The sequence below is a fragment of the Populus trichocarpa genome, chromosome 9 (genome assembly GCF_000002775.5).
Source record: "Populus trichocarpa isolate Nisqually-1 chromosome 9, P.trichocarpa_v4.1, whole genome shotgun sequence".
NCBI classification, from domain to species: domain Eukaryota; kingdom Viridiplantae; phylum Streptophyta; class Magnoliopsida; order Malpighiales; family Salicaceae; genus Populus; species Populus trichocarpa.
In genome coordinates, this window is record NC_037293.2 from 9936226 (window position 1) to 10063459 (window position 127234).

Below are 127234 nucleotides of genomic sequence, written 5' to 3' on the forward strand. Positions count from 1 at the left end.
TTGTGCTTCGTTTATAACTCGATCGTGCCTCAAAATCATCTCCATCCATTCTTTATCATGTTGACAAACCCAAAAGCCCACCAATGAAAAAATCCCACCTGCACAGGATCTTGTCCTCCAGGCAGAAACATAATCATGGCCACATCACTTTCCTTTCTTTGGGACACAAAAAAACAACGTTGTTCCCTTTATACAGATGGTTTAAGCTAAGCTATGGCCGCGAAAAGCAAGACTCTGTTTGATAAAGCACCAGATTTTGAGTATCTAGATTTTATTATATATGATATGATTTTCAGCCATGAGGTAAAAAATGGTGGTGCTACTCTTGAGTCCTCCGTATACGAAGCTCAGACACCACCAGGTGTTTGAGGATGATTAAGTCAGTATTTTATTTATTAAACACACACACACACACCATGTAGAGAATAAAGGAGTGAAATAATGGGAGAGAGAGTTGGCTACCTAGAGATGTGCAAGTGTTATTGAATTTCTTGAAGAAAAGTGATCGAGTAGGAAAGAGTTCCTTCATATAATAGGAAATGTAAAAGTATAATCCATGCTTTTAATGTGCTGAGCCAAGTAACTTCAAAATAGTAAAAAAGAAAGCCTATAATTATAAGAAGGTCCAACCTGAACCTGATAGGTTTTGTAAAAGAGCTCAGATTTCGTACCTCGTCACTGTTCATTGAAGGCACAGGATACATGGAAAAATTCATGGTAGAAGCAAGAGAGTCCGCTCTCTCTATCCCTGCCAAATCCAATATCATTAACAGCTTCAAGAATCTTGGTGTCCATTTCCTCATTGTAAGTCAACCAGTATAAAAAATGTGAAAACTGAAGGAAAATGTGCTGTTGTGTTAGTTGTTATTTACTTTAGGTTTTACTACACGGAGATTTGTTTGATCATGAGAGTTTGGTGGTGAAGGCAAAAAGCAAGTAGATGTGGTAATCTCTGATATTAATCACAGTCTCTTAGGTGATCAAGTCAAGATCATTGATGCCATTAAGGAAGCTGGAAATGTTAAGGTTGGTAGTCTTATTTGGGTCAATGAACTCTTAACTTGATTGATATTCTGTCATTCTGGTTTCATTCTGACTGGGATTTGATTGTCTTCTTGTAAACTAAAAAAAAAGAAGAAGAAAAAAAACTTGATTGAGCAGAATTATTAACAATTCTTTTTAGCTTGTCAGTTTGTTGATGAAAATTGTTGGTTTTATTGCAGAGATTCTTCCCATCAGAATTTTGAAATGATGTGGATTGGGTGCATGCTGTGGAGCCATCAAAAACAGTATGGTCTACGAAGGTTAAAATCCGCCGAGCAATTGAAGCTGAAGCAATTCCAGACACCTAGGTGGCATCAAATTGTTTTGCAGGCTACTATCTATCAAATTTGTACCAGCCTGGAGCTACAGCTGCCCCGAGAGACAAGGTTGTCATTTTAGGTGATGGAAGTCCTAAAGGTAATTTGTGTGACAGCAGATAAGAAATCTTGATACCCTTCGTATATTGTATTCTTAATTGGGCATGGAAAATATATTGGATATTGCATTGCTAGATCATTGATTCCTATTGCTGTAAACTCTTGTTTAGCTTTGAACTACTGCTATAGCCTGCAAGAGACCCAGAATTCTGTCCATTATCAGTCTTGAAATGCAAAAAGTAGGCCATAAGTAGGTAAGTATGAAATGTATGTCATTGTGGCAATGGACTGCATTATATAAGCAAGTCAAATAGGAGGAGGGTGCAGCTCCGTGCTGTGTGTGTTGAACGAATCTTACAGTTTTGTCTTTTGATCTGCAGCGGTTTTTAATGCCGAAGATGACATTGCTACATATACTATCAGAGCAGTAGATGATCCAAGAACCTCGAACAAGATCCTGTACACCATGTCCTCATTCAACATCATTTCATTCCACGATCTTGTGTCTTTTTGGTTGAAGAAGATTGGGAAAACCCTCGAAAGGATCCATGTTCAGGAGGAGCAACTTTTGAAGGATATCCAACGTATGAATATCATTTCATTAGCTTTATATGTAAACTAGAACTCTATCACTGGAAATGAAAGATATCTTCAATTCACTATCATCTGTTAGACCTCTGTCGACTTGAGTTCGAAAAATGTTTACCGGTGTTCTTAGGAACAGTTTTGTAAAGTTTGTATGGTATGAAGTCATGGAGTTTGACATTGGTTCTCTTTTCTTGCATAAGCTTCGGCTCCACTCAAAAGTAGATTTATCAATAGGTCACTCTGCATTTGTGAAGGGAGATCAAACCAACTTTGAGATTGAACCATCATTTGGCGTGAAGGCTTCTGAGCTTTACCGTGATGTCAAATACACCACTGTGGATGAGTACCTTAACCAGTTCGTCTGATTCTTCTGCATTAAGCGGCATCACCATGATAAATAATATTTCAGATGCCACGTTGGGCCTTAAGAGTATGGAAGAAAGTTGGCTATAATTCTAGCACTTGTATCAGTACACATCATGTTGGTTCGATCCCAGACCTCTTAGGCACCTGTTGAGATCTCTGTGATGTATGAAGTTACAACACAGAAGCATTTTCTTGACTGCGAGCATTACATTTATGTTACATTCCTGAAAATTGGAGTGAGGATCCAACTATTAGGCATTAAGCAATGTGGTAATTGCTGCTCTTTTTCTTTGAGATTTTTCAGCGGATGTCTTTGTGAAGGAGCAAAAAGTTGCAGCCTTCACAATAACCGCCACTGATCCAGGTGCATTGAACAAATTCTTGCATTTTAAGTCTCGCAGGAAATGTTTACCCAAATAATGAGTTGGTTGAGATCTGGGAGAGTGATGCTGGGAAGAATCTTGATAAGATCAAAGTACCGAAGATAGCTTAAAAAACTACAACAAAAATAATGTCCAACGGGATACTACAAAATCCTCCCTAAAAAATCACAATTATTAGAAAATAATATAAATTAAATTTTAAAATCTCATCTAATAGCTTAAATTGATTCTTTAACATGGTATCAGAGCCTTGATGATCAAGCGGTCACGAATTCAAATCTCATCATTCCTACAAATCTTAAAAGCTTTTACTTGAAGGAATGTGTTAAATAATAATATGAATCATATTTTAGAATCTTATATAATAACTTAAATTATTAATTTAAATTAATACTAAATAACAAACTCCACAAATGCCTTAACAAAGGCCTCTGTACCAAATACTTTGGCATTTTGCATGTTCTTACTTTGGCATTTTGCTCCCTCCTCTCAATCATGGGGAGTTACTTACCCAACCCCTCTCTCTACATCTCTCAATTTTCTCTACGCTGTGAGACTAACATACCTGATTCTTAAGCACCACATTTTATACACAATATGGTGCACGCATGGCCAACAAATTCCTCAGCCAATTTAAAATTGGTGCTGGATAAATCTCCTAGGTGGGAAAGAAAGTTGGGATGAGAGCAACATGTAACTCTGGGGTCATTTATACCAAAGTGATCAATCATTTTCGCTTGGAACAATCTAACAATTGGCCAATTGAAGGGCTTCGTGAACTTCAAAAGCTTAAAGTCTTCGCCTACCAAAACCTTCTTCTTCTTGCGTTTTTTCTTCTTTTAAATCAACGACCAAACTCTTCATTCAACATTGAAAGGCCACCAACCAATTCAAAGTTTCACCTACCAATTCTTATTCTAGAAACTCAAACACTTCACGACAATTTTCAAAACAAAGAACTTCACTGGAGCTGCTGAGAACTGAAACTGTCAACTAAAACTAATTACAAAGATTTCCTAAGCAGTTTTGATCCTCCTATTCCTGCGCATTCTAAATAGCATTTTCAGGATATTATCTCCATTTTACCTCCTGCATCATTGTGAATCCTGGATTTCCTTGCTTTCCAAACAGAATGCAACTAGGATTACCAAGCAATACTTTTCTTTTCTACCGAAACATCATAGCCCACCAGAATTCAGCATCCCAATCGCTAACTTGTCTGACTCGTTATTCGATTTTCTTTCATCTAAAATGATGCCAAAATCTGTAGTTCATCTCAGCAGACACTCCATATCCGGAAAACATGCAGATGATTTTCATATACTCAGCATTTGTAAGAGGAGATAGCACGTATGCTTTGGAATCAATTCTTCAAAAGGGGTCAACGTAACAAGATTGTATATAGGGATATAATAATCTGTTCGATTGATCATGAAAGGAACCCACCATGATGGACGAACCACATCAGTTCATGTGCTGGTGGGCAACTTATCCAAAGTCTCTAATTTATCTAATAGATTCTTCTGATGTTAACAGATAACAATTGTACTTATTCTATCTAATTTATTTTGGAATTGTTTACTCTACCAATCTCTCTAGTGGCTTTAAAAAAATATAGGCATGGTTCATAAAAAAGAAAAAAGAAAAAAAGAATAGCAATCGAGACTTTAGGCCTTTTCTTTTGGATCCTTCCGATGGTCAAACAAGAGCAACCACCAAGTTAATGCTTTTCACCAAACAAATAGGGGAAATTACGAATTATTTAAAGCCAACAACTCTAAGAAAACCCCATAAAAGACCACAAATGCAAAACTAACACCCCCTTGATCATAGAAAAAGAGACTATCATGGCAACATGTGACAATCTCTTCATGGTCAAAAGTGTACACCTGTAATTTTTCAAACATATATTTCGGTACTATAAATAGTGACCTTTAACTTGGCTCAATCTCAAACAGTCTTCGGATTATTCTAAAACCATTTTTTTCCCTACCCAGAAAGTTTAAGCAATGGCCGCGAAAAGTAAGATTCTGTTCATCGGGGGAACAGGATACATAGGAAAATTCATAGTGGAAGCAAGTGCCAAGGCAGGCCACCCTACTTTTGCTCTAGTTAGAAAGTCCAGTCTTTCTAGCCCTGCCAAATCTAATGTGATTAACAACTTCAAGAATCTTGGTGTCAATTTTCTCACTGTAAGTCATTTTCTTCTTTGAAATGTGAAAAGTAGTGTTATAAACGATGGTTGTTTCTTTATAATTGTTTGATTTTTTTTTTTTTTTGTAGGGAGATTTGTTTGATCATGAGAGTTTGGTGAAGGCGATAAAGCAAGTGGATGTGGTGATCTCTGCGGTTGGTCACTCTCAATTAGGTAACCAAGACAGGATCATTACTGCCATTAAAGAAGCTGGAAATGTTAAGGTTGGTGTAGAACTTCCTTGATCAACATGCTGTCATTCTTGTCTCGTGCTGGACTAGGTTTTGAGTCTTCTAGAAAACCCAGAAAAAAGAAGTTAATGATGTTATGAACACAATGGATTGGTAATGAGAACTCTTTGTTTTATCACAGAGATTTTTCCCGTCCGAATTTGGAAATGATGTTGATAGGGTGCATGCTGTTGAACCAGTAAAATCAGCATATGCTCACAAGGTTAAACTACGCAGAGTTCTTGAGGCCGGAGGAATTCCTTACACCATTGTGTCAAATAATTTTTTTGCTGGTTATTTCCTTCCAACTTTGAACCAGATTGGAGTTACAGCTGCTCCAAGAGATAAAGTTGTCATCTGGGGTGATGGAAATCCTAAAGGTAATATAGCAAATTCTACTGAGAATCGTTTTGTGATAGACTGAAATTCTCTGCTTACAGTGCTCTGCTTAATTGTTGAAAGAATTTAACAATTTTTTCCATTTCATGTACAGCGGTGTTTAACGTGGAAAATGATATTGGCACCTATACTATCAGAGCAGTGGATGATCCAAGAGCCTTGAACAAAATCCTCTACATTAGACCCCCAGCCAACACCATCTCATTCAACGATCTTGTGTCTTTGTGGGAGAGGAAGATTGGGAAAACCCTTGAAAAGATTTACATTCCCGAGGAGCAACTTTTGAAGAATATTCAAGGTAGGAATATCATTCCATTAGCTTAATATCCTCATTTGCAAGCATCAATTTGACCTCAGCTAGGATGTCAAGTTTCTGGAAAAATTATAAGAAAAATTGCTTTGTGATGACTTGCTAGTAGTTGATCTAAACAATGTTTTAACAGTATTTTTCTTAGTTTGAGAAGTTTAAAATTGTAACCAAGATAAGTTTATCAAGTTTGACATTGATTCTGTTCGTTCTTTCTGGTTTTGCAGAAGCTCCATTTCCAGACAGTGTGGAATTAGCACTTTTTCACTGTGTCTTTGTGAAGGGAGATCACACCAACTTCAAGATCGAACCATCATTTGGTGTAGAGGCTTCTGAGCTTTACCCTGATGTCAAATACACTACCGTGGATGAATACCTTGATCAGTTTGTCTGAGTCTCCTACATTAATGGCGTGGAAGAAAATAAATGGCTGCAATCCTTGCACTAATTATATTATTGGTCTATATATTGGTCTATATATGTATCATGTTACATGCCATACAGAATGGCATTAATTTTGAGCAAAAGTATTAAATTTCTGTGAACACTTCAACCAATGGAAGCAGATCCAAACCTAGCTGCATTAAACTACCTCGTCCTGACAAAGAAAATACTGTGGTTGCCTGCCCAAATTTCAGTGTCCTAGAGTAGCGATGGTTGTCTTGTTTTTGCTGTTTTAGCAGATGTTACAAGAATGAAATATGCAGCCTTAGCCATCTTCGTTAGAAAGGCAAAATTGTGTTCTTGATAACCAGCAAACGTCTATTAGGAATGCATATTTTTCGAGATTACCAAGGTAGGAGTGCATTTTCATTTTACTGTGACCTTTCTTAGAAGACAAATGATAATCTTCCCCGACCTTGAAACGGGGTATATAAAAAATAAATAAATAAACAAAGCAACATGCTCATTAACTTTGGCAATGCTGCACAAAAGATTCTGATAACTCTCATAAACATACAGCAAAATTTATAAGCCTCGACAGGCTTCAAGTCTTCGACTGTTCCATTGTTTAAATATCATAAGAAACCAGGAGGAAAAAAAAAAGCTCACAGAATAATTGTGTGCAAGAAGGCTGGATTTCGAAGCAACAACTTCATCTTTTCAGATGTTCAGATGCAAACCTTTATTCATGCATGCCCATCTTTTTTCCTTTCTTTCCCTTATTTCCCTTAGCTGAAGTCTTTGCAGGCCCTTTACCTCTCTGGCCCTTTGCATTCTTACCCTTCTTCAAACCACCTTTTCCTGGCTTTCCCATACCACGCGCATCCTTTTTCATCCGCCGATCAACAAGGACTTTCCCCTTGCCAACCTTGACTGTAACTCCTTTCTTTGCAACCACATATTCCTTCTTAGGCCTTTTTGGTGCAGCCTTTTTGTATAGTTGCTCAATTAACCTGCCCTTTGAGTGATCAGAGATCTCCGTCTGCTTTGATATATCATTTGCCTTCTTGCGCACCTTCTCAAGCTTCCTCGCAGCTACCCTCTTCTTTCGAGCCTTGGCTTCAGCCACTTTCTTAGCAGGCCGAGCATTTATTTCTTTGAATTGTGCTCGCATAGCAGCAATCTCCTCTTTGGTAACCGGCTTAATTGGCTGGCAGTGTCTCTTCTCTTCCTCCACAAACCAGCCAGGCAGGCCCTCATCATCAAACATATACTTGTTGTAGGAATCATCAAGCATCTGCTCCCTTCGCTTTTTTCTAAGCATCTTCTTAGCACAAGCCAATATCTCAGCCTTTGAGTCAACATCATCATCCTCAGATTCATCTGATGATGAATCATCACTAGAATCTGTAGCTGGAGCAGGGACTATCTCAAAATCATTTTCTGCCGTAGAAGATGGGGGTTGAGTACGATCAGACCCTGCAGCATTCTTTGCAGACTTTTTTGGAGTCGCAATTTCTTTCTCCTGTCCATCTACCAGCATTTCATCTTCACTTTCATACTTCTCCAAGTTTCTGGCCTCTGCAGTTTCCAAGTCTCCATCCTCTGCAGCTTTGGCAAAGATATCCTGATCAAACCACTTCCTTGTAATCTCTTCTTCAGTTGGCACTTCCCCATCATTGAATGGTACCATCAGAGGATTTGCTTCATGATCACCCGTTTCTTTATCTGAATCATAATCTGAATGAACAATATCATTGTCACCATCACCCTGCACAGCCAAAAGAATGAGTATGCTTTGCAACAGCAAGGAATGTGGCATTAAAATTCACAGCCAAAATAACCCACCCAAACAATATAGGAGAACATCAATGCACAAAATGCAGGACATGTTTTACTAAGGAACAATGGATGGCAAGGAATGCGGGGTTAAACACCGAATGCACAACCAAAATAACCCACCCAAAGAATACAAGAAAACATCAATGCACAAAATGTAGGACACATTCTACTGAGGAACAGTTAACCCTTCAGAGTCGTTATCTGAAGACGTGGGGAAATTAAATTAATTAATGTCTCATTGCAACTTAGAAGTAGAACAAAATACAAGAGCTTTATACCTCCAAAAGTTGTTCAGCATAGGCTTGCTTTGCACGTTTCCGCTGCTTGGTACTTCCTTCCCTTTTGGTCACAAACCTTTCATAAGCCTGATCAAGGATCTCTTCCATTTGTTCATCAAATCTAACATCAAAACACAACATTGAATTTCAGAATGATTTTAGAGGTTGCATTCTTCAAAATTATATCAGCAATAATGCAAATATTTAGGAACTACCTTCTGCGTTCCTCATCAGAATCTACATCACTGGGTGAATGCTCCTGGTTTTCCTCATCAGTTTCTTCATTTTCACCATCCCTTAAGCCACCATTCTCATGATCATAGTCAGCAGCATCAACAGCTACTAAATCTTTCTTTCCCTGAAGGAAAATAGCGAAAGAGATTTCAGACTATGACTGTGTGACTGTGTTTGAGATTGTGATGTAGTTAACAAGAAGTTGGTTTCAGCTAAAATGTAGGTTAGTAGTCCCAAGCAAGTATTCAGCATTTCAAAATGATGTAGTTTGTTTTTTTTAAAAAAAAAAAAAAAACACCGTGGTTTTGCAATTGTCTGGAGAAATCTTTACTGGGATTGTCCATATCCAGTTCAATGAACCACTTTTTATGACCGAATGCTGCCACTTCAGTTGGCGCAGATTCATATTTAAAGAATCCAAAGCATATAACCAAACTCTGCATCCAAGATAAAAGGCACCAACTTTTTACTTATATGCACATATTGCCATAATATCAGGGATTCTGAAGAAAGCTTCCTCACCCGGAAGGAGATTTAGGAGCATGGTGAAAAGAACCATCAATAATTGCTTTGGCTTAATGCAATATTTTGATGCAAATCAGACATCTGATTTAACTTACAATACTAACAAAGACAAAGAAAAAAATATAAAGAAAGTTAAAAAGAAAGCATGAAAGTGAACCTTGATGGAAGAAAGAGAGAACAATTCAAGATCAGTGTAACCATCTGCCGTTGCATCGATTTGCATTCCACCGGTTGCCTTCCGTACTTTATCCTGATATTTTCAAATATAGAAGCAGCAACACATGAGCTACAGTAATAGATATCAATAACTGGAAGAGCATGCACAATCAAAAATCAACCTTGGCTCGTCTTTTTGCAAGAAGTTTCTTTTCTCGTTTCTTCTTCCGCTCCATAGCATTTGTCAGGTCCTCCATTTCATTGAGCAACCTATCATCTTCATCCTCCTCTTTTTCATCTTCACCACCTTTTCCAATAGAAGGACTAGCTTTCTGAGACGAAGACAGGGCCTTTCTTATTTGCATCCGCCACCTACATGATAGAAAAGATGTAACAACATTTTATCTAATGTATATTAATAATAAGGCACAATGAAGAAAGTACAATACCAGAACATGCAAAAGAGTTGTTTATTATACATCAATTACATTACTTTGCATGCATCCGCACAAGCTTAACATATTTTCATTTCTGATAAATGGCATCAGAACACTAATAAGATTTGTTTCAGACCCAAACCCACTCCTAACATATTTAGGTAAAACATTTTCTCCCATTCTAAAGACAACTACTGATAATGAATACACAGGTGTATTCCGGAAGATTTTTCAAGGAAAAGAATAGGGTGTGCGGAAAATTCATCTCTATTACTTCCAGATGCTGGAACTTCACAGATCACCTGAAATAATTGTAAAGAGTTGAAACATAAAAAAAATAGAGGGCGAGGAGGGAGACAGCACACAAATCTTACTTCAATAGATGCTTGAAGTCTTGTTTTCCCAAAACACGCAGATCATCACAAAGATGTTTAACCTGATCAGATGGATAGTTTGTTTAGTAGTTAAAAAACAGAAGAGAATACAAGGTATGATGGCGAAAAAAATAACAGAAAAGATTACCTCTTCTGTGGTTAAATCATGATCACGCAAGGGTAAAGAAACCTCATCATCAAAGGCTATTGAAGTAACGGAACCAAGGATCTCAAGAGGGCTGTCAGACCAAATGAAATCAGCTGCTGAGGAAACTTTTCTGACAATGGACTCTCCATCTTCATACCTGTAGTTTGATTTTAACCATATCATTACATAGAGCTATAACAATACATATTGTTTGTTTTGAACAACCACCAACAGATATTTATGTGCACTAAATATTTCATCTTCATTTGCACCAACCAGAGCATTTCATCTTCATTAAAATTCCTAAACTTATGAGTTTAATAAAAATGAAGAATTTATGCCTTATCCTGAGTGGATTACATGAAGTAACAAAAACTGGCATATTATCATTCATCTGGCTGTATGAAGAAATTCACAAACTAATGAGAAAACATACCCATCACGATGCCGCTTCTGCTTTGTTCCTCTAAGGACATCCACCACCTACATCACAATATAAACAAAACACCAATCAAAGTACAGCAGAAAAGTGGGATTGTTGCAAAGAGGAGAAAAAACAGAAAAGTCACTCTTCATGTATAGCAGATGATTACCTTCCGTTGGGGTTCGTCAGATCCCTGAAATAAATGCTTTATGTCAAGAAGACGAGGATCAATCTTAGCAGGGGCCTTGTACCTTAAACCCAAAACAAATATTTCAGCAGATGCTGAACGACTTGCTGCTGGTTTATCCACCTCGACCTTCTCAAATAACTAGAGAAAAACAAAACAGATACCACGATCACTTACACCAACTAATCACTGCGACATAACAAGGATTTTCAAAAGAGATTCAAAACTCACCTGATTAAGACAATAGATGACAGAACTATAATCTTGGGACCTGAAAACCTAAAACAACACAACAAATAAGCACTTAGCATCCGGACACAGTAAATTGAGATAAATATGAATAGACATTAAACTCGATAAGCTTTATTTTATGTTACATTAAACTCGATAAGCTTTATTTTATGTTATGTATGGTTATTCATTTATAACAAGACCAACCAAACACAACAGCAGAAAATTCCTCCTTTTCTCCTCCAATTTTTCTCAACAACCAAATTCACCCCAAAGAAAAAAAAAACTAAAAAAAAATCTTAGTCAATTTCCCATGTGTCATTTTAGCTAATTACTCATTTCCAACAAAAGCAATCAAATGAACCTCACAAATAGCAAAAAGTTCTCTACTTTTCCCTCCAATTTGAATAACAATAAACATAATTGCTAAATTCAATAAAACACAACATCAAAAACTAAATAAATTGCACTAAAAAAAACCCCCTTTACCCTCTAATTTTATCAGCAACCAAACATAATTTCTAGTTCAACAAAACCCAAGAAAATAAATCTTACTTTAGTAACAAAAGTTCCTTTAGGAGCCAAGAACTGAGTAGCCAATCTAACAGAATCGATAACCAGAGAATTTTGAGCCATAGCTTCTTGAGACCAAGCACCACCAATATTAGGTGACCCATCATGTAAAACCAAATCAAAAGCTCTAACTCCATGTTCTCCCATGATTTTCTTAATCTTAGCTCTACACTCAGGCTTGGTTATATCCTGCTCTATCGAGACAGCCCCTCGTAAAGGCGCTATTTTAACTAAATCAATGCCTAAAACAAGACTTCTTACAGGCACGCGCTGCACTGCCACCTGCATCCACCCGCCGGGTGCAGCACAAAGGTCAAGCACGGCGCGTGAGGATTGGAGGAACTTGAACTTGGTGTCTAGTTGAATTAGTTTCCATGACGCACGCGATCGATAGCCGTGTTCTTTGGCTAGTTTGTAAAATTTATCCAAACGATGCTTTCCCTTTACTTTTCCCATTGTGATTTACGGGTCTTGGAGATTTTGAGAAAAATAGAGAGAACTTTTTCTTTTTCCTTCTGATGGTTGCTGGTAGGGTTAGGTGTTCCAGGAGAGGGGGGGGGGGTTTAGCTAGGGTTTCGAAGGGGCGCAGTTAATAGAATTATAGAACTATTATATAATGTAATAGACCCACTGGACCCAAAGCCCATAGTTTAGATTGTTAAGGAATGAGATTTCATTAGGTTGGGCTTGGCCCAGTGAATTACCCAACACAAATATAGAACAAGCTTGCCAGTTTTCCATGACACCACCAGAAGATAAGATGAACTAGTGTCACTTTTTTTTGGTATTATACACCAGCAATCCTACTACTGGATAAGCTGTTCCAGGTGAAGTACTTGAAGCTTACCTGCTTGCTTTCCAACGTTGAATAGGATACGCCATGTATCTGATCAGGTATCTGATTTGGCACCCCATGGTGACGATAAAAAGAAGAATCCAGGAACAGAGCAATATGGACCAAACGACAGGAACACCGAACATGGAAAAGATAGTCATCATGAATGCTATGAAGAACCCGGACACCCACGTTATCAAAAAAAAAAAATTTACTTTGTGAAGGAGTACTTGGATATGTGACAGCAGATACAACAAGGTTATTTTCATGCACAGGTATATCTGAGATGGATCCGCCCTATGGTGTTGGGGAAGTGTTCAGATGGTAATTTACACAATCAAACAAACTACCAAAGATCATGAGCTCCCTGACTACTTGGTTCTTATAAATGGGGTCAACTAAGCTGGCTGTGGGGCTGGCTCACCTAATAAAATCCTTTAAACCTGGAGGTTTAAGGAGGATTTCTGTTTTTTTTGTATTATTATTATTTCATAAGAAAGCAGGTTTCATTTTAAAAAAAAAAAACTGGCTGTGGGCCTGGCCTGATAGTTATGACTTATGGTCCGGAGTTTAGTTTCAATGGCAGAGACCAAAATGTTGGCAAGTCGAACCAATGAACATAGAGCTGGCACCCTGGCCTCAACCCTCACCATGATAAAGAGCTCGAGGGTGGAGGGGTTCACAGGTAGGCAACAGACTCCTAAGTGCATGAGCATGGACCGAGTTAGAAAGAGGCAGCAGGAGAGGGGGCAACATATCCCAATCCTTGCATGAAAAACTGAATTCAATCTTTTTACAAAAATTGAAGGATCTTGCCTTGCAGACCAGTTTTCCACATCTACAACTTGGATAATTCCTCTACTTAGTTACTAGGTGATTTAACTGCGGATAACTTGGCTAAACGAAAATTGATATAAGTTGTGGTAATCAACAATTCAACATAAGCGAATTTACCAAACCATTTACATACCAAAACAAGTACAGAAGAAACATATCAGTTTCACCATTATTTGAGTACCAAAGAACAAGCACTGGTGCCAGAACAAATTGAAGAACAAGCACTAAGTTTAAACTGAAAGTTAACTTGCAAGAGAACCATCCACTACTGTCTTTCTGTGATAACTTCCAGTATTAAAGACGCATACACTTGTGGCTATAATTGCCACTTTCCATGACTACCAGCGAGGGAACTAATACCACTGCATCAAGCAGTATATACATAAGACAATATTCATTCTCAGAAACGTAAATGAATCTTCTTAATTGGTATATAAACAATAAAGTTTAACTTCTGCAACATCAGCACTCTGCCATCATAAAATGTCAAGGCACAATTGAACTTTCTGTTTGCAAGTGCATATTAGTCCATCACAACATAAAGGCATGTCCCTCAAAAAAAAAAAAATCAATTGTCATGAATCTTCATGTCTAAATTTTAACTTCCATCTGGTCCTTTTCTAGGCGCCTACCAACCATCCAGGCTTTAGTCCCCACGGGAGCCACTGCTACCTGCAGAAGACTTCTTGCCACCATACTTCTGTTAAAGATCAAAGAAACCAGAATGTTATCTCACATAATGGCAGTCCTACTACAAGAAAAAATGTTACAGTGGCCACGGTTACTAGTGGTGTAAAGCACTTGAAACTCACCTGCTTTCCAACGTTGAATGGAATATATTTGAATTTGATCATATGCGCAATTTGGCGCCTCATTGTAAGGACAAAAAGAACAATCCAGTAACAGAGTAATATAGGCCAAAAGACAGGAACATCAAACATGGAAAAGAAGGTCATAACAAATGCGATGACGAATGCTTTCGTGAAGGAGTACCTGGATATAATGACAGAAACAACAGGATTACTGGTGTGCATAAATGTATCAAAGATGATTTCCTTAATCCCCTCTTCCTTATCCCGCCCCTTCTCAATGGCAGGAGAACCCATTTCTTTTTCTTGTATTGTTTATTATAGATATGTGTTTGGTTTGTTTACTTATCCTATACCCAAAAGCAGCCCTATATAGTTAAGAGAAAGCATGGAATAGTAGAAACATCTAATCTTAATCAAACACACTACTAAAACTATTTAGCTTTCCAACCACCTATTCTTTTAAAGCAATCCTGAATCTGCAAGAACTATGAGAACCACCAATTGAAGGGCTATATATAGCCAAAAGGTACTCAAGGGTGGATCATTCATGATTGAAGTCTCGGAAGATTACCAGGAATCATTTATCAGGTTATAAAGAACAATGAAAGCAATTACACAACAGGATAACTGAGTTGATACACATACAAACAGCATGGGGGTAATTACAAGACTAATTGTCACAAGTGGAAAAATTACTTTCATTACCAGAATTTGAACTCAGGAAGTCGGCGAATGAATGGCTTGAATTCATCAGAACCCTTTGTTGGCAGCAAAGGACCATCTGAAGGATCAATTTCAGGATCAACCAGAGGTGATAAAAACCCAATTAGCAAGTTCAGTATGTATATTCCAAGCCCATAGGCAATTATGTAAAATCCTTGAACATAATAAACTCGCAAACAGTAGATAGCCATTACAACAAAAGTCCCAATCCACCTATGGACCGTATGTGGCGTGCTCTTATCAAGATAATACTGATACATCCTCCAAACATCATTTCCCCATTGCGCAACAGGTGATGCCGCAGAGGCACCCTCAGCCCCAACTCCCTCCATCCAATTTAATCTTCACAATCCTGCCAATTTGATAATATAAAACAAATTAAACCAGCCAAAAAAACCTCATAAGAAAACAGAAAACACAACAAATAACACTGCCCATATCTATGTATGTATGCATGCATATTAAAAATCCAACTGCTACTCGAAAAACATGACCATGCTTCATTTTAACTATAAAAGCATGACCATGCTTCAATTTGACCAATACTCATTCAATTTAACGAATTAAAATCCGGTGAGGTGGTACAATATCCAATTTCCAATCAAATCAAAGCATAACACCGACAAAAAAAGAAAGGAGAAAAAAACGCATGAATCTTCTTAATTACTACAGCAAAAACAAAATTGCTATTCACCAAATTTATGTTCAGAAAAATATTTAAACCGGATTTGAAAGAACCCAGATGACAAAATGTACGCAAGAAACATAAAAACCATCCAATGCAAACAAAACCGTTCACTTTCTCAATTTTTTGGAGCCCGAACTATATAAAAATAAAAACCTTAACAAATTTGAAAGGAACCCAGATGATAAAGGCACGCAAAAAGAATCCAAGACCCACAAAGCCCTTTAACTTCCCAAATCTCAGGAACCCAAAATGAAGAAAATAAGCTTCGTTTAAGCAACCAAATCAAACCCAAAACAGCACAAGATCTAACAATCAAGAAACCAGGAAATACTTTCAAGAAACAGATCTATAATAAAGAGAGCATAGGAATCAAGAACCATAAACGTACAAGGTGATTGGATGGTAAAAAGTAAGGGATTAAAGGGTGCAAAGAATCAGGAAGCAAACCAAGCAGATAAAAAAATGAAAGGGGAAAGAAATAAATAGATAGATTATAATAGTAAAGAAAAATAGAGGGAAAAGAAGAGAAGAGAAGAGAAGCTGACCTTAAATGGACTTGTGATTTTGGTGGCTAGGGAGTAAAGACTGTCCGAGAGAGAACCAAGGAGAAACAAAAGATAATTTTTAGAGGCTAAGGATGTGCAGATCTGTATGAATCAGCCAGTGCCTGCTTACAGGGATATAGATTTTAGTATTTTACTGCTTTTTATTTTTATTTCTTTTTTAATTTTCATAAAAATATAAACAAATAAAGAGATGAGGAGAGTTGAGTTAATGACAGGGAAGGAAGGGTGTTTGAAGAGCGATGGAAAATTATTTTGTCTGTAAGTGATGACGTCCAGGTGGCGTTTTTGGTGGCCTATCCCAAGGAAAAAAAAACTTGGAATATTTTTTTATCAGTTTTTATATATTAAAATAAATACTTATAAAAACAAATTATTTCTATTAGAATTAAATGATACCTATTAATTATTTTAATATCTTATTTCAAAAAATAAAGCATATACTTTGACTATAGTTTTGAAACTCGTCCGACCCGGCAGGTCGATCTAGGATTGAAACCGAGCTAGATTGAAAACAGATAGGAAAAAAAAAACCCGGCGTGACCTGGCTGACCTGACAAAACTCAGTCAAAAACTCAGTTGTGACCCGTTGATTTTTTATTTTTTACTAAAACGACATCGTTTTGATTAAAAAAAAATTGACCCGGGTGACTCGGTCAAAACCAGAGATCCGAGTCGAGTCTCAAAACTATGACTTTAACCATTAAATCAACTTCATCTTTTCCTAAAAAAAAAAATATAACAATATTCTTTTTCTTTATTATTATTTTTTTTATCTAAGGAGTAGGTTTTTTTATTGGCATATTAATGCTGTTGTGTAATTATGATGTTACAATGTCAATATATAGTAAATTAATAATTTTATTAGTATTATAATCTATAAATTAATATATTATTTATTATATGCACATATATATTGATATATTGATTATATGTTTGTCGATATAATAGTGAATGATAATTGTTATTATTTTAACACTTAATATATACATTGACTCTCATTTCAATATATCAAAGATAAAAGACTTATATCTCTGAAAAATATGGATCGATAAAAATTTATTTTTTTAATTGATGAAATATTAGAGAATTCATTGACAAATAAACACTCCAAAGTCAAACCATAAAAATTCTTTGCACCAGAGACAGCATTAAAAAAAAAGATAAATTTAATGGTTAAAAAAATAAAAATTGCGACATTTTTTTTATATGAAAGAGAACAACAGAGAGAGTTTTATTTATTTATTTAGTAAAACATGAAAAGAAAAGGGACAAAAGCTGTATTCCAAGGCAGAAAGTACACAAGGAAGTGTGCATACCAAACAAAAAAGGGGTAGCTGAGGTCCATGACGATGAGCATTTACTCCGCACCAATCTGTGAACAAACGAATAAAATGTATTGGGCTGGGCCCATCTTTCTCTGCAATATCAAATAGTAATTTACGAGGTCTCATTAATGTAGCCCATTAGGCAACCTTGCTCGTGCTTATGGATCCAGGAATTGCCTCTCCTAAGTCTTGAGCCCTAGAGGTTGCTAGGAACGTTCCGAGGCTCGGTCCATAATCTGACCCGAAAATGAATTTGGGTCGTTATTAAATCAATTTGTAATATATCATCTGGAATCAATTTTTTTTTTTATCAAAACAAATCCCAGCATGTTTACTTGCATTTATAGACCGTCAATTATTGGAGTGCGATCGACGAACAGAGGATTTGAAAGGCAGTCTTTTCGCACTTGAACCAGGTAAGCTTTGCCACTTAAATTAAGTGGACATGCTTTTTTCATTGTAAAAAACTATGGTTCTGCAAAGAATATTTGTCAAGATCAACAAGCAGGGAAACGTTATAATTTATATGCTGCTACATCTGTCATTTAACAGTTGTGTATTGCAAATCGGATACACACCATGGATGATTGGATGGTTTACAGAGGAAGGCCATGGGAAACGGTGAAGCACAAAACACATCAACTTTTCTATTCCGGTCGTTCAGGGGAGAATCAATCTTCACTGCGCAGATGGTATCAGAACGAAGACAATTTTTCTGCCATACTTGGCTTTCTCTCTAGCTAATTGAAATTTACAGACACATCCCATGAATCAAAGCACGAGGAAGAGCTTATCAATTCAAAGTCCTACCAGTGATTATATACTTGCGTGTGAATTAAGGTGCGTAGTGATTTCCTATAAAAGCACTCATTAACCTAAACATGTCTAATTTTGGAGTTTATGGATTTTTATGGATTCTGGTGCATTAAGCTAAAAAAAAAAAATTAAAAAAGTTATTATTTTAATATATTTTCCAGTAAAAATTATTTTGAAAAACAATAATAACTATTTTTTTAAACATGCTGGTAATCGTACAGGAAAACTTTTATTCTGGATTTATAAAACTCACAAATTTAATGAATTGATTTTCATTATTAAATTTACATATATATATTAATATAACCTCTATTAGTTATATCAATACGTGATAAAAACGATAATAACCTAATTTTTTATTGTCTTATCTCTTTCTTATTTAATTCAAATTATTAAATTTAAAACCAATAACATTTGAAATCTAACTCACGAGACCCGGAATCATAATTTGAGATCTAACAACTGATTGAATTTGATCTGTGTTAGCTATATATGTTAGCTTCAAACAAAGAAAATTAAAGAAAAAAGGAAGATCTCGAGACAAGGAACAAACAATATTTATACGACCAGATAGCTTGAAATCATATCCAAAGAACAGTGTCAATTCTAGATCGACGAGCCTGAGCCTGAGCCTCGGCCTTCACCTTGCACGATTTCTTTTTCTTTGTTTTATAAAAGAAAGATTTGAACCCAAGTACGAGGAAAATGAATAGCATGGGAATAAATTTAACTACGGATAAATTGTGTTTTCAAAAAATTTTAATTTTTTTTTTATTAAAATTTAATATAATTTGTATGTTTTGGATCGTTTTCATTGATGTTAAAAATAATTTTTAAAAATAAAAAAAATTATTAACATATATTTCAATATAAAAAATTATTTAAAAAACAAACGATAATTTCATCACTAAGTTTCCATAGCTATACACGAGACAAGATTACCTAGTTTGCTTGTACATGGCACAAGTCATGTGTTCGATGCTAGGCACACAACATGCGGCTTAAAGCAAGAAAACTGACATGGATCATCGAATGGTCTCTTGCCCAACTCTGTGACAAGACGTCAAATTCCTCTGAGACACGTATTTCAAATGGCAAGAATTTCTTTCCAATAATGGTGTCGCAGATAGGCAAATAATGCTTGTCAAGCCGACAACATTGTACAACACAGAAGTCCTCAACATCGTTAGGTCATACGTGGACAAATCACAGCCACATTAAAACTGTATTTTTCTGGTGGATGAACCATGCACATAGCAATGGAACCCACCAATAAATGTTAACTAGTCAAAGTGAAATTCTAGCCATCCGAGCAACCTATATATTGGGGGTTTTTTTTTAAAAAAAAAATATAGCACGATAATTGTGAAAATTTGGTGGAATATCACTGTTAAAAAAAATATGATGAAATAATATATTTTGATATTATCCGAGCGACAAAGTAGATATTATTTTTAAGAACCGTAATGTTTAATAAATAGGAAGCATAATATTAATATGACAAAATTATAATTAATATTATAGTTAATAATTAATGTTACGGTTAATAACTATGATATTTAAGTAAATATCAATGTTTTGAAACCCAATATTATTAAAATGTTATTTTTATTAACCGCAATATTTTTAAAATTTGCTATTTTTTTAATTACTTCGCAATGTATTTTGTTTTTCCTGTGTTAATTACATAATCTATCCATATATATGTGTGTGTATGTATGCATGTATGTATATAGTGTTAGAGAATAATATAAATCATATCATGAGGTCTTATTTAATAGCTTAAACTATTGAGTTGAGATGATTCTTTAACATGGTATCGGAGTCTGGATTACTAAGCGGTCACGAGTTCGAATCTCACTATCTCTATTTATTTGATAAAAATTAAACATAAGGTAGTGTAGACATATGTAAGTTTCAAATCCAAAAGATTTTTACTTGAAAATGTGTGTTAAATAATAATATAAATTATATTTTAAAATTTTAGATAATAATTTAAGTTTTTAAATTAAATTGATATTAAAGTTACGTATTCACACACACTAAGGCTCCCTTTCTTTTTATAATTTCCCTGGCTCGATCTCCCAAGCCACCCAACTTGGAATCGGGTGTAAACTAAAAACTGTCCATGTTAATTACTTCATACACTCGTTCCAAAATCGAGGGCCAAGTACAGTATCTTAAACCAGTTTTTGGGTGTTAATATGAAGTATTTTTCTTCAATCTCTCTGTTGTTGTTGTTGTTATTACCTTGAACTAAGATTTGATAGATCTTGTCTGTTGTACTGAATTCAAGCGTTTCAAGAATAAAGTTCCTTTACACGGGGCTCCACAACTAGCTAGCAGAATCCAATGAAGAAGACCCATTCGAAGCGATAAGGATCAGGTTTTTTGTGCATGATCACTGCCAAACTGAGTTAGCGTCACTGCCAAACTGAGTTAGCGTTACTGCAACTTGAATCTCCGCATCAAGTGAAGATATTTCTTGCTCAAGTGATCATATCTTCTAGCAAGCGAGGAATTGCCACGGTTCTTCTTGCAAATTCCCAGTGCTCGCAAGACAAGCTATCCTTCTACAATTCTACTACAAAGCATTGTATCTTGTCTATTCCAACTGTATCCTTAATCTATTAGGTTATTCATGAGAGTTTTCGGACCCAGAAATATATATTACAATTGTTTATAGATATATTTAAAAAAATTACAGAACTCCAGGAATCAATATAAACTTTGAGCGGTAGCTTTGTCTTTATAATTAATTTTAATTTTCAATAGTTTGTAACTAGTAATATGTTTTTTATTCCATAACTTTTTTTTTTTTTGTAACCGTGGGTGTCCGGCCCAGGTTATGCACACCTCGACTAATCCTCCGAAACCCTGAAGTTAACAACTAGGTCTTGAAGTTTGTGGCACTCAAACTAGTAACCTTTAGAGAGCAAATCTAAAACATGATTAGTTAAATTATACCGTCTTAATTATTTTTTCATAACATTTAAATGTCGTACATTTAAACCTCTGTATATAAAAAAAAAATTTAGTTATATAATTTATATCTAGGATATTAGTTCATGAATATAAATATAAAAAAATTATATATCCTCGTGTTGTGTGTAAGATTTAACTCTGTACATTATCATCTATATCTTTTTAAATAAAAAAATATTCAAAATAGATAGCAATATATAAAAAACATATATATTTCGCTATTCAAATCATTTACATCCATGTTTTTAAAAATATATATAAATCATATTACAACACACTAGAAACGTGTTTAAAATAAGTATATTACATGTTAACAGGTGATTTATTGTTGTTGCTGAATTAAAAAAAAAAATGTGAAAAGAGGACGTGGGGTCACTTCTATATTATATACTTTTTTAAATGTTTTTTATTTATAAATATATTAAAATAATATTTTTATTTTATTTTTTAAAATTTATTTTTAATAATAAAAAATTGGTTAAAACTCAACATTAATAAGTTCGTGGCTAAGCAAGAAAACAAAAAAGCCCAAACTCAAAATAGATCAAATACCGAACACAAATAAATCCCTTCTACAAACCCTCAAAAAAGTGCTTCAACCGAACAAGAATTTGAGCTTCATTTCAGTGATGTTGTTATCTATGAATCTATGATTACAGAGAGAAGCAGAGAAGAAGGTGAATAAAACTGCAACCTTGCTTACACGTACTACCATGCCTATGTTTTTATTTGTTCATAAACGAGTTTGCAAGTAACTTAGATAAATTAATTATATTTTTCTGGACTTCTGTAACTAAGTTTTCCGTGTTGGGTTGTTGTTTAAGCTCGTTATAAGTGGAAATCCTTTTCTTTTTATTATTTCTTTTAGTGGGATTGATTTATTTTGTAAAGTAAGATCCTTGCAGTGATCTTGTTTTTTTATTTGCTTTTTTGAAAAAAGAAATAACAGAGAATCAACGACCTCACATATTGTGACTTTGGCTTGGCAGTACCAGTCTATGAAGCAGTGCTAGTCTGCTTGGATGTCTCATTGGACGCAAACTAGTTGCAGGAAAGAAAATGAAGCTCCAAAGCGATTAGGTGATGATTCTGGGGAAGTCAGTCATGGTAGAAAACATCATCAGTCACTTAGTGGGCCGGAGATGGAGACATGTAGTTCTAAACTTGTCGGGGGGCTTGGAGAATTAATTGAGGGGAAAGGGATCGACTTCATGAAAGAAAACCGTACTATGAGTTCAAAAAAACTGAGGAATGAAGTGTTTGAGGGCCAGTCTTCTTTTCCGGTGTTCAAACCTTCTCAAGATAGGGATAGTGTTTTATCTCTGAAGAATGGTGTTTCTCTTGGTAGAACTGCGGATTATTTATCCTTAATGCCCGGACAGGCTCCTCCTGAGGTAGAAATTCAGAGAAGAAAACCCCAGTTTCAGACAGAAGATATCAACTTGGCTCCAGAGAAGCAGGTGAAGTCTAATAGTTTGCTAGAAAGGAGTAGCAGAGTCGTTTCGACACCTATTCAGGATGATTTTGTAAGGTCGACTGCAGTTACTGTGCCGTGTGAGTTTGAAGGCAGAAGGGCTCCAATTCAGTCCTTTTTCTATGGGCTTGATCACATTAATGAACCAGGCTGTGCGTCTTTGGTTCATAAGAAGAAAATGAATAAAAATGATGGTCTTCTCTTTTGTGATCCCTCAACAAGCAATAATCAGCTAAGAGATTTTTTCGGTAAGTCATTTCAGACGGTGCCAAATCATTCTGATTTTGAATTGTTTTCTAGCCAGATCAGTCCCAGAGATAATATCAAATTAGAAAAATTGTATCATGGATCTTATGCACTACCAAGTCTTCCCTCTGTTCATGATGTGGGGACTATGAGAATGCGTGCTACAATAGACTCCACAGAAGAATTTTCTAGAGGTCCTCCGAAGTTTACCCAGACTACTCACCGCTTTTTCATCACAAAAAAGACTGACGTAAACTTACCTGATGGTGCCCAGATGTTTAGAGAGTCAGCAACATCCACTGAATTTAAGGGGAAAATGGTGACTGAACTCCTTGCTTTATCTCCGGATTTTGGCTTCCATGTCAAGCAAGGAGAGCAGATGCAACCTCTGGGAAGCTCCACAGAGAGTGAAGGAAAAGAAAACACTGGGAATGTCAAGGCTTCTGCAGTTGTTAAAGAGAATGATTCATCAGCTGATGGAATAGAAAACACTGAGAATGTCAAGACTTCTGCAGTCGATGAAGAGAATGATTCATCAGCTGATGGAATAGAAAACACTGAGAATGTCAAGACTTCTGCAGTCGATGAAGAGAATGATTTATCAGCTGAAACTGATGCCATGGATATTCACGCTTTCTGTGAGAATCATATATCTGGTATGTACGGTCTGTATCTCATATGAGGACTCGGTTAAATCTTAGAATGCAGTGTTGATGATAGCTTTCTATGCTATGGAGCACATCCCTCCGATGAAGTTGATAGATATAATCACCTAAATTTGATTAGTGTTAATGAGTTTTGTATTTTTTTAGCGTAGTCCTACTATGCAAATTAGTGAGTTTATTTCTTTATGTTGCAGGTGTGGCATCGTTGCAATCACATAAGGTAACTTTTACTGTGTTTCTATCTCTAAGTTTGTGCCCCTCAAGTGCTTTTCTAGTGTTGACTACGTTCTCAAAAACTTGTGAAGGTAAAAACATTATCTTGTGCACATTGTTTAAAGACAATAAATCTGATCTACTAATTTATATTGGTTTAGGTCAGCAATTTTATACAGCTGTATTGGTTGCCACTTGCTACTCAAGGAATTTGGTGGATTTTTACCTTGGTCTTTGAAATCATTCTACCGCTAATAAGTTACATTCTACAAGTGTTTGCATTGTCTAGTTAGATTTTTGCTTTGGTTTAGGCCAAGGAATTTATCGAAGGGATCGTAACTTTACAAAAAGTTCCAGAGTCGAAGGCTTACAAGGCCATCGTCTCATCTGTTCACGAGTATTTATTAACTTTGTAGGACATCAGCGAGGGCCAAAAGTCACCAGCTTCTCAAGCTGGAGTGCCTCCAGTCAGACAAGAAACCAAGGGCAGACAGATGAACACCGAATTACCTGATATTAAGCAAGAACTTCCTGTACTTCCAGGCGTGGCAAGGTCACCAGATGACATGGAGACAAGCACCTCAAGAACCCAGAGTTTGGATGTGGAATGCTTCCTTCCCCATCCTGAGCATTCTACAAATTCAAAATCCAGTGATTGCCATAACGCTCCATCGAGATTGGACCCATACAGCAGATGGGTTAAACGTCTCAAACCAAGTGCTTCAGATTCTTTTGGTTATGGTACTAAAAGTTCAAAAGTTGAAGAAGCATCATCCCGTCGGAAATTTAATAAGTTGATCAGCAAAATGCCAAGACATAGGAAAAGTATTTCAGAACCAAAGAAAAGCAAGTCTTGTGGTAAAGAGCAGGCGGTGACAGATCAGACTGCAGAGTCACCTAGGAACGCTAAATCCTATTCCACTTACTCGGCAAGGAAAAGTCAAGAAATAACACTCTCTCATGCTTGGGTTCAGAGGTGGTGTCATAAGCCATCTGCATCTCCAAAAAAGAAGCCCAAGGCTGTGGTAGTTTCTGAGCCAGAATGTTCAGTGGCAACACTAGACTTGCAGAAGAAGCAGTTTGCTAGCATTGCTGCTATGGCTCTGATGGGGAAGGCCATGAATGGTTTTCGTCCATGTGAATTCAGAAAACGGGGGTCTTCTGTCATCTGGAATACCAGGGGATTCAGAGATGAGCTTTCCTGAGAAAATGCTACGATTGAAGAGCAAGATAGGCAGCCACAGGATGTGCCGGTTATCCTAGCAGTTGACATTAGTGCAACAAGTTGAAATCTTTATCCATCAATCCTCCATCAGATCAGTAGACTGGAGATGGAATCTGTAGAGCCTGAATGTTGCTTTGTTATGTATCCTGCCTGAATTTGTTTATATTTCCTGCTTTCCACCTATGATCAGATAAGGCATTGTGGATGGATCTTACGTGAGATTTGGAAGAGGCCTTGTTTCATCAATGTAGCCATTTAGGTTGAGAAAGGGGCAACCAGCCTCTGCTGCTTCACATTGCAAATCTTAAAGAACTTGGCCACATTCAAGCATGTCACCTATTGATCCTCCATATGCACTGTAAGCAAACTGGAGTAATGCTGTAATACCTGGAATCAGAAACTAAAAATAAAAGATTTAAAGAATGGAAGGGATTGTGCTTCGTCAAATGTAGATGCCTAATAATCGTCTATCCATGTACAGTTTGAATGCAGAAATATATCAGCAGACCTCACATCAGCTTTGGTTTTCATGTGTACACAAGTTTGGTCTTTGACTTTTGATATTTTAATATAGTTTTTGTGGTTAGACATTTATGGTATAATTAGGTTGAAAATGGAAGAATAATGCATTACTAGGTATGAAAGAACAACGAACTGGGTGAGCATTCTTCCTTCCATATTCTCTCGAACAGTAATTCCCATTCCTCTCTGAGCTCTGGTATACAACTGCATTTTTTAGAGTTCATCTTCTAAGAGGCAGGCAAGTTTTGGTGCACACATCATTTTAGGTTTGTTCTTTATTATGCTGCTTGTATGTCTTGTTACCTGAGAGAATACTGTAAACAGGTTGTGGCTAACATCTGCCATGATTTCTCAAACCCTCTTCGTCAAGAGAATGAAAATGTATTTGGTGTAATGAAGCTAGTGAAACAATTTAGATGCCCTGGGATCACTGCACAATCCCTAAGTCTTACCATTTTGTTCCAGGTGTTTAAATGTAAGCTTGTTTCATTTTTTGTGGCAGCAGAGCACGTTGTTCAGGAAGGTGGATTGTACTGAATTAGGGGTGCAGCAAAAAGCCTGTGCCATAATGGATTTGTTGTCCTCTTCATCATATTTATGTCTTGATTATGCCATGAGCCGGGGGTTAAACATAAAATGCAAGCCTTCCTTTTAGTTCAGTGAACCTTTCCCTTGAGATGTAGCTCTCTTCCAAGTTTTGTTAGAGCAGTTCTGATCCAAAAAACTTGTGCACAAATAATACTACTTTGAATGGAGTTTCTCCCTTTGGTTCCCTTTCACATGGAATGAGAATTCAGGAGGGAAAAAACAGTTATACTCTGAATAAAAAAAAATTCGAAATTCATTGCTTTATACTAGTCTATAATACTTGGCATGAACATGGGAGAGGTTTTTGTTCATGTTTTACGTGCAAACAAAAATTAAAGCTAGGGAATTATGTAGATGTTTTCCTCACTGCCAGTTATGATGTAGCTTTTATAGTAAGCACCATATCTTGCCTGGACCTGAAGCTTGGAATCGATATAATATCCAATGGCCAAAAGCCGGCAGTGTCAGCATCAGGGAATTCAATGATCACAAATGACAGTTCCATTCTTAACTTGGCACCCTGTCTGTTCTAGAGCAGATTCAAAGAAACCACCTCCATGAATATTCGAATCTATACATGGTGGGGCAAATTGAATGATGACGTCTCTCAATGTCAGCAAACCTGCTGGCTGCTGTGCATCATTTACTAGAAAGCAAAAACAGCCTTTGGTCTCCGCCAAGTCTTTCATGGCTTGCTTGAGAGTGTTGCTCTTTTTGGTAGTAACTGGTGAGTCCATTTTCGTAAGGAAGTTGTTTCTTAATTGAAGAGCTCCGGCTGCGAATAGTGCCCCCAGGTCCCTTTCAAAGGTGCCATCAGAGTTTTCTTTTGCAGTTTCTGTGTGAATGAACTCCCCAGCAGTTAGCCTCCTGCGAGTATTTAAAACACGTCACTTTTTGGGGGAAATGAATAGTAAAGGTTGAAGAAATGGTCCTCCAAACCTACTTTCTGTCACCAAGTATTTCGTTATTCTCTAACAAAAGATAAACATCACTGTTCCTTATGCAACCGATAACCTTCTTATTTTCACGATTCACAACAGCAACTACGCCAATTCGGCTTTCTCGCAAAATATGAAGAGCTTCTGCCAAGCTTCGATCTCCGTATACAAGATCAACACGCTCTTCGTTTCCAAAACTGTGCAAGGAAAAAGAAGGGTGAACAAGTAGCTTAATGGCTTACAGCTCCAAACAAAAAATGAGCTGAACATTAATTATCGAGTATTGTTTTTGGTCAGGTGTACCGAAACTCAGATAAAGCCTTGTCTGCAATGCTATCAAACCATTCTAGCCCACTTGATTGAAGCAACAACTGTATCACTGCATTCTAACAAAAGCATCACAAATTATTTACCAGCATAACAAAAGATCTGAAATGTCATCACAATTACTTATCCTCCTTATTTTCAATCGATCAAAACCAGGTTAGCTTTCAACAACTATAGAACAGCAATGGTTAAATCTCCAAAGATTTGAATCAGATTATGGCACACACAACATTAAGAAAGAACAAGTTGCAGCCAGGTAAGTACCTGTGTTACAAAACCAATACCCTGAAAGTTGGACCTCTCTATGACAGGTACAACTTGCAGCCGGTGGTGGTTGGAGAGAAGCAGCAGAACGTGAAATAGTGTGTCATCCAAGTGTACAGGGAAAAATGGATCCCAAAGGTATGACTTGGCTAACTCCCCAACCTGATAAGACAGCACAAAACATAACCATTTTCTATCCTTTTAAACTTAACATAAGCCAAGAACATTAACCATTTGAATGCATAAGAAACTACTGTAAACACCTTGTTAAAGCCTTCATTGTATCATAAGAAAAGGATACCTTAGTTTGTCCAATTTGAGGATTATCTTCAAGCATGGTGAACATGCTACTTTTTCCATTCTCATCACCGTCAGTCCCTCTGGTTTGCATATAAGCCTTTTCACATTCCTTTAAATTTCAAAGACCAATTATTATGGACATTAAGTGAAAAAACTGCAAAATTTGCATTTGTTCAGATGGTGAAGGTCTCAAGTTATACCTCAAGAGCCCAAAGAACCATGCCAGCTAAATCTATGTACCCCACATACTGATCCGAAAACCTTCCAATAATGGTATCAGGATCTACAACATCAGCTATAGGAGCACCAGACACATTCTTCTCATACAACAAATGTATCGCATCTTTTACTCTATCCTCAATTTTCAATTCCACAACTAAAAAAGAGCACACACAACACAGATCATCATACATTCAATTTAAAACTATTATCAAAACTAACCATATTGAGAGGGAGCAGAAGATTTCGAGTACCAGGAGAACTTTTTATGCCAGGGATAGAACTAATGGGGATGTGATCAAGAAACATTTGAAGGGCACTGCCAGAATCAATTTGGTGGTGTTTTTGATCAGCCATGAAGTTGGAAACTAGATTCTCCTTTTTATCCACCAAGCTAAAACCTTCTGGCTGCTTCATTACATCCTCCAATTTCTTGAAGTCCATCATCTTTGATTGTTGCATTGTTAGATTGATTTCACCGTTCTCTTTTCCCTGTCTGTCAATGCTTCTGTTTCTATATCTTTATGTTCCATGCATATTTAACACGTTGCATTGAAAAGAAGCTCCCAGGTGTCACTGAAGGAAATTCTTGCAACCCCTGAATTGCCACATAGCAACTCAAGGACACGGTATTTAAGGGGTTCTTGACCACACTGTTCGAGGGCAAAACACGACAACATTGTTTGGTGTGGCATAATGTTTGATTGATTTACCCTAAGGGTTGTAAATCTCTTTCTACAGTGAATATAAACATGAAGAAGGCGCATCAATTATCATTTTTATTAATATACCAACGTAGTCTGAGTGTAAAATGATCAATTTAAGATGAGTTAGAGAGACTTAATTTCGTTATGTAAAAGTTTAAGCTTTAATTTAGATGTAGATGATGTAAAAAAAACAAGAAGAAGATGGCAGCAGCCTCTTTTAATTTGTTGTGGAAGCACAGAAAAGATCCAACATTGCACTTCATTGCTACACTATCTTCCATGAGATCTAATGTCTAAGCTATTCAAATATAGATGGCAAATATAAGTTTTATTGCAAGCATTTCAAAGGCTCATTTCATTATATCTGACAAAATACAATTTTTTTATAGTCCCTTATAAATACTAGCACCAAGTTGACCCAAAGCAGCTAACTAGTTAGCTCTTTGATTTCTTTAGGAACTTATATCAGATCGTAACTTGGGCTCTATTTTTACAAGCAAGGAGGGATCTTGCAATTTACGTAGGATAAGTAGGTGCAGCTTGCTTGCTTCTTCTTTCGTGTCCAGAATGCTGCATCGGATTCTTTAACAGGCACTCAAAAGTGCTTCAAAATGTTCTTGTCTCAACACCTTCTTGAAATCAAGTCCTTGATAAATAGTTGAGATCCATCATCTATTTAGATAACTGTGCCATCCTCTATTGTTGCCTTCTCCGATATGATGGTGATTCCAGACCGAATGTAGAATCCTTCTTCTTCCCTATCTGCTTCTTGCACACCCTGCAAAACCAAAGCATTGAGATATATGCTTGCAGAAATTTTCATGAGAGTCCTATTGAGGACTACATATAGGGGCATGGTTCGCAGAGAGGTTACTTACGTCTTTATTCATGATGATAACATCTTTCCCTATCTTCGCATTTTTGTCAATTATACAATTCCTTCAGAGAAAAACCACAAACTTTTTGTCAGAAATCACCATTTCTATACCCTTGTAGTCTTGTTAAAGAAGTAGAAAAAAAAAGGAGGGGGAAGAGGATGGCATCCATATATTTCGTTTTAAGTTCATTTTACTTTCCAATACTGGGTCCAGTACCTGATTTTTGTGTTCCTTCCTACACCAATTGGGACTTCACCCTCTGCCAGAAGAGAGGCAATTTCAACTTCAGTTTGGTAGCAGTCTGCCCCAAGCATCACGGTATCCTGAAGACGAACAAAAGAGAGTAATTATTACTCGCTCACGTATCCAGAAAAGAAAATATAAAGAATGGAGAAAACGCCGATGGGTCACCTTTAACTCAACACCATAATCTAAACGTGAGCGTTCGCCGACCACAGAATGTTGGACAGTGCATTCTCTCAAGAAACATCCATGGGAGATTATTGCATTGACAATCTGAAAAATCGGACCGAAACATCATACGGGATGTAATTCATTAAATCCACAAAATGGATCCCACAGTATACCAGCATACCCGGCATTTGTCAAATTTGGTCGGTGGTGAGAATCGAGGAGATGTGTAGAAGGGTGTCTTTGGGTCATAAAACTCAAACTTCGGAGGCTGCAGAAAATATATAGTCCATGAAAAACATGATTCTTGTCTCAGTGAAAAGAAATTCAAACATACATACTTGAAATGATATGGAATGCTAATTACAAATTGCTAAAGCATGGAAATCCTGATGGCTATATTGCATCAGAAGTCAGAACTCTCTGTAAGGCAGTCATGCTTCACATACCTTCTCATCTTATATGATTACAACAGCATGTTTCACAAAAGATCAAGAGAGAAGGTGCCCAAATTCATTGAAAGATAGAAAAAGTAGCAGGAAAAAAAATATTCTTCAGGTGACATTAGCTGCTACATTTCTATACCCTTTCGATTTACATGATCAGCATGAGATGCCATAATCGGAAAACTAACCTCTTCAGCGAGGGCAAGGTTAGCTTCATAGAATGACTTTATGGTTCCTATATCCTCCCAGTAGTCTTTGAAAATATATGCCTGCAAAGCAAGGTTATATCAGCACTATAATATATTCTAGAGGACACATACTTGGTCTAGACAGTAAAACGAGCCGAATATGAAGAAGCAAATAGCTCAAATTTTTAGTTCTTCCTCGTAAGCTCGGTTATTCTTCCGATACACTATGGTAAAAAAAATAAGCAAGGTGGATGGAAGGCTTTGCACCAGGCTGAAAAATTATCCTTCTACCAAAACAGAGAGAACATTTTAATATTTCTCTTACTTGGACATTGTGCTCCATTACCGCTGCAGGAATGATCTCGGATCCAAAGTCATTTGCTGTGGGATACCTCCACCTCAAAAGTTTCAATAAAATATCTGTTTTAAACACATAGACCCCCATTGATGCAATATAGGGAGACTTCATGGCGTCTTGCGGAGACAACCCTAGACGAGTAGTATCTACTCGCTGCATCAAACAACCAAAATATATTAACAAAAAAAACTAATTCCTCTAGACTTTACTGTGCACACAGAATCAGATTATTATTTGTTGTAATTGTAAACTTACAAAATTGCCCTTAAAAAAACATTCAACTAGGTATTGAGGGTAAGATTATCTTTTTACCATGACATGACTGTTAAATTTGTTATTTCCCAATTTTTTAACAGAAAAATCATTACTCACCTTGAAATAAAATAATGTAAAGATTTTAGCTTAGAAGTGTAGCTTAGAAGTGTTTTTATCCTTTCATTTCTATTGAAATAGTGTAATTATTGGAGACAAAAACAATTAATTCTCTCAAAAGAGGTTTTTTTTTGTCATACATTGGTTTTGTTATAGATTTGAAAATTGTTTAAAGACATTATTGTAATTATTGTATAGTAAATATTATTAAAAAAAAACCTTTAGTGTTCATGCGATGTCTACGGGGATGTTCGGTCACCAAAAACCGCCATAAGTGGTGTATAGAAGATCTCGACAAATCTAGTTTGTAACTAAAATTCAAGTCATTCAAAAAGATCTGGATCTGATAGTTCTTTTATCACTAGAGCATTAAGTAATTACGTAAGGAAACCAGATGATCAGAATTTCAGATCCTAGATAGAAATTAGGATGTTGTAGCAGTCTTAAGGCAAATGCTAGAGATTTAGCTTTTCTGATCCTACATTTGAAAGAAGATGAAGCCGGGTGTCATTTTGCTTTGTTCTTCATAATCTTGTGTTACTTATTTTTGAAAAGTATAAGAAGGGCATGCATGTGGATGTAGATTCAAAGGATGCTATTACAAAAGTAGGTCTAAAAATATGAATTTTGAAATTCTCACCATTTCTCTCAATTCAGAGCCCTTAGGCTTTTCAGCGAATTGGAAAACTTGGCCCCTGCCGTCTATCTTCACCAGTCCATAATCTGATGCCCGGCTACGAAGTAATGAAGACGAAATGTTATAGGAAAAAAGTTTTCCTTAGAACAAAGAAACCACGAAAAAATATCACTTGAAGCACAGCTAAAGACTCAACAGACCTCTCGCCCACAGCAGCACATGAAATTGTAAAATCAGCATTGCTATCAATATGATGCTGTTGATTCATAGCAAACAGGTAAGCCAGAGTTTTAAAAAAAGTTAAATATATTCAAAGTCCATGTCATTAGAGGAATAATGGCGTACTTGCACGAAGTCCATGTAATCCATTCGGTAAAGGTGATCTCCAGATAAGACAAGTATATTCTCAATGTTCCTGTTCTTGGCGTCCTACAAGAGCCAACATAATTCATAAGACTCCAATTCAAGTGGCCGAAGAGTAATGTGGAGTACAGTTAGTTATACAAAGATGAAAATGGCCTAATAATTTTTCATATTCACCTCAAAAACCCATGTAAATTGCCTCACAGCATCTGCTGTTCCTTGGAACCACTTCATTCCTGCTTCCCCAGGTGTTTGAGTTGCTGCTAAAACCTGTTTATCAAATGTGTTTATTATCCATCACTACGTTACGAAGGAAGCATGTTAAAATTAAGATTTGATGCAATTTCCTCAATTAGATTCCATGGTATTATAAGAACTCCAGATTGGACAATGTCTGATCAATGTTGTCATTGAGGTTTTCTTATCACACATCTGCCAAGATAGGATGATTAGCAATTTCTTGATCAGGTCATTGACATGAAGATTTACCAAAAGTAACTTCTAGTTTTGTACCATGGTAAATTAGGAAATGTGAAATATGATTATATATCACTGGAAAAAAACTAATTTCAAGGTTTGATTGCTTTCTCTCAACACATAAATCCTGCGTAATAGAAAAAGGATAGCAAATGGCATCCTGGATTCTGTTTGCAGGAAATTTCCGATTCCAAAAACTGAAGTCAGAGAAATAAATACACCAAGAATGGAATCATACCTCCACAAATCCATCCCCAAAGATAATACCATTTCCGAAATACGTGCGCGCAAGGTGCCGGTTCAGGGAAGTCGAATTGAATTGGGTCAACACAAAAATCTTGTTTATCCCACTATTGATGCAGTTGCTCATTGGGATGTCTATAAGCCTGTAGCACCCTCCAAGAGGTACCTGCAGAATACCATGAACTGCATGTTTAAATCTCAAAACTTTATAATAGTAACTCACAATCTTCTATAAATCAAGCATATTTTCTTACAGCTGGTGTTGCTGCCCTTCTGGTAAGGGGAAACAGCTGAGTCCCAGCACCTCCTCCTAATATGATTGATGCTACATTTTTTGGGTCTGCTTTTCTTCTCTCAAATCGTGGTGGTTGTAAGGTCTGCCATAAATTAGAAACCGTTCAAGGATGAGTACACATCAAACTATGATCAAAGTCACGCGTGTTTAAAAATCAAAATCATTCTTATTCAGAAATTGAGATGGCCATATTGATATTATAGGAAATTTTAGATATGGAGGATATCAAAGAATGATCAAGAAATACAAAAACTGATTATATTGTCGAATCAACTTACCACAGTTTCTCTGCCATTACTTGATGTCAAAACAGAAAAGGCAACACCAGGCTTGAACTTATTGACACTCTTGTCAACTTTAAGGCTTTTTGCCAACTGATTGACCCAAACACTGTTATTGAAACTCCCTCTGATCCTTTCACCCCAAAACTCTTTATCTCCATTGTTGAAGCCACCTTTGCTAGCTTTCGCCACATGAGTGTTGGCTTTCAAGGTCGCACAACAAGAATCCATTGCAGCACTCTCACAGGTAGCCCACTTGATGATAATCTTGATGGATCACAATAAAATTGTTGCACCCGCAAAAATACTGAATACAAATCCCAATTAAAGCTAAGTTTTAAACTAAGTAACCAAGTAAAGTTCAGATCACATAAAGATATAGTACTAACTAACTATATAATCGTAAAAATGGAGTGACAGTTGTGCCACATGCTCTTACAAACTTAGGGAATCAAGAAGGTACCAAATCTAAGCAACCAAAGAGTCAAGTTTAACAAAATAAAACTAACTTTTAGTACAACCTCGATAACAGAAGCTACTAAGAATCAAGAATCTAAAGTTCCAAAAAGCAAAAGAATCAAACTTGTCTGGAAATATATAAAAGATCACTGTAGAAAACACACCGAAATGTGCTTCAAGATTTGAACTTCAGGGAAATGATCAAGTGGGTTTTTAGAAGGTTGGAAATGGGAGTGAAATACGTGAAATGATCAACCAAAAAAAATACGTGAAATGATGCTGACAGTGGCGGTTAATATGGCTTTATTGGCTTGTGATTGCTCACGAGAAATCAGGCACTTTTGCTGTTTTATTATTTTATACCTTAAATTGTTGAATGTAATCTCTCTAACTCTCTTGGTCTATGGCCACCACCCTCTCTGCCTCTGCCTCCTTGTTTTCAAGAATTCAAGTACACTTCTTTCTTTAGTCCAGGTATCCAGGCTCCCCCTCTAGTTATATATAGAAGCCCTATATACCGAACACCTGTCCATATCAAAAAAATGATATTTATCACCGCATTCATGACTAGTACTGGACTACAATGTCGGTAGACTACATTGTCGGTTTCTTGGCAAGTTGTAAGTGCATCATACTTCTATGAATTTCGTGTCAGGTTTTAAATAACAACTTAGGAGAACATCTTGATTTATCACTATATTTTTTTAATTTGTTTTTTATTCTAAGCTTATATTTAAAAGAAGTAGAGGCAATGTCATTACCGATGATAAAAGGATGGGCCTAGGTTCATAATCAATATCTAAAGAGAGGAAGAATATCATGTTCAAATGAAATGGACCTGGCTTGCTTCCGGGTGTAATTTATTATTTTTAAGTTTAGCTATACTGAGCGTGAATATGTATTTTACAAGTTGGGTAGATCTAATATCTTTAATAGCAATCACGTCCAAGTATACCTGAGTCTGATAAGTTATTAAACTTAATATCTTTAGATTTAATTATTCATCAAACTTAAGTATATATAGATTTTGTGAATTATTATACTCAATGTCTTTGAATTTAGTAATGCGTTAAGTTTAAGTAAACATGAATCTAGTGAGCTGTCAAACTCATCACCCTTGAACCTGATATCGTGTCAGGTCCAAGTGGGTATGTGCCTGACAATTATTATAGGCTTCATGTTGGTTCACGAGGTTTCGTTTTTTTATTCTTATAACTTTTAACACAAAATGTTAATGTTAAGAATACTCATACCTGTACACCCTTAAGTGTATTAAAGTTTTTTTAAGAACATTAATATTATAAAAGAGATACTTATTGATATTAACGTGAGATAAATATCTCTTTTATATATATATATATATATATATATATATATATATATAAGAGATATTTATCATTAATGCTATAGGAGGAAATGACTCTTTATCAATTCCACACTAGCAATAATGACAAGGTGAACCATCCAGGTAAAAGGTTAACAATTTTTATTATCAAAGTATTTGTATTTTAATTTTTGAAGTATTTATCATACAATAAAAAAAAAGAACAAAAGCTCTTATTTTTAAAATTTAAAATTTATTTTTTTATTTATTATAATCAGTTATTATAAAGTTGTTGATTTTATAATACGAGAGTTTCTAAACCGCATAAAAAAAGAAGTTTTAATGTTGTTGAGAGAATATTATTGTGAACATATTGTTATTCACTTTACAAACACTAAAAAACCTCGGAGCATATTAGATTGAGAACATCATCGTATCTACTGGATTCTCGAGGTGACCCATGAGCCAGCTCCTAAATTTACTAGCGTTGGTATTAGTGAAGTTAATTAGACATGCATAGTTAATTATTTCTGTCTAAAAACTGTGAAGGAGCCGACTAGTAGCTTAGCGGTTGAGAGAAGGTTTACTCATTGCACCCTTGGCAATTCAAGCTGTTGTAATCTGTCATTTTTCAACTAAGATTAGATATGTCCCGCAACTTGGACATGCTGTCAATTTGTAATTGATGATGAACTGACTAATTTCTCCATAGTTATGAACTTAAGGTGACGTTACCAATAAATCATCAAATGACAGTGCCACTCCTTGAAATGGCACTGCTCAGGAATCAGTTGGCGTGTTTCTCTTAAGATCCTGGAAAAAAGAAGGGAAAGGAAAGACAAAAGATCCCTACTGTTCTTCAGGTTGTTGTTTTCTATAATAAATTACAAGATATTTAAAATCTCATTGTTCTACGTATAGAATGGGATGCCATTGGCCAGAGAGTTTTATGAATAAAAGAGGCCTTATGATTGGTTTGGTGGTGTAGAAAAGCCTGCCCACAGGAAATAGAGATATCAACTTTCACCTAGTTTGTTTCCGATTCACTGAGAAAAAGGGAGTGAACAATATACAAATATTGAACCCTGCCAATTATCAAACACTCTATGCTGTGTTCATATCAAGATTTCCTGCCATTACCATATCTGTTTTTGGAAATGTTGCGGATTCTGCTTTAAATACGTTTTAAAAATATATTTTATTTGGACAAATTATCAAATTAATATTTTTTTTATGATTTTTTATTGTTTTAACATACTGATATAAAGAAATATTTTTAGAAAACCCAGCATCACGCTACTAAACACATACAGAGATGCCTTCTTAATCTTTCACAGTACCAATCACGCAGATCCTTTCTTGATCTTTTGAGTATAATAAATTTTGTTTTGGATGCAAGTGCAAATGTGCAATTCCACTTTCATAAACAGCTGCGGGGGGCCATTGACAGTTTGTTAAATTCTTCGATGATGTGCTTGGTGCTTACCTCCAGTTTTGGACACATGTCATGCCTAACCCCGTGGACGGTTCTTATTACATTGAGCAGAGGCCCATGATGCCCTCACCAGGCCCACGTGATCTCTCAGAAAAATGATTGCAGCTTTTGGTGGGACATCTTTCCATTCCACCCCTTAGATTTTTGTTTTTGTCTCTTTTCCTTTTTCTCATTTCCTTTTTAGTAATAATTCAACTGCTCTACGCCATCCACCCGAAAACCCACCATCATATTTTAATATTTTCATGTCTTTTTAATATATTATTTTATAAAAATATTTTAAAAAATAACCACACTTATAAAATTAAATCAAATAATAATATAATGAATTATAAATATAAAAAATAAGGATAAAAAACTCACAATCATATTTTAATATTTTGATGTGGTTTTAATATATTGATATTAAAAATAAATTTTAAAAAATAAAAAATATTATTTTATAAAAATATTTTAAAAAATAACCGCCGCTATAAAATCAAATCAAACAGTAATATAATGGATTATAAATATAAAGAATAAGGATAAATTATCTTCTCCTAATAATTCGGAGGGGTGTAGCTCAACTGATTAGACTATGAATTTGCTGCTCAAAAATCACCGGTTCGAGTGCCACAGATCTCAGGGTCACTGAAGACTTACATGGTCGTTAACTTCAGGGTCTCGGGAATTAGTTAAGGTACGCATAAACTGGTCCGGACATCCATAATTATTAAAAAAAAATGTATCTTCTCCTAATCTCAGAAATCAAAGGGTCTCGACTATTCAGAATTTAAATAGAGGCTTCCCTGTAAAATTGTTGTTTTGAAATCAAACTTACACATGAGATAAAGAGAAAATAATCATACATGCAAGGCAATGAAATCCAAAAACTCGACATGGAAGTGAAATGGGATTTGCTGGTTAGCAAATCGGAGCTAATATCTGACGAGAGAAGGCACGAAAAATCAACAGGAAAGATCAACAGGGGGGTGCATTATATGGATGCAGCTAAAGTAGAAAGTGAAAGGTGGCGAAAGGGATTGATTGGCAAATTGTGGTTCAGTGACTGCATCGACCATGGCTAAGATTAAAATAATGAAATAATAATAATAATGAAGGATGCATCCAGACAGACACAAGATGCTGATGGGTCATTTGACTTCAGCAGTGGACAGGGGACACGAGTCTAATAGGGCCTGCTGTTTTCTTGGCCGCACACTTGTCTCAGTTTTATTTACATTACTATTGTAAGAAATACTAAAACGTGTGGGGGAATTTACCGTGCAAAACGCCTTGCTTACAGTGTTTTTTTTTTTTCCTTTTCTTTTTCTTTTTATTACGACCAAATTATAGGCTAAAATTTTTAGGAGTGTATATTGAAAAATAAAGACCAAAATGGAAAAAAAAAATTATAACTTTGGGGTGATATTTATTTCTTTTTTAAAAAAACAAATCCAATAAAATATGTTATCGGAGATAATTTAATAATTTTATAATGATTGATTTCACATTCCAGAGTTTAAAAGGGAGCAATTGCATCCTTTTATTTTTATTGTGCATACTAAAATGACACTTTTGGTCTTAGGATTAAAGAAAATTTAAAGCTTACATTTAGGGGCATTTGTCTTTTTCATTTTTGATGGAAAATAAAATGACTTCCTTTCCCTTGAAAATGGATTTTTTATAGCTTACGTGAAATGATATTTTTGAAAGGTTGGTTTAAGTGTAATTTAATATATACAAATATTATTAAAAAAAGTTTGCATTACACATGAAAGCACATGAAAAACTTGTGCTCTTCAAGTTTTTTTTTTTTTAAGTTTCATTATTCAATACTAGGTTGTTTTATAGTTGAACTTTATAGTTTTATTCTATTTGCTTTTGTTAACCATTTTATTTTACCTTTTATTGACATGAATAATCATTTAATTAAATAAAAATATTTATTCTATGAAACATGTTTATTGAACGTGATTGAGCACTTGACTTGTGTTACGATATTAAATATCTTAATTATAATTGTTTCTTGATAAAACATCAATTTAATTAATTACATGTGTACATGAGCATGATTATGAATTTTTTGTATCCAAAAACACATTAAAAAAACCTATATATTTATTCTTTTATTAAAAAAAATTTCTTATTCGCATCAAAACACAGATTAAATAACTAATTTAAAATAATGTTGTTTTAGTACAGTTTTTTAGAAGAAAAAAAACAGTGGTCTTGACAAGTTGAATTTTATTTTATCTTGTCAACTTGTCCGGTGATCAAAATTTAACCTCTTTGAAATGCATTCCGAATGTAATAATTGTCTGATATAATGACGTGCACTACAGTTATAATAATGGTCAAACAGTCGGGGAGTTGGATTTTTTTAAACGATTAGTGAATAGCATAATAATGCAAAATCTGACTTAATTAGCGTAAAAGACACTGAGAAAGCTTGTTAAATGTATTTAATTATCCAGGAAGTTACCTCCTCCACTAAGAGAAATAAAATAAAAATAAAGATATAGACCTGTTGGTTGATAATAATAATAATAATAATTGCCAATATATTTTCCTTAATCACAATGGTAATACACGACAAAATGTACACGCAGAGATAATAAAAGGATGAATCCATCTTCATTTTATTCTCTATACAGGTATATGACATGTTAACTACACGAGATATATGCTTAACGATTCCCTTTTCTCATAGTATTTGTACTAAGACCAGGCAAGAGGAAAAGAAAAACCAGCCAGATGAGGTTAAAGTTTATCACCTTAAATTTCCACAGTTGGAATCGTCAATCAAATGACAGGAACGCCATGGATGTGGTGTGGATTGATGACAGGAAGGAACCCAGTCATGTTTTATTCGAGTCGCAGTCTGCGACTGTTAAAGAAAAGAGGCAGCACTAAAAAAAAACAAGAATACACAAGCAAAAGCTAAATGCATAATGCTAAGTGACAAAATTTCACGTGGCCTGCTAGTAAATTACGAGAACAAGTCACCCACTTGGGTTCTCTGGGTGATATCAAATCTTGATCCACCATCTCAACCACACTGAATTGAAAATTCACCGGGGCCCTGAAGAGAAGAGCCAGAAAATAAAGCATTGCCAATCCTGAAAATTTCAATGTTTAATTGTCATTTTCATGCATGTCCATTTAAAACCATCCTCGAACTGTCCCGGGCCATTAAGGTCAAGTTGGGATGTTCTTTAAACAATTGAGGAAATGAATGCGTGGAAGGAGATCGTAGGTCTCTCAGATTTTCAGTAATATCATTTGATTCAAGGATGGAAAATGGTCGGAATCAATCCGAAGCAGCACGAATCATTTCCTTTCTCCTGAACAGCCTTTGTGAAGAGGGTTGACTTTGGGAAATTAACCTACGCTAGGTGAGAAAAAACCCTTTGGCAAGCCCTTATTTTACTCGACATTTTACTTATCGATAGGTAAATGGAATTAGGCCTGATACATTACTAGTTAATCCAATGAACCAGGAGGGTGGGGCAACCAACACCATTCTACAAGTCAACTCACGAAACACTTTATACTCCATAATTGCATGTCCAAAATCAAGAAACTCTACGCTATAGGCTGGCACAAAAACATGCTTCCCAAATGGGCAGTCTAACAAGCACCAAGAAATTTGTGTCTGATCGAAACCCAACTAATTTCTGAAACCAACGATGGGCGACTTCATCCACAAACAACCAAAAAAACTCAAAACAAAAGGCAACAAATGCAATGTCATGCACAAAAGACCCAAACCAATGGAACAAGGAAATGCATGTCACATGGGAGAACATGGTTTCAAGATACATATCCAACATCTCAAGAACTCTGCAAAAGATTCATTCAACACAAAAGATAAGGAAACGTCTTAAGATTGTACTCACAATCACTTGAACAAAAAGGTAATAGTAGCTGAGAAACTCGGCAACATACTACTGAGAACTAAATAACCAAATACATCAAGACACCTAGGTGTTGGTTGCCCTGGTGTAAATCTGCTGGCTTGCATGGGAAGAGACCATCCTAATTGAACCTCTAGCCATCAGTTCCCTGATTGCCTTCCTTGCAAGTGATCCACTAATCTGCAAGATACATTAAAACACAAAATCAAATGAAACATGTACACAAATTTAAATAAAACATGAAATCAGAGTCGTATCAGTACTGGTCAAGCTAATGAAAATGCATTAACAAAACAATGCCAGGGTATAACACACGAAGGCATGTATAATAGTTTACAGATTCTCAACCCCAGTAGGAAAGAAAAAAAAAAAACAGTACAATGACCATAGAACAGAAACTTTTTAGGTACAGAAATGCAAACTCACTAGATCTCGAAAACATCCAAGACATAAAAAAGCATACGAGAAATAGACAAAAGGTAAGCTGACTAATTGTCAAAACTAAATACAACACACCAGAAGTGACATTGCGATGTCAACAAAATAAGGGACCTAAATACCTAAAAAACAACAATCTAATTCATGATAGTATCAAGTAACTTCAATCTTTTATTACCTAAGCATATTTAAAACATTCTCTCAAACTCTTCCACCACGTTACCACAACTTACAAGAACTATTAAAAATATTGCTACAGACAGCTAAAACTTTATCTTCCATAGAATGGCAACAGCTTGTACCAAGTTAGAAACTTTACTTGAAGAGCTAAAATATTCCTTAAAGTTATGCTACATCCCCTGAAACCTGGCAGCAAAAAATGCGCGCCATCTGACGGCAGATAGGTTCCACAATTGTTTTGGTGAGTATATATTTGAAATAATGCTAATATTACAGAGATTCTTCCAATAAAAGACACCTCTTCAATTGACAAGTGGATCCAACAAATTCAACGGTTGAGATCCTTTCGGACGTTTATAAGTGAAACTAGTATTACTCGTACATTGTTACTGCACTTGGTCCTAAACCCAGTAATCGAAACATTCTAACATGATCAAAAACAAAAAATAAAATTAAAACCCCACGATTTGACATAACTAAAAGCATGAAAAAGCCGTAAGCTTGAATGAAAAAAGTAGTAAAATGTATTATTACCCTCATACGATCGGAGAGGACAGAAGGAGTGATAAGCTTGTACTTAGGAGCTTCGGAGAGAAGCTTATCATAAGTAGCTTGATCAAAGAGAACCATGTTGTTGACTTTCTCCTTTTGCTTTCCCTTGCTCCACTTCTTCTTCTTCTGCTTCCCTCCTCCTGATTTCGCTGGCTTTGATGACGGTGGCGGCGCCTTCTCCTTCTTCGGTGCCTACAGACAAACAAAAAGAGAAACCGTTAATCCAATTGGGATTGTTGAGATTTGGATAGTTTTGTTGAGAAAGAGAGGATTACCATTGGATTTGTTGATGTTGTGTGAGAGGAAAGGGAGAAGAGGTTGCTGCTGCTGCTGCTGCTGCGGGGTACGCGTTGTGTTGCTGTTGTTTGAGTAGTATATCTAGGGTTTCTAGGGAAGTTAAGTTGATTCAAACGACGACGTGGAGTTTCAGTTTGTTTACTGGGCTGCTTTTATTGTTTCAAGTTGTGTTAAAAGGCCTGTATGGGCTATTTGTTAGAAAGCAACGTATCTATTTTAATCCAGTGCTAAGCCCATGACCAAGTTTATTTCGGCCCATATCCTTGAGCACTGCTAGTTTCATTACACTTTAAAAACTCCCCAAACACTCTATTCAAAATTCAAATGGGCGAATCCTAGATCTTTAGAAAGGTGATTTCGGATAGTATTTTTAGGGAATTAAGATTTTTATGGAAATTTCGCTCGGTGGTGGTTTTGATTCATGCCAACTTTTTAGTTGAATAAGTGATTTAGATGGAAGATATAATAGATAATAATAATTCTAGAATCTAGAATTGAATTTTAGTTTCATTAAATTTAATTTTAACACGGGGAATAATCCAAAATGAATTTAAATTATTCGGACATTGAGTTAATTTATAAGTTATTAAATTAAGCGGTCTGAGAGATAATATTTTATTTATATTTATTATTATTGATCTGGTTTATATTAGTTTATATTTGACAGGTCAACCGAATCATAACTCAATAGAACAAAATTAACTTAATTAATATTATGTTTAATTAAATTATAAACCTGATTCAGGTCAAACTTTGAATCAGAGTTTCTAAAGCTAATCTTTCAAACTAAACTAAATTTAATAATTATGATTTTACTAATAATGTTGGAAGAAGATTTTGAAGGAGGAGACCGATAACGAAGTGCAATACCTGAATAGATTTACCATTAAATTCAGAAGTGTTGTTGTACGTGTTTTGTGAAATCTTATCTAGAATCATCTGAAGAATAAATCATGAATTGATGGTACATTTCGCGTTAAAAAAGTTTTAAATTATTCATAATCTAATTGTAAATCCACATGGGTCAACCCTCAATCTCGTGGAAATCATTCTTACAAGCACAGAAAGAGATGGATTTATAGCACAGAAAAGGAAGGAGAGGATCAAACTTGAAATCTCTTTAAAACTCGACGATTTCTCAGGTGATTCATATATCATGGTTCATGACTAGCAATCGAGGTGCCAGAAGCGTGCAAATCCAGGGAAATCAAAGCGGCAAGCACCATGCATGGCGTCCTTTCATTCCTTGCAGTACTGTTGGTCACAGTTTGGCGAGCTGCCACGAAAGCCAGACCATGCCTTGCTCCGCTTCTGCAACTGTCATTCATGTCAGTATACAACACTGAGCATGAAACATGAATTTCTCTTTTCTTTTCGTTTTGGTACTATGCTGATTTGCTCCCTCAATTTCTTCAGGTTGGAGACCTTTTCCTTCTCACTGATCGAGTCCTTCTACTCTTTATTTAATTCAATAAAGTTTCTTTCAATACCCTGTTTTGTAGATCAGATTAAGATGTTTCAACTAACAACAATCAACAAAACCGACCTTAGCTCAGTTGGCAGAGCGGAGGACTGTAGTGGTGTCTGTAATCCTTAGGTCGCTGGTTCGAATCCGGCAGGTCGGATATTTCTTTTTCAGACTCTAGATTTTGGGCCTCGAAGGTTGTCCTCTAATAAATCCATTTAATTGACCCAACCATTTTGATTTTAATTTTGGATCAGAGTCCAAAGATAGTTAGGTACCTACATCAACCCAACTTGGATTAATCAGTAAGTCCATAGTTCAAGGGCCACCATGTAACTTGTTTTTTGGCTACTTTTTTTTTTAAAAAATATATATTTTAATATATTAATGTTAAAAATAAAATTTTAAAAATAATAATAAAATATTATTTTGATGTTTTTATAAGCAAAAATATTTAAATAAACATCTACCTCACATCTTTCTCTTAAAATAATCATTTACTGTCCTGTTGACATTTGGTACTGAGAAAAAATAATAATAATAGCAGGAGTGGACATTTTATAAATTAAAAAAAAGAAAAGAAAAAGGAGAGGTTCTTGCTAAGGGTATAAATTGAGCAACAAACACAGTTAGTGGAATCCGACTCAATAATCACCGAATCCAACGTGGTTGATTTTGTGGGCAAGTAAGCAAACCGAGGGCATATTTACTTTTTTCTTCTTTTTTTCTTTTTTTTTTTGTAAATAATATATATATATATATATATTTCATATCATATAACCACCCATATCAAGGAATTTATAAACTTTGTGTCGCAAAAACAAAGGGTGAATCTTAAGCTCCCGTGTCATTGAATCAGCCTCCAATCCCACGGAGGAGGATCAAAAATAAAATAAACCAAGAAAAGAAAAGGGAGCTTGATGTTACATCAACTCAACTTGTGAAACAATTAATTAATCACCCAAATCAAGCTTTCAGTTATTTTTCTAACACCTTATCTAGACTCCGAAACCTTTACATGCAAGAAAAGTTTGCTTTATTAACATCTTGAAAAGAAATATTATTCTTGGAATTAACATGGGATTCGAAATTCTTTGCTTTGAATCCCATTTCAAATCAACTCCTTACAATTTATTTGTGAATCTGATTACAATTGTTTTTTATTTTAAAATGAATTAAAATAATATTTTTTTTAATTTTTTAAAATTATTTTTAAGATTACCATATCAAAACGATCTAAATCATATAAATTAAAATTTTTAAAAATACTAGGTTCATCCACGTTTTTTAAATATCTTTTAGTTGAGAGTCATTTCCATCTTAAAAAAACAGGAAGTCTCATTATTTTCCCGCTTCTTGTCTCTTTTATGCTTTTTCCCTGTCACTGTCAAAATAATAGAGCAAATGGAGCCCAGAGATCTAGGCCCATTTGAAGTTAAAGTGAACCCTGTAAAGTCCAATAATCAATTCTTTTATTTGTCTGCCAAGTGTTTTTTATCTTTTTGCTAACAGGACACTGTAAGCTATTTTAATGGAACTAGGGTAGACAAAAGCTTGGAACATCTCTACTTCTTGCTTAATAATCAAACATCGAATGTGGATGCCAATTAAAAGTGATCTGGATTCAATAACGCTCACCTGAAAGACGGGAGGGATTTAGGAAACGAGAGGCTAATAGCTCGTAATATAAGCCGAAAAAGAAAAAAACCAGTCGGAATTTGATCTCAAAGTTTCGAGAGTCAGGCCTGTCTATTACAGGCAGTGGATTCAAGGAAGAAAGGTACTGCTTTAACTTGTTTCTAAAAGAAGGGGGGGGGGGGGGGGGAAAGAGGGTAAGAACCGTTGATGCCTCCTGAATCATTCAGGGTCTCGGATCAAACAACAACATGAAGAACACGAACAGTTCTGATTTTGACAGAGAAAGAGAGAGATTGAAGCTAACCCACAAGAAGATAACAAAGAGCCACGTGTTACCATAACGAATATGACGCGCAAGGATAAAGAAAGCTGGTCGTCCACTCTGTTGTGGGATCATTGGTGGGTCTTGTCTTGAAGAACAGGAGGATTCAGTAACGGAATGCCGGTTGAAGGTGAAGAAAGTTTATAAAATAATGGAAACAAGGAGAGAAAAGCAGCATTTTTTTTCTTAGTATGGAAGAAAGGGGCCTGCTTTCCCGATGATTTGTTACTGTAATTGCCATGTCCCAAACTTTTTACCTAACATTCTACGAAATAGTGTTATTACAGTGACAGTCAAGTCATCCTACAACAAGATTCAATCCACCAGATTACAAGATCTTTTTATCTATCATGTAAAAAGAACTTTTATGTTTATTTGTTTTGATTACAAGGGGATTCTTGTTCTACTTTTTTCTTTCAATTTTTCCAAGGAGCTTAATCTATTTCGGTTTTAGCTAACATGAAGATGATTTTAGTAAATAGCATAGTTATAAATTAAACCCAGTTGGACGTCATAGAATGATTAAGAAAATATACAATCTAGAATTTTATTGGAATTGAGTTTCAAATTAAATTGGTTTAATATTAATTCAATTAAGATTGATCATAACTCAAATTAATATGATGAAACTAGGTCTAAACTTTACCAAGTCAATATCAAGAAATTTTTAAAATAAAATGATATTATTTTTAATAAAAATAATAAATTAGAGTTGATTTGATAACCTATAGATTTACCCAACAACACAATAACTTGGATTTTTTTCGGACAAACCTTGAGCCAGATCTAATAAATGTAGTACTTGATGTAACATAACTGGATTGAGTGCAATGGGATTATTTCATGAGAAAGTTGGAACATAAACCTAGTCATGGAACAAGATTCTATCTTGTAATATTGCTGATGTATTCTAATATTCCATGAACATCATGATGCGCAGGTCAGTGTTGAATAACGAAACTGGTGAGTTCAATGTATGCCTGCTCTTCTAGTCGGTTCAGGGGATATTCTAAAAGAATGTGGGTATATTCGGCAGAATAATTTCCCACCAAAGTTGAAGAGAGTCTTCTACTAGTGTAAAATCTAAGCTTCAAGGGAGGTGGGAATAATAGGGCAAGATAAAAAGAAATAATAATGGTGTGGAAAAATCCCACAACTTGCACATTTCGAATAAAGCTAAAGATGGAATATAATACTTTTACCCAAAAAAATTACAAATTAAAAACATATAAAGAAAGATTGGATTTAAAAAAAAAAAAATGGATCACATATTCCACCATCTATAAATAGTCTACCTAAACAACCTAACGGTTTCAACAAGAACAGCGACATTTTCTAGTTGACAAGCACAGAGGGAGAAAAAAAAAGAAAAAACAGAGCTGCGCTCTGTTTCCCCTGTTTCTCTCCTTTGTATTGTTTTCTTTCTATCTGTTTCCATGCTCCTTGGCAACATAATACCTTCACTGTATACTATAGCTATGGTAGATTCAATATTGTCTCTACACAGAGAAATGGAAGCTACCGGCGCTTTGCTTGTTTACAACTTCTCTTTTGAGTGAAAACCCATAATCCTCCATCTTCTCTGCCACCTTGCTGTTGCTTTGAATTCTCAATTCCCATCTGTAAATGGATTCATTCAACATCACCAGCATCAAGATTGAGAAGGCGAAAGCGATCAAGAAGCATAGGAAGATTCGAAAGATTGCAAGTTTGTTCAGGTTAATAGAAATAGGTGTTGTTCTAGCTTTGATTTCCAGGTTTTCCATTCAACTCCCGGTTGCTGTCAAGAACTCTAGTGAGTATTTCAAGGACTTAACAGTAATCCTTGTAAGTCCTCGGTTTGTGTTCGTTCTTGGTAACATGATAGTCATCACTCTCTTTGCAAAGTCAGGCCAGTTTTCAGGTCAAGATTCTAATGGGAAGAATCCAAGCACTGATCTTTATGACGAGTTTGTAGAGAAGAGTGAAAAGAGTCAGGAAACTCATCAATATGAAGCTGAATGCAGAGAGAAACAGGTCACTTATGTTGAGTACAAAGTCACTGAGGATACTTCAACTTCTTTAGAACGAAAGAAATATCACAGGAGTGAATCAGAGAAACTGGAGAGGCCAGATAGTAGCCGGGAACTGAGGAGGTCAGCGACTGATAAATGCAGGAAAACCATTGATTCTGCTAAGGAATCGGAGAAAAGTTCATCTCCCAAGGATAAAATGAGCAACGATGAGTTTCGGAGCACGATCGAGGCTTTCATTGCCAGGCAAAAGAGGTTTCTAATAGACGAAGAGAACTCTTATATTTTATAGTAAAAACTGGGGTGTGAGAAAAATTCAAGTTCCTTTTTTCCCTTTTTTGTTTGCATATCCGTAAGACTATAGGTGTGTGTACATTGCTAAATCATAAACGCAGTGTAAATTTACCTGTAACCTCTTTTTTTGTGTGAATTACAATTTACAACTTTATGCTTTACATTTTCATGACTATATCAAGTAAAAGATCTTAGCAGAAAAAAGGATTAATTCTTGCAAATTTCCAGCGAAGTCAATTAGATGCCAATTCTGATTTCGAGATTGGATAGTCTATGCAGATAAGGAATTTCCTGAGGTCCAAGACTTTCTATGCTCTTAATGTAAGATAGATATGGCATAATAGTTTAGATTTACATTCTAAACTCTGACGAATATATGCTTTGATTCTACTGTTGCCTAGTTGGTCATGTCTTGAATTTTTCAACAAAGAGCATTGCCAAGGATAAAGCAAAGATAATAGAGCTGCTCTATTTTTTGACTGGTGACTGGTGAGGCCTTCCATGCACAACCCATATAATATAATAGCATCTTTATCTTTTCTCTCTCACAAGTCTAAAGCATAACCAAACTAGGAGAGAGTATAAATTCTGAAACAAGTAAATTCTGGTACAAGTAGTAGACATGTTGTGTGAGCTGGAATTCACTGAAAAATAACATCATCATGATTTATGACTCTTTCCCACTTGCAGCGTACTCGTTTCTTTTTATCAACAATGGAATTTGCTCGTGCACATTAGTACAAGATAATATGAGTACTTTCATTTGTCATCAGACAAAGTTTCTGAAAATCGATTTCTGGCTTCGAACAAAACCAACAGATTTTGCAGAGAAAATTTGTGTGGGTGATTGACATAAGTTTGCTTTTCATCTCATCCATGGAGTTTTATCTGAAAGGATTGGCATCTTATGACTGGGATCATCACTCTAGGCTTGTCCTGTCATATGATAAAAGCCCTTTGAAAAAATTATTCCTTGCATGCATGTCTTTACATTTCATCACTAGATTTTTCTTTTACTATCTATTCCATTCCTTTAAATCCTATTCCATATTTTCAAAGTGGCTTAGATCCATGTGAAAAGGGAGAGTGAAGAGCTGGGCATTTCTTTCAGCCTGCTTTGGCAGCCTAGAGATTCTGGACATTGCTAGTAATTAAAAAAAAAAAGATTTTGGCTATATCTTGCACTGTATCCATTAATGGAGAGCAAGTTGGTTTTTTAACTTCATCATTGGTAGCATAATCAAGCTCTTTGAACATTTGAATTATGAAAGTTGCAAGTCAGCTTAACCCAGTCATGAATCCACATAAGACTATAGAAGAGATTCAAAGATTGCAAAAAACAACAAATGTTCTTCGACAAACCAAGCTATTCCCACATGAAGTTGGAAACTATTTTGATAAAGCCAAAGTTAGGTTTATACCACAACCCTCCTCCTTTATCCGGGTTTGGGACCGGCTACTCTAACCTAAGATACACAGGCGGAAAAGTTACACTGCAGCAATATTAAGTTGAAATCATTTCCTGGAAGATCATTTAAAATGACAGATTTTAGATGCTCATCAGGACCATACATTTCAGGTGTTCCTGAATGATCATCCATGAAATGATTTCAACGTAATATTAAGGTCGCTGCCTAGCTTCTATGAGAAGATCAAGAATGACAAGGGAAGTGATTTTGGGCCATGTTTCATAACAGGAATGCTTGGAAATTTCTATGGAAGGCTGTTTCCTAACAATTTTTCTCATTCTATCTTCAATGGCGTTCACCGGTTAGCAATCCCTGAAGTTTTCCTTTCACAGCACCGTCATGATGACTTGTACTATTTCCAGATTGCTAAAAAAATTCCTCGAAAATAAGCAATGGTTTGTTCTTTATCGACTCCATTAAGTTTTTTTTTTTTTTTTTCCTGTGAAATGAAAGGAAAAGATTAAACCCTTCAAGTAAAGTTGAGAATTCCACTTTGATTGATTTATTTTGATTTTTCTAGAATATTTACTGTTAGAAAATTAGATGAAGCATGATATATGATTTATATAATTTTCTAATATTTATTTTAAAAAAAAAATGCTTGCTCCCTAAAAGGCTTGTGAATGAGAAAGGATCACCATTGAGCAAAGGGAATATTTATCTTTCCAAGACAACCCCCCCAGTATGTTAAAGCTTAATTTGTTGTTTTCGAGAATGATTTCATGGTGTCTCTGAATTCACGTTAAGAAGAAATGATCCCTGGAGGTCATATGGTCCTCACTGTGATTGGCAGTGATAGGAAAGCTAATTTTTCTGGCAACCAAGGACGTCCTCACCGGAAGGGAATTGACTTGGGTTGATCTCATATTTCTATTTTCCAGTATAATCTTGAACTGACATTTCTCTAAACTGACATATTCTCTAAATGATATTAAAAGAACTTTTATCCATTCAAATTTATCAGGAGTTGATCTGAATTCCCCCACTCCCCAATGCAGTATTAACACATTCCCCAAGTAATGTCAAAAGGTCTCTGATCAATTCGCTAGGGGTTAATCTCGAATTTCACACTCTCTAGTGCAGTCTTGTATTGAAATATTCTCCAGATGATGTCAATCACAAATTCCCCAGGGGTTGATCTCGAATCCCCCACTCTCCATTGTAATATCAGACCGATATATTCTCCAAGTGATGTCAAAAGGTCTTTTATCAATTTATCAGGAGTTGATCTTGGATCCCCATTCTCCAATGCAATCTCCAACTGGTATCACTCTCTAACAGGGGACTCTCATGTCTCATGTCTCATGTCATCATAGAGAGGTTATATATCTCTCACATACCACTGATTATTCTTTAGTGAGAGGCTTCCAAACCCCTACAACATCACAAAGAAAGGTACAAACCCCTCCAGGGCTACAGACCTCCCACTTTTCAGATCTTTTTTTAATTAAGGGCTTTCATGCCTCATTCCATCCTAGGAGGTCACATACCTTTCACACTAAGTGTGACTACTTTCTAAGAGATGAATTTGATTTTTCTAGTGCTATAAAACCACCCTCTATGGATTTGTCCTCTTTGTCTTTTATAAATTTTTTCAAGTATGGGTATCACTAGGGGTCATCTTATTTAGGTTCCTCTCAACCCTTTAGAAATCTTTTTTTTTAAGTATGGGTATTACTAGAGGTCACTCTTCTTAGATTCCTTTTAGCCCATTAGAAAATTTTAATTTGTTTTTATTTTTTTTAATATCAATACATTAAAATTATTAAAAAACAATAAAAAAACATTAATTTAATATTTTTTAAATAAAAAATATTTTTAAAACACACTCGAACATAATTTAAACGACAATGCCAAATAAAAAAACTCAAAACATTAATGAATTTTGTCTTCAGAATTCACTCTAGTCATTCAACAATATAACCATCTTAACTACAACGTTCTGTTCAAAGCAGCATAGCTATTTCTTGAACCCATAATTCCTCTGGATGCACAAAGACTTGAATTAGAAAAAAAAAACAAAATTGTTGAAAACAACGATGCAAATACTACAAAATCTTCCCCAGAAAAAAACAAGTCAAGCGACAGGAGGGGTCTCTGAATTGATGCAACAAATCACCAAAAAGAACAGGAGGCAGAAGAAGCCTAGCACCAATGCTTCTACATCAAGAGGAGCAGTAAGTCTTCCCTCCTTACCATCTACTGGTCAATTTCTTAATCTCAAGTAGTAATAGCTTGTTTGTTTTCATGTTTTAAAAATGTTTTTGAAAAAAAATTAAATTTTATTTATTTTTTTCTTTGCTTCAAATTAATATTTTTAGATTATTTTGATGCGTTGATATCAAAAATATTTAAAAAAATATATATATTATTTTAATACTTTTATGAGTGAAAAACACTTTGAAAAACAGTCATAACCATACTCCTAAATAGATCAGCTCTTTAACACTGTTGTAAAACCCAGAACAGCCTGTTCAATTGACTTGAAACCTAAACTAGTTTGGATTGAAAAAAAATATATATAAAGAAAAAAACCAAGTGGCTTGATCTAAAATTTTGGTTGACTAGCGATCCGAGATCAACTAACTTGTTGATTATTTTTTTATAGATTTTTTTAGTTAAAAAAAATTAGCAAACCTCAGTTAACTTGATGGTATATGACCCATGTGGGTCGGGTTTTATACCTTTGCTCTCTAGAACAGGAGGCTAGTCTCAAAGTTAAAGGTTGATGCCTTTTGTATAGCAGAAACACGGGTGAAGAAGGATATGCATTTTTCTATGATACATGGCAATTTCTCTTCATTGAATTTTGTTTACAACCACAACGAGAATCCGTTGGGTAGAATGTGGTTCCTATGAAAGAATACAGTAAATATCCAAATAATTGCTAAGCATGATCAGTATGTACACTGCCAGATTCTTCTACCAGATGGCTCCTCTTTATGAGATGCATCATTTGTATATGGTTCATTTAATGATTTTGTTAGAGAAGCTTTGATGAAAGAAAAATGGTCAGTATCAGCTCCACTTTAAATGGCTCTCCTTGGTTTGTTGCTGGAGATTCCAGCATGATCAGACAATCCACAGAAACAACAGGAAGTTCAGGTCATAGTTCCTCTGCTATGAACGATTTCGATCAGTGTCTTGATGATGGCGGACTAGATGATCATTCCTTCACTGGCCGCTTTCACTCTTGGTTTAATAAGAAACTAGCCAATACCATATTCAAAAAGCTGGATAGAGTGTTTTTCAATGATGCGTGGTTCTCTCATTTTTCAAGCAGCACAGTTGAATTCCTGAGTCCAGGAGTCTCGGACTCATCTTCTGAGAAGAAGGTTTCATTAATAAAGAAAGAAAAGAAAAGAAGTTTTTTTGCTCCCCCGCCCCCTTTTTGTGTTAAAATTTATGAGAATTTGCCGGAATCTGAAGATTGGAATAAATGCTGCAGTGACTTGGTTTTTTGTATTACTGTTTTAAAAAATAGATTTTGCAGCTAGATTTTTTTTCTGTTAAGTAATAGTAGCGACAACAAACTCTGATTGTTTTTGCTATTTTTCAGTATTTTCAGTTGAGTTATAAACCTTTAAATAGGTATTCTTTTATTTATGAAAGTATTATATTTTCTCTGCTTTAACTCTTCTATATAGGGGTGATCATTTTCGGTTTAGTTTTTATAAAAAAAAATAACCAAACTGAATTTTTTTTAAAAAAACCGAAACCGGTTCAAACCGGTTTGGCTCGGTTTTTTTCAGTTTGACTCGGTTTTTCGGTTTGGCTCGGTTTTTTTCTGGATTTTTTTGTTTGGGTTCAGTTCGGTTCAGTTTTTTTTTGTTTTAGGCTCATAAAACCGAAACCGAACCGAACCGGTCGGTTTTTTCAAATTTTAATTGGTTTAATCTGATTTTTTTCACGGTTCGGTTTTTTTGGTTATTTTTTTTTCCAGTTTTTCAGTTTTTTTGCTCACATCTACTTCTCTGTTAAGAATCCTTTCTATTTCTCTGCAATTAGCTATCTGTTTCAATTAATATAATTTCATGAGTGATATTAGAGCATTGATGATCAAGTGGTCACGGGTTCGAATCTCACTATCCTCATTTATTTGATAAAAATCAAGCACAAGTTAATGTGGACCTGTGCAAGTTTCAAGGCTAAATGACTTTCACTTGAGGAGGTATGTTAGAAAATAATATAAATCATATCTTGAAACCTCACCTAATTCTCTAATTAATTGTTTTCTAATGACTCATTTATTGCTTAAATTGCTCTTCTTAAACCGTCTTTCAACCAAATAAATAAATGAAAACAGCTTTCGAAATTAATTGAATATATTTTTCTTGAAAAAAATATATGATGGAGAATGGTTTTTTTAGTGGCAAGGAGAAGATTAGTTCTCTAAGTTTATTATATTTGAATTTTATTTTGTAGATTCAAAGCAGAACATGAACCGTGCTAGAAATCTAAATCGAGTAAAACAGGATCATAATCCAGTACTTGTCTTTAAATCAAACACATTCTGTCATTTTAGAATGTCTAAATCAAAATTAAAAAATTTCTCATAATGTTGTTAGTCAATAAAGTAATAAAGCAGCATAATCCCTTAATGATCATGGGCCATTTGATCATGATATATATATATATCATATTATTTTACTTACATATTAGTTAGGGTTGAAATAATATTTTTTTTAAAATTTAAATTTTTTTTATATTTTTATATTATTTTATAATTTAAATATCAAAAATAATTTTAAAAAACAACCGCCGGATACTCTCAGCCACCCTCTTAATTTAAGAGTGTCTTGACGTTTGTTGTGAATTCTGAGACTATTCATAGTCATCCGCCAATGACTTTTGTATCAAAATACTATATTTTCTTTGTCAGTTTGCTTCAGTCTCTATAATTCTATTTCTCTGTAATTTCTGTGGATCCCTTTGCATCGACCAATCTCTGTAAATAGCCATCGGGCTTGAAAGGGACCCCATCAGAAGAGACACTAGCAAGTTTGCAAGAAACTTCGTACCAGCAATGAATCAAGAACCAAAACCCTAACTCCACACTCAACAACAGAACATGAAAAACACCATTCAGTCGTGCAGCTTGTCCATTCCCCATCAACAAGTGAGAATTAGAGCGTGTTGTTCACTCACAATGTGCAATAGTGAGCATAGAATACCTAATTCCTTGACGACTTGAGTCAGTACGCTAAGTCATTGGCATGCGTAGGGGGCAGAGCAAGAAAAAGTCTTCTTGGTGGGGCTAAAGTATTCGACGAAAGTTGCAGTTGTTTTCGTATAGTATTTCTATACTTGTTTTTTTTTTTTTATTATTGGAATGTTTATTTATATAATTGATTGATTTATTTCAATAATTGAAACATGAGTGAAATCCTAATCCCTAATTCTATATGGATTATTAAATCATTTCTAAAAATCCAAATTATGATGTTGATCACAAAATGAAAAGCATAAAAGTTTTCATGGCTATCAAACAAATGTTCTTCGGTACACAGCATCAATCATGCATAAGGAGTCTACCACCAAAAACACCGTCATTCACTCGTCACTCTTTCCACTGCACTTCGCAAACACCATTCCTCCTCTCAGATTTTGCATTATAATAAACAGAGAGTCTCCTCGATAGCATTTGCCAGAGGATCTGAAAGCAACAAACTAAACACCAAAAATCCTCCAACACTAGAAACGCTAAGAGCCCTTCAAGCCCACAAATGTTTTGGAGGCCAAAAACCATGTTTCCCAGCAGTTCAGCCACCCAAATGCCCTCCGCTAAGACTATGATCTCTGCAGCAGCCTCAGCTGCTGCCACAATTGTGCTCTTCCGCTCCATTGTTAAGGAGTATCTTCCTTATGAGTTCCAAAGATACATCTTGTACAAGCTCAAAACCTTGATCAACTCTTTTTCTTTGGAGTTCACTTTAGTTATTGAAGAATATGACAACCTTAACCAAAACAATCTCTTCAAAGCCGCAGAGCTCTATCTTGAGTCCATAATTCCTCCGGATGCAAAGAAACTCAAGATCTCACTGATCAAGAAAGAGAGTAATTTCTCACTCTCTTTAGATAGAAACCAAGAAATCGTTGATACCTTTAATGGGGTTACTCTGAAATGGAAGTACATCTCAAAACATGGGCCAACAAAATATATACCAAGCCCTAATAATTTTAATTCTATACCAAAAAATGAGGATAAGTTCTTTGAGTTGAGTTTTCACAAGAAGCATAGGGATATGGTTATTGATGTTTATTTAAAGCACGTGATTAAAAAATCAAAAGAAACGAAAGAGGAGAAGAAGAGTTTGAAGCTTTTCACGCTAACCCCTGACAGGATGTCGGGGAGGAGAGGGGATGTGTGGCAGTCAGTGAATCTTCATCATCCTGCTACATTCGATACGTTAGCAATGGATATGGAAGGGAAGAGGGTGATCATGGAGGATCTTGAGAGGTTTGTGAAGAGAAGGGAGTTCTATAGGAGGGTAGGCAAGGCATGGAAACGTGGGTACTTACTGTTTGGTCCACCAGGGACTGGAAAGTCGAGCTTGATTGCTGCAATAGCTAACTATCTTAAGTTCGATATTTATGATCTGGAATTGACTGATCTTAAGACCAATTCTGAGCTTAGAAATTTGTTGATCTCAACTGAGAATAAGTCCGTACTTGTGGTGGAGGACATCGACTGTTCCATTGAATTACAGGATAGGCTTGCACAAGCCAGAGCAATGATGCCTTCTCGACATAATCCAGCATATAACCAAGTAAACCAGGTAATTATTCCTCTCGATTTTATTTTGCGTTCAGAAACTATATTTTAGTCCTGAGGAGGACTTGATAAAATCCATATTATGATGAGATTACTTGGTATACTGATGAAACATCGTTGACCTTGCCCTTCTTCCAAGTCAAGAATGGCATGGTATTACTGGTTCACACTTTCTTTCCAGACTATGACTGGTTGGATACAGAAGTTTGTGTGATATGGAGTAATGTCCCAGGCAATGAGTTATATACCAGATATTCTCTTCAAGTAAACAATTTCCATGCATGACTAAGGTCGTCCCCATACGGGGATCTGATATATAGATGACAATAATCAAAACACAAAAGCTTTTATTGCTATTTTAATGAAGCTTGCAGCGTTTCTCATTCTTGACAGACATAATTTTGTATAGTATCAGGTGACCCTATCAGGATTGCTTAACTTTGTGGATGGATTATGGTCAAGCTGTGGGGACGAACGAATCATAATTTTCACTACCAATCACAAAGAAAGACTTGATCCTGCTTTGTTGCGACCTGGTCGTATGGATATGCACATTCTCATGTCCTACTGCACTCCATGTGGATTCAAATTGCTGGCCTCCAACTACCTTGGGTTTACAGAGCACCCACTTTTCCCTTGCGTCGAAGCGCTAATAGAGAAAGCAAGGGTTACTCCTGCAGAAGTAGGTGAGCAACTGCTGAGATACGAGGAGCCAGAGAGTGCTTTAACAGGTCTTATTGAGTTCCTTGAGGATAAGAGCGAAAGATTGAAGAGAGAGGACGGAAACAAAGATAGCAATGGAGAATCAGGAACAGCAGAGGGAAAACTTGCACAAGAGCTTGACGGGAACAATGGTGAAGTAGTGAAAAAAGAGATTGACGAGAGTACTGGTGAAGTTGTGAAAAAAGAGGAAGGTGCACAAGAACCAGATGGTGAAAATGGTGAAATTGTGAAAGAGGAGGGTAGGAATAGGGGAGCAATGGTAAAGATCCAGTAATTTAATGTGCTTGCTAATAAGGACTTGTTATCGTCCTAGGAACATGGAGTTATTTTAGGTTTCGATTTCATTTCTGTTTGCTTTGATTACGCACTACTGCTTCCCTGAAACAGCTTCTTGGGACCTTTCCCATCAGAAGATTCTCTGTCATTTTTAGATGTTGATTTGATGGTTTTGACAGAAAATTTAAATGTTAACAGATAACAAAGCTATTCTGAAAACTTCGTTGATTTTATTGACAAACATAAATCTTATTTAAACAACTCTTTTGAAACAACAAAAGCAAATAAACAGCAGCAAAATCTGCTGTTGTTTGTTACATAACAGAAAAGAAGATTATGACAAATCCTAACAAACTTCGAAAACTTCAATTCAGAATGAGTTTTATTTGACACTATACTCTTTTCACCTTTCACATCAGCAGCTTCTGAGATACTAATTCAATACTCCTCTTTGGCTATGGAGCTCCAGAATCCAAGCCTTTGTCTGAAAAATTCATACTTAGCTTTAGGAAGTGCCTCGGTCAAATGTCAGCATTTTGATTCTCTATGTTGCAATAAATAGCTGAATTTCACCTTCTCTTTGCACTTCTCTTAGGAAATACAACTACACTTTCAACTTGAAGTATCTTGTTTCGCCATGAAACACTGGATTTTTTGCAATTGAAATTGCAGCTTGATTGTCTACAAGTATCTGAATGCTTTCCTTTTGTTCCATTTGCATATTAGTCATCAATTTTCTAATCTAGAGAGCTTGATTCTCGACAGCAATAGCAACTATATATTCTGCTTTTGCCATGGATTAACCAATGAAATCTTGTTTTTTTAGAATTCCATGAGAAAATAGCAGAATCGAAGCTAAAACAATAACCTAAAGTACTCATGTCATCAACACAACTGACCCAATCATTGTGAGAATAACCATGGAGTGTGAAGTTTTTAACTTGACAAAACCTCAAACCATAGTCAATTGTTCCATCAATGTATCTAACAATTCTTTTTGCTGCTTGAAAATAAATTTCACTTGCACAATGCATATATCTTGGAAGTACACTGGTAGTATGGTCTTGTTGAGTGAGATACATCAAACAACCTATTAAGGTTTTGTAAAGCTTTTCATTAATCTTTGCAGCTCCATCTTCTTTGCAAAATTTCTCATTTTGATTCATTAGTGTTGTTGTTGGTCTGCACTCTTCCATGTTAAACTTCTTTAGAATCTCTTTGGCATATTTATGCTAACATATGAAGATTTCATTATGCTTTTGTTTAACTTCCATATCGAGGGAGAATGACATCTTTTCTATATCAGTCATCTCAAAAACATCTTTCATTTCCCTTTTAAACATATCAATAAGCTTCATGTTACTTCCTGTCACAAGTAAATCATCTATATAAAAAGAAACTACAAGTAATTCATCATTGACCTTCCTAAGATAGATTGTGAATTCACTTAGACTTTTTGTAAAGCCTAAGTTTAACAAATGTGCATCAATCTTGTTGTACCAAGCCCTTGATGTTTGCTTTAAATCATATAGCCTTTTTCAGTAGATATACTTTCTCCTATTCTCATTGAACAACAAAACCTTTAGGCTACTCCACTAAAATTTTCACCTCCAAATATTCATGTAAGAAGGCAGATTTGATGTATAATCCAACAATTTTGAGCAGCAAAAGAAAGTAACATTCTTATGGTATCAAGTCTAGCGACTGGAGCAAAAGTCTCAGAGAAATTCACCCAAACATCTAAGCATATCCTTTGACTACAAGTCTTGCTTTGTGTTTGTTTAAACCCATTTGACTCCTATGGCTTTTTTATATGCAGGTCTGTTCACTAGCATCCAAGTTTGATTTTTTTTCAATCATCATAAGTTCTTCCTTCATTGCAGCCATCTAATGTTGATCTGCAACTGCTTTTTCATATCCTGCAAGCTCAATTATTGCAACATTGCAACTCTAATAAATGTTAGAGAGTGATCGAGTTTTTGTAACAAGTTCATTATCAATGTCAGCATTCTCCTCTTGGATTTCAAGCTTCTTATCATTCTACTAGCTCCAGCTTTCTGACTCAAAGAATTGGATGTTCATGCTAACAATTACTTTGTTGTCTTGTGGAAGATAAATCTTGTAGGCTTCTGAAATTGAATTGTAACCTACAAAGATCTTAGATTTTGTTTTTTTATCAAGTTTGTCTCTCTTAACCTATGAAATATAAGAGAAACAAAGGCAACCAAAAGTGTTTAAATTCTGCAACTTTGTTTTATAACCCTACCACGCTTCAAATGAAGTTTTTTGTTGGAGAGCTTTTGTAGGCAATATGTTCAATACGAAAACTGCTATGTTTGCAGCCTCAGCCCATAAATTCTTTGGCAGCCCTTTTTCAATGATGCGTGGTTCTCTCATTTTTCAAGCAGCCCAGTTGAATACCTTAGTCCAGGAGTCTCGGAGTCATCGAGAAGAAGGTTTCATTAATTAAGAAAGAAAAGAAGTTTTTCTGACAACCCCCCCCCCTTTTTTTTTACTCTCTAATTAATTGTTTTCTAATGACTCATTTATTGCCTAAATTGCTCTTCTTAAACCGTCTTTCAACCACATAAATAAATGAAAACAGCTTTCGAAATTAATTGAATATATTTTTCTTGAAAAAAATATATATATATATGATGGAGAAGGTTTTTTTTAGTGGGAAGGAGAAGATTAGGTCTCTAATTTTATTATATTTGAATTTTATTTTGTAGATTCAAAGCAGAACCTGAATCATGCTAGAAATCTAAATCGAGTAAAACAGGATCTTAATCCAGGACTTGTCTTTAAATCAAACACATTCTGTCATTTTAGAATGTCTAAATCAAAAATTAAAAATTTTCTCATAATGTTGTTAGTCAATAAAGTAATAAAGTAATAAAGTAGCAATTCCTTAATCATCATGGGCCAACTGATGATGGTATATATCTTATTTTACTGAGATGTTAGTTTGGAAATATGATTAAAATCATGTTTTTTAAAACTTTAATTTTTTTATTTAAAATTATTTTTTTATTTTTTTATATTTTTTTGTTGTTTGGATATTAAAAATAATTTTAAAAAATAAAAATATATTATTTTAATAAATTTTTAGATAAAAAACAGTTCAAAAACAAGGAATCTCAATCACACGTTGGTTGTGAATTCACTGAGACTATTCATAGTCATCTGCCAGTGACTTTTGTATCAAAATACTATATTTTCTTTGTCAGTTTGCTTCAGTCTCTATATTTCTATTTCTCTGCAATTTCTGTGGATCACTTTGCATTGACCAATGCTTCTTTTACGCTTTCTTCACTAAATAGCCATGGGGCTTGAAAGGGACCCCGTCAGAAGAGACACTAGCAAGTTTGCAAGAAACTTCGTACCAGCAATGAATCAAGAACCAAAACCCTAACTCCACACTCGACAACAGAACATGAAAAACACCATTCAGTCGTGCAGCTTGTCCATGGAAAACCAAGGCTGAATTTCATGCAGCTTGTCCATGGAAAACCAAGGCTAAATCTTCTGTATCTGTTGAAATCCCTGTTGATCGACCCCCATCAACAAGTGAGAATTAGAGCGTGTTGTTCACTCACAATGTGCAATAGTGAGCATAGAATACCAAAGTCCTCGACGACCTGAGTCAGTACGCAAAGTCGTTGGCAAGAGCAGGGGGCAGAGCAAGAAAAAGTCTTCTTGGTAGGGCTAAAGTATTCGACGAAAGTTGCAGTTGTTTTCGTATAGTATTTCTATACTTGTTTTTTTTTTAATTGTTGGAATGTTTATTTATATAATTGATTTATTTATTTCAATAATTGAATAATGAGTAAAATCCTAATCCCTAATTCTATATGGAAATTAAACCATTTATAAATATCCAAGATGTTGATCACAAAATGAAAAGCAAAAAGGTTTTCATGGCTATCAGACAAATGTTCTTCGGTACACAGGATCAATCATGTATAAAGACTAGTATGTTTTGAAACTTGGTTATAATTGTTTTTTAAAATATTTTTTATTTAAAAATATATTAAAATAATAATTATTTTATTTTTTAAAAATTATTTTTAATATCAATATATTAAAATAATTTAAAAATACTAAAACATTATTAATTTAAAAAAATAAAAAAAATTCCAAGTTTTTTCAAAAACATTTTTAAAATCGTTCATGCACGAGGGAGTCTACCACCAAAAACACCGTCATTACACCGTCATTCACTTGTGTCACTCTTTCCACTGTTCTTCTCAAACACCATTCCTACTCTCAGATTTTGCATTATAATAAATAGAGAGTCTCTTCGATAGCATTTGCCAAAGGATCTGAAAGCAACAAACTAAACACCAAAAATCCTCCAACACTAGAAACGCTAAGAGCCCTTCAAGCCCACAAATCTTTTGGAGGCCTAAAACCATGTTTCCCAGCAGTTCAGCCACCCAAATCCCCTCCGCTAAGACTATGATCTCTGCAGCAGCCTCAGCTGCTGCCACAATTGTGCTCTTCCGCTCCCTTGTTAAGGAGCATCTTCCTTATGAGTTCCAAAGCTACATCTTCTACAAACTCAAAACCTTGATCAACTCATTTTCTTCGGAGTTCACTTTAGTTATTGAAGAATATGACAACCTTAACCACAACAATCTCTTCAAAGCCGCAGAGCTCTATCTTGAGCCCATAATTCCTCCGGATGCAAAGAAACTCAAGATCTCACTGACCAAGAAAGAGAGTAAGTTCTCATTCTCTTTAGATAGAAACCAAGAAATTGTTGATACCTTTAATGGGATTACACTGAAATGGAAGTTCATCTCAAAACAAGTGCCAATAAAATACATTCCAAGCCCAGATAATTTTAATTCTATGCCAAAATCTGAGGATAAGTTCTTTGAGTTGAGTTTTCACAAGAAGCATAAGGATGTGGTTATTGATGTTTATTTAAAGCACGTGATTGAAAAATCAAAAGAAACGAAAGAGGAGAAGAAGAGTTTGAAGCTTTTCTCGCTGAGGCATGACAGGATGTCGGGAAGGAGAGGGGATGTCTGGCAGTCAGTGAATCTTCATCATCCTGCTACATTCGATACGTTAGCAATGGATATGGAAGGGAAGAGGGTGATCATGGAGGATCTTGAGAGGTTTGTGAAGAGAAGGGAGTTCTATAGGAGGGTAGGCAAGGCATGGAAACGTGGGTACTTACTGTTTGGTCCACCAGGGACTGGAAAGTCGAGCTTGATTGCTGCAATAGCTAACTATCTTAAGTTTGATATTTATGATCTGGAATTGACTGATCTTAGGACCAATTCTGAGCTTAGAAATTTGTTGATCTCAACTGAGAATAAGTCCGTACTTGTGGTGGAGGACATCGACTGTTCCATTGAATTACAGGATAGGCTTGCACAAGCCAGAGCAATGATGCCTTCTCGACATCATCCACCATATAACCAAGCAAACCAGGTAATTATTCCTCTCGATTTTATTTTGCGTTCAGAAACTATATTTTAGTACTGAAGAGGATTTGATAAAATCCATATCATGATGAGATTACATGGTATACTAATGAAACATCGTTGACCATTTCCTTCTTCCAAGTCAAGAATGGCATGGTATTAGATTACTGGTTCACACTTTCTTTCCAGCCTATGACTAGTTGGATACAGGAGTTTGTGTGAAATGGAGTAATGTCTCAGGCAATGAGTTATATAGCAGATATTCTCTTCAAGTAAACAATTTCCATGCATGACTAAAGGTCTCCATACGGGGATCTGATATATAGATGGCAATAATCAAAACACAAAAGCTTTTATTGCTATTTTAATGAAGCTTGCAGCGTTTCTCATTCTTGACAGACATAATTATGTACAGTATCAGGTGACCCTATCAGGCTTGCTTAACTTTGTGGATGGATTATGGTCAAGCTGTGGGGATGAACGAATCATAATATTCACTACCAATCACAAAGAAAGACTTGATCCTGCTTTGTTGCGACCTGGTCGTATGGATGTGCACATTCACATGTCCTACTGCACTCCATGTGGATTCAAATTGCTGGCCTCCAACTACCTTGGGTTTACAGAGCACCCACTTTTCCCCTGTGTCGAAGCGCTGATAGAGAAAGCAAGGGTTACTCCTGCAGAAGTAGGTGAGCAACTGTTGAGATACGAGGAGCCAGAGAGTGCTATAACGGGTCTTATTGAGTTCCTTGAGGATAAGAGCGAAAGATTGAAGAGAGAGGACGGAAACAAAGATAGCAATGGAGAATCAGGAACATCAGAGGGAAAACTTGCACAAGAGCTTGACGGGAACAATGGTGAAGTAGTGAAAAAAGAGATTGACGAGAGTACTGGTGAAGTTGTGAAAAAAGAGGAAGGTGCACAAGAACCAGATGGTGAAAATGGTGATATTGTGAAAGAGGAGGGTAGGAATAGGGGAGCAATGGTAAAGATCCAGTAATTTAATGTGCTTGCTAATAAGGACTTGTTATCGTCCTAGGAACATGGAGTTATTTTAGTTTTCGATTTCTTTTCTGTTTGCTTCGATTACGCACTACCGCTTCCCTGAAAACAGCTTCTTGGGACTTTTCCCATCAGAAGATTCTGTCATTTTTAGATGTTGATTAATCAAACAATTACCCGATGATTAACCTAGTTTCAAGCTTAGTTTTACTAGTAACCAAAATTTGGACAGCATGGAGCAAGAGCAAACATGGACAGGATCATAGTCCATCACGTCCTGAAACCCTAATCCAAAATCCTCAATTGCTGCCATGCTCATCCTCCTTCAAAGCAAGCTTTAAAACAGAGTCTAAATTTGTAGTCGTTATTTCCTTAAACAACACAACATGTTTTAACGGACGCATTTAAATAGGCCTCCTAGATGGAACAGGGCGACACGTGTGCCAGTAAAATTGCTCCTAAACTTGTTCCTAGGTTTTAAGAATCTGACAATCTTGTCCTAACATGATCTCAGATAAGAATGTCTTCTTTCATGACTTGCTGTAGTAAAATACATTACTCTGTACCTTTACTATCGGATCTCGTTAGAATCATGCTGCTTCTAGTTTTGCTCTAATTGGAAATCTTTAAATTTTATTCCGTTAATTCTTGATATTGATAAAAACCAAGAGTCAAGTTTCATTCAAACTAATCAATTTAACTAACAATTTTTACATATATTACAAGTAAAAATGCAGTAGGGAGTAGAACCAGCAATAAGTTCAGGAATATTTACTTTCATAATCTTTTCTTTACTCCCAATAATTCGGGACTTAACACCAAATTCACCAATAGCAAAGCACTGCAAAGGAAAATAGGTGTCCAAATTCCAATCCACTTCAAAAACCAAAAACAAAAGCACGGTCGAGTATTGTTGCGGTTAAGTGATGGATCCATGAAAAAGAAAACAAGAACACTTGTTAAGAGAAAAAAAAAATACAGATCCTAAATCACCTTGGAACCACGACTAGGAGTGGAACTAAAGGATTCTCACTATGTAAGCATTAGCTTGAAGTATATCCCAAACTACCACATTTTTATTTGACTTTCATTTCACACTCTATAGCATGATGAGCCTCCCACATCGGTGCCTGAAACATTACAAAGAAACCAAAGCTTCAGATCCAAGAATTTGTTGATAATTTTGCGGTATAAATATTATTATGAGTTTCCCCAAGCACTAATCAAGAACCATAAATCCTTAATCTAAAGGATAGTACACGGTTCAAACTTCAATCTTCCAGGAAAAAAAAAGAACTAAAAATTCACCTAATAGTTTAGTGTCTAGAATAATGCCCTTGTGGAGGTTGCTACTGTTCTTTCCTTCACCAGCCCTCCAGAGATCCTCAAAGGCCCTAAATCACTAGGCGGCCAACTCTTTCAGGTGCACCATTTACTGTTTTCACACCACCCATGAGGCATACCAGCCTTACCAAGAGGTTCTACTAAATGATACCAAGTTACATGACTATATCATCAAGCAAGAGGCAACCAGCAGAGAAACTCTACGTGGCAGGTATGCCAGGCATGGACTGTTATAGATCATAGACACAAACCACATATCTATATTGATTGGCATACAGAACTTAGCTAAGGCAAAGCAAAGTTCAGCATATAAAAAGCATTCATACCTTTAAAAGGAGAAAGAGAGGAAAATTGCAACATATATGTTCTTGCCACAAAACTATGAGCATATATTGCCGAGGGATCAGAGTCTCTAAATTCACTTAATCTTTAATGGAGCTCTCTATACTGCCATTTTCATTTCAATTTTCTGGTGAGGATCATAGCCTATGAGTTCAAAATCAGCCGCCACAAAAGAATCGATGTCTTTCTTCTCAGAATTGATCTTCAAAATCTGCATGAAGTAGGTAACAGAACGTAATAAAATAGCATAGATAATGGAAGAAAACATGTAGCAAAATAATTTGAGATGAATTAGCACAAGTTCTGCTATTATACTTACAGGGAAAGGCTTTGGCAGTTTATGAAGCTGCTCCTGCAGAGGCCTGATATGAGTATGATAAACATGAGCATCACCAATCACATGAATGAAATCGCCTGGAACGAGATCTGCACATGACATGAGTAAAGACATACAGATTCTGAAGACAAGCAATTGCAATGCTAGAGAGATTAAAACTATTATAAGAATAATCTATTTTTCTAGAGCAGACCGGTATAATGGTAAAAGTCTAGTGCTTGAAACCACAAAATTTCCCATCCTGATAACAGCAACTATGCGCAAACCCCCCCCCCCCCCCCCCCCCCTCCCAAAAAAAAAACACAAAATATCCCCCTTTAATGTGACTATAACTGAGTCCTTCAGATCTTTCCATCAAGGTATGCAAGTTCGCTAATATCATTGTTATAAAAAATCTCTTTCATCAATTTGAATTTGCAAAGGTCCAAAAAGTGGTGTCCTTAACAGTGAACAATAATATGCCACCAGATCCATCAGCAGAGGTCTCCTTTTGTCCATTAAATCATCAGTTCACTGAACGTTTCCATGTGTTATCAACCAAACTAACAATTTAAAGACCAGTAAATCAAATGTCATGGGTCTATTGACTTTTGTGGGTGTCAGTTCACTCATATCACCCTTTCAAATGCCTGAACATGCACATCTAGAACATTAAACACCCTAGCAATTCAACGAGCATGATTTGTAAATTAACGGTATGATTGCAAAGACATACCACAGACATGAGCAATGATGTGTGTCAAGAGAGCATAAGATGCAATGCTGAAGGGCACACCAAGGCCCATGTCAGCAGAACGCTGGTACATTTGGCATGACAATTCTCCATTGGCTACATAGAACTGAAAAATAAAATATCTGGATTAATTGTCAATAAAGGAAATGATTTAGAAAGTAGAAACACAACATTAATGCAAACCTGAACAAACATATGGCAAGGTGGAAGCACCATCAATTTGAGATCAGTAGGATTCCAAGCTGAGAGTACAATCCCACGATCATTTGGATTATTCCTGATCTTGTCAATAACATCTAACAATTGATCGAATCCTTGGCCAGTGTAGTCGGCATGCATATCAGTATACCTAAAAAACGTGTAGCATGTATGCAACACAATTAGCCTGATACTCTTTCTTGTATGATCCACAGCTAAAAAGGAAATTCCACGAACCTAGCACCAAAGTGTCTCCACTGGAACCCATAGAAAGGTCCCAAGTCACCCTCCTCTCTGTCCTTTAACCCAACACTGCTATTACAATTAAAAATATCATTTAAAAACTGCATATATGAGCAGTGGTTAAAATATAAAAATAAAGAGAAATAAAGGAAACTAAAAGCTAATATGTGCCTGTCAAGATAATCTCTGGATGCATTGCCATCCCATATGTGAATACCCTTTTCCTGAAGGACCTGCTCATGGTAGCAACATTTAGAAATGGGTTTCATACAGCTATATTCTGTCATCTACAACTAACATTAGAGGAAGTCTTCAAGGACTATTATAGAGACTTCATGCAAATACAGTGACTTTCATATGATACACAACAGTATTTGACGGTCAGCTGGACGCTGTAGCAGAAACAAATAATACATGCTAAATAGCAAATCTTGCAACCCTGAGATTCCTACATGCAGCTAAATAATCATAAATATCATACTCTAAAGCAAGATGGGAAGAATAATGTATCAGTCACTTTGCAGCGCCAATCACATGGTAAAGTTTCTAAAACAACTGGTGACCAATAAAAACTGATACCTCCCATCCAATCCCATCAAAACATAGAAGACTGATAGGAAGAAATGGAAAATAAAGCATACAACTAAGATATGATTACCTTGGCATTTGTTGAACCACTGATGAACCACAAGAGCTCTTCAACAACACCTCGCCAAAATACTTTCTAAAAACAAATTGAAACAGTTTGTGTCAACTAATAAATGCAATAAATAAATGGTTCTTTTTCTTTTTAAGGTGACCTCATGGTGAAGCATGAGTGAATCCAGATTAGTGAGAAAGAAAGAAGGAAATGGATACATAAGAACTAATTTGGTTACAGAAATAATAACATGTACTAATGAAAATAAGCGTGCCTTTGTTGTAAGAAACGGAAAAGTTTTGCGCAGATTGAACCGCATCTGTGGATCAAATGGAATAAATTGATCGATTAGCAATCATAATTAACTAAAAAAATTGTAATTGCATGGACTCATACTTTAAGAAGCAAAGACGGAAATGTAAGCAATCAAGGGTTGATGTTACCTGGCAACCAAATTTTGATAAAGTACCAGTTCCTGCCCTGCCATCCTTCAAATTGCCATCAGTGATGATGTCTTGAACCAGTCTGAGATACAAATACTCCTCGTGTCTCTCAAAAACCATCTTGGGAAGGAACGAGAACTTTTTTACCTCAAACTTACTGTTTTCTGAATTACCATCAGAGCTCACACCATTATTTTGACTATGGGACTCGATTGCAGAACTCCTCACTCGAACATAAGTTGTAAAGCAATATCGTATGTCATTTTCCATCTTGGGAAAAGAAGAGCACCAAGGCTGAAATACAGAGGTATCAATTGCAGGGATAAAAGTATCACAGTCAAAATCCGTCTCAATTTCTGTAATGTGGATAGCATCACATCCAGGCGCATTCAAAGATTCCCTGCATTAAAACATGATCAATACAAGAAAAAATCATCCATAAACTAATCCAACTTTTCAGAGCACAAACCTTAATATCTGACCACCTCCAATAACAAACACTTTCTCGATCGACAGAAAATAAGGAGACGCAGCCAACAACTCCAAGGCTGAACCCATGCTTCCACAAATCACAACATTCTCAGCAGTAGCAATATCAAAACTTCCAGAACGAGTCAAAACAACATTAAGCCGACCAGGAAAAGGCCTATGCTCAAGCGGAATACTTTCCCAGGTCTTCCTTCCCATTATAACCGCATTCTTCTTCCCAAGATCCGACGTGGTTAAGGTCACATCCTTAAAAAACTTAACATCCGAAGGCAATTTCCATGGTTGCTTCCCATCTTTCCCGATACCCATGTCCTTAGTGGCAGCCACGACCACTTGGTAAGTCCTTCGAGGATCAGGCTGCTGCGTATTCGCATTTCCATTGGAAAGGTTTGCCATAGAATCCCCAAACATGGTCGAATAAAAATCACACGAAAATCTCAAAAAAGAACGCCTCTTAACCTGCACTGCACGCTCAACTTTTTTTGGTTGAGCTGTAAACCCTGAAACTGGCAAATAACACGTTCACTTCAATACATCCAAATTAATTAATTCAATAAATAATCCCTAGATGATAAAGGAATTTAATAGATAATCCGTAAATAATATATTACAAATCAAAATCACTAACAGTAAACTTCACAATTTTTACCTAAACAGTTAAAATTTGGAAATCTATAACAAAAACCAAAAATATTAAGTCTGAAATGCTATACTTAAAAAACAAATAATACGACCTCTTCGATCTATCAAAAACAATTAATGATCCAGAAACATACACTGGAAGGTAAAATAAAGAACAGTAAATTTCACAGTTTTTACGCATATTACCAGTTAATAAAATTCACTAGAAATCTAAAACAATATGTCAATTTTGGGTACAATTTCTTGTGCTTAATTTTTATGAAATAGAATAGGAGTGGTGAGATTTCAACTCATGACCGCCTAGTTACAAAACTCTGATAACATGTTAAAAGGAAAAAATTGCATGTCAAAAAAACCATATCAGCTTAAAAACTTGAAGCCTAAAATATGATTTATATAATTCTATATCAAAATAAACTAAACTAAACTAACTAAAACAAGACAAAATAAAATCCATAACGCTAACAACAGATTAAAAAAATAATAAAAAATAGTTAAAATTACAGGGGAATTGAAAAAAGAAGAGAGAACAGAGAAACGTGCAATATACGCAGATAAGATAGAATGCAACATTTTGAGTAAGTGAGTAGCTGATCTCAGAGTGAATCAGAGAAGCCTTGATAGCTTGAAACCCTAACTTTCTTTCACTTCTCAGTAACAGAATAGCAAAAACATTGAGAAAATCAGGGATTTGGTGAGAATGAGAGTGGCTTTTGTTGGTGTTAGAGTGAAGATGAGTGAAACAGATGGCGAGAGAGAGAGGATGCGGGTGAAACAAGGAGCTAAAAAAACCGCTTGCTTCTAGCTTTTGATTTCTCTGCTCTCTCTCTCTCTCTCTCTGTTTCTCTTTCGTTTTCAATGGGGGGAGGGAGAAAAAAGAAAGAAAATCCAAAAGCACGGTAGACGCGGGGTACCGCCAAAGTGAAAGAAAATATAAGCGCGCGCGTGCGTGGGCATCTGTCGATGTAATTTCTGTTTTTTCTTTTTTCTTTTCTTTTTCTGTTAAGAGTGGAACGAAATGGGCTCCATTCCTCTTATATTTACATAGCAATTTTTTGGGATAAGTACATAGGTGTCCCTTATTTATTACGGTTTGAGCATTTATACCCCTCGTCGATTGATTGAATTAGTTTTCAATGTGATTCTTCCGTCTAAAATAGTTAACAGATCCGTTAAAATTATCATTGTAATTTTCACGTTCACTGTTTAAAATAACTCGAGAAAATTTATACGTTCTGTTACTTTATGTTATTTTATTGATAATAAATTTCTCTTTAATGAGGGTTTAAATAGCCCGTTCCTTCTGTTACTTTATTTGTTTCAGAATACTGCATCGCGGTAAAATGAGAATGAAAAGAGAGAGTACAAAAGACCTAATTTATGGGCCGTGAAGCTAGGTTGCTACTTTTGCTATGCCTGAAATGGCAGGAAATTCATAAAGGAAGTAATTACGTAATGACACTTGTCAATGCCACATTGTACCATTCTCAAATGAATTCTGACCTTACACTTGCCAATAATCCACGAGGGTTGTCACTTGTCAATAGCTTTTTTTGATAAACTCCATAATCATGGATCAAATACAAGGTGTTCCTTCAACGTTACGGGTGGAAGGTGAAATCTCAGCCGTTGACGTCAGTATCGTGAGATTTGTGGTATGTGATGTATGTTGTGATTTTCGAGAATCTTTCCGGACGCAAATCTATCCTTGCTATATCAGGAAATGTTGAGAATGTTTGCGTAGTGGGATGCAATAGTTGATTGGAACGTGTACCACAGCTATTGATCTAAAAAGAGGAGAAAAATCAATTGATCCTCGTAATATTTTTCTTGTCCTCGAATTTTATTTTGTTAAGAACCCATCCACAGGCAACGAAGAAATTCTCTAAAATAATAGATTCTGGGATGCGAAATGCATTCACGATTTCGAAAATGGTAATATCAATTTCAATTTCTCAAAAAAATAAATTAAACAAGTTTATCTACTCAACCTGTGACTCGATTCTTATATCGAGTTGGTCTCGGGTCGGATTTATACTATCCTTACAAAGTTAACATGATCTGAAAGTATGGATACAAGATTCATAGATCTGAGCTCAAAACAGGGGGCCATGGCATTGTCAGGATCATAATCCAGAGATGCATGTTGCAACTAGCACTAGCTTGCTCGGAGTCGATGTTAGTTTCTGTTACGAGTGGATGGTTGTTCAGTGGCTGTCAAGGTCATGCACAGAGAAGCCAGGACCACTAGGAAAGTGCTTTCTCTTGGCCATCTTTTCTTTCCTTCTCATTGGGCTAAATTATTCGTTTTCACGAGTAAGGGGAGAAAAGTGGGTGTGGTGAAGACAATTCACGCGGGGAAGTTGATATGTTTAGTGAAGTGATTGATGGATTAAGCATCTAATCAATTCAATTGATTAAGCATCAAATTAACTTTCCCTCGCATTGAAGAAAGTAAGCATATTTGCTCCCTGTCTATTTACTGGCGAGAATTTCTTCCCCGTGGCCTTGGGGCGGGGCCATGGCAATGGCACCCCGAAAGTCTCTTTTTTTTAATTTAAAGTTTGACCCTTACATTTAAAGATGATCTCCTGGTAAGCAGTTATTTGGTTCCTTCAAAAATAATTTATATTTCCCTGTGATCCTTCCATGCTTTAGCATATTTTCAGGTCTATCCTTGTACTTTTATATGACCCCCCTTCGGTGGGCCTTTTTCCCTAGGAACCGCCATTCACAACACTCCAGCTCTCCTTGAAGGGAAATAACAAAGGATAGCAAAAACATACAGTGACCACAGAGGGAGTTACATTCGAGCCTTTGTCGTTGGAAACATTCAAATAAAGGCATCCACTCCTCTTTTCTATACTCTATAGGCAAACAAAAATAGATAAAAACATTTTAAAAATATTAACTCGAATTAACTTGAATTAATCTAATATATATATATATATATATATATTTATTAAATAACAAACTATAAGCCTAAATATAAATTCAGTGTTTTTACAACCTCCAGTCCATTCATGTCTATTACAGGCCTAATAACTTCAAAGAAAAGCTACATCCCCATAACGTCTATTAGCCCACTCGTGTCTATTTATATATAAACAGCATTAACTTCGTAGAGCTCTTGTTTTCTTTAACTTTCAAGATCATTTTCCCCGTCAGGGACACTGTTCTTCTTTTTACTCTCACTCTTCTTGCATAATACTTGGATGCTTTGTTGTTTTTGAATTTATGACGTCAGGGTTCCTTTTTTTTTTTGTAATCTTCTTTTTTTAGCATTTTAATGGTTTTTTTTATATATAACAATGGCTATGAAAGTTGATGATAGGAAATTTTGAAAAATATTCTCCTCGACATTAAGTCCAGGATCTAGCATATCCAAAAATATTGAAGAAAAAAAATTCAATGTGACTCAACCAGATTTTGACCAGATTGTATCTCAAATCATAGGTTTTTAACATCAAGCCAAGTCAATTGTATCTCAAATCATAGGTTTTTCAGATCAAGCCAGGTCAATATCTTTCATTATTTTCTTTTCAACCTGGCCAGCCTTGGCCTAGGTCACCTGAACTGGCTTTACCGACTAGGGTTTTAAAATTTATTAAAGTCCTATTTATTTTTATGTTTTAAATTTTTTTTATTTTTTTTGTTTAAAATTAATATTTTTTTGGTGTTTTTAGATCATTTTGATGCGCTGATATCAAAAATAATTATTTTAAAAAAAATTATTATTTTAATATATTTACAAGTAAAAAAATATTTTTAAAAATAATTATATTTTTAAAAAGACTCTAAATAATTTTTCTTGACCGGAGAAGAAAAGGGAAAGGAAAAGTAAGGAAAAAAAAACATGAGGGAGGGGATGAACACGCCAACAAACCATATAATAAAAAACCACAGATTCTGTACTGAAGATAAGCAGAGACCAATTCATATGTCATCTCCTATATGGTTCGGGCCAATTAAAGCTCCATCATGTCTCTTTAGTTCCTTTCACCTGTGTTTCTTCCTTGATTCCTACGAAACCTAACAAATTATCCTTACCATAATCATTAAGTATTACTTTAAAAGAAGAGGATTTTTTTACAGTGCAAGATTTTATTGTTTATCCTTTCAGATATTATCACGGATGAGTTTTATAAAATTTTATATATTTTTAATTTGATTCTTGATATTTTTGTTGTTGATAAGATCAATTGATTTTAATTTTTCATTAAAATATGGGATAAAAAAGAGAGACGGAAATAAAATACGCGTCAGACATGAGTGACATGCTATAAATTTCATAAAAGATGAATCTTAATTCTTGAATTTTAAAAATCAAGTTACATATACAATTTTAGTGCCTCAATATTTTTTCAATTCAATTCTGGTAAAAAAAATTATTTTTGTTATTTTTAGTTCCTAGTCAAGAGAGGTCACTGGATTCCAGTGGTAGAAAGAGAAAAGTGTTATTAACACCGATTTAGGCTGTCAAAACGAACGATATTTGTATCAAATGATTCTATTTGATGGGGAGAGTTCATACTATATGTTTTTTCACCTTTAAAGTTCATGAAAAAATAGATGTGAGCTCGGATTGATTTTCGGTTTTTTGGACCTTTTTTTTAGGCTATAGATAGGTTTACTACGATTCCTATATTGTTTTGTAGATGTTTTTAGTTAAAAAAAAAATGAGTTGAAAATGGTTTTTTTTTGTAAAAGAAACTCAAGCCCCGCATAAAAACATGTCGTCTGATTATATTTTCAAAAAATTTGTGGCAGACAACATGTTTTCGTTCCAGTTGCAAAAAGTAAATAAATTAAAGGCTCAATTGTGCGGGCCTGCCAGGACAGGCCCTGCGCAGGCCTTAACAAAATAGGTTAGGTAGGTTGGTATAGATTACCGGGCCTAACAGCGTATGGCCTTCACTTCTTCTTTTTTCCTAGTTTTGTTTTTATATAAAAACTTTTTTTATGGTTTTTCCTCTAATTTTTTTAATTTATATTTAAATTAGTATATTTTTCTCTTTTATTTTATTTGGAGAGCCTCTTTAAAAGACAATCATATTTTCTAGTTGTGCATTTAAATTCAAAGAGTTTTTTTGATTTATTTATATATATTTTTTATTTGTTTCTTAAATAAAAACTATATATTTTAATAAACAAATTTAGCAAATATAGCTGAATAAATATCCTGTCTTTCAAGATTAAAAATCTTGATTTACAAATATTTCTCAATTTTTCAAGTTTTAATTTTATATATCATTAATAACCTTTTACTTATTTATTCGTAAATATAGTTCTCAATTTATTTGACTATATATATATATATAATTTTTTTATTTCAACTTAAATTTTTTAAAAAACCAAGAGTTCGTTTCTATTATCCACTAGATTGTAGGGGAAACTTCAATTTAACCCTTATAAATTCATCTATATTTCACTTTTATCCTTATAGTTTAAATTTCCCCGGTGTTATCTTCAAGTTATATACAAGTTCCAATGCTATCCTAGTCATTAAATATTAAATTTGGTTTTTCAGTTCTTCTGAGGTTTCTTACTGTTCTTGTAACATATTACAGCACTCATGGGGACTTGAGAGAAAAGTGGAAAAATAAAACAAAAAATATGAAAAGATAGCCTTTTGTTTTTTAGTCAGTAAAATTGAAACTCTAAAGGAACTACAAGGGCAAAACTGGAAAATTGTAAAGCATGCCGATTGATGCTCTTAGGTTATAAAAAGTAGTTTTTATAGATGCCTGGATTCTTCATCGTCATTTTTTTCCCTACCTAAAAAGGATACGAGTAATATACAGACAGTATGGTTACCATGTTGAGTTGTAACCGTACTGTCTGTAAATTATAAGTTGAACATTTAACCCGAGTTAATAATAAAATCATTTTAATTTTTAAAAATTAAATTAAAATAATATCATTAATTAAGCAATAGACTTACATGCTGGGCTGACCTGGTGTCAACTCCGAGTTAAACTTTTTTTCAAACTCAGCTGTTGATGCTGTGCTTTCTCCGCAATCTGAATGGTTATGATGAAGATTACGGGAGCAGTCCAAATAAGAGGACAGAACAGAGGTTGGTGAGAAGAAGCAAAAAGATATTGTTAGTAGCCCGTAAGTTAAGTTTTGCCAATGGGCAATCTCTGACCTGACAAGGTCAAGGAGCCAAACCCATGAACGAGGCCCCGAGAAGAAAAACTATTTGACTGTGTGAACGAATCTCACAAAGCTCTCCTAACAGAGAATCCAAGATAGCAGCAGATAATGATCACAGCTCCCAAATGCTGACGACATTAACCTTCATTATACATCTATAGCTGTATAGCATAATTTGGGAGAGGAGGGAGACATTATTTCTATTCTTTTCTTGCATCGACTTTTTTCTTAATTGATTATACATTGATAATTTCAGTTGAAAAATTAAATTACATTCAAATTTAATTAAAAAAATCAATAATATTATAGTTAATTAGTGATCTAAATAAAATAATATAAATTAATAACATGAAAAAAATAAAATATGACAATGTGGCCGCATAAAACTCAAGGATTTTCTCACCTGTCATGCTTACATGATATTTAGCAAGGAAAATATAAAAAATATAAACTCATTTTACGCTATCTCTTAACATAGGTTTTCTTTAATAGGAAGAAAGGAAATAAATAATTTAATTTAACAGTGTCAAATATAAGATAATACTATAGCTAAATATCCCTTTAAAAGTAATACTGAGATCTAATTTAATAATATTTTAATTTTTAATACAATATTATTTTAGAATTAAAATTATATGTCAAATGATAGAAAATAAAAATATAGGCAAGAATAGAGATGGTATAAATTATTTTGTTTAAATGAGTTTTTTTTTTTAATATTAGTAACTATTATAAAAAATAATAATATTTTTTTTATAAAATCTTTTAATTTTTGTAACTATTAAGTCAAAACTAATTTCAAAAGTCAAATCATAGTAAACTCGCAAACTCATTATTTTACTGATATTACGAGTAAACCGACGATTTTGACAACAATGCAGCTGCTAATTGAATATCTGGATTCTACATAATAACCAGCAGAGTGGGATATGCAGATTACACGATAGAGGCAAAAATTAGGTCTAATTGCCTCAGCAGAAATGGTTACAGTCTGCAATCAAAGACCCTCGAAGAACCGAATATGGTCTTCAAATGTCTCTCCCTGTCGAATTTTGGAGACTGATCCATCATCTTCAACCTAAAAACACAAATTCAAACTCTAAGAACCATTATTCTGGCCAAAAACCATTTGAACAGCATAAATCATAAATTTTTTAATTGTTCATGAGATGTTCCAAAATTTAACAGCAGTCTTTTGTTATATAAAGACACTAGCAAACAAACGATATGAGTTAGTGAAACAAACATTCTAACATGATTTATAACTTAAGGCATTGTAAGATCCAAAGTTATTCCATACCCAGTACTCAGGAGGGCGCATCTTGAGATTGTATGTCGACGCCATGCTCATACAGTAAGCACCTGCATCATGAACAACCAAACCAGCTCCCTGCAGAAAAACTCTTGATAAGAAAATGCTAATTCTTGCTGCAAACCACAACAAAAGAAAGGAAGAGCAATTAAAAAAAAAGAATAACCTTAGCAGGAGTTGGAAGTTCTCTATCCTTTCCCAGGAAATCTGCTGACTCACAGACAGGACCAACCACATCAAAAGTTGAAACTTCCGCACTGGGTGACGCAGGAGAAACAAGCTCTATGTGCTGAGGCCAAACACAAAACGAGTCAACTCCAAGCCAAAAAGAAAACAACAGTGTAATGACATTGAAGTGGGGAAAAAGAAAAAAGAAGGCTCCCTAGTGACTAGAAACAGTTGTCAAAAGGGAGATAATACAGATACATATAGCAACATGAAAGCCTGAGGAAACCCAAATTTCTTCACTTTAATAAGATATTATATCGATCTATAGCAATACATGTGTAACTACACGTAGACATTAGCAGCGGGCCATTCTGAAAATAGTCAAACATCACCACCAACCTGAAAGAATGTCAAACATAGTTCAGACACCCAAATCATTTTCAAGGCAATCATTCAGTACCCCCTAAAATCCTAGTCATAATGCAAACAAAGGTGTTATAGTCTTCTAAAATATACATGACAACAAGGCTAGATCAAAACCGGATGCCTAAACCATCATGATATCTATAACTATCAAGTAAAAGCACATCGAATGAAAGGCCACTTTCAGATGACAAAATATTTATCAAAAAAGACATCATAATACACTAAAATAATTCCTGTACAGTCAAACATAACAAACTCAATATTAAAAAGGGTTTATCATGTTCCACCACTTACTTGATAAGCATCATAAAGACTAGGGCGGATAAGTTCAGCCATGCTTCCATCTATCACAACAAAATTTTTTGTTCCATTAGTTTTAACCCCAGTGACCCTGTTCACCAGGCAGCAAGTATTTGCAATGAGAGATCTCCCAGGTTCAATAATGAGATTGAGATCTCGTGAGAGCACCAGTTCACGAACCTAACACAAACAACCAATAATGTAAGTATTGAGACTGTAAATATCAGAGTGTACTGAATATGATCTAGGAAAATGATTCTTACAGTGTCAATGAGATCTCTTGGAGTAGGAAGGACAGCACCAGAATGATAATAATCTATACCCAAACCACCTCCAATGTTCAAGTAATCAACTTCAAATCCCTGGGCTCGGATTTCATCAATGTAGTTAACCATAAGAGCTGCAGCATCTCTGAATATGTCCACCTAAAAGACATAATAAAGAGAGGTTCACTGGACATTCAAACACTGAAATAAGTGGTATATAGAGAAAATACATGAATGAATTATATATGCCCCAGAAAAATGTAGATAGTGGCGTTGATAGAAGTAAATAGAATAAGAAAGAATGATAAATGATAAATATATGTCAAGCATCCATAGCCAACAAATAGTAGAAAGGACACTCGCGCGCGCAAGCACACACACAAAAAAAGAGCATTTGCAGTTGAGATACCTTGGTGATGGTTGATCCAAGATGGCAATGGGCCCCCACAAGCTTCAGCTCATTAGGGTGTGCCTTCACAGCATCCAGAAACCATTGCAGCTTCTCATTTCTAATACCAAATTTCGAGTTCTTATTCCCAGTAGCAACATAAGGATGGACCTGAGGAATACAAGCACAAAGTATTTGATTACACAAAATGCATTTGAAACACAGAAACCTCCACAAAATCTCTATCACATAACTTTAGAAACTTAATCAGCACAAACTTTAATGTCCACAAATTTATAATATTGATTTTGAAGCATGAAAAGGAAAGCTTATCAGGAATCAAGGATTAAAAATATGATGACAGACCTGGATGAAGTGGTGGTGGAATGAGAGATAAAATTATTCAGTAGCATTGATGCATGGACAAAAATAAGAGTTGCTGTGTTGTTAAAGGCAGTAAATTTGGAGTTCCAAAAGAATGCAGTGTTGACAGGGATTACATTATAGAGCTGCAGCAGATGAAAAGGTGTTGTGCACACACTGCCTGTACATTTATATTATTGACTCAAAAATAGCTAGAGGCTCCATCAGTTCCAACTTCAAATTTCTAACTGATTCTCTGCAGAAAAATCTCATTCATCTAACTTTACCTAGGCCATGAATTAACTCTTTCAAAGAGCTCACCATGACTTTTGTGGTGCCAGTTTTAAAATATATGAGCAAATCAGCAAGCATTATCCTTTTCTGCACCATCAAAATCACTTGCTCATATGGTAGCTATTACATACCTGAGGGTCAACATCTGGGTTGATCCGAAGTAGAACATTAACCTTCTTGCCAGCAATTCTAGCAGCAGCCACAATATTTTCCAAATCGAATTCACTATCCACGTTAACAAAAACACCTTCTTGAGCAGCTAAAACCAAATCATCCAACAGCTTCCCATTTCCATTAAAAATACACCTGTCCATCCACACATTACCCCTAAAATCAGACCACAAAAATTCCCACAAACACCACCAATCACCTCTCTATAACACAGTAAACTAAATCCCAATCTACCATGAAACCAAGCTCATTTCAATTCGCACATAAAATTTCAAAACTGACCGAGTCATACACATCAAAACACTAAAAGAAGCAAAAACAAGACTGGACTGGATCTTCCAATGACACAAAATATATTTAAAAGACACATACTTTGCTTCAAGTTAAAATACAAATGAGGAAACAAGGCCTAGTCTTCCAATAACCCAGCACACATATAAGGACACAAACTTTTTCCACAAATGCACAATAAAATCCACGTAGACATACCTCGTGGGATCGAAACCGGCACGGAGAGCCAGCCTAAGCTCGTTACCACTAACCAAAACAGCACCACAACCCAACCCTCTCAAATGCTCCAAAATCTTCAAGTTATTATTAGCCTTAATAGCATACCCAATGATAGAACTCAATCCTTGTAAAGCATCCTTATAAGCCTCAACATTTCTAGTAATCTGTGGCTTACTGTACAAATAAAATGGTCTCTTCTCAACACTCTCCATAATCTCCTGAACCTTAAGGCTCTCACAGTAGAGAAATCCATCTTGGGATTTTGTAAAACAATGCTTAAACTGCGTTTTCTGTGTTGTGGCTGTAGCAGGGTTTTGCTGGGATATAACTGCCTTGAGAGAGTAGCTTTTTGAGAGTTTGAAAGGCAAAGTTGGGTTTTTGGGAAGTGGGTTATGGTTTAGAGAGTGAGTTAGGGTTTTAGAAATGAAGGGCGAGTGAGAGAAATTAGTAGCAGCCGCCATTGATGGAGGTGAAGCGAGTGTAAGAGAAAAGTATTTGTTTTTAGGGTTTTACAGCGAAGCGTCAATGGGAAAGTCAGATAAAAAGTAGCAGGCAGCAGAGAGGTTACGACTTACGAGCTGCCTGCCGTTGGAATTTTATTTTTGTATTTCATGACGCGTTACCAGTAAAGAAATATGCTGTAAGAAAGTTTGAACAACAATCAGAATACTTGTCGTTTCCATGGCTGCTCGCAAGAAGCAATTTTTTTTTTTACAAAAAATCACCAAATTTTGCAACTTTCATCTTAAAATCTACCATTTATATACACCTTTTCTTTTTATTCAATTACACGTTCAATTCCAAGAAAAAAATATCTAACCCTAAAAGAAAACAGATTCGACATGGATAAAAAAAATCGAACCCAAAAATTTGTAAATGTGTATAAGAAGAAGAAAGAATGAGTAATGCTAATTTTATGAATGTTTTTTCTAATTCATTTTTCAAAAAATATCACGCATGGGATGAGAATGTTATATGTTGAATAGGCATATCTTATTAGTGAATTTGGAAAAATTATTATTATTTTCATAAACTTATTTTGAGTTTTTTAGTGTGTATGAATATGCATTGGATGCACTATTTCCACCCGTTTTGATTATCAAGTACCCAGAAAGAGGAAAAGGGAATGAAAAAAAAAGGCTAACAAAGCACGAAACATTTAGCAGCCGAAGGTCCACTTTTGCTGGCAGATTGATGGAAGGCAACTGAAACGACATGTGCGATATACAACAGGTCAACTACTCTTCTTGGCAAGAGCACGGATTTCCAGAATAATAATGGAGTTAACAGGTTAAATTTTGAGTTTATTTTTTAAAAATTATTAATTTTTTATAAATTCTGACGTCCCTAGAAATTTATATAATTATTAATTTTAAGATTTATAGTAAATGTATAGGCTGGTTAGAATATTTATATTAATTAAAAAAAATAAAGCGTGAATCACCCATGTAATGGCATCAGCAAAGCTTAAAAAATCAGAGCTACTGTAAGAGCATGCTGGTTCTCCCATGGCATACGTGTACCCTCGAAGGCCCATTATCTCCCATCAAGGCTCTTCTACTTGGATCAGCTTCATGCTGTAGGAATAAGTAACCCATCATAGATAGAAACGGATAATAAGATCTTGCTCGAAGAGAAAGCCGAAGAAACATATAGATAAGGAAGTCTCGAGGCGAGCCCAACCAAAACTTGGAGAGCCCATCATACTTTATTTTATTTTTCTGTTGAGCGATATTCTATGTAAATCAAGGTCACACATCCCTTGTCAATATAGTTTAGTGGCATGATAATAAATAATTCCACTATCATGCAACAAGACAAGAAAGAGAATTTAGACCTAGATTTTTGATGATCAAATACTCTCTTCTTCTATATATCTTGGATTTTGCTGTTTATCTCCTAGTATTTGTATTATTTATTAAGTATTTTCAAGCGTCCTTCCCCCTTTCATAAATGCACTTAGGATTCCCTAACCCGTTAGAAGATTTATTTTACAAGTATCCCAGTAATCTTAATCCTCGACAATCACTGTTTGCCATCCATTTCGCTATGAAAGAACTATATCATCCTTGAAGTGTTTTCGAATTCATCACATGCTTCATTGGGTAAACAATTTGCAAGAGCTTTTAATTTTCTTCTCTTACATGAACCAGCAACAGGAGTGCTTGACTTTATACATATATATATATATATATATATATATATATATATATAACATCATCTTCTCAAGTTGTGGAGCTCCACAAACAAGCAATTGACTTGTGCATCCTAACCTTGATGCAACATAGTGGCTCTGTGGTAGCTTTAAAATTATAAAATGTCAAAAAGCTTTCGTGATCATTGTTACCGAATGCCGACAACTTCATTGAACAAATCATCTTCAAACCATATCACCACCCAACCAACCTCGTAATTTATTAGATAAATACGTGAAATGAACATGTATAGTAGTGGATATACACGACAAATTGTTATTCTTAATAAATACATTAAATGTAGCGGTTATTCTAACTAGATATAATATGTCTGAATATCACATCCATAACCAAGCATATATATGTTTGTAACGTGATTCAAATATTTTTGTAAAAATGTATGCTAAATTTCATGTTTTTTTTTTTTTTTAGTTTAACGTGGGTGTCCGAGCCAGCTTACGCGCACCTCGACTAATCCCACGAGCCCTGAAGTTAACGACCATATAAGCCTCCAGTGGCCATCATATGAGCAACCACAGGGCTCGAACCTGAGACCACAGAGGAAGCAAATCTCTTGGTCCCAAACTCTTACCACTATTTCATGTTTTTTATTATTATTATTATTGTTCTTGACATTTACATATTTAAATGAGTGGAAAAATATTTTAAAAAGTTTTTATTTGTTGTATTTTTCAACCAAAACGCAATAAAAATGCATTATTAATAGAGGAACCTAAGATCACCTCTTTAAATTTTCTTGAATGCTAGAATCACAATTTAAACTTAAAAAATCAAGAAACGAATCATATTTTTTTAACTACCAAGTCAACCCCTTGTGATTCTAACCAAAGATAGATAGGCAGGTGCACATGAATAATGCTAGGAAAGGAAAAACAATCTTGGTGTCTAAAGATTCTTCCAGTTATATATTTCAAGATTTATGGGATCCATAAGGGGGCTTCACTCCTTCGATATATGAGATTTGGAGAAGAAAATAGAATATACGTGATAAAATTAATATTATTATAGTAATATATAAAAAAGCAGGAGGAGATTTTGCCGGGAAAAAGGAGAAGACGTTATGCAAAGTCAGTTAAAGTTTCTTTGGGAGTTCGTTAAAACCAAAATGAAGGGAGTTGCTTGCATTTAGCTATGGCTACATCTCTCTGATCTTTAACTGAAAGACAATGCCTATAGATTTTAAATTAGACCATGTCAACACAAGAAAATGAGAAAGAGTTATATATATATTTATCGACTTCTAATTCTGTCAATATCATCTTCGCTGTACATTTTATAATTAGCACCCTCTATTTGAGAGATCAACGCGAGTCTTACTAAAATTCTCTCTTATTTGCACCCTTCGGATTCTTTCCCTACATTCTTGCCAGTAGGTAATTTCTTTCCCTCCTCTTCTCTTCCATCTTCACTGGAAAAACCTAATTGTTCCTGCTTCAAATTCTTGCATTTTTCTTACCCTTTTTGGGAATTAGCTCCTTCATTTGCATGGATTGAGCAATGTATGTTTTTCTTATGGAGAATTCTTTTGATTTTATGTTGGCTAGAATACATACATTTTGAAGTGTTTAGATGCGTACACATGTATGGTTCGCTTCTGATTATTAAACTTTTAATGTCCATACATGTTTCCATTACGAAGGTTTGATGTTTGAAGCTCGATCCGGACAAACCATATAGCCAAAGATAAACCATGGACAAAACTCCCCCTTCCCCGTTTTGCTTCTATTGAGAAATGGGGTTGTTTCCTCGGCGAAACTTATGTGGTAGCTTCGGGCAAGCTTTTCAAGCACAAAAACTAAAACCATATTGCTGTGCTATCCTCTATAGGGAATTAGAAGATGTCCATGCATGATGCTGTGACCTTTCACTTGATTTATTCTCATTCCAGTTTGATCTGATAATTTCCTACTATTATTTCCCTTTGAAATATTGATAGTGTAATATTTTTGGGCTTTATTGTTGGATGTGTGGAGTAATTAATATGATGTTGATTCGTTAGTTTCCTATCATACTTAATAATATTCATTTTTGACCCTTTTTATCTTCCTCGTTATCCTAGCCGATTCTAAGCCTAAAATAATGCAAATGCATGTATTCATTGCATTTGACTCCTAAGATTTACAGGTTGAGAAAATTGTTATGTAATTTCAGTTGCATTGGATTTGTCTCCTTTCTGATCTTTTTTGTCTTCCTTTTGATATGGTCTTAGGCCTGACAATATTATTCGTGAGGGGCAATAGTGCTTGATTCTCCAGCTACGTTTGAGATCACAAATAGATCATCAGCACTGCAAAATTTAGCCATGGCTGATACTCTGTCTGGACCACTTGATCCACCTATCAAAGGGGGTAAATGTTCTAAAACATCGATTTAATTTGATGAGCTATTCTTGTTCAATCCTTTTGTGATTCTTGCCTCCATGTTCGGCATATATATATATATATATATATATATATATATATAGTTGCTCTACGAAGCTAGAGCTTTTCCATGTGTTAGGAAACAAAATGAGAAGGATCTTTTCTGCCTTCAATTTATCTATTTACTTGTTATATTCGCAGCTTAAAATGGAGTTCTAATAGATAAGGAAATATGGATTTTGGCTCATAAGACGGGCCATCCTTTTGGTTCTTTTGTAATGCTATGGTTTATAGAAACCCTGGAAAGGAAATATGCAGCAAACGGAAACGATACACTCCCTTGCAGAACAACTCTTTTCCCTATAATGAGTTACTTCGAAATGTGCTAACTGAAAGTAGTTCCATTCAAAATTTTGAAGTTTTTGCATTCCATTGTTGATGATTTGAGCAGGTCATGAAAAATCCGATACTGAACACTCTGAGGATGAGAGGAAGACAAAGCTTGGATCATTGAAGAAGAAAGCAATTAGTGCCTCGAACAAGTTCAGGAATTCCTTGACAAAGAAAGGACGCAGACACAGTAGAGTAATGTCTATTTCAATTGAGGATGACCTTGATGCTGAGGAATTACAGGCAGTGGATGCGTTTCGCCAAGCACTTATTTTGGATGAGCTACTACCCTCTAAGCATGATGATCACCATATGATGCTAAGGTTACTTTCTATTTTCAAGTCATTAATGTTTAGAATGGCATGTTCAACAACTCTCATGAAAATCACTTCTTTGACCTGCTCTAAGCTGCCTGGTTTTTTCACATATTGTATCACGACACAGATTTTTAAGGGCCAGGAAATTTGATGTGGAGAAGGCAAAGCAAATGTGGTCTGATATGCTCAAATGGAGGAAGGAATTCGGCGCTGACACAATCATGGAGGTAACCTACTTGCCTACATAAAAGATTTAAGAATGTCACCATATGGTAGTTTCTGAATTAGTTTGCTTATTGGTTCTTCATTCAGGAATTTGAATTCAAGGAAATAGATGAAGTCTTGAAATACTATCCACAAGGGTATCATGGAGTTGATAAGGAAGGAAGACCAGTTTACATTGAAAGACTGGGTGAAGTTGATGCTAACAAGCTGGTACAAGTCACAACATTGGATCGGTATATGAAATACCACGTGCAAGAGTTTGAGAAAACCTTCAATATCAAGTTTCCAGCCTGTTCGATTGCAGCGAAGAAGCATATTGATCAGAGCACCACTATTTTGGATGTGCAAGGAGTGGTAAGTGAAGATTATTACTGCTAGAAAATAGGCAAATATCAGACATTGAATTGCATCAAGCTTACTTGTTGTGCTATTAGAATAACACTACAAGAATGTTCATGGCCAGGGGCTTAAACAATTCACCAAAACTGCAAGGGAACTTATTAGCCACATTTCAAAGATTGATGGTGACAATTACCCTGAGGTAATCAGCTCTATCGTTTTAACTTTATTTTCTACTTGTCTACTTCCCTTAGATGAGTAAATTATTCTCATTTCGCCTAATGCTATTTGAATGTCCTGATTATTGTAGACCTTAAATCGGATGTTCATCATTAATGGTGGTCCTGGATTCAGGCTTTTGTGGAGCACAGTTAAACAGTTCATTGACCCCAAGACTGCCCAAAAAATCCATGTAAGCATTGATCTATTTTTCTCAGAATAAAAATAAATAAAAGAAAAGAAAGAATGAAAGAAAAATTCTATAGATCTCCAAACTAAGCCATTGCTGTAGAGTCACTAATCTGTTGTAACTATTTTTATCAGTTTCTGGGTAACAAATACCAGAGCAAGTTGCTTGAAGCAATTGATGCTAGGTAAGTTTATTCTTGATGGCATGAAACTTCGCTTTTCCAACGCCTTTTGAACTCGTCTTCTGACACTCATGGTGCCCTCTTCATCTTCTTTTTCTGGATTATAACCAGTGAATTGCCGGAGATTTTTGGTGGTACTTGCACTTGTGCCAATAAGGGTGGCTGTATGCGTTCTGATAAGGGTCCATGGAATGATACGGACATACTAAAGGTACATCTTTTCCAGCGTATGATTTTGTTTTTGTTGATTACATTTCTTTGTTTGCCGAGCATTTCATAAGACAAATAAGAAAATTATGTATCCTTCTTTCATTTTAATGATATAGATGGTCCAAAATGGTGAAGCCAAATGCCACAGGAGAACTTTTTCAGGAATTCACGAGAAGGCAATCTCTGAAGATAATCAGCCATGCACCAAGGTACTCATAATCTTGTGACCTTCTCTATGCACATCTGAGACACCCAATTTCATGCCATTGATTGATTGCCTAACATTTTTTTGGTTGTCTGGCAACATAAAGACAAACGCTTCTTTCAGCAAAGAAGCAGCTGCTGATGCTGCTGATTATGGACATCCAAGGAATCACGGGGAACATCAGATTCTTTCTCCAGTTCCAGAAGTGAGTTATCAGGATTCAAATCGGACATTGCGAATCCTTAGTAATATGTTTGAGCTTCGTAAAATTGTTACATTATAAATTGGAAAGTTGCATCCTTTGCTAATCTCAGAATTTTGTTCCTCGTATACTTGCCTTTGTAACTTGGAACGAACAGATTTTTGGGTGTTCTTTCCGGTGAAACAAAATATACTATATCATAACTGCTACTATGAACCATGTCAAAATCTTCAAACATTATTTGTCACCTTTTGGTCTTCTGTATATTCATTTCCGATGTTCTCTGTATATTGCAGTCTCCCTTGAGCAAAGGGTACAAAAGTGACCAAGAGTATGATTACTCCATTCCAATGGTTGAAAAGACCATTGATGCTGCTTGGCCTACACGGCAGAATAATAGATATGACCTCTCTAAAGGTATATAATCTGTCCCTTTCATACACATCTTTCATAGAATCAGTAGTTCTCGTCGAAGTTTAGCCTTATCAAAACCACATGAATGTCTCGTTTGACAAGTTTATAATTTTAACACAACTTCTTAAAGTACTTCAAATTTTGGCATCGAGAAGGAAATGTTTTGTGCAGTGCCAAACTTTTGAAATCTTTCTGGGATTCATATGAACAAAACTTTGCTGTCTGTCAATGCTACAGAGTCTCACCTAGAGCATGATGTTTACAAGGCTCAAAGACGGAGTGGTCAGATAGTAAACGGGATAATGGCCGTCGTGATGGGAATTGTCACCATGGTTCGCATATCACGCAACATGCCTAGAAAACTTGCTGAGGCTGCTGTTTACGGTAGTCAAGTTTATGCTAATGAAATGGCTAAAAGCCATGCATTGCCAGCACCATCCATCTCTACTTCTGAATACAAGAACATGATGTCGCGCATGGCCGAAATGGAAGAGAAGCTGAATGTTCTCAGCTCCAAACCTCAAGTCATGCTCCCTGAGAAAGAGGAAATGCTGAATGCTTCTATAAGGCGAGCCGATTCTCTTGAGCAAGAGCTATCAATAGCCAAGAAGGTACCCACTCGGTTTTCATTTATTTTATCTGGAGCTGTTTCCATTGTGGGAAAAAAATATTCAACTGAATGTAATGTTTGACCTTTTTGTTTGTCCAGGCACTTGAGGATGCCCTTGCTAAACAGCAGGAACTCCTAGCCTACATTGACAAGAAAAAGAAGAAAAAGAAAGTAAGTTTACATTATCTCTGATATTACTTGGCAAAACTGAGTCATGCATGAAACGTTGTTCTAATCAACCGTCTGTTCATATTTTCAGATTTTTGGATTTGAAATTAAGAGTTCATGCAGATGAAAGTAACATATACTGGGACCGAAAATGGTGGCGGTAGAGATTTGTAGCCCCACAATACCAGAATGTTTTCAGACCTTGTTTGCCTTGTGCAACACTGAACTCAAAGCTCGTGTATTTTATTTATTATTGTTATTATATACAATCATCTTCATGATGTGATTCTGTAAATTGAACAAAGACCTCGTTTAATGTCTAGTCTTCTACACCTAGCGTGGTGCAAAGGTTGGGATGAATTAATTAAAGAAAATAGATAGTGCGAAATTCATCACAAATTAAATTAGCCCAAACAGGCCGTCTTTGTCTCTCGCTAAACCAGAAAAGGTAAATAAATATTGGTAATAAAGAAAATTTAATTGGTTATGGATAAATCTCCATCACCATTCACCCCCGGGGCTGATTAATATTAGATTAAGGATAATCGGAAATCAACCTCTATTATTGAGTTCATCCGGCCACCTAATTTTGATTATTAGTCAAATAGGGACAGAAAAATTTTGAGCTTTTCATGGACTTTTACCCTACTTCTATATCTCAGAACTCATCAAATATATACTTTGGTCCTTAAATTCTTGAAGTCTATTTTAATCCTTAATTGGAAAATATGTTTGGATGGCCCCATGATTGGTCCATTTTATTCCAATCTTACTATTTTAATATTAATGTTTGACTTGTATACACGTGTAGAAACGTCCTTGAAGTCAAAATAAATTGCGTACAAATTTTTATCTGAAATATTCTGCTTTGTCTACCATTTTTTCTTTTCTTTTTTTTTAAAAAAAAAGAAATAACCGATGGCCATGGTTTCCTATAATTTTTGACACATACGGCGCGGTTATTATTGGTATATTTAAAAAAAAACATTTTGTCTTTTTTTCACGTTTAAATAGATTCGGCGATTTTTTATGATTGATATTAATCACCAAAACAGGAAATAACTTTAATTTTCCAGCAACAAATCATGGGAGATTTAACGACGACAGGTTTAATTGGAATACAAGCATGGTCATGCGTCTATGTATTCACAAAAATTTGAACAAAAAATTATCAGGCCTTTAATATAGACATAAGATATAAAATATAAGATTATAACGATAAAAACCATGCATGCAAATTATAAATATATTTATTTTTCGGTTTAAAAGAAACATAGAAAAATTTTTGAATTCTTTTTTTTTTAAATCAATTTTTTTAATTTTAAATTGTTTTGAGCTTTTGATATCATCATATCAAAAATAAAAATTTTAAAAATAAAAAATAAAATTTTGATAGATTTCCAAACAAAATATTTTAAAAAAACAGCTGCCGAAACCAAAAACAATATCTAAATACAAATTTGTATTGTCTTTGGAGATAAAGTGTGTTTACCAAATTCGCTGTAGTACTCAATGACTATCCCAAACAAGATCTGGGAAGACAATGCTCATGCAACACAAGGTCTGTGTTCTTCCCAAAGTGACCGAAAATTACATTAATTGAGAAAGTGTTGTATCCCAGCAAAGACGACATCAGTGATCGTATGTCATAGATACACTGTATTCGCACACTCGTCTAGAAACAACATCTACCAGTACCGGATAAGAGCGCCATCATAGTCTCTAACTTGGCAAAAACGCTTTTACCAGCAGAACTTCTTTTTCTGATATGCAGGAAGAGCAATGTTAGCCACATAGTTTTTTTTAAAAATAATGTAATTCCTATATAGAATTAAACAGAGATCTGTCTCCCTACCCGGCGGAACTTGGCTTCTTCTTGACTGTCTATGTAAGCAAGCAGCTCTTCCTGCCTCATTAAAGCTTCATATAAAGCCTGCTCAGGAAGCAGAAATGATTTAAGCCATCACACAACTTGAGAAGAAAACCCATGAAACAAACTAAATGCAATTAGACTAACATATGCACATTTGTGAAGAGATACAAATTTTTTGCAATAAAAGCTTTCTGACATACCCCGAGAGTAAACTATTCAAAAAGCTAATAAGCAATTAGAATTTGCATTTGATAGCTGAAGTGGTCTCCAATATATAAATTGACCCACGGCCATAAAGAGGTAAAGACACTGAATGGAATGCAGTAAGATCATGGAGATGTGCCTTTAAGAGTGAAAAATAGAGAAATTGAAACAGACAGGCAGAAGCCCAAATGGTGATGCTTCTAGTATTATGCTACGATAATCATCACATTGCGGAAGCTAATGTAAAAACAAAAAAAAAAACACCATCGCATGCTACATGCAAAAGTTTCTTAATGCAAGCTCACAGATTTGATGTAGAACAACACATTTGCCTAATGGAAAAGGAGCTCTAATGAGATCAATGTGTCTGCAGGTAAATGGAATTCTAGCCTAAAGAAAATCACACCTTTTTAGTAGCAATCAGCTCTGCTTCCAACGCATCCACGCGACAAACAGCAGCATTCAGCAATTCCTCTTTCTCATAAGGCATCACTGACGGCTTTGCTTGAAGTGTATCAACTTTCTCCTCAAGCTCACCAAGCCTTTTCAGTACAGAGGAGAGAAGGTCTGCCTCAGTAAAAGCAGAAGTTGGTGAAGAGGGAAGGCACTCCTCTTTTTGAGGTGCATCAAGAGCAGGTTCAGGAGAACTCTGGTCACAATCAGACAAGGTGTGGGGAAGCCTTTTGGTTACTTGGGATTTCAGTGAGCGGAATAGAGTAAGAAGTGTCATGAAGAAAGCCACAACAGCTACACAAATTCGAACATGAACCCCTTCTGGAGTCTTTCCAGTGTTGGGCTGGGGGGTTGTAGCTGCATCAGAAATTTTCAATTTCAACGTCTACTAAAATAAAATAAAATAAATGAGGGAATGCATTAAATCAAACAAATTTTTATACATGGAGCATAGTAAACACTGAACAGGATAAAATAAAAAACTACACTAAAGTAGATTCCCTAAATCTGACTTATCACTAGGAAACATTTACTAGACACAGTTTTTTTTTTTTTTTGGAAAGAAATAGTCCCCGCCACTACTTTGATCTAGGCCCTTCTTTGGAATGGGTAATAATTATTCCCCACACTTCTACACAACTAACTGTGACGTGGTAGAAAGGAAATTATGGAGCACTCAGATCCAGACTTATTTTTTCAAAAAAAATCATTGCACAATTCTAAGGAACCTTAATGACCTATTTCATATCAAGTTGAAAAGTGGGAGAGGATTATGCATTGTACTCAAGGCCAAAAAAACGAGTGAGTAACAATTCACAGGCGAGTTGCTCTCATACAATCATACAAGGCTACAACATTGTAAGCAACATAATTAACAGAGGCCGTGGACAAATGCATATCAATGGCAAATAAACATGATACAGTAAAACACTAGAATATACTTGCTGACCTTTGGAAACAGAAGGCCTCTGGATGGATGCTTGCTTTTTCCATTCAGCATCAACAACTTTGTCAACCATGGGAACGTATTCATCATACCCTGAGAAGCTAACACCATATCCTACCTTTCCGACTACCTTAGCCTGCAAATTCAATGACGAAAATAAATATAAAAAATATGACAAGAACAGGCCTCAGCAGTTGACCAACTGCTAGATACCGTAATTGGTTACTTCAGACAGTATAATTGAAAATTGCCAGTTCCAGATGACATTTTGAGTGTATGCTTTCTCGCTTTGCAACTACTCAGAGCAGAAATATTTAAGATTGCAGGAGATATTCCCAGGGAAATAAATATAATACAAAAGGAATTACTAGAATAAATAAGAAAAAAGACATTTTAAAACAGAACCCAACCCTGTGCCCATGTCACTTCATCATTCATTTTGATTGTCTAAAGTAACAATCATAAAAAAAACATTGTGTATTGCAAGAACAGTGTCTCAAAATAGCAGGTAAAAATTCAAGGATAAAAAACATACTTCTTCACGAACAGGTGTCAGTCGAAGATGGGAATAACTTTTCAGTGCTTTAGGGGAAGTGACATCTTCAGCTTCAGATCCTGACTCTGCAGTGGATGTATCACTGCCTTTGAACTGCCTCATGATACCAAGGCAATGTGCTAACATTAGGAAAAACAAAAATTGCACATGTCAACATCAAGATGAAGATAGAGAATCTCACCATTGGATACTGTGGCTTAGCATAAGCAATAACCTTGCCTTCGCTGTTTAAAACTTTTACAACCTGCCTGCCTCGGCGTGGTTCGCCGTTAAGAACCATCTGCAACAATATCAAAGTGATCAAATTTTTCATTTGTTTGTTGCTTGTAGTTTGTATACCAAAAATTAGCACATACAGCCAAGGAGGTTGGTGGCACGGTGATCTAAAAATTATAACAGCATGCACATCACATATATTAAAGTACACAGTAAATAACCTTCAATATTTCTGGGTTTTTCCATGGTCCCTTATCAGACAGAAGGCAACCCCCCTGATCAGCACATGTGCACGTACCGCCCAGGAATTCCGGCAATTCACTGCAAAACTTGCAAAGTTCTGATAAGTGAGAACACAATTTGTGACATTTATATTAACAATTATCAAGAATTTCAAAATAAAGGGTTGAGTGAGAATCATACAGTAGAAATTACAAAATAGATATGTATTATATAGCTAATTCGAGCCCAATTCACCTGGTATCAATTATCTCAAGCAATTTGGTCTGGTACTTGTTCCCGAGAACCTAAATTAGTTCCAAAATACAAACATACATGGAGTTAAGAAATTGTAACAAGCATATGCCAGCAAATTCCAATATATATGAGAGTAGAAATCTTAACATACATGAATCTTTGATGTAGTTTTAGGATCTAGAAAAGTCTTTATAGTGTTCCACAAAAGCCTAAATCCAGGACCAGCATTGATGATGAACATTTGATGGAGTGTCTGCATCAATTAAAGCAGTGCAACAGATCCAGTTTCAAGTACCCAATAATGATAACACTTCCAGCAAGGGATTATCAAAACAACTAAAATCAGATTACAAACCTCAGGGTAATTGTCACCGTCAATCTTCTGAAGCCGCATAATGAGATCCCTTGCTGACTTGTTAAAGTTCTTGAGGCCCTGAATGAATAGCAAGAAAGAGAAGAAATTAGCAGTTGACTGAAATCTTGATATACATGTGCTGCAATGTTACAAGTAACATACCACGCCTTGAACATCTAAAATAGTCGTGCTTGAATCTATATGCCTCTTGGCAGCAATAGTACAAGCTGGAAACTTTATTGCGAAACTTTTCTCAAACTCCCGCACATGGTATCTCACATACCGGTCCATGGTTGTAACATTCATAAGTTTGTTAGGCTCAACTTTTCCCAACCTTTCTATATAAACAGGTCTCCCCTCTTTATCCACACCATGATTACCATGAGGGTAATACTTCAAAACTTCATCCAACTCTTTAAATTCAAAATCCTGAAAACATACAAGGTAAATTTTGGTGAATAGGGGAAAATGTCAAATAGCAAAGCATTTCAAGGAAATTGTTAGATAACATAGTTACCTCCATAATGGTATCAGTACCAAACTCGTTTCTCCATTGAAGCATATCAGCCCACATGTGCTTAGCTTTTTCATTGTCAAATTTCCTTGCTTTCAAGAACCTGAAGAATATAAATCACATAAGATTATCGGCCATTATTACTTATCAACCATGAGAAAACATGAGACTCGAAAAGGTACATAATTCATTATGGGCCACAACAGATCACCTTAACATCATATGATAGTCATCATGTCTTTCAGGCAATAACTCATCCATCACCAAAGTCTGTCGAAATCGATCAACAGCCTGTAATTCCTCAACATCTCGAACATCCTCAATCGAAACAGAGCTAACTCTTCCATCACCCTTCCTCCTACTCTTCTTCTTCAGAGAATGCTTGAATTTAGTAGATGCATTAAGCGCTTTCTTTTTCAAAGACCCAATTCTAGTTCTCCTCTCATCCTCAGAGTTCTCAAAATCAGATTTCCTCTCTCTCCGCTCATCACTACTATAAAACCCCTCAAAACCTGCCCACATAAATAACACCATAACATTAACACAACCAAAAGAAAAGGACTTTCTATGTCAAAATTCATAGCATCAATTTTGCTTCCAGTACAGTAAAGTAGTGTAGTAAAATTTAACTCAGAAAGAATTAGAAATAATAACAATGCTTATCGCTAAAAATTACAATTTAAAACGTAAGGAAAAAAAACAAAAAATCAAGCAAAAGTGTAGCAATCTAAAGTGAGAAAGAAAATAAAATAAATACAATTAAAAACCCAAAAAGCAGAGGTTAAGATAGATTGCTATGATTTAAAGCGATCGAGGCAAATAAAAAAAATTAATTTAAAAAACGTACAAGTATGAAACTTTCAGTGAAACCCTAAAATCAGTTAAAGAAAAAAACTCACAAGGTCTGGCGAATCGATCCAACGGACCCGACATCACAAATTGATGCAAAGCACCTGAATTTCACTCGATAAAATCAAACCGATCACCGCATCAATCACCGATAACAATAACTTTACCTACAGATAATCACAGCCGATATATAATTCACATTTCAATAAAAAAGATTCAGAAACCCTAGAGAAAAATCAAGACAGAGCATTTGACTAAAATTAGGAGAAAGAAACGATGAATGCAGCATAATGTATGGACTAGGTAGTACCTGTTGTTAGTTAGTTAGGGATAATTTATATTCCTTTAACACGGATCACGAGTTAGATCGGATGGTTAGGAACGCATCAAATCAGCGAAAGAGGAATTATAATCTGTAAACGGAAGGTTGGTTACAAAATTAGATGATGATGATAATTAGTAAATATATAAATAAGAACTAGGGGAAATAAATTAAATTCGCCGAGTATCTCGACGGCGAAACGAGAGCCTTTTTTCTTACGGAGATGGAGGGGGAGGGAGGAGGGGTATTTGTTAGGTTTATAGGAGGGGAGCGAACGTGGGGGGTTGGGTCGTAGGGCCTACTAGTTTTTGTTTTTTATTGATTTTTTTTTAGGTTGGCATGCCATGTGGCAGATGGAGAGTCGGGTGGGCATTGAATTAACAATGTGCCGGTGGTTGTTTTTTTAACAGATAGGCTCATTATATATTTGTTTTTAGAGTAATATAAGAAGATTAAATTTTAAAGTGTGATGGACATTCCATTTTAAAGTGTAGGCCCAATTTATATTCCAACTGGTATGTTTTTTTATTAAAAAAACTCAAATTTTTACCATGAAGAATAATAAGAAATAACAAACTTATTTAGCATGAAGAGTATAGGGGTATATTTGGAAGTTTGAAAAAAATATATTTTTTAAAGTGTTATTTTTAGGAATAAATTAAAATAATATTTTTATTTAAAAAAATTATTTCTTGCATTAATACATTAAAATAATAAAAACATATAAAAAAATTAAAAATAAAACACAAATCTCGAAGCTGCAATTGTATCATGTGAACAGGAAGGAATCCGAAGAGTTTTGTTTGCTTTTGTAATGAGCAATCATGAGTTGATATTATTGCAGGTAGTTGTTCCTTTTTTTCATTTATCTTTTTGTTTCCTCTGCTCTTGTTTTTTTTATATATATATTTTTTTTACTCCATTCTTTTTTTTAAAAAAAATAAGGTTAGATAATTGATGAGTAAATTCGAAACCAATTTAAAAAGTTATAATAAAAAAATATTTTTTTTTCGAAATTCAAGTATTGAATTCTTTTATCTAATTAGGGTAATCTGGACTGCAGCATTAGCAAGGAAAGAGAATAAAAATAAATAAAATAATTTTCTTTACTCGTTCCCTTTTAGTTTCTTCACGATTACCAGTAGAACCACTCTATTTTCTTCCATTGTATGATAAATACTGAAATATAAAACTGGAAAATAAAATTTCTTTGCGTGACCATCATGATATTTTTCAATTCGAGTATTAGCTCTCCGGTGCATGAATTTTTTGAGAATTATCTATGGTACATTAATTTTTTTTATTAACATGGATGTACAAGTCAGCTTACGTATATCTTAATTAATCTCATGAATTCTAAAATTAACAATTATATAAGTTTTAATGAATATTATACTAGCAAAATGGTACATTATTGATTTTCCGAAAATGGTGCTACAAAATGAAATCACCAATGGCTTTGATCCATCACATCCAGGTCTACCCACTTCCGGTCAACTTTTTTGCCCTGTGCCACTGTTTGATGTTGCTGTACAACCATATTTTTAAAAAAATTTAAATTTTCTTACCACGGCTACTTATCTCATTAATTTAGCATGATCAGATATTCATCAAAGAGTAAAACAAGATAATAATTTATATTTTCTATCTCTAACCCTCAAACTTTGTGAAAGTCAGGCAAAAACATAGCGTGGAACAAGAGATGCTGCGTAATTGCATGGAGAATTGAAAAAGTCGCGCCGCGGATGAACTGGTTGGTGCTCATGGCTTTCCGAAAGCCAAGGACAGTGGAGAGAAACAAGTGCACTCGCCTCAACGAAAAAGAAAAAGGAGACACCAGTGTAGACCAGGCCATTTTCAAAAAGCCAGTCAAACAATTACAGAAAGCTATTTTCACTGATATTAAAATATATTTTAAAAAAATAAATAAATATTTATTTTAATGTTATAAAGCCTTTTAGCTGTCTGAAAAGAAACGATTTTGGGCACGTTGAAGTGAATTAAAACCCGGTCCGGCTCGGTGGGTCGACCCGAGACCCGGCCGACCTGAAGCTAGAACCAGACCGAGTTGAAGAAAAAATGAAAGAGAGAAAAACTCGGTGCGACCCGACGGGTTGACCCGGCAACCTGATTAACCCAACAAGACCTTAATTGCTGGCAATTAAAAAACCTTAACTTCTTCGCTAAATGTCAGAAATCAGAATATATGTCACCGCTCTAACAGTAGGAACAGATAAAGAAATGCATTATGCAACTGCCTATCAAATGCCATGCGCATGCTGTCCATGCCATGCTGTACTTACCAAAGTCTAATGCTAGAATATTCACGGAGGATTTGTTTTCCTAATCTATGAGGATAAAAAGTCAACTCCAACATAATTGAGCGTTGATTCCACCGTTTTGGTTGCTCCTTTTACATGATGACATCCTTTCAGGCGCCGATGGACACAGGAAAAGTTAAAATGAGAATGGCAGGAGGTGCGAGTGAATGACGGGGATAAGGCATGGTCTTAAATCCATGCCTGGTGGGTCCACCTCCGGATTTAAGAAAATAGAAATAGAGAAAAGCCAAACATAGGCGATCCAATAAAAAAATTCAGATTAATTTTATAACCTGTTTAAAAACTTAGTTGTGGTGGTTGGTTATTTTTTTAATAAAAATAATATTATTTTATTTTATAAAAAATAAAATTGAATTTAATAACGTATTGACCCAATCAAAATTTTTAATCTGGATTTTTTACTATATCATATCAGATTTAAAAAGCATGGGGTAAGGTGGAAAGAATGATGAATTGGAAAGTATTTTAGAAAAAAAATGTCAGATTAATTAAGCAACAAAAAAATATCAGGGAAGTATATTCTATTCAATAATGTTACGAGTTCTCTGGAATGGAGGGAAAAAATTGACCAGTGAGCAGTCTGGAAAAGACTCTCCACCCACCTCCAGACTTGTGACTAAAATTATAATACTGTACGCTACGATATAAAAGAAATTAAAGGAGCTTGATGCTTGACAGTTGGGGTGAATAAAAAAATCAAAAAATAAAAAAAATTAAAAATAAAATTGAAAAAATCGAATCGTGAAAAAAATCGATTAAAATTTTAAAAAACTTAATCGGTTCGGTTCTGTTTTATAAGTTTGAAACCGAAAAAATCAAACTGAACCGGAAAAACCGAGCAGAACTGGAAAAAAACCTGAGTCAAACCGAAAAAATCATGCCAAACCGGTTTGAACCGGGTTTTTTCCTAAAAAAACTAAACCTAACCAAAACCGATCGGTTTGAACCTGTTTCGGTTCTTTTAAAAAAAATTCAATTTGATTATTTTTTTTAATAAAAACCAAACCGAACAAAAAATAATCACCTCTATTTCACTTTCACGGTGTTTCTTGTAATTCATTTACTAACATATTGCTATTTATAGCAATGTTTATTATGTCGGTTTTCCTCTTAGGTCCCTCGGCTTTTTATCCCTTTTCACTTTGGTAAATGGTAACTAAACTTTACATTTTCTTTTAATTTGGTTCTCATAAATTATACTGTCGTGGTTTTATGTCTTAAGATTTTTTTTGGTTTGGATGCTCACACGCATATGAAACGTCGTTTAATATTTATGCGATAAATAAAAGATTGATTCTACCAGATAAAATCTTAAGTTATTGCAAATAAAATTAAAAAAACAAGAATTAAAATTGACGTAGACAAAAAAGCCCTTTTTTAGTCTACATTATTCAAAAGCATAGAGAACTTCATTTTAGTCCTTCCAACTTTATTTTTTACATCTTTGGTCCTTGTTAGTTTATAATTTTACATTTCAGCTACAAATTTTATTTTTTTACATTTCAGTCTCTCCATGTCGAGAGAGCTGGATGAAGTTGCTTGAAAAAGAGATAGGAAAGGGAAAGGATTCGGTCAATCACTTTCCGACCACAAAAAAGAATAATCTTTGTGCCATGAATATTGGCATAAATGTGTGCTTGTTTCAACGGTAGAATTTGAGCCCGCAACCCTCCCATCTCCTCTCTGTTGGCGCCACTACTACAGATTAGACTGCTGCAACTAAGCAGTACGGGAAACACAGGATGAACCACTGAAAGACGTAACTGTAAGAACAGTGATCATAAACATCTAAGAAAAATTCACAGGAGGCCATGTCCAGGTCCCACAGTTGGGCTTCCCTCAACTTTAAAAGAGTATTTGGTTATCTGTTATTAAAAATTTTGAATTTTTTTTTAAATAATTTTTTTATATATTTTTTTATTGTTTTGATAGGTTAATATCAAAATAATTTTTAAAAAATAAAAAAAATATTTTAATATATTTCTAAATAAAAAATACTTTAAACAATCACCAATACTATAATCTTAAATCCAGAGCAGATAAAGGTCACGAGAGAAACGCATACATTAGTTTCAGCATTCAACTCTGCATCCTCCTCGCCCGACTCGTCAACTAGGTCATCTTTGTAAGACTCTTGTTGCTCCTGAGTAGCAGCAGCAACTTCTTGCATCTGCTCAATTAACTATTCAAAAAACGAATGATCTGCAAAACAAAATCACATTTAAAACACATGATATCCAGCAAGCTTCATCTCGCAACTTTTCGACTAGGTCATTCTTCTGGGGCACGTTACAATACTGACACAGTCACTGTCATCTGGTCTTGAGCAGAAAGGGGAGTGTCTGCCTCGGCAAGGAATAAATGTTAAAAAACTATTGTGATTATTTGTAATCAAGGGCGGACATTTTGTTTGGAATTTTCTGGTTCTGTTATGCTCAATTTAATAATATATATATATATATATATATATATATATAAAGAGAGGATCGCGGTTATAAATCCAGGGAGCGCCGGTATCAGCAGCCCGGTAAGTGGTGAAGATAAATTCAAGGATGTGTAATAGCGGAGAGTAAAGTCCAGTATGAAAAGGCTGGATTAGGCATGATTGGGCCCAAGTTGGGTTTGAGCTTATATCAATTTTTGTTGCTAGTCAGTGGGCTCTAAGAAAAGGAACCGGCAACTAGGGATTATTCGAAAAATATTATACAGAGATTATTCAGTACTTCCAAGTGCTAACACGATATTCCTCAACTCAGATCTCTTGGAGATCAAGGGCAGTCATTAACATTCAGGTTGGAATCCATAGAAATATTGCGAGGAAAAAAAAAACTTTTTTTTGGTTAATATAGGATTTTAGATGCGGGTGGTTTGCAAAGAATTTATAGTTCCCAGCAGCACCTGTAAGATAGTTTCGAATAATTGTGAAATGATGGGGGTGGCGAAGGATTCTACGCTAGTCACTTGGGAAAGGATTCGGTTTTAGTGTAAGAATATTGAATTCCATACAAAAATATCCTGGAAATCAATGGCATGTTATAACAAGTGGGTTCTACAATGATGCCAGTGATAATTTTTACTACAAATTTGTGAACAATAATTTTATGACCGAGGCTAGCGAACAGCAAAACGTAAACCGATGGAAAATCCAGTGTGTGATGAATCCATAAAATGACAAGCAGTTAAATTTCTAATGTTTAAGTTATTTTTTTTATTTTTTATCGAATGACAAGCAGTTAAATTTCTAGAAAATGAAAAATAATGCCCTTTGTTTATATAAAAAATATGTGCATTCTCTCTTGTTCAATGCGTGTGGAGTCAATCATGAGTTTTCATGTGTGTAGTCAAAATTATTATGATGAAGAAAAAGAATATTTTGGATAGGTTGAGTCGACCCGGATGGAATGCCCAGGTCAGCCCAGGTCCAAGGGCTACCTCGCACTAGCATGGGTGAGCTTCACCAGGCGAGGTGGGGATCACCTCGTCGGGCCGTGGCCCAGGAAAGGTGATGCCCCGCCCACGGAGAGCTAGGCTGGGCTATTACTGTTTTTGTTTTTTTTTTGTCACACTTCAACACAGTGTCTGTAGGCTAGAAGGGAATTCTCGCCTAGGAAAGTCTTTAAAAATTGTGCAGGTAAGGCTCGATGATCGAGAAAGCAACTTCAGCTGGAGCCTTTGTATGATGACTCTTGATAATAACTTGTGTTTAAGTCTTCCTTTGCGTGTGAGGTCGGATAGGGGGTGGATTGCTTCTATAGCCAATAGAAAAAATCTCATGTAAACGAGTGGTCATTTTTTGCTTTAAAAAAACAAAAGGCTGAACACAATTTTGGGACAGCATAAAGAGGCTGCTGCGATTGGTGGAGAAGGGTTGCTCTCCTGGGAGACAAATTTTTGTCCCATTTTCAAAATACAACTGCATCTGGTCTCGAGTTCTATCTTCACAGCATAGATCGGCCGGGGTCTGCGTGATTTTTTTCGTTTCCAGTAAAATAAAAGGGAGCCCTATACCTTTCTTTTACTTCGAAGATAATCATGAAATACATTTTGCACCTGGGCAAGAAGCAAGGAGAAATTCGATCCATATCTTTGGTGACCCTACTGCAATAAGGAATTGGGATATTTTGGTGCAGTACGTCAAGCGCCTTCGTTTTCCGAATGTGTGCCCCCCTTGCACCTTTCTTCGTCCTGAAGGCAGAGTTTCAATTCGAGAGTGGATGACAGCATTTCATGTGTTGTATCAGATACAGCAGAGGTAGAACATTGGCCCGTTCTATGCTCGCAGCACGATGGCACTCGGAGACCCATGATGCTTGCTATATAAACTTTCTTCTTTTTATATAGTTCTGAAATCCGATCCAATAATACATCAGATCAAATTATGAATCTCGAATTAAAAAGTCAACTCGGAATAGACTAAGATTTTTTAAGATAAAAATTAAGTGCAACCGTGCAAGTGGCAGTTGGATTGGTAATAAATTGCAATCATTAGTTTTCTTGAGACTTTGAATTGAGAAATATCAAGAGAATATGCTGCAAGTTGCAACAAATCAGCATCCATCCATTCATTATGTAAGGAAACAAAATGTTGCCACGGGCCATCTCTCCTTCAAACTGCCACCCGCTCGTATACCTTCCTATGGATTTGCCTTTCTCCCATCAAATCCACTCATGTACTTTTGAAAAAAAAAATTAATTAATAATTTTTTTTATATAGTTTTATATCATTTTGATACACTTATATCAAAAATAATTTTAAAAAAATATTATTTTAATATATTTTTGAGTAAAAAGCAATTTAAAAGACATTCACAACCACACTTCTAAACAGGTATTAAAAACAATAACAGTAATAATAATGACGGTAATATTAATAACAATAATAAGTAATAACAATAATGATGCTAATGAAAAATAACAATAGCAATTTTAGATATAATAATAATAGTACTAATAATAATGGTGATAGTAATTATAGTAACGATAGTAATAATAAAAATAGCGATGAAGATAATAATATTATTGATAACAATAACAGCAATACAAATAGTAATGAAGATGCTGATATTATTTATGGTAATAATAATGATAGTAGCAACAACAACATAAATCAAATTAATAATTATAATAATGATGATATTATTAATAATAACAACAGTGGTGATAATAATAATAATAAATAAGTGAAGATAATAGGAATAATAATAGTGATAATGATATTACTGTTACAATTAATAGTGATGATAATGATAATAATAATAGTGATGATACTAATAGTCATGACAATAATATTGATGGTAGTAATAATTGTGGTAATAGTAATAATAATCATAATAATAATAACAATGATACTTGTAATAATACTAATAATGAAAATAATGGTCATAACAACAGTAGTAATAATAATTTGTTATGATGATAACGATTGTGGTAGTAGTGTAATTTTAATGACAATGATGATGATAAAAATGATGGTTATAATAATAATAATAATTGTGACGAAGACAACAACAACTATTATTATTATTGTTATTATCATGGATGAGAGAAGAAAAGGAAGAAGAATGATGGTAATAAAAATACTAATAACATTAGTGGGCGATAACAATGATAATAATAGTAATAACAATAATAATAATAACACTGACGATGATCATGGTAATTATTGCTAAGATAAGAACAATACTAATAGAACTGTCAATATGATTACAAGCAATGATAATGTTAGCATTGCTAATAATAGTGGCGGCGGCAGCGATAATAATAATAATAATTTTAACATTAAAAAAATAATAGTGTTAATAATAATAATGGTAACGGTAATGATATTACTTATTGATATTATCAATAATAGTAAATTTGATTCTTATTATTTGAATTGCTATTTTAAAACAAATTTTTTTGCATTATTGATTTTTTATTTTATCCTTTAATATTTATTTTATTGGAAACTGGACTTCATGTTTTTTTTATAAAGGGCACTTTAAGTTTAATCATGACCCGGGTCATGTGTTTAAAACGTTAACATATTTTTTTAAAAAAGCTTTATAATTTTATTTATTTTTTATCAAGATATTCCAATCATATAATATAGACCGTGAGTTGATTTTAATTTACTTTAATATTTTAATATAATTTTATATATATAAAAAAGAAAATAATATTTTGATCCCACGATGAAGGGCGGAAACCAAAGGCTAGATTGAGTCTATAAAACAAGTCACCACCAGCCAACCACAACCTTCTTTCTCTTCCTCTGTCTCTCCACCCAAAACACAACAGCCCCCTGCCACACTACAACCATGAGCATCTATCACTTTCCCCAGCAGATCACCATCCACAAGTCACCACCACCACCACCAATTTCCTTTTCCTTTGTACATTTGTTTATTTATTTTTTATTCTCCTATAAGAATGTCATGGAGCTGGTTTTGAGTTAAAATCCAGAAATCTTCTTCATGTGGATTAGAAAGAAGAAACCAGAAACCAGAAACTAGAAACTAGAGAGAGGAGACTGAACAGGAGAAGAAATTAGGGATCATGATTAAAAAAAAGAAGCAGCATGATCTCACTTGGTTTCATCTGGTCACCAAGGTTTAATCGGGTGAATTTCTTAAAAGAATATATTTTTTTTATCTTGACTAATATTACTCTCGAGTCGACCAGGTCTTGAATGAACTTTTTTTTAAACCTTCAAGTTTAAAAACTATGCTTTTTTTTCCACTTCAAAAAGTTCCACTTTTATGAAGAGAACTACAAGTTCATCGACAACCTTTTGGTTCTATACAACACACACGAATGCTATTAGCGTAATATTATTCCGAATGAACATTATTAGCGTAATATATTAATTAAAAATCAAAATTTTCTAACCATATAGTAATAGTTCAGTGATAAAAATTTAAAATTAAAAAATTTACTTTTTCTGTGGTTTTAAGTTTGAACCTTATGGTTGTTAATATAATAGTCACTGGAAATTTATATGGTCGTTAACTTCAGGACCCGTAGGATTAGTCAAGATACGCGCAAGCTAGCCCAGACACACACAATAAAAAAAATCAACATTTCCTACAATGATTAATATAAATGCAATCGAAATTCTTATACATTTATGCAGTTATTCACTATTTCTTAAGTTCAACTTCTCCCTGGACGGATTATAGAACCAAAAAAACCCCCCGAACCAGGCTAAAACAATACACTGGCTATTGAATGTGAGGCTTGGATGAGATTTCGCCTTCTTGCTCGTAAGAACATCACTTGAATTAAGAGTGAATTGGTTTGACCCGTGTGATTCTCGCCTCCACAAGGAATTGCAATAATAATTTAAAAATATTTTTGAATATCAGTTCATTAAAATATTAAAAATAATTTTAAATAAAAAAATAAAATTTAAAAAAACACGGAAGTTCACGTGGGAGATTACTATCTTGATGCGAAAGCAGTACAGAATCATTTAAAAAATGTTGTGTTGTGAGGTCAAGTGATGCCGAATCTCAGAACAGAGCTCGTGCTGTTACATCTGAATCATTAAAGCCAACCGCCATCCTTGGGCTCAACTTCTTTTGTGTCACAGCCATTTCTTCAATCTGGCTATCATTGCAGTGTTGTAGTAAAGTGGTTAGTGGTCGTTTTTCATCAATTTTGGTCCGAAAGGCTATGATTAGTTTCCTAAAAATCATTGAACTCTCTTCTTATCTATTATCTCGTACAAGATGAGGTGAAACCAATACTTTTTTTTTTAAAAAAAAAACCCCTTTGATCTTAAGGCTCATAGCAATTAATAGTTTTCCAGTGATTATTTTTTAAGTGTTGTTTTTTTAAAAAATATAAAACATAATATTTTTTTATTTTTTTTATATCAACACATCAAAACAATAAAAAATATAAAAAATAATTTTAAACTAAAAAAACTTGATTTTTTTAAAAATCCAATGCGTTCTCAATCACCCTTATATATTCACAGCCCGTAAATACCACTGAGCTGGCATTTTCCACCCACTCTTCAACTGCCAAAAAAAAAAACAAAAGAAAAGAACTCAGAGAACAACCTTTGGGCGGCACTTTACACAGGTCACATTGAACTTATTATGGGCCAAAAGAAGGGGGCCCAATTGTCTGTCAGCAGAGGGCAAAAATATGAAGCGCATTTTAGAGGTTTTTTTTTTATAAAAAAAAACAGCATAATTTTTTTAAAAAATAATAATAACATGAAGGGTGTTAGATACTATTTAGCATGCAAGAACCTTATCTTTTTAAAAATTATTTATTTAGCCTTAAATTATTATTTCTTATTGTTTTAGATCATTTTACATGCTAATATTAAAAATAAAAATTTAAAAATAATAAAAAAAATATTTATAAATATTTATAAATGAAAACATTAAAACCCCCTAAAATATATATTTGTTGGATCGGTTTAATTATCGTCTCAAACTTGAAGGGTAACAGAATTATAATATTTCTCGTATAAAATTGAAACTATAAGTTATAGTAATCATCCTAGTATTTTAGTTTAATCCATTTAAATTAAAAGGTATCTTAAAAAAATAAGTTTGTTAACTAAAAAATAAAATATTTTAAATTAAATTTATAATAAAAAGGTAAATTTATGAAATATAATAGAAAATTAATGTTTTAAGTTGCTAAAACATTTGCTTATATTAATATATATTTGTTTTTTTTTAAAAAAAAAAGACACCAGAGCAGAGTATTATTACATGTGGGAGAGTATGTACACTACGACAACAAGAACAAGGCTAAATTGGAGAATTCGGATATTGAAAACAAATAAACTATTTAGATGCTGAGCACAGAACCCAAGGTGTAATAAAGGGCCTCCACCCTACATCCCTAGATTTGATTTTTTCTAAGTGACTCGTGTCAAGACATCATCCGTGGGCACCGAACATAAACTACCGAAAAAGCTCAAATCTGGTTCAGGTTTTTTTGGTGAAATTTAGGCAGCATTTGGGGATGTGTGATCCTGCCTCCTCCTTGCACCAATTTCTATGTTGCTCGTAACCCGACGCCGTTTTGTCGATTTTGCTAGGTAGTCTCAACTCGTGATAGAGTGAAAAAGGCAAAAGCTTTACTTTGCAAGGTGAGCATGGCATGGAGGCTCACCTTCCACTTCGTAGTTTGTAGTCGCGGAACCAATTATAAACGTGCAAGTACATGTCTTGTGCATGAAAATAGAAAGAAAACTTTTCTTAAAACCGGGCTTCTTATTAAATGTGATGTGAGGTTTGGAACCAAACAATTAGTGAATTTGAAAAAGGATTTTGAGCTAGATGTTTTAAAAATGTTTTTTTTAATATATTTTTTAGTGTTTTTAAATAAATTTGATAGGTTAATGTTAAAAGTAATTTTTTAAAAATAAAAAATATTATTTTAATATATTTTCGAGCCAATAGTTTTTTAAAAATTAATCATTGTAACGCTTTCAAACACTATCTTCGAGTGCATGGAAGGATATAAGAGTTTTCTTTAAATTGGGTTTACAGTTTAATCAAAATATAATGTTAGATTTGAAACCAGATGCTTTACTCTGCTTGGAAGAAGACTGGTTCAAGAAATAAAATTTGTCGTGATCAAATAACAGCAAGATTTTCTTTTTGGGTGGAAAAACTGTAAAAAAATCGAATTTTTATTGGTGAAAACATTTGTATCTGTGATGGTAATGGGGTAAGGTTTATCAAAACCCAGTAACTAAAATCTAGAGATATGCAGAAAATCCACTCACTGTTTCTAGTTTTTTTCTTTCCTTTTTTCAATAATGCGCTCGCTGTTTCTTACTGGCTTAATTATTGCTAGAAAAATATTTATATAGATACATAATAAAAATGTTATGGTATCTTTTTTTTAACCATTATAGTATCTCCAAAAACGCTCTGTTTTCTCTCCTTAAGAAAGAAATCTCAACATTCCCAGGTCTTCACACCCAGAAATCAAGTGCATTTCTCACTTGCTGTTTGTGTTCATAAATATTAATGACATATTGAAAATGTTACCTACCCACCAATCAGTACACCAGATGTGGAGGTGTCGCCTAAAACCTTTTACTTCACTCGACAGTGAATCCGATACGAATCACATAAATTTCACTAGCCGCCACCATGGAAGTAAAAAAGTAAAGACTGGTGGTTGATCCCAGCTGGATCTGGACAGTTCTGGAGTTCCATGCTACCCCCATTTCCCCTCACATTGTCCCATCTAACTTTTTCCTTGCAACTTTTTTTTTTTCCTCTCGAGAGAGATTCCACGAAGTTATTTAATTTCTCTGCATTTTTATTTTTTAAAACTATTTTTTCCCATCAACTTGGTAGTCTCTTTTTATCTATAAATTCCATCCTCTCTTTACTCCAAGTCCCCCCCCTCTCTTCCCTTCTCTCCCTTACCAAATCTTTAGCATCTTTTTGGTTCCTTTCCTTGGAGATATTTTGCTAGTAATGTATTTCCGTCTTTCAAATTAGCTCTGAACTGAAGCCATATTCTTCCATTTCTGTTCCCCAATCTTGATCTTGGATCTCAGTTTCTTGAATCCAAAATCAACCAGTACTCTGTGATTTTCTCCATCTTGGTGCACTTTTTCTGTGCTGAGCAGGGGTTTTAGGCTATTTTATAATATCAATTAGTACTCACAATCTTTTTCTCCTGGGTTTTAGTGGGATTTTTTAAAAAGTTGTCTTGATGATAAGTTTTCTGCTCTTAATGTTTGAGATTCATGTCTCCAATTCTCAGTGAGATTTTCATTTCTGGGTGTATGATAAATTCCACCTTCAGGCGCAGGACCCATTTAGTTCAATCATTCTCAGTTGTTTTCCTTTACTGGTTGTATTACGTTTCATGATTTTTGCTCAAAATCTGACCTTTATATTATAATTTATATATAATATATATATTACCATTACTACTACTGTTGTCTGCATTAGTTTTGAGTCTGTTGCTATCTGGGTCCTGCCATAACTCTTTCTTTGTTGCTGTTCTTGTGTAAAAGTTGCGTGCTTGTTTTGTGGGTCTCTCATGGCTTCGTCCAGTGGAACATCTTCAGGTTCATCTTTGATTCAGAACTCGGGTTCTGAAGAGAATTTGCAGGCATTGATGGATCAGAGGAAGAGGAAGAGAATGATATCGAATCGTGAATCGGCGAGGAGGTCTAGAATGAGAAAACAGAAGCATTTGGATGATCTGGTGGCTCAAGTGGCTCAATTGAAAAAGGAGAATCACCAGATTATTACCAGCATCAATATCACCACTCAACATTATTTGAACGTGGAGGCCGATAACTCAATCTTGAGAGCTCAAGTTAGTGAGCTCAGCCACAGATTGGAGTTTTTGAACGGAATCATTAGTTTATTGAATTCAAGCAATGGCCTCTTTGGAGATTCAAGCATCTTTAATGAGCCAGCAGCCGACAGCTTCTTGAACCCATTCAACATGTCCTATCTGAATCAGCCGATAAGTGCCTCTGCAGATATGTTTCAATACTGATTTGTTCTCCAATATGGGCGTGATTCTAGGACTTCTAACAGAAGAGAGAGAGAGATCCATTTGGCACTAACAATCAAGCTCAAGAAATTATCACTTAAAAGTTGTTAAGAATTCAAGTGGTTTGGAATAAGGTCCGGTGTGAGAGCGGATATGTAAGAAAGAACAAAAGGGTTGTGGCTATTTAGGTTCTTGGTCTGTAAATCGGGTTATTAGTATTACTGTTTGATGTTGAAAGAATTTGCTGTTATCCTATATGTAATGGTATTTTAATGAGTTTTGCTTCTTAATTGTTCCAACTTGTGTGAATGGCCTTTACAGTGACATCAGTTCTATGGCTCTCGCAGTATTCTCTTCAGAAAAATATCTGAAAAAACAATTATGGGGGTCTCTTATGTTTTGACAAACTGAAATAACTGAGTACAAACACAATACTTAATTCAAAAGTGTATAAAAACAAAGCAGCGTTCTTCCTCCAAGTGAATGATTATGGAGTTTTTTTATATCTGTAGATGTATATTTAAACCAACTGGCTTAGAGCAATGAAGAAGTGCCTGCTGAAGATATACTGCCCTTTGAATTTGTGAGCTACAAAATGATTTAATACACTGTGAGAAGTTTCAGAGAGTTACCACCTATGATTACTTCATTTGAAACAACAGGTCATGATCTGATACTTTTGCTCCAAGTCATTTTGCAATGATATCTCTACCGATATTATCTTCGCATGAAGTGAAAGAATGGGACTTTTAACGAGAACAAGCATCTGATCCAAACTTGCATTGTATATTTAGCACCTCTCGTTTGCAGATTAATTGAACGACAAGATCCCAGGAGGAGTGGCCAAGGGCCCCCAGCATCTTTTCCGAATATTGTGAGACTGGAGAGTTGCAGTTAAATATTGAATCCATGGATCAGGAGCAATGAAACTCATATGGACTGGTTTACTTGCCTCGAGGCCAAGTAATATTTTCGAATCATTTTCCAGGTGTTGAAATTAAATCAACTTTTTTGATCCATTCAAAGACCAGCTTTCCGTGCTGGGGCTAAGTGCTTCCACCCAAGTTAACTTGCAATCACATTTTTCATGATTAACAGTGCCGTTGCCGGGGCTGGTTCCCGTTCACACGAATACACTCTTGATGGATGCAAATGAGCTCTCGCTAAAGAGAAGGGCGCAATGAAAAGCAAATAAAAAAGTTAACTGAACAGTTGAAAAATTGTTAAAGATACACAACAATAGTAATAGGATTTTTAAAGCTGAAAAGACACGGCATGATTTCACAAATAGTTATTGTTCTTGGAGGTATGCAGCAAAATCCCCGTGCAGGGAACAATACTTAAAGACACATGACGGTAGAAAATAAAAGTAATTATACTTCTGATTAATTTTATTTTCCTTACATCTTCATAAACAATGTAAATGATTTATTTGAAATTCACCTGAGATCAAATTTAGTCTCTATAACCAAAAAATATTATATTATTAATATCCGGATTGTTATAATGCAGTGTTTAAGAGGGTGGTAATATGATTGTTTTTTAAAATATTCTTTGTTTAAAAATATATTAAAATAATATTTATTTTTAATTTTTAAAATTTATTTTGATATCAGCGTATCAAAACGTTCTAAAATTATAAAAGATAACTCGAAGGAAACAAAAATCTAAAAAATATTTTCAAACTCAAAAACAAATAAAGCCAAAAATGGTTAAAACTAACATATTTTAGACTTTCAATTACCATAAAAAAAATACTACATAGTTTCTTAAATTACCTAAACATGTATAAGAAGAATACAACGATCTAAGCGACCAGCCAGAACGAGGTGAAAAACTGAGCTTAATAATTTTCGTGCGAGGAAAAAGGCAGCAGGAAACAAGGCAAATGGGCTCCAGCTTCGCTTGTTGGGAAATGGAGGCTGTGGATTTACACTTGCATGTAAAATAAAAACAAAACATAATGAAGGGTATTTTTTTAAAGTTTCAATCACGCCAAATTTGTCCTTTGATGCTACATATTCCTTCCACGTAAATACAAGACATAGCAAGGTGACAAGCATTGTGACGCCCTGGTCGCAATCACACGTTTCCGTAAGCAGTTAAGCAACTTGCTTGGTTCTTCTTTTGTTAATGGCGTTCTTCAAGAGCCTTTAGGAAGACAGTAAAATCAAATTGATCTTCGATTAAAGCACTGAACGCTAGAGAAAGTTAGTCGACATCATCGCAGGTTTTTCTAAGCGTTTGCTTGACTTGGAGATCAACAGTACTGGCCTTGGCTTTTTAAGTTTCAGAGCAGTAGAGTTTTTATAAGAGCAGGTTAAAAAAATATGGATACTTGGTAAAAAAAATGGGATTGAAAGTTATTTTGTACTGGAAATTATAATTAAAGATTGACGTATTATATATTATACATGCAAATATGAAATACAAAAATTATATATTTATTAAAACAATGGAGCTTCCTCGCTAGGATTTCAAAGCTTGGAGCTCCAGAAACTCCAAACAGTACTCCAGCGAGGCTTGAATTGAGTTTTGAGAATGTTGGTTGATGGTTCCGACGTATAGTCTCTTCTTAGTTATACACTAGATTTTTGCGAGAAAAAAAAAACTGTGAAATTATATATAAAAAAAATTAATCAATATACAAACTCAAAATAAAAAGAATTGTAATCATAAAAATAGGGTCAAATTAAAAAAAAAAGTGAATTCAAATCAAAAAATAAAATTTAATTAGATAAAATTAAAAGCAAAATAAATAGGAATAAAAAATATAACAATCAAATTTGATAAGAAAACATAAAAAATTAAATATCAATCGATGAAATTAAAAAAAATAATAAATCAGATCGAGAAATTAAGAGATTGAGGACCTTTTTATAATTTTGTAAGGCGAGCACATCTTTTAAGGTTGAGTAGAGAGAAAATTTATCGTTAGAGCTATGTTGTGACCTGACAACAAACACGCTCTAGCTCATTGTTTAGAGGGTGACACGATACTTTGAACGCTATCTTGGAAGGCGACTAACAATCACAAAGTTGACACGCCCCAGCTCACCGTTTAGAGGGTGACACAATACTTTGAACACTGTCTAGGAAGACGACTAACAGTCACACAGCTGCTGACACGCACTAGCCCACTATTTAGAGAAGGACAAAATACTTTGAATGCTGCCTTAGAAGACGACTAACAGTCACCGGAAAATGCCATATACGCGACCTATTGAGCAATTTGTTTTTTGAAAAAATCAAAGTTAAAAACCAAAAATGTCGGCAGTGGTTGGCACTACGTTTCAGAAGCGTTTCTGGAAAAAAATTTTATTTTTTATTTTTTATTTTACTTTAAATTAATATATTTTTAATATTTTCAAATTATTTTGATGTGCTGATGTCAAAATTAATTTTTAAAAAATAAAAAAAATATTATTTTAATATATTTTAAAATAAAAAGTATTTTAAAAAGTAATAGTCGATCACTGCATACAGTACACCGTCAGTATGCCACTCTGCAATCTAATTTATATCTATTGTTTTTCCTTTCAACTTTTAAATACTGCTTTCAATTCAAAAATGTATTCTTCACCGCTGGGACAGAGGCTCAGGACCCATTGTGTCACCTTCTAGCTGTGACCATGCCATTGCTCACAGCCTCATCGCCCACCGTTTATTTGAAGGCTTCTTTCGTGGGTAATTGATGTGACCATTTCTGACTTTTCCTTTATTCATCTAGCAGCCCACGGATCTATCAAAAAACCAGCACACCCTTAACCTCACCTCACGCGATAATTAAACAAAAAAAAATTAAAAAAAAAAAACTCTTTGATCTTGCACAAAAAAAAAAACCAAGGGATATACGGTCGTTATATTATATAAAAAATATGAAGATTCAAAAACGCTATTTAAATATAAGCTGTCTTGTTTTTTTTTTCAAGTATGAGAATAATTATACTGTGCAATAAAATGAGAAAATACCACTTTACTCCTGAGTGTGCTCTCAATCTTTTGGTTATTGAATGGCAAAATTGTAAATTTAATGTGGATTGAACTGTTCCACGGTAAAACACTATCAGATTTAACTTTATATATAATTAAACTTCAAATTAAGCCATGACAATTCATTAAAAGCAGTGGAGTCATAGTCTTTTTTTTTTTATAGAGTCAATGAGTCTGCTTAAATAAGAAATTTCACATGCACATGGAAATGATGAATAACAAATTTTTTTTGGTTTAGTTATTTTTTTTATAAAAACCGAACCGAACTGAAAATGATCACTCATACTCTATATTATTATTATTATTATTATTATTAAATATTAAGAGCTTCTTTGGATTTTGGGTTCCTGATATTTGTAGCTTACGAAAATCAACTTGTAAAAATTGCTGGAGTTACGAAGGATGCGGTAATACACTTGTAAGCAATAAGATACAAAACACAAATCACTGGCTTTTTTTTAGAATCAAACAAATAGATAGAAACATTTAACAGAGTTTTAATATTTCAGCAAAAAGACGAAGTCGAATTTGAATTAAAATGGAGAAAGAAAGCGAAATTCAAGTTCGTGTTGTCCATCAGAACCCGTCAATGTGTCCCGGCAGACTACACGCCTTAATTTATTGGACCCTCTCCAATGGTGGTCAATTACCCTATTTTAACTTAATTTTAAAACGTGATTACGAAATGATATTATTTTAAGTCAATATAGATAAGCCTAATCCAACTTTTTGATCATTTTATGTGTAAAAAAGGGATCTTATTGAGTGTTGACCAAGTATAAGCGGTACAAGATTAAAGCCATGGTGCTTAAAGGAACTTTTTTTTTTTAATTATTATTATTGTTAATATTATAGAAGCATACTTGTTACTTTAATTTGTTGCTATATTCAAGAAAATAGAACAGACAATAGCCGTGCATAGCGTGAACTAGTTACTTTTCTTTTTATTAAGGTGGATGTTTGGGTCAGCTTGTGTGTACTTTAACTAATCCTACAAGTCCTGAAATTAACGACCATATAAGACTCTAGTGGCCATCATATTAGCAACCACATGATATAAATTTAAGATCATAGTGGAAGCAAATCTCTTAATCTCAAACTTTTATTACTGCACCACCTAGTAGATGGTTATGAACTAGTTATTTTTAATAAAACAAGTTTTAATGGAACATGTTTGAGTTAGATAACTTTGATTTATATTAGGGGATGATAATCTTTGATGGCCTATCAAGCCTCCCAATAAAGGAAAAAAATAAATAAAAATAACTTGAGATAGAGGGAGAAATTCCAAATGTGGCATCTATCAATCACGCTCGACCGAAGTAATTTATTTTTGTCACGGGAAGGGGAAAAAAGTGGAAAAAGACAAGGTTGAAGATGATAGAACCGGGCACGATGGCCCATGATGGCAATTGGGAGCTACCCTGATAACAAGCACGTCGATAAAAAAAAAAAAAAAGGTTGATACACCAATTCTTGTGATTTTTTATCAACATATTACAGTATTTTTTTTATTTAAAATTACTGGGTAATGTTATTACCATTTCATAATTTAAAAAAATAAATTTAAAAGTGTTGATATAAAAAATAAATTTAAAAAAATAAAAAAAATATTATTTTAATATATTTTTAAATAAAAAAACAATTTTTATCACTGTTCCAACACTCTCTTCTTGTATCTCTCCCCACCCGTCGTTAATTAGCTGCATTGTTTTATTTTCATATTTTTTCAAGTAAAGAAAGTTACGAGTATCTTCCTTTTAAATCTTCTAACCAACTTGGTGAGACCATTGAATTGTATATTTAATGGCTTGCCTCTAATAAAGCTACGAACACATGTAAAAAATATGCGTTGTTTCTTTGGTTTGATTTTTTAATTTAATTTATTTTGTTATTATAAAATTAGATGTGATAAATTTTAATTTTTTATTCAACGGTCAAGCATGGTCTCTCGAACATGACACGTAAATGGTGAAAGAGTTTTGTTGAAAACTACAAATAAATACATCAAATTACACTCTCTAAATATATTAAATACACACATATTATTGAATATTAAATAAATAAAAATTCGTCCCCCAAACCCATTTTAGAAACAATTATTTTATACGGTGATTTTTTTTAAAAAATAAACCGATAAAAAGTTACCAACTGTGTTTTTTACTACTATAGTTACTTTTAAATTCAATTTTAATATCTATTCTGATTTCCTAGGATGGGGAAGGGATATCTATGCATAGCTAGCATATACAGTACCTAAACCAAGGCTTCAATAACAAAACAAAAAACTAGATGGTATGATTTTACCTACTAATTAAAACCTACCTCTATATATATCTTCCTTTAATTAAATTAAGAGATTGAATATGACATTTACCGTCCAAAATGGATCAATTATCAGGTAACGACATGCAAATTGCAGTATTATATAGATGCCTCATGCCACCTCTTCTCATCTTCATGCCACTAGCTGCAGCTGGCTGGACAGAAAAAAGAAAGAAAAGTACTAACTAAAGAAAAAAAGTGAAAAAGTCGGTGATGAGCAGAAGAAATTATAGCAGGTGGATATAATTAATAGACCTATCATGTAAAAAGAGGGCGCACAGGTGATGAAATCTCCTCCCATGCCTTTTTTTTTCTTTTTGGATCTGGTTGGATGCGGGAAAGAAGAAGAAAAAAAATAGTATTGGTGAGGGGAAGGTGATGGCATGTGGCCAGCCATGATATTCCACGGTCCACATGAGCTGAAGAAAAAGGTATCTTATATCCTGGTCTTGCTAGATGGGAAGATTGCATGCTTTAAAATGGGATTTATATGAGTAACTTAATAGTGATGATGTTAGCCATGGAGTGATCCAAGGCTTTGCTGGCTCTCAAAGAATGATTAAATTAGCGAAAAGAGAAAAAGACGAAGGCTTTCATTAGCAGTGATGTCTTGTTAGTTGAATACAGATGATGGGTGCTCATGACGTTTAACTAGAGATTAAGCATCATTGATTGAGAGAGAGAGACATATATATTTGTTCGAGGACGAGAGAATAGAGATCAGCTCTGGTTATTTTTGCATCCAACTTCAGTTAATTTTTATGAATTTCAATTAATTTTTTGAGATCTTAAAGTTAATAATTAGATAAACTTCCAATAATTTTAAACTTTATGGAGCATGAACTAGTAATTCCTGTAAAGTAAACTCAGTATCTTATCAATTAAACTAGTTCCCAGTCAAGTCAGGTACTTATGTGAGGTGTTTGATTTGGTTCTATATTTGCTGTGAAATCCCAGCCTCAGGATTTGAATACATGCAGCAGGAATAGTAGGACAGTACAGCTAATGTTAAGCCCACCGAATCCAGCAACAAAATTTATGGATCGGCATGTTGTTTCATGTCGAGATCACTCTATCAAAAATATTTTAGCATATCTTTTTCGATGCTCTCCCCCGACTGCTTGGCTCATATATAGTTTTTAAGCAGGCGATTCTTATTCTGATTTGACCGACAATACATGCATTCGCATTAAATTCATCCCATTTGCATTTTCATTGAGCATAACAATTTTAACTTTATCAAAGGCATGTCCCGACCAGAATTCTTGAAAACTAAATGGGGATAAATTGTTTTTCGAATTTAGTTTTTTTTTTTTTCTCTTGACTTTCCAAGAGATTGACAGACAAGAATCCTGAGATATTCTCTGTATCTTGCAATGTTTTAAAAGTTATTGCCTAACAAAATGGTCCACTGGTTTAACAAGGACAAGTTCACTGGTTTTGTTAACCAGCCATCACACGTGAAGACCGTGCAACTATGGAATTGGAATATTTGTTGCTAATCAAATATTTTAAATAAAGCAAGACCTCTTTCAAGTTGATGAAAACTTCGGCACGCCTGCTAGCCTAGTTTGGCCTGGATTATTGTCTTGGATTGCTAGAATTCCACACTATCTGACGAGAAAAGGGACCGTGAAACACAACTTTGCTTTCCCGAACTGGAGGCAAAAGACTCATTAGCCATCGCTCTGTTTTATGGCAACATGGTTGTGCCTGGTCCATTGTTTGAGAGCCACTGCATTTGACCTCGTACTGTTGGCCTAGCAGTTAAGAACTCGCTTGAGATGGGTCATGGGTGGTTTAGGACTTTAGCTTCCTGGGTTTGATTCTTAGTGCCGCTAGCTGCAATTCCGAGCCATTCGCCCGGGCCTAATTGCCATGTGATTCACCGGTTCATGGATTAAATGGGTTCTCATATGGTCAACCCAAATTTTTTATCCAATACTGATTAATTTTTTTTACTTCAAATACTAAAATAAATACAATTAACTAGTCAAACTTAGACCGAAAGAAAATTCTTACTGACCAAAATCAGGTCTAAGGAGAATCATAACCTCATTGGTTTTTAAAATCTATAGAAAAAAAACATATAATTCGTGTAACACAAGTTTTTTTTAGCATTATTAAAAAAAAAACAAGCAATTTACCAAATTATCCTGAAATTTGAAATAAATTGTTATCTTAATTGTTCGGAAAATTTAGAGTTTTTTTTTTAACAGTGCTCACTCCTGGTGGGATTAGTGTACGTGCCGGACGAAGTTCTTTTTGCATGTGCCTTTCACAGACTATGACTATTCACCATATAACTTGCAGTTGCAGGTAGCATAATCACCATGTAGCTAGCTGTTGGGGTAATCTATTAGTAGCATGTGCTGTTTGCTTTTTCACTCGGAGAGATCATATGCCATGTATTACCGGCTGTTTCCTCCATGGAAGCAGCAGATTTATAAAAGAACGTACTGTAGTTTACGACTTTATGCATCCGAGTTCCTTTGGATACATACTGGCTTACGTCCCTTCGACGTTTTTTCCTTTTCCTTTTGTCTTTCGAGCAACTTTTTCTACGTTTTTCTTTTCGACGAAGCAAGGGCGGACAGCTTTGGTAAAGTCCTAGCTCATAGATTGAACTTTAGCTTTTAGTAAAGTCCATGCTGCTTGGAATTTGAAGGCTCGTTTGAATCCGAGCATGGAGGACTTCACGGACCAATGAGAAAAGGAGTAGCATGGTTTCCAGTCTTCCACTGATCAAGGAAGCTAGCCCCTTTTCTTGCAGATAATATAAAAAAGGCCCGGTTAATTAGCAATGTACATTTAGGTTAAGAATTTGATAAGTGATCCCAGAGGTAAATTTGAGCATGGATCCTAAAGAACTTTGATATCTGGGTAATTAATCAAGCTTAAGCCCGTCGTCTTTTCTTTCTTCGAGTGTTCTTATTTAGCTCCTTAGGCCTGGTGCTCGTAGGTAGAAATAGCATGTACGCTTCATGCCCCTACTCCCATCTCCCTAGCAATATTCACGGTATTTTTAGGTTATACTAGTTTGAATGTCCGTGATATGCTACTGGGGACTCGAAAAAATTTATATGTAAAAATACTTTTAGGTCTTAATAAATATTTTAGCTTTATTATTAAATTTAAAATGTAGATGTTTTTTTTTTGTAAAGATGATTTTTTTATTAGAGTATTTCTGTTTATCTTAACCAATATAATGTTTTTAACTAAAATTTTTAGTTATATTTTAAAAAACATTTTATTATTGTTAAGACAAATTAACAAAAAAATATCAAAATAGTTTTTCCATGTTTTGTGTAGTTGAAAGCTAAAAGAAATCATAAATGTGATAAAATCAAGTTTAAAATCAATTTAAATATTTTAATAATATAAAAGGAATTTCGATAGAATTTTCATGAAAAATTTATTATTGTTGTTATTTTTTTTTGTCTGATATGTAATAATTGAAAAAAATTAAATTCAAATGAAAATTTATAATAGTATTTAAGAAAAATATTAAAATTAAAAAGTAAGTGAACGGGATAAAAAAAATTTATACCTACAAAAAAAACACGTGGAAAAAAAGAAGTCACCAACAAGATAAGCACTGTTTGTTATTATTATTATTATTATTATTATTATTATTGGGGCAGATCCTCTGTTTTTTAAGAAAATGGTTTAAAAAATAGTTGCGCCTCACAGAAATTGAACCCACAGCCTCTGGACTAAATTTTCTTAAAACCAAATGGATATCCGAATCCTTGGAGGCTTGAACGCTACAGAATGAGAAGTTTCCAGGAGAGAGCATTTTTTTTCTTAATTTTTTATATCAATAAGAAATACTAAATAAAATATGAATTTAATATTTTTTAAATAAAAATACTTTAAAAATATATATAAAAAAACAAAAACTACGCCTGTCAAAGTCCATGCCGCATGGGAAGTGGAGGTTCATTTGATTCCATTACAGAAGGGTTAGAAATGACAAAGCAGGCTTTCATGGCCCACGCGGAATCCTGGATTAGGCCTACCGTCTAGTCAAGGGCATTAGTGGATCAGCGATGCCCAAGGCCTATCAAGTAACATTGGTATGCCATTAGGAAGCCCATTTAAATTCTGATTCCTGAGAAAGTGAAAAGGCCCATTTAAAATGATATTGAAGCAATAATATCATTTTAAATTTTATTAAAAAAAAGAAGAAGTTAAAATGACAATATTTTTAATATTTTTTAAAATTAAATAAACTTTTAATCAGATTAACTGAGTGCTACTTCATTGGCGGAGTCAACTCAGTGAAACCAGCTAAATTAAGTGTTGATTTTTTTTAAACCTTACCCTGGGTACGAATAACTATAATTTTTTTATTTGAATTTTATGGCTCGATGGTATTAATGTAATAACGACAGAATTAATTTCAAAGCGAGTTTAAGTTAGAAAACATAACAGAATTAATTTCTTAAGTTCCAGAAAAAACGTTACCGTTTCTTATAATCATTGACATGGTTATTGGTTAACGTTTCTTTTCTTCTTATTAACCAATTAAAAACTTTCGAAAGTATAAAAAGCTCATCCAAAGCTGACTGGGAGACACGTGGTCCTTCCCCTTCTTGCTTTCTTACCTTGATCTTTTAGTTTCACTTCTTCTTTGCGAGAAATTAACAAGCCTCCGTGTCTTTACAATCCTATCTCTAATTTCTCTCTTAATCTTCTGTAATGTAAGTTCAAGATTCTTGATCTTGTTTCGTTGTTTTTCCTTTGTAATTTCTTTAATACTCTATGTGTTATAGGTTTTTTTTTTAGTATAAGCTAAGATCATGGTAAGAATCTCCTTGTTTTTATCAAAAACCCGATCTTGTTATCTGGTTTTTTGATCCGATTCTGCTACATGTCGTTTATCAATGAGGAAGCTATATGTATGCTGCATGGCATTGTATAATCTGGAAGCAACGCATGCTGTTTCTCTTAGAAAGAAAGATTCTTTTGATGTTTAGAAATGAACACAGTTTGCTGAATTGAATTTACTTTCTCTGGTTTGTCAATGAGGCTGATTCGTTGTCTTGGTTTCTCTGATCTTAAATGTAGTTCTCGTAAATCAAGATTGAAAGCAAAACCAATGGTGAAAGATACAGCTTTTTATGACATTTTGGGGGTTAGTGTCGATGCGTCATCGGCAGAGATCAAGAAGGCTTACTATCTCAAGGTGAGCTTAAGCTTTCAATGGAAGTAGTTTCTACCTCGTGGATTAGCCACAAGGTTTATAGCTTCAATCCTATGGGCGGAAAAAAAATAATGCACTTAAGTTGTTCTTTTAAGAGGGCTGTGAATTTCGAAATATGGGCTTAATTTGCAGCTACAAAATTTTTGTTTTTATCATGAACATGTGAAAGCGCTTTTTTTTTCCTGCTCATTTACTCAGATTCGTGGGATTGTAATTGATTGTGGTTTTATGTGTTCTGTGCAGGCAAAAGTAGTTCATCCAGATAAAAACCCCGGTGATCCAAAAGCTGCAGATAATTTTCAGGTTAGCTAATAAATTTGATCATCGTTGAAGACTATATCTTGGTTATTGTGGCATAGTCTAGTGCTAGTCAGTTATTTGTCGTTTTGAACAAATAATCCTATGGTAGAGTTAAGTTGTATTGATATTCAACTGTACTGCAGAATGAGGAAAACCAAGTTCTAATGTCTATTACAATTGTCATTTATTTGGACCTAGTGTGCCTCCTTGCTTGGAAAATCGGAGCGCATTGCCTTTTCATTTCATTCCTTGATGGTTATGAAAGGCGTGAGCGTATAAACAATGGAAGAAGATATTTATCTGTCAACTTTCATCTGTTGTTGAGCTTCTGTGTGCTTATTTATTTGCTATGATACATGTTTTTAGATACTTGGTGAAGCATACCAGATCTTAAGTGATCCTCAGAAACGTGAAGGATACGACAAGTATGGAAAGGAAGGAATAACAGAGTAAGTTGAAATAATGTTAAACGAGATTGTAAATTTTTCTACTATAAATTGCTTGCTATTATTCTGCTACTTAAACTTCTTTGGGGACTTTCTGGAACACAACATAGAGGAACACTTTTAGTTATAGAAATATTTCATTTTGCTAAGATGCTGATTCCCTTAGTTTTTAATGGGAAGTTGATGAAGATTGAATGCAAAATCAGGTACACGCCTTTAGTTGCAGGAAAATAGAAGGTAGGATGTTTCATTATAAAAACAGCTCCAAATATGCTTACATTTTAGTCGATTAATCCTAGTGGAATTAAATTTGTTAACCATAAAAAAAAAAAGGAAATGAAGCTTAAATACATGCTACTCAGGTTAAAATATAGAAGTTACAGAGGAAAAATTGAAGAAGAAAAATATAATTTTTTTTCTCACGATGAAGAAAAACAGTTGGATATAGCCAGGTTGGGACTTGCACACTGCCAAGAAGACCACATTAATCCATTCAATATACTTGGCCACTGACTTGTTCATTTCCAGGGCTCTAACCATTTAGCAGGATACTAATTTTATTAGGGAATGACTTGTCCTCCATCTTGCACTAATATTGTGTTGTAATGGGTTCCTCTGTTAATCATTGTTGTGTTTCTCTTTTAATCTTTGTTTCATTTCTCTTGTTTAATCCAGAAGAAATCATGAGAGATACTTTCTTTTCCAGGGAAATCATGTTGGATCCTTCAGCTGTCTTTGGAATGCTATTTGGGAGTGAATTATTTGAAGATTATGTTGGTCAACTTGCACTGGCTACATTATCATCTTTTGAAAATGAAGACGACATACAGGACAAGGAAATGCAACAGCAGAGAAATCAAGAGAAGATGAAGGTATTTTATTTACTTATGTTTTTCAATGTCAGCGTCTGGTGCATTCCATTAAAGCCCCTGTCTATTTTTTAATCAACAGGTGCTGCAGAAAGAGAGAGACGAAAAGCTAATAACAAATCTCAAAATTCGCCTTGAAACATTTGTTGAAGGCCAGGAGAATGAGTTTACAAATTGGGCCCAGTCAGAAGCACGCCGCCTCTCAACAGCTGGTATAATTTCTTCCTCAGTTAACATTTTGAATCACTTAAAATAGGTAAGGAACTCTGAGAAGTGTTGACTCGGGAAAACCTGCTGTAAGAAGGAATTCTTATGTCCTCTTGTTTTAGTGGTTGTTTCTGGGGTATACCAGTGTGGTCCAACCCGATGATTTCTTCTTGAGCATATAAGTGCAGCTAGAGGATTCTGGAGAATAACTATTTTGATGTGGAAGTAGGTCCTGTTCCCTGCCACTATGTCATGCACCATCACTTCATTTCTTTTTTCCTTTTCTGAAGCTTGTCTATATCCTTTCACATAACTCAGGATTCCATGGCAATGCCTAGGTTATGCTAATACTGTCCAAGCTGATGTGCCCATCCTAGTCCACAGGGCAGTGGTAGATCTGACCCAATATTGAGTTTATGAAGGTTTTCGGCCATGCGGGAGTTATCTTTCAAATATTACTCTTAAAAGTCTTTGCTACATAGCAACATGAAAAGACTATTATTTTAGTAATTGTGCATTATTCAAATGCTGCTGGAATTGCCTCATCAACTTCTTGCTTTTAAAATAAAATTTCCTGAATTTCTAATTCAACTCATAACCACTAAAATCATCAGCATTTGGTGAGGCTATGCTGCACACCATTGGTTATATCTACACGAGGAAAGCTGCTAGGGAGCTTGGAAAGGACAGACGGTATATGAAGGTACCATTTTTAGCAGAATGGGTACGGGATAAAGGACACCTGATGAAATCACAAGTAATGGCTGCTTCAGGTACAGTTCTCTGAAATCAAAGCTTCAATATCTTGAAACAGGCTTCAAGGTCATTCATGTTAGTTTATAATTTAAACGGAACCTAAGAAGAGTATTTTCTCTTGAATCTGCAGGTGCTGTTTCCTTAATTCAAATACGGGATGAGTTAAAGAAGTTGAATGGAGTAGAAAACCAAGAAGAGAGCATGCAGAAAATCCTTGAAGATAAGAAGGATTCTATGCTTCAATCACTTTGGCAGATCAATGTGCTTGATATTGAGAGTACTTTATCACGTGTGTGCCAAGCAGTAAGTTGTTCTCTTTTCCCTTCTTATTCTTATGACATCTTAATTTATCCTGCAAGCCTTCGAGTTATGATGTTATGGAATAGCGGTGGCCAAACGGGTTATCCCTCGGCTTTTATTAGTGTACAGACTCATGACATTAAATCTCAGTTCTAAGTTTTTTTAAGAATCAAAGAGAATTAATTAGATGGTTGCTAATTTAAAACTTTTCACATCTTATTGGTAGTTCGAAGAGATTAAGAGGAACTAGAATGCAGTTCTGCCTGTTATTAGCAAACTGAAGTATTCGCTTGCCTTCTAAAACAAACACACTGGTTTTTGATAGATGCCCTAATTCCAATTTTACCTGGTGACTTCTGGTGATTTCTTTCTATCCTGTCACAAAGTTCTAGGCTGACATGCTTGAAAATTATGAGGTGACAGTTGAATTCATTGGAAAAATGCTTAACATACACCTCAGTCGACCTACTTGCTGACCGTATCACATGCCCTCAAGTTGCTGTATGTTGAAGTTCGGCACCAGCATGCTCCCTGGATTCAGTTCGTGTGAAGCATTTTGTCTTCCATTATTTTCTTTTGTGCAATGCAAGATTTGATATCCTATGAATGCCTATTTGGTTCTGAATGTTTGGTTAGGGTCAAGAGGTTACGAAATGATTTAAAGTTGTGTTAAGACTCAGCAGACATTTTGTATGGATTGATCTCTAGGAAGGGATTGCATGAAAAACAATGGTGTTCATGCTAAAATTAAGAAAGATTTCTTAACTATGTTTTCTGTTTCAGGTACTGAAAGACCCTATTGTGTCCCGTGATGTCCTGAAGTCACGGGCTAAAGGATTGAAAAAACTTGGAACAATCTTCCAAGTGAGTATTGCTCGCTTCCTTCTATATCCATGTAAAGAGTTGTGGTTTGATATTTCTTTCATGATGAAGCATTAAACAGTCTCATCAATTCAATCTCCCATTGTTTCTCAGGGTGCCAAAGCTGCTTACAGTCGAGCCAACAGCTTGCGCCATGAAGATGACAAGGCAATAACTACCGGTTCAACATCATAGATATATCGATTGATACTTAGCGGATCCCAATTCTTCATTTCTACAGGTGCATGTGGAGTCTTCGATGTGTTTGGTTAAGTATCTACCATGTCTGCTGAACTCCGAAAACTGACCAGTCTATATTATCGGCGAAATTTGTTAATTTAATCCTATATTTGTATTGATGAATTATTTTTTATCTCGTGGTTTTAATTCGGTAAAAAAAACCCTTGTGTTTTTAATTTTTTTTAAAATTATATAATTATTAACCATGGTTAAATTTGATAGTCAAATATGATGACATGATGGTATTTGATAGGACCAGGAATTAAAAAATAAGAATAAGAACTTCTTTGGGATTAGATTTTTGCCGAACAATATTAGCATAAACTGGCTTCCATGTTCTTTACGGAGATTTTCTACATGATTTAACTTGAAAACTTTCTCAGAAAGAGAGAGATAATGATCATACAATCGAATTGTTTGTAATTTATGTTTCCATTGGGTCTAGCAAGGAGGTTATAGTGCTGTAATTAATTAATTAATTGCTTGGTAGTATAAACTATAAATGGATGTTCCTTCCTCGATTCCAAGTATCTAAGAAATGATGAAAAGCAGGGAGACGTAATAAAATGAAAAGAAAAGTAATGTGATCTGATGTATTCCATGTTGGATTGGAGCATCTGATAAGATCAAGGGGCCTGCGTGTATACTTTTATTGGAGATCAAAAAGCAAAAGACATGCTAAAATTAACAGGTGCCAAGGCATGCCTCACTAAGTGGCAGATATTAAAAATATTGGAATGACCCACCATGATAATATTATTGGGACAAGCATGCTCTTGCATTTTATTCTCCCAGTCCTCCGTTCACTGGTGAAAAGAAACCACAAACTCCCTCTATGCTGAAGATGGTATAAACACTGCCAAGCTGATGTGTGAGTCCATGATATACACCCCACATAATTAAGTCGCATAAAATGATAAATCTACTCTAATCATGCTTGCTAATCATGTAGTTTTGGTCTAACCTGACACGTTTTTAGGAGTGTTAACAAGGAGATTGGCCACTAATTGGATAGACAATACGAGGAAGGGAGGGTTTGCTTGACTAAGGTCGAAGTGCTTCTCCTACAGCCTCTTCGAATACAAGGAAGATAAATGATACTTTATAATCCCACGATGACTTCCTTTATCTTTCATCAATGTCTTTTCATTTGTATTTGATGGGTTATCCTTGTCGTAGTTGAAGATTATCCGGAAAACAACACATAATGTTTTTTTTTTTTTTTAATCCATGTTTTTTTATAGGCTTGAGCAGATCTACACACACGAGAGGATCTTTGTCTCACCATACACATACCTTCATATATTTTTATTATTATTTTTCACAATTGCGCAACATATATAATTTTCTTTTTACGTACACATATTTGTTTCTATACCGACCAAGTTATGTTACATAATCTCTATAGTTCATATATACACACAGTTACGCACTCTATATACCAAGATCCAAATTCAAGCCATGACTCCATCGACCCAAGATATAGTTATAAAAACTCCATATTTTATATAAAGTATTTTCACTGGCTGTCTTAAAAAAAGCTATTTTATACCATCTAGCTCATTTTTAGAACATAAACAAATGACAAACAAAACTCAAATCAACAAGCATTCATGACCTAGTTCCCATTGATATTGACATATCTTTCTTTCATGGAGAATAATTAAGTGGTATATATTAAGTTTGAGTCATTAATATCTTAAATTTAAAAATTAATAAGTTCGATATTTTTTATACATATAATTCTAGATGTTCCGACTAAGATTAGATTAGGAAAAACTTCATTAATTTTGACGTGTGAAAACTAATTCGACAACCTTGATCATTATTTTATATATATCAAAAAAATAATATAACGTGATTCTTTTTTTAATTATGTCTTACATGTTACTTACCACCATGAATAATTAATTAAGTTAATTATAACCCTATTATTCAATTAAGTGAGTTCAGCTATTCGTACAGCATCTTTTGTTAATCAGTAACACTATATTGATATATTTTCTTTATCCTGTCTATGTTTATGCGTTGGCTTTGCTTTGTTTTTGAAGAGAAATCCTTCCGTCATCATCGTCATCATCATCTAACCAAGCTTTCCAGCCTCTAAAATTCGAGGGAGATTTTAATAATTTCCACCAAGGCCACCCTCTATGGATCAACTACCACATAGATCCACTAATTTCATCGACTCGGTCCCCGACAAAAGAAAAGTGGTCTTCTTCAACTTTTATTTTGAATTTTAAACTTAAAGGCTAAAGTTTGGTTTTCTTTTTCAAATAAACTAATCGTCAATCAGTTTATTATCTCTAAGACTTCGATTCCAAGTGCTTTCAATTATTATAGAGAGGGAGGCCCGTCTGGGCGTTCCCTCTCTGAAGAGAGAAAAAATACAAATAATTAGAAGGACAAAGTTGCCTAAAATGGGTGTTCAAGAAGATTAGCTTTCTCTCCCTCCTTATAATTTCAGCATCATTTCCATCAACTTCTTTTGCTGGTGGATGTGCTCCTTTTCCGTCTTCCTGCTGTCCATACTCCATATCCGTACGAGAAAGAAAGAATCCTTTGTTTTGTTTTATTTCTTACCCCCACCAAAAGCCATGCCATCATGTTTAACTACGAGATTTAACCACAAATAATTAGCAATAAACATAAGGGTTTTCCCTAACAGATAAAAATACAAAATTAAAATTAAATAATTGATGTAAATGTAGGATAAATTTAAGAATTTTGCCTATAATATTATATAATCTAATAGTTTTGATGTGAAGATTTGACTCGAGTATAAATATATATATAAAAAAAGATGAATTTATTTCTTGCCGTCGTCCTTTTAGACGCTATTAATGAAACCCTCAAGAAAAACTTGGAGGACGAGAATAATCGAAATTTCCCATTTCGAGTCAGATTTTTTCCGACCACTTTTAGCGTAAACTGACCTCCTTGTTCTTTACTGGAATTCGTTACGTGATTTAGCTTTATTCTTTCATCCCTTCTCAAAAAGAGAAAGATAGTGATTGTCTGTATAATCGAATTGCTTGTAATATATGTTTCTATTGGGTCTCGCAAGGAGCTGGCTATAGTGCTATAATTAATTATTTGGGTATATATAGATGGGTGTTCCTTGATTCACTGGAGATCAAAAGGCAAAAGA

General features: G+C 34.8%; 16 protein-coding genes, 1 long non-coding RNA gene, 1 other non-coding gene and 1 pseudogene across 34 annotated transcripts; 11 read left to right on the forward strand and 8 right to left on the reverse strand.

The window, feature by feature from the left end:
• Nucleotides 1-213: 213 nt before the first annotated feature.
• On the forward strand, nt 214-2618 carry LOC18102144 (phenylcoumaran benzylic ether reductase POP1-like; annotated as a pseudogene).
• A 1947-nt stretch (nt 2619-4565) lies between these two features.
• Nucleotides 4566-6683, forward strand: LOC7456368 (phenylcoumaran benzylic ether reductase POP1-like). The gene is made up of 5 exons (XM_002313750.4): nt 4566-4950; nt 5042-5176; nt 5325-5562; nt 5676-5879; nt 6116-6683. Exons 1-5 carry the CDS (start codon nt 4768-4770, stop codon nt 6280-6282), a joined length of 927 nt encoding a protein of 308 aa, XP_002313786.4. The 5' UTR covers nt 4566-4767; the 3' UTR covers nt 6283-6683.
• A 91-nt stretch (nt 6684-6774) lies between these two features.
• LOC7456367 (adoMet-dependent rRNA methyltransferase spb1) lies at nt 6775-12259 on the reverse strand. Its single transcript, XM_002313003.4, has 11 exons — nt 11664-12259; nt 11109-11156; nt 10860-11018; nt 10703-10749; nt 10267-10423; nt 10119-10180; nt 9490-9679; nt 9309-9401; nt 8608-8750; nt 8393-8513; nt 6775-8043 (listed from the first exon to the last, which is right to left on the reverse strand). Exons 1-11 carry the CDS (start codon nt 12135-12137, stop codon nt 7015-7017), a joined length of 2523 nt encoding a protein of 840 aa, XP_002313039.3. The 5' UTR covers nt 12138-12259; the 3' UTR covers nt 6775-7014.
• Nucleotides 12260-13750: 1491 nt separating this feature from the next.
• On the reverse strand, nt 13751-16394 carry LOC7464020 (protein RER1A). 2 transcript variants are annotated; one of them, XM_002313002.4, is made up of 4 exons: nt 16122-16394; nt 14871-15240; nt 14166-14346; nt 13751-14053 (listed from the first exon to the last, which is right to left on the reverse strand). In XM_002313002.4, the coding sequence occupies exons 2-4, from the start codon at nt 15218-15220 to the stop codon at nt 14000-14002; spliced, it is 585 nt and encodes a 194-aa protein (XP_002313038.2). In that variant the 5' UTR covers nt 15221-15240; nt 16122-16394; the 3' UTR covers nt 13751-13999. The 2 variants fall into 2 exon arrangements, with proteins under 2 accessions (XP_002313038.2, XP_052311911.1); XM_052455951.1 differs by lacking the exon at nt 16122-16394 and adding an exon at nt 15965-16089.
• Nucleotides 16395-17767: 1373 nt separating this feature from the next.
• Nucleotides 17768-21020, forward strand: LOC127905798 (uncharacterized). The gene is made up of 3 exons (XR_008060168.1): nt 17768-17883; nt 18020-18307; nt 20580-21020. It is a non-coding gene; the product is annotated as an uncharacterized LOC127905798 (long non-coding RNA).
• Nucleotides 21021-21780: 760 nt separating this feature from the next.
• LOC7456366 (uncharacterized) lies at nt 21781-25621 on the forward strand. 3 transcript variants are annotated; one of them, XM_052455952.1, is made up of 4 exons: nt 21781-21945; nt 22209-23644; nt 23848-23873; nt 24283-25621. In XM_052455952.1, exons 2-4 carry the CDS (start codon nt 22291-22293, stop codon nt 25069-25071), a joined length of 2169 nt encoding a protein of 722 aa, XP_052311912.1. In that variant the 5' UTR covers nt 21781-21945; nt 22209-22290; the 3' UTR covers nt 25072-25621. The 3 variants fall into 3 exon arrangements, with proteins under 3 accessions (XP_052311912.1, XP_052311914.1, XP_052311913.1); XM_052455954.1 differs by having other exon boundaries at nt 22218-23644; XM_052455953.1 differs by having other exon boundaries at nt 22258-23644.
• An 815-nt stretch (nt 25622-26436) lies between these two features.
• On the reverse strand, nt 26437-28820 carry LOC7456365 (SNF1-related protein kinase regulatory subunit gamma-1). 2 transcript variants are annotated; one of them, XM_024608791.2, is made up of 7 exons: nt 28504-28820; nt 28231-28406; nt 28032-28139; nt 27731-27892; nt 27443-27525; nt 27145-27336; nt 26437-27065 (listed from the first exon to the last, which is right to left on the reverse strand). In XM_024608791.2, the coding sequence occupies exons 1-7, from the start codon at nt 28709-28711 to the stop codon at nt 26681-26683; spliced, it is 1314 nt and encodes a 437-aa protein (XP_024464559.1). In that variant the 5' UTR covers nt 28712-28820; the 3' UTR covers nt 26437-26680. The 2 variants fall into 2 exon arrangements, with proteins under 2 accessions (XP_024464559.1, XP_024464558.1); XM_024608790.2 differs by having other exon boundaries at nt 26437-27068; nt 28504-28816.
• A 462-nt stretch (nt 28821-29282) lies between these two features.
• Nucleotides 29283-34895, reverse strand: LOC7456364 (glucose-1-phosphate adenylyltransferase large subunit 1). Of its 2 annotated transcripts, none has more exons than XM_002313000.4 (15): nt 34728-34895; nt 33903-34212; nt 33584-33706; nt 33325-33495; nt 32787-32879; nt 32592-32675; nt 32447-32502; nt 32250-32343; nt 31205-31390; nt 30880-30960; nt 30430-30516; nt 30246-30350; nt 30051-30157; nt 29835-29895; nt 29283-29734 (listed from the first exon to the last, which is right to left on the reverse strand). In XM_002313000.4, exons 2-15 carry the CDS (start codon nt 34134-34136, stop codon nt 29633-29635), a joined length of 1584 nt encoding a protein of 527 aa, XP_002313036.1. In that variant the 5' UTR covers nt 34137-34212; nt 34728-34895; the 3' UTR covers nt 29283-29632. The 2 variants fall into 2 exon arrangements, with proteins under 2 accessions (XP_002313036.1, XP_024463769.1); XM_024608001.2 differs by lacking the exon at nt 34728-34895 and adding an exon at nt 34529-34714.
• A 6102-nt stretch (nt 34896-40997) lies between these two features.
• Nucleotides 40998-42683, reverse strand: LOC7464019 (40S ribosomal protein S25). Its single transcript, XM_002312999.4, has 3 exons — nt 42528-42683; nt 42235-42444; nt 40998-41262 (listed from the first exon to the last, which is right to left on the reverse strand). The coding sequence occupies exons 1-3, from the start codon at nt 42528-42530 to the stop codon at nt 41149-41151; spliced, it is 327 nt and encodes a 108-aa protein (XP_002313035.3). The 5' UTR covers nt 42531-42683; the 3' UTR covers nt 40998-41148.
• Nucleotides 42684-44090: 1407 nt separating this feature from the next.
• Nucleotides 44091-44174, forward strand: TRNAY-GUA (transfer RNA tyrosine (anticodon GUA)). Its single transcript is given in 2 exon segments — nt 44091-44127; nt 44139-44174. It is a non-coding gene; the product is annotated as a tRNA-Tyr (tRNA).
• A 3102-nt stretch (nt 44175-47276) lies between these two features.
• LOC7464018 (uncharacterized) lies at nt 47277-48441 on the forward strand. Its single transcript, XM_002313748.3, has one exon. The coding sequence runs from the start codon at nt 47601-47603 to the stop codon at nt 48276-48278; it is 678 nt and encodes a 225-aa protein (XP_002313784.1). The 5' UTR covers nt 47277-47600; the 3' UTR covers nt 48279-48441.
• A 6754-nt stretch (nt 48442-55195) lies between these two features.
• On the forward strand, nt 55196-57742 carry LOC18102145 (AAA-ATPase At3g50940). 2 transcript variants are annotated; one of them, XM_006379190.3, is made up of 2 exons: nt 55196-56528; nt 56940-57742. In XM_006379190.3, exons 1-2 carry the CDS (start codon nt 55476-55478, stop codon nt 57519-57521), a joined length of 1635 nt encoding a protein of 544 aa, XP_006379252.1. In that variant the 5' UTR covers nt 55196-55475; the 3' UTR covers nt 57522-57742. The 2 variants fall into 2 exon arrangements, with proteins under 2 accessions (XP_006379252.1, XP_006379253.1); XM_006379191.3 differs by having other exon boundaries at nt 55202-56528; nt 56934-57706.
• Nucleotides 57743-61740: 3998 nt separating this feature from the next.
• Nucleotides 61741-64161, forward strand: LOC7456363 (AAA-ATPase At3g50940). 2 transcript variants are annotated; one of them, XM_002313747.4, is made up of 2 exons: nt 61741-62971; nt 63386-64161. In XM_002313747.4, the coding sequence occupies exons 1-2, from the start codon at nt 61940-61942 to the stop codon at nt 63965-63967; spliced, it is 1614 nt and encodes a 537-aa protein (XP_002313783.2). In that variant the 5' UTR covers nt 61741-61939; the 3' UTR covers nt 63968-64161. The 2 variants fall into 2 exon arrangements, with proteins under 2 accessions (XP_002313783.2, XP_006379254.1); XM_006379192.3 differs by having other exon boundaries at nt 61742-62971; nt 63380-64161.
• A 564-nt stretch (nt 64162-64725) lies between these two features.
• LOC7456362 (bifunctional dihydrofolate reductase-thymidylate synthase 1) lies at nt 64726-70285 on the reverse strand. 8 transcript variants are annotated; one of them, XM_052455956.1, is made up of 12 exons: nt 70019-70285; nt 68719-69238; nt 68250-68649; nt 68081-68125; nt 67825-67890; nt 67338-67399; nt 67161-67238; nt 66909-67074; nt 66708-66831; nt 65975-66081; nt 65640-65866; nt 64726-65099 (listed from the first exon to the last, which is right to left on the reverse strand). In XM_052455956.1, exons 2-11 carry the CDS (start codon nt 69147-69149, stop codon nt 65756-65758), a joined length of 1590 nt encoding a protein of 529 aa, XP_052311916.1. In that variant the 5' UTR covers nt 69150-69238; nt 70019-70285; the 3' UTR covers nt 64726-65099; nt 65640-65755. The 8 variants fall into 8 exon arrangements, with proteins under 8 accessions (XP_052311916.1, XP_052311915.1, XP_024464675.2 ...); XM_052455955.1 differs by having other exon boundaries at nt 68719-69244; XM_024608907.2 differs by having other exon boundaries at nt 69952-70285.
• Nucleotides 70286-76352: 6067 nt separating this feature from the next.
• On the reverse strand, nt 76353-80338 carry LOC7464016 (diaminopimelate decarboxylase 2, chloroplastic). Of its 2 annotated transcripts, XM_002312997.4 has the most exons (8): nt 79717-80337; nt 79188-79362; nt 78421-78570; nt 78009-78170; nt 77740-77925; nt 77018-77140; nt 76840-76929; nt 76353-76617 (listed from the first exon to the last, which is right to left on the reverse strand). In XM_002312997.4, exons 1-8 carry the CDS (start codon nt 80196-80198, stop codon nt 76537-76539), a joined length of 1449 nt encoding a protein of 482 aa, XP_002313033.1. In that variant the 5' UTR covers nt 80199-80337; the 3' UTR covers nt 76353-76536. The 2 variants fall into 2 exon arrangements, with proteins under 2 accessions (XP_002313033.1, XP_052311917.1); XM_052455957.1 differs by lacking the exons at nt 76353-76617; nt 76840-76929; nt 77018-77140 and adding an exon at nt 77214-77418 and having other exon boundaries at nt 79717-80338.
• Nucleotides 80339-83175: 2837 nt separating this feature from the next.
• On the forward strand, nt 83176-88315 carry LOC7456361 (phosphatidylinositol/phosphatidylcholine transfer protein SFH3). 2 transcript variants are annotated; one of them, XM_024608543.2, is made up of 15 exons: nt 83176-83326; nt 84163-84301; nt 84765-85026; nt 85148-85247; nt 85333-85599; nt 85709-85786; nt 85895-85996; nt 86128-86177; nt 86286-86385; nt 86501-86593; nt 86696-86794; nt 87088-87208; nt 87443-87816; nt 87915-87986; nt 88075-88315. In XM_024608543.2, exons 2-15 carry the CDS (start codon nt 84256-84258, stop codon nt 88108-88110), a joined length of 1800 nt encoding a protein of 599 aa, XP_024464311.1. In that variant the 5' UTR covers nt 83176-83326; nt 84163-84255; the 3' UTR covers nt 88111-88315. The 2 variants fall into 2 exon arrangements, with proteins under 2 accessions (XP_024464311.1, XP_024464310.1); XM_024608542.2 differs by lacking the exon at nt 83176-83326 and adding an exon at nt 83327-83452.
• A 1111-nt stretch (nt 88316-89426) lies between these two features.
• LOC18102146 (phosphatidylinositol/phosphatidylcholine transfer protein SFH6) lies at nt 89427-94987 on the reverse strand. Its single transcript, XM_024608831.2, has 15 exons — nt 94737-94987; nt 94477-94593; nt 93789-94089; nt 93581-93680; nt 93226-93492; nt 93064-93141; nt 92860-92961; nt 92709-92758; nt 92453-92552; nt 92197-92295; nt 91995-92108; nt 91463-91595; nt 90467-90870; nt 89839-89916; nt 89427-89746 (listed from the first exon to the last, which is right to left on the reverse strand). The coding sequence occupies exons 2-15, from the start codon at nt 94508-94510 to the stop codon at nt 89726-89728; spliced, it is 1881 nt and encodes a 626-aa protein (XP_024464599.2). The 5' UTR covers nt 94511-94593; nt 94737-94987; the 3' UTR covers nt 89427-89725.
• A 12243-nt stretch (nt 94988-107230) lies between these two features.
• Nucleotides 107231-108867, forward strand: LOC7464014 (bZIP transcription factor 11). Its single transcript, XM_002313745.4, has one exon. The coding sequence runs from the start codon at nt 108113-108115 to the stop codon at nt 108578-108580; it is 468 nt and encodes a 155-aa protein (XP_002313781.1). The 5' UTR covers nt 107231-108112; the 3' UTR covers nt 108581-108867.
• A 10568-nt stretch (nt 108868-119435) lies between these two features.
• On the forward strand, nt 119436-124259 carry LOC7464013 (chaperone protein dnaJ 10). The gene is made up of 10 exons (XM_002313744.4): nt 119436-119601; nt 119969-120086; nt 120348-120407; nt 120771-120853; nt 121557-121722; nt 121802-121931; nt 122541-122699; nt 122813-122985; nt 123766-123846; nt 123958-124259. Exons 2-10 carry the CDS (start codon nt 120000-120002, stop codon nt 124036-124038), a joined length of 1020 nt encoding a protein of 339 aa, XP_002313780.2. The 5' UTR covers nt 119436-119601; nt 119969-119999; the 3' UTR covers nt 124039-124259.
• Nucleotides 124260-127234: the final 2975 nt, after the last annotated feature.

Excerpts from the sequence above, each read along its gene's own strand:
- LOC7456364 (XM_002313000.4), bottom strand. The coding sequence starts at position 34,136 with ATGGATTCTTGTTGTGCGACCTTGAAAGCCAACACTCATGTGGCGAAA. Across the intron at positions 33,707-33,902 it reads GTAATGGCAGAGAAACTGTG|ACCTTACAACCACCACGATT; the intron begins GTAAGTTGATTC and ends AATTTATGGCAG. Across the intron at positions 32,880-33,324 it reads TTGGGGATGGATTTGTGGAG|GTTTTAGCAGCAACTCAAAC; the intron begins GTATGATTCCAT and ends TTTGATAAACAG.
- LOC18102146 (XM_024608831.2), bottom strand. The coding sequence starts at position 94,510 with ATGTCGGGTCCGTTGGATCGATTCGCCAGACCTT. Across the intron at positions 94,090-94,476 it reads GGATCGATTCGCCAGACCTT|GTTTTGAGGGGTTTTATAGT; the intron begins GTGAGTTTTTTT and ends TTATGTGGGCAG. Across the intron at positions 92,759-92,859 it reads AAACTACATCAAAGATTCAT|GTTCTCGGGAACAAGTACCA; the intron begins GTATGTTAAGAT and ends GAACTAATTTAG.
- LOC7456361 (XM_024608543.2), top strand. The coding sequence starts at position 84,256 with ATGGCTGATACTCTGTCTGGACCACTTGATCCACCTATCAAAGGGG. Across the intron at positions 86,386-86,500 it reads ATGATACGGACATACTAAAG|ATGGTCCAAAATGGTGAAGC; the intron begins GTACATCTTTTC and ends TTAATGATATAG. Across the intron at positions 87,817-87,914 it reads AGCTATCAATAGCCAAGAAG|GCACTTGAGGATGCCCTTGC; the intron begins GTACCCACTCGG and ends TTGTTTGTCCAG.
- LOC7456362 (XM_052455956.1), bottom strand. The coding sequence starts at position 69,149 with ATGTTTGGGGATTCTATGGCAAACCTTTCCAATGGAAATGCGAATACG. Across the intron at positions 67,075-67,160 it reads TGGAGACACTTTGGTGCTAG|GTATACTGATATGCATGCCG; the intron begins GTTCGTGGAATT and ends CACGTTTTTTAG. Across the intron at positions 65,867-65,974 it reads AACTGCCAAAGCCTTTCCCT|ATTTTGAAGATCAATTCTGA; the intron begins GTAAGTATAATA and ends TACTTCATGCAG.
- LOC7464013 (XM_002313744.4), top strand. The coding sequence starts at position 120,000 with ATGGTGAAAGATACAGCTTTTTATGACATTTTGGGGGTTAGTGTCGAT. Across the intron at positions 121,723-121,801 it reads GAAATCAAGAGAAGATGAAG|GTGCTGCAGAAAGAGAGAGA; the intron begins GTATTTTATTTA and ends TTTAATCAACAG. Across the intron at positions 123,847-123,957 it reads AACTTGGAACAATCTTCCAA|GGTGCCAAAGCTGCTTACAG; the intron begins GTGAGTATTGCT and ends ATTGTTTCTCAG.
- LOC18102145 (XM_006379191.3), top strand. The coding sequence starts at position 55,476 with ATGTTTTGGAGGCCAAAAACCATGTTTCCCAGCAGTTCAGCCACCCAA. Across the intron at positions 56,529-56,933 it reads CATATAACCAAGTAAACCAG|TATCAGGTGACCCTATCAGG; the intron begins GTAATTATTCCT and ends AATTTTGTATAG.
- LOC7464018 (XM_002313748.3), top strand. The coding sequence starts at position 47,601 with ATGGATTCATTCAACATCACCAGCATCAAGATTGAGAAGGCGAAAGCG.
- LOC7464016 (XM_002312997.4), bottom strand. The coding sequence starts at position 80,198 with ATGGCGGCTGCTACTAATTTCTCTCACTCGCCCTTCATTTCTAAAACC. Across the intron at positions 78,571-79,187 it reads ACCCAGATGTTGACCCTCAG|GTCCATCCTTATGTTGCTAC; the intron begins GTATGTAATAGC and ends TGTATTCCTCAG. Across the intron at positions 77,141-77,739 it reads GTCTTTATGATGCTTATCAA|CACATAGAGCTTGTTTCTCC; the intron begins GTAAGTGGTGGA and ends GTTTGGCCTCAG.
- LOC7464020 (XM_002313002.4), bottom strand. The coding sequence starts at position 15,220 with ATGGAGGGAGTTGGGGCTGAGGGTGCCTCTGCGGCATCACCTGTTGCG. Across the intron at positions 14,347-14,870 it reads CTTCCTGAGTTCAAATTCTG|GTACTCCTTCACGAAAGCAT; the intron begins GTAATGAAAGTA and ends CATTATATCCAG. Across the intron at positions 14,054-14,165 it reads CATTCAACGTTGGAAAGCAG|AAGTATGGTGGCAAGAAGTC; the intron begins GTGAGTTTCAAG and ends GATCTTTAACAG.
- LOC7456365 (XM_024608790.2), bottom strand. The coding sequence starts at position 28,711 with ATGCAACAATCAAAGATGATGGACTTCAAGAAATTGGAGGATGTAATG. Across the intron at positions 28,407-28,503 it reads TGGCATAAAAAGTTCTCCTG|TTGTGGAATTGAAAATTGAG; the intron begins GTACTCGAAATC and ends GCTCTTTTTTAG. Across the intron at positions 27,069-27,144 it reads GAAATACTTGGTGACAGAAA|GAGGCTAACTGCTGGGGAGT; the intron begins GTAGGTTTGGAG and ends AAATACTCGCAG.
- LOC7456368 (XM_002313750.4), top strand. The coding sequence starts at position 4,768 with ATGGCCGCGAAAAGTAAGATTCTGTTCATCGGGGGAACAGGATACATA. Across the intron at positions 4,951-5,041 it reads TTGGTGTCAATTTTCTCACT|GGAGATTTGTTTGATCATGA; the intron begins GTAAGTCATTTT and ends TTTTTTTTGTAG. Across the intron at positions 5,177-5,324 it reads AAGAAGCTGGAAATGTTAAG|AGATTTTTCCCGTCCGAATT; the intron begins GTTGGTGTAGAA and ends GTTTTATCACAG.
- LOC7456367 (XM_002313003.4), bottom strand. The coding sequence starts at position 12,137 with ATGGGAAAAGTAAAGGGAAAGCATCGTTTGGATAAATTTTACAAACTA. Across the intron at positions 10,181-10,266 it reads ATGATTTAACCACAGAAGAG|GTTAAACATCTTTGTGATGA; the intron begins GTAATCTTTTCT and ends CCATCTGATCAG. Across the intron at positions 8,044-8,392 it reads ATGCTGAACAACTTTTGGAG|GGTGATGGTGACAATGATAT; the intron begins GTATAAAGCTCT and ends TTGGCTGTGCAG.
- LOC7464019 (XM_002312999.4), bottom strand. Across the intron at positions 41,263-42,234 it reads TCCTCTCCGATCGTATGAGG|ATTAGTGGATCACTTGCAAG; the intron begins GTAATAATACAT and ends TGTATCTTGCAG.
- LOC7456366 (XM_052455952.1), top strand. The coding sequence starts at position 22,291 with ATGTCTCATTGGACGCAAACTAGTTGCAGGAAAGAAAATGAAGCTCCA. Across the intron at positions 23,645-23,847 it reads CTGTGAGAATCATATATCTG|GTGTGGCATCGTTGCAATCA; the intron begins GTATGTACGGTC and ends TTTATGTTGCAG. Across the intron at positions 23,874-24,282 it reads CATCGTTGCAATCACATAAG|GACATCAGCGAGGGCCAAAA; the intron begins GTAACTTTTACT and ends TTAACTTTGTAG.
- LOC7456363 (XM_006379192.3), top strand. The coding sequence starts at position 61,940 with ATGTTTCCCAGCAGTTCAGCCACCCAAATCCCCTCCGCTAAGACTATG. Across the intron at positions 62,972-63,379 it reads CATATAACCAAGCAAACCAG|TATCAGGTGACCCTATCAGG; the intron begins GTAATTATTCCT and ends AATTATGTACAG.
- LOC7464014 (XM_002313745.4), top strand. The coding sequence starts at position 108,113 with ATGGCTTCGTCCAGTGGAACATCTTCAGGTTCATCTTTGATTCAGAAC.